Source organism: Rhineura floridana, chromosome 16, assembly GCF_030035675.1.
Source record: "Rhineura floridana isolate rRhiFlo1 chromosome 16, rRhiFlo1.hap2, whole genome shotgun sequence".
NCBI classification, from domain to species: Eukaryota; Metazoa; Chordata; class Lepidosauria; order Squamata; family Rhineuridae; genus Rhineura; species Rhineura floridana.
Window position 1 is genome coordinate 35,018,696 of NC_084495.1, and position 119,900 is coordinate 35,138,595.

At 43.9% G+C, this 119,900-nt stretch overlaps 5 protein-coding genes across 7 annotated transcripts; 4 read left to right on the top strand and 1 right to left on the bottom strand.

Moving 5' to 3' along the window:
- Nucleotides 1-206: 206 nt before the first annotated feature.
- TEX11 (testis expressed 11) lies at nucleotides 207-56,267 on the bottom strand. Its single transcript, XM_061598199.1, has 29 exons — nucleotides 54,850-56,267; nucleotides 54,349-54,404; nucleotides 52,281-52,402; nucleotides 50,747-50,831; nucleotides 50,186-50,265; nucleotides 48,525-48,605; nucleotides 48,324-48,443; nucleotides 47,984-48,064; nucleotides 47,726-47,811; nucleotides 44,906-44,963; nucleotides 44,700-44,795; nucleotides 43,730-43,811; nucleotides 41,252-41,330; nucleotides 39,837-39,988; nucleotides 38,757-38,842; nucleotides 37,962-38,099; nucleotides 36,647-36,749; nucleotides 24,995-25,119; nucleotides 19,943-20,028; nucleotides 16,579-16,629; nucleotides 16,168-16,208; nucleotides 15,878-15,964; nucleotides 14,617-14,687; nucleotides 11,488-11,604; nucleotides 10,181-10,253; nucleotides 8,082-8,231; nucleotides 7,375-7,483; nucleotides 1,002-1,122; nucleotides 207-416 (listed from the first exon to the last, which is right to left on the bottom strand). Exons 2-29 carry the CDS (start codon nucleotides 54,380-54,382, stop codon nucleotides 225-227), a joined length of 2,706 nt encoding a protein of 901 aa, XP_061454183.1. The 5' UTR covers nucleotides 54,383-54,404; nucleotides 54,850-56,267; the 3' UTR covers nucleotides 207-224.
- Nucleotides 55,835-68,058, top strand: LOC133371138 (nuclear cap-binding protein subunit 2-like). 2 transcript variants are annotated; one of them, XM_061598200.1, is made up of 4 exons: nucleotides 55,860-56,047; nucleotides 57,687-57,868; nucleotides 59,915-60,053; nucleotides 60,961-61,381. In XM_061598200.1, the coding sequence occupies exons 1-4, from the start codon at nucleotides 55,961-55,963 to the stop codon at nucleotides 61,057-61,059; spliced, it is 507 nt and encodes a 168-aa protein (XP_061454184.1). In that variant the 5' UTR covers nucleotides 55,860-55,960; the 3' UTR covers nucleotides 61,060-61,381. The 2 variants fall into 2 exon arrangements, with proteins under 2 accessions (XP_061454185.1, XP_061454184.1); XM_061598201.1 differs by lacking the exons at nucleotides 59,915-60,053; nucleotides 60,961-61,381 and adding an exon at nucleotides 67,898-68,058 and having other exon boundaries at nucleotides 55,835-56,047; nucleotides 57,687-57,933.
- A 6,204-nt stretch (nucleotides 68,059-74,262) lies between these two features.
- Nucleotides 74,263-80,346, top strand: LOC133371325 (nuclear cap-binding protein subunit 2-like). The gene is made up of 4 exons (XM_061598627.1): nucleotides 74,263-74,454; nucleotides 76,124-76,305; nucleotides 78,886-79,024; nucleotides 79,927-80,346. Exons 1-4 carry the CDS (start codon nucleotides 74,368-74,370, stop codon nucleotides 80,023-80,025), a joined length of 507 nt encoding a protein of 168 aa, XP_061454611.1. The 5' UTR covers nucleotides 74,263-74,367; the 3' UTR covers nucleotides 80,026-80,346.
- A 7,661-nt stretch (nucleotides 80,347-88,007) lies between these two features.
- Nucleotides 88,008-100,264, top strand: LOC133371215 (nuclear cap-binding protein subunit 2-like). 2 transcript variants are annotated; one of them, XM_061598394.1, is made up of 4 exons: nucleotides 88,039-88,229; nucleotides 89,883-90,064; nucleotides 92,112-92,250; nucleotides 93,158-93,578. In XM_061598394.1, exons 1-4 carry the CDS (start codon nucleotides 88,143-88,145, stop codon nucleotides 93,254-93,256), a joined length of 507 nt encoding a protein of 168 aa, XP_061454378.1. In that variant the 5' UTR covers nucleotides 88,039-88,142; the 3' UTR covers nucleotides 93,257-93,578. The 2 variants fall into 2 exon arrangements, with proteins under 2 accessions (XP_061454379.1, XP_061454378.1); XM_061598395.1 differs by lacking the exons at nucleotides 92,112-92,250; nucleotides 93,158-93,578 and adding an exon at nucleotides 100,104-100,264 and having other exon boundaries at nucleotides 88,008-88,229; nucleotides 89,883-90,129.
- A 6,180-nt stretch (nucleotides 100,265-106,444) lies between these two features.
- LOC133371123 (nuclear cap-binding protein subunit 2-like) lies at nucleotides 106,445-112,859 on the top strand. The gene is made up of 4 exons (XM_061598138.1): nucleotides 106,445-106,662; nucleotides 108,332-108,513; nucleotides 111,094-111,232; nucleotides 112,134-112,859. Exons 1-4 carry the CDS (start codon nucleotides 106,576-106,578, stop codon nucleotides 112,230-112,232), a joined length of 507 nt encoding a protein of 168 aa, XP_061454122.1. The 5' UTR covers nucleotides 106,445-106,575; the 3' UTR covers nucleotides 112,233-112,859.
- The last annotated feature ends 7,041 nt before the right edge of the window (nucleotides 112,860-119,900 follow it).

The following is a 119,900-nucleotide window of genomic DNA, read 5'->3' on the forward strand; positions in this document are numbered from 1 at the left end:
AAACTCCTACTGGTGCAGTAGTCTTTTAGGGTTGGGGCTCTGATGTAGCATGTCAGCTGTTGACTGAAATATGGGTGTCTTCATACACAGAGGACCAGTATTCTACCCCCAAACAAGCCAGTTTGCTTTAATAAATGCTTGCTATCACCAATGCATGCTACAATGCTTGCGCCTCTTTAATACAAGCCATTTCTCTGTATGCTCTGGAGCCACAGTTAAGTTCTTCATTCATCTTTCCATACCTGGCTCTCATAGCTGCTTTTCAAAGTTCCCAGGTGACCTAGGAAGTGCATTCCTAAGCCACACCATTGCTCTGCTTCCTTATATCTGCTAGCACAGTAGTGGTATATTCCTGTGTTCCAAGCTCTAGTCATGAGCCAGAGTATCTCCACCTCTGGATAGCTGGCCTGCAGCATCTGCCAATAACCAGAAGAATACAGCAGTGATCAAGGTTTTCATGTCAAGGCTGGTGTAGTGCTAGAAGCAGCTGCACAAACAGGAAAGTGTTTCCTGGACTCCTCACTTTGTTGCTGGCCCTCAGACTTGAGGTGAGCCCCCACCCCGCCCATTTTCCCAAAACAGGAAAGTGTGTGTGTATGTGAGGGAGAGATAGACCAATGTAGCATGGAAATGAAACACAAGAGTTATTACATAATGGAAGCTGGCAGGATTTCTTGTGCATCTGAAGTATTTGGCTTGGTTGCAGACCAAGACAGGCTTAGAAGGATGTGGGCTACAGGTTAGAAGCACCCACCGACACAAAACAGTGCACACACACCCCAAAAACTTTTATGTGCTTTAGCATATCACACTACTGCCACTGAGTATGGAAGAAGGTTCTAAAATGTCTGAAATGCAGATGGCATGCTTTCAACATGGAAAGGCCTTGAAGGGAAACGCCGATAGCTATGCATGCCGGTTTTGAGAGGGCAGCATGCTTGCAAAACTCTTCTCCTAGTGGAAAGGTGTTTCATGTCACTCCCTTCTTTTGTTCAACTCACCGTGCTGCCCAAAATGCTCAGAGCATCTTCAAAATAGCCCCATGCCTCCTCCAGTGCAAAAACATCTGCCTCAATCACGCCGGATGGCAGAGAAAGGTGAATCAAGCTGTGTAGACATTTGCTGCATAGCACCAAAAAAGCAAGGAAAAAGAAATCTCTTGAGCAATCATGTACATAATGCCTGCCTGCCTAATCTGCAAAGCAACCAAGCACAGGGTATGCAGCCTGAAACCATATAAGCATACCTCTTTACAGCTGTCAGTTTGATACCCCTTCCCCACATCTCAAGGTAGGGCAACTTCTCCAAGGGGGACAGTATATAGTCCTTTCTAAACTTTCCAGTGAGGAATGTTCTTCAAAGAGTGCAGGCAGAGCTCTTCACCACATAGTGGTGCCAATTGAGCTTATGCTGATAAGACCCTCAGCTGGAGGAAGGACTGCAGGGAAGCGGAATGTGGGTTCCACTCCTGGAAAGACTGCTGGGGATAAAACAACTGGTACGGTTGGACTTACCGTGAACAGTGTTTCTTCATGGATGCCATGAGGTCTCCACGTGGTTATAGTCCCCAATCAGCTCGAGACAGGAACCTGTCATAATTTTTTCTTGGCTCCTCCCCTTCTTACTGAGGTGATGCCAGTTCTCTTTCTTGACCAGCTCGGAACTTCATCTCAGTGTAACATAGAAAGAACAAATCAGAAGATATAACAACAGAATAAGAGCAGATAACACAGATTGCAGATGGATTTCCCAGCCCCTCATAGGGAGGGTCGTGGAGACCTCATGGCATCCATGAAGAAACACCGTTCACGGTAAGTCCAACCATACCTTCTTTCATGGATGCCAGTGAGGTCTCCACGTGGGACGTACCAAAGCTCGGCCATAGGGTGGGTCTATTGAGGAAGAACCTGCTGGAGAACCCTACGACCGAATGCGGCCTCCGCAGATGCGTATAAGTCCATTTTGTAGTGTTGGGTAAACGACGAAGGTGAGGCCCAAGTTGCTGCCCTGCAGATCTCCTCCAATGGGGCATTAGCTGAAAAGGGCGCTGTTGTGGCTGCCGCTCTAGTGGAATGCGCCGTGATTCCCTGTGGCATGGGTTTACTGAGTGATCTGTAGGCTAAGGAAATACATGCCTTTAGCCATCTAGCTATAGTTGATTTTGACACCTTGTGGCCTAGAGTCGGAGGATGGAATGATACCAGCAGAGATTCCGATCTACGGAATTGAGCTGTCCTATTGATGTATACCTTCAACGCCCTCCTCGCATCGAGGGAGTGCCATGCCCTTTCCATGGGGTGTTTAGGATTTGGGCAGAATGTGGGCAGCACAATCTCCCATTGCAGGTGAAACTGAGACCTGACCTTTGGTATGAAGCTAGGGTCGATCCTCAGTACAACTCTATTGTTATGGAAAATGCAGAGGTGTTTTTGCACTGATAGAGCCTGAATCTCTGATATCCTGCGTGCTGACGTGATTGCTATGAGGAACGTGACTTTGAAGGTGAGTATTCGCAAAGGAACCGTCTGCAGGGGTTCGAATGGAGATTTCTGTAGTGCGGTCAACACTGTATGGAGGTGCCATGAAGGAAATCTGTGCACTACTGGAGGGCTGATAACGGTTGCTCCTCTTAGAAATCTCTTGAGCAGCGAATGTGACGCTGGAGAGACCCCTTCATCTAAAGATAGAACGGATGCGCCGATAGCTGACGTTTGAGGGTGTTAGGACGTAGACCCTGGTGGAGGCCGTCCTGGAGGAACTGCAGGATATGTGGTGCGGATGCCGTCATAGGATTGGTGTCATGCGCTGTACACCAACGCAGGAAAGCTGCCCAAGTGGATTGGTATATCCTGAGCGTAGATGGCCTACGTGACGCCAGGATAGTTGCTGTCGCATCAGGTGAAATATTTAATGCTAACAGCCTGCTCCGTTCAACCTCCAGGCGACTAGCTGAAGCCAGGCTGGGTCTGGGTGGAGGACCGGTCCCTGATGTAACAGGTCGTGTCGATTTGGAAGTGGAAGGGGGGTTCTGACAGACAGCTGGACTAGGTCTGCAAACCACGGTCTTCTCGGCCAGTATGGGGCTATTAGGACCACCTGCGCCTCTTCCCTCCTGATCTTGTTGAGGACTCTGGCGAGGAGTTGGTGGAAACGCATACAGTAGGAGCTGTGGCCAACTCGCCGTCAGTGCATCTATCTGTTCCACCCCACGCATATCGAGGGATCTGATAGTTTGTGTCCGAGGCAAAGAGGTCCACCTCTAATTTTCCGAAGTGTTGTTGAACCATCAGGAAGACGCTTCTGTTGAATGCCCATTCCCCTGGGAATATCTGACATCTGCTGAGCCAATCTGCCCGATCGTTCATTGCTCCCTGCAGGTATTCCGCCGATACAGATGTAAGGCGCTGCTCTGCCCAGGACAGCATGGCTATTGCTTCTCTGCTGAGGAGCTTGGATTGGGTCCCTCCTTGTCTCATTATGTATGATCTGGTCGAGGTGTTGTCTGTTTTGATCAATACATCAGGGTAGTGAAGACTGGGAAAGAAATGCTTCAGCGCCAGGTGAGCTGCCCTCAGTTCCAGCCAGTTGATGGGCCTGGCTGTCTCTGGTGGACTCCAACGTCCTTGTACAAAGAGATCCATATAATGAGCCCCCCAGCCCCAGAGGCTGGCATCTGAAGTAATTATTGCACGAGGCGGGTCCTGTATCGGGATCCCCCTGGACAAATTCGAGTCCCGATGCCACCAGGTGAGAGACTGACGCACTTTGTGTGGTAAGGCAATCACACGGTGTCGCCTCGAGGCGATGTCTCTCTGGAACTTGATCAGAAGATGTTGAAGAGGACGTGAATGAAGTCTGGCCCATGGTGTAACTGCTATAGATGATGCCATCATCCCGAGCAGTTTTGCCAGGCGCATCAAGTCTGATTTCGTTTGGTCGCGTATGGAGCGTGCTAGGTCTGTGATGGCCCGGATTCGTTGTGGCACCAGCGTTATAGTTTGAGCAAGGGTGTCTATCACCATGCCCAGGTGTATAAGTGATTGCGTGGGGTAGAGGTGACTCTTTTGAACATTCACTAAAAAACCGTGGTTTTGTAGGAAACTGAGTGTAAGATTTAAGTCTTTGTTTGCCTGGGTAAACGACTGAGACCTGAGAAGTAGGTCGTCCAGATAAGGGGAGAGGTGCACACCTTTCAGACGTAGGCCTGAGAGTGCTGCTGCCAGTACCTTGGTGAAGATCCTGGGTGCCATGGCAAGTCCGAATGGCAGGGCTTTGTACTGAAAGTGTTTCTTGTCGTATGTGAACCTGAGCAACCTTCTGTGCGTGGGGTGAATTGGAATGTGCAGGTAGGCCTCCTTGAGGTCTATGGATGCCAAATAGTCCTGGGGTTGGAGTGCCTCTCTGATTGAAGCTATAGTTTCCATCCGGAAAGTCCTGCGTTTCAGGAACTGGTTGACAAACCTGAGGTCGAGCACCCCCCTGAATGAACTGTCCTTTTTTGCCACCAAAAAGAAGAGGGAGTACACTCCTGAGAACCGTTCGTCCATGGGGACGGGTTCTATAGCTGAGATTTGTAGAAGGTGCTCTATTTCTGCTAGGAATGTTCCGTGTTTTTGTAGTGATGTCGGTCTGTGTGAGAAGACGAAACGTGGGGGTGGATACTGATGTAACTCCAGTCTGTACCCGTCTTTGATAATGCTCAGGACCCATTTGTCTTTTGTTGTTGTCTGCCATTGGTTTAGGAAGTAATTGAGTCGACCTCCGACAGGTATAGAGTCAGAAACGTTGTTGTGGTTGACGCTGCTGCCTAGTCTGGTAGGACTGCTGTCTATTCTGGTGGAATCTCTGTGGAGGCTTCTGGTTTTGCCAGGGAAAACGGGAGCCTCTAAAATCCCTCTGTCTGTTGCTGAAGAAGGGCCTTGAGCCATGAAAGGAACGCGTCTGGAAAGTGGGAGTATAGCGTGGGAATGGCTTTCTTTCCTCTTTCCCCTGTGAGGGCATAACTTTCTTTTTATCCTTATTGTCCACCAATACCTCCACCAGATTGTCTTCCCCAAATAATTTCCCACCTGTATATTTAGCCATGGCTAGATTAAATCTGGATGCATTGTCCGCATCCCAATGTGAAAGCCATACTAGGCGCCTGGCTACCACTGCCGTGGCCATAGCCCTGGCTGCAAATTGTGAGGAATCCATAGTAGCGTCTGCTACGAAGGCCATGCAGCGTGAGAGTTTTAAAATGGACTTTCGTAACTTGGAGACCTCCAGCTCCTGATTTTGGGCTAGGTCCTCAATCCACAGCAGTGATGCCCTAGAGAATACTGAAGCTGCCACAGAGGCTCTTATGGACATAGCCGTCGCTTCATGTACCCGCTTAAGTGCTAGATCTGACTTGCGCTGTATGGGATCTTTGAGATGAGCATCCCCATCCCGTGGCAAGATCGAATGTGACAGGAGCGCAGTAATAGGCCCATCCACGTCTGGGACCCGCAACTGTTCCATAACACTGGGTTCTAAGGTATATAGTCTATTAGCCCAGTTAGTCCCTCTTTTGGGGTATAGCAGTAGCTCCCACTCCTGTTGAATATTAGCCAACAGCATAGGTGGGCACGGAATGCCCTTAGGCCCGGTCTTAACAGTAGGCAGTACCATAGCTGGCCTGGAGGAGGTAGGTTGTTCCTCAGAAGGAGCAGTCAGCTCCAGGGAAGCAATCACCTTTTTTAATAATGGTTCAAAATGAACTTCCAAAAATAGTCTGACCGAGTTTTGAGCCTCTGTTTCTGAGGCATCGGTCCATTCTCCGTCATCCATGGACCCTGTAGATCCAATTTCTGATAGGGCATCCTGGTGGTCCCGCTCATAATACCCCGTACCCATAGCCACCAAAGTCCGGTCAGGGGAAAGCTGTCTGGCAACCTGGCGTGGTCTCTTACATGGTGGTGGGGGGGCTACTGCCGTAGGCTGTGGGCATTGTGTAGTATTGGGGGGTATCACAGTAAATGGTGGGACCTCCTCTAATAGTGCCTGCTTAAGTTGCCGAATTACGTCAGGCGAAAACAACTGTGCCCAGCGTCATTGAAGGGGTTATTAAAGGAGCTGGCATAGGCTGAGGAGAGAGCTGGGGTGGAGAGACGGATGGGCTTCCGTCGTTCCCTCATCCTCCGATCTGCTGTCGTCCGGCTGCTCCAGTAGATGGCGCTGGACTGCAGGCTCTATCGAACACGTCTCTTGAGTGCCACTCAAGATGGCCGCCGCCGCCTTTTCGGCGGGAAAAATCATTAGGGAGCTGGAAGAGGCAGTAGGCGGTGGTGAAAGGCTCACTTCGCACAGTAGGCCTCCGCCCCGATTAGAGCTGTGCCGCGATGTAGCAGCGAAATTCATGCTCTGATGTGAGGCTTCTTGCCTATGCTCCCTGGCCGGACGTTGCGCGTCCGCTGGAGCTGTTGCCGTCATGCCCAATATCTGCAGGGAACTGACCACAGCAGGAGCTGGGTGCTGCCCTGATTTTTTGTGTCCCTTCTTGTTCTGGGATTGTGGGACAGACGGCGGCCGGGAACTGACTGCAGCAGGAGCTGAGTGCTGCCCTGACCCCTTATGGCCTTGCAGGGATCCGACCACAGTAGCCACTGTGTGCTGCCCTGTTCCTCTAAGGGTTTTTGTCCTGGCGGTCTGAGAAGACGGCAGTGCTTCCATATCTCAGCCAGGAGAGAAAGAATAGGTACGAAAAGAGGAAGAGAAAGATAATAAGAAGTATAGAAAAGAACGAAGGAAAATAGAGGAGCCGTAGGCTGATAGTCTACAGAAGTGAGAGAAAAACAGCCAAAGGTTGTTGCCCGAGCTGAGACAGGAACAGAACTGGCATCACCTCAGTAAGAAGGGGAGGAGCCAAGAAAAAATTATGACAGGTTCCTGTCTCGAGCTGATTGGGGACTATAACCACGTGGAGACCTCACTGGCATCCATGAAAGAAACTATAGACCTCTCATCAAGGGTTTCACTTGTAAGGTCTCTAAGAGAACAGCTGTACATACAGGTGGGATCAATGGTGGATGGTCCCCAGTGGGACTTGTAGGGTTGAAGGCAAGGAGACCAACAATAGGTGGAGCCACAGCTAATGACAGTCTGAACCAACTATAGTTTTGTTCCCATCATCCTCTCTGCTGAGTTCTACAAAGGCAACACAGACTGAGGAGAAGGAAGCTGACAGCCAGTATCAGCCCCTGGACTGATAAGAAGATGGGGCTGACTGAGGTTGGTGAGGCTGTTAAAGGAAAAATACAGATCCTGGGGGAATTTGCCTTCAGTGTACCATACTCTACTGGCCAGGACATATACCCCTTAGTAGAGCTCACCCTCCCCAGTGCAAGCACTTACCTCAATGCGAGTATATCAATAGTCTCATGTTTCCTAAGAAGAGTCAAAGCCATTTTGAGAGCCCTCTTGCACAGTGAGGGATAGTGAGCTGGTGACTCCATGGTCAATGCTTGAGAAAGGAAGGCACAGAGAAGAGAGTCACTTTCAAAGGGCAAAGGTCTCTTGCTATGCTATGCTATTCTACATCAGGCTGCCTGGTGTTGAGAGAAAAGCTGACTGCATCAACAACATGGTGAAGCTGGATGTGTTTCCTGCTATAGATGTTGACATTTATGTGAGCTGGCATAAAATAAGTTCAGCCCACTAATCACCTCCTCTTTTTGATCAGCTGGTGGCTACTGAAGCGACATGACTACCATGAAGGAAAGATCCTGCAAATCAGGTTGGGAGGAGGGGAATGCCAGGTACCTCAAAATAACCAGAAAGCAAATTGGTTCCCCAAGTAGGCAAAAACATCTCTTTCTTCCTCCATCACCACCACCCCAGGTCTCCTCTCATCAGAGCTTTGAAGGCCAAACTTCAAGAAAGTCAGCTGCAGCTAAATAACAGCTGGAAAGGATTTTATCAGGCTCTTACATGCAATAGTTTCCCACCATAGATTGTGATCAAAAGATACTGAGCTTGATAAGAGACCTCGTAACTCACTGGGCTGGGAGATGCATGTTCCCCACCAGAGAGAACAACCGAAGTTCAAACTTGGCTCTTACATGCAATTGTTTCCAAAGTCTTAATCTCCACTTCTGGCAGCTCCAACACATGGTCCAGCAAGCTGCCCACTGCTGGGTCATTCAGCTTAGCTCTGGCTTCAAATTCATAAAGCAGCAGTATTGTGTCTGTTGGGTCTTTGGGGAAATCACCTTTTGAGTAAAAAGATGGTCATAGGTTAGCTGGTCCACTAAATTAGCTTATGCAGTTGTGAGCTTTACTGTGGTTGGCAGCAGAAAGATACCTAAATCAACACAGTTAAAGGAAAAACATAGATCCTGGGGGAAATTGCCTTTAGTGCACCAGTTTCTGCAGATAAGAATATATACCCCCTGGATTGTTAGAGAGCTCTGGCCCTGCTATAAGAGAGCAGGAGGTGACAGCTCCAGGCAGCAGATTGTGGTTGTCATTGAAAAGGAGGGAAATGCTATAATCTTAAAGAAAATTTCTATAAAATGATGTATCGTTGGTACATGACTCCAGAAAAGTTGTCAAAAATGTATAGTAATGTTTCTAATGTTTGTTGGAAATGTAAACAACAAGAAGGATCATTTTATCATATGTGGTGGTTGTGTAAACAGGCAAAATTATTTTGGGCACAGATAGGTAGGATGATGCAAAAATTTTTAAAGATAAATATTCAGTCAAAACCAGAATTTTTTTTATTGGGTTTTATGGATAAACAAATAGAAAAGAAATATGGAAGAATAATATTATATATGATTACGGCAGCAAGATTATTATATGCACAAAAGTGGAAAATGGAATCAACACCAACAACGGAAGAATGGCTGTTGAAATTAATGGACTTAGTAGAGATGGATAAATTGACATGTTTACTTAGAGAAAAATCGACAGATACATTTCTTAAGGAATGGAAGCCTCTCTTAGACTTTTTGTCGAAAGATAAAAATGAAATGATGACAATGGGATTTGACGATTAATTAAGATAGACTATGGAGAAAAGTGATTTTGTATGTATTAAGGGACAGGTTTGATATATATTATATATCTATAGCTGATCTGTGACAAATCGGAAGTCAATTTTTTTATTTTTATTGTGTTATGTTTTTTGATTTTGTTTTGTTGGTTTTATGAAAATTTGAATAAAAATTATTGTAAAAAAAAAAGAAAAGGAGGGAAATGGACTGGCAGGTTGATGTTTACATGGGTATTTGAAGTGTGGAAGCCATGATTGCACACTGAAACACTCTTGACACATCTTCATAAAGGGCCATACAATAGCAAACAAAAAGACTTGTTTCAGTTCCAAGGCTAACCAGGTTTTCTAGTATCAAGGTGTTTGCTTTCAAGTCTCCATCATTAAAGAGTTTCATCTGCAGTCTGTCCCAAGAACTGATGAGAACTTTTAAAGTCCAGGACTCAGTCTTGAAAACTACAGACAAGCAGCGGCCTCATTTGAAAGCATTGTTGTGAGTCCCATCTAAAGCAGGCTTGCTTCCCTGAAAGAATCTCAGCCGCAGGAGCATATTTGAAGCGAATCATTTCAGAGCAAAGGCATTCCCCACCCACCCCGATCCTCTGCTAGCCTCCTCTCACCATATATCACAGGGTCAATCTTTTTATAGTCTTTCCTGCTCTTCCACCATCACTCTTCCCCATATGGCTTAACAGTTGCACCTATACGTAGTATACTTATTAGACTATGCTTGCAATCCTATGCACACTGATTTGGGCATAAATCCTACTCAGTCCACTGGGTTGCCTTCTGAGCAAATATCCCTAGGTTCTAAGAACCCTATGTGACAATAATTTTACTCCATCTGGTTCCAGCTTTGTGCTTTCTTTCTTCATTTTCCCAGGGCTTACGCATCTTCTGCATCCCAAAAGAAGGCACTGTACTTTTCACTAGCAAGGCAAAACATTTTCCATAATAGTCAGCTGGTGAATTGTTTTAATTTTTGTGTATTTTTTACTGTACTATAATTGTTGGAAATGGCTTTGATTTTTTAAAATGAAATTACAGTTTACAAATATTTTTAGAAATAAATAAATGAGGCGACTGTCATAATATACCCATTTTGTGGGCAGAAATATGGAATCAGCAGCAGCATTTGGGGCTGCAGAAGCTCCAACTCACCTGTTTGCTTCAGAACTTTCCAGATCTCCCAGCATGATTGGATGTGTTCAAGGGCCTGAGTCAGCAATTCAGTCTGATTTGCAAATAAATACACACTTTAAAAAAAATATTTAAACTGAAACAGAGTTACACTATTCTCTGGGCAAGGGCAACATACATTTCCCTACTTCTTATGTACACAGTTGGGTAATCAGGGTCCAAATATGGGATTTTAGTTTCTTGATCTGTGCAAATGCAGCCTCAAAACTCTCCAGATAAATACCAAACAGCAAACCCCCTCTGAATACCACTTAACATGAAATCCCTATTCATAGGTCGCCATAAGTAAGGATCAACTTGAAAGCAGTCCATTGCCATTTTTCCAGAAAGACTGTAGGTTCATAAAGTAAAGTGGGAAGGTCTAGGAGGTTGGCCAGGGTATCTCTCTATGGGCAGGCCATTCAACCCAGAGTCATCCAAACAGGATTCCAATTCCAATGTTTCTAACTGGTGTTTTAATGCAGTGGTTTCCAACCTGGGGGCCGGGACCCCCAGGGGGGCCATGAACTAATCCAGAGGGGGCCGTGAACAGTAAAGAAATGAATTATTTATTAATTTTTTTAAAAAGTCTTCACTCCTTCTACACTGTCTGCTTTCCACTGCCGCTGCAGATGACACCTCCCCCTTGCTCCAAACAAGAGGGGAGGCCTTTTGCTGAAGCGCCAGAGCATCTTTCAGGTGCACTAAGGGCAGGCATCTGCCTATAAAATACATGGCAAATACCAAAGGAGGCTGAGGGTGGAGCTACCAGGAAGAAGAGGGGATTACTATCACTGATTCCTGTCTCCTTGCACTGCTGCTACTGGCGACGCCCTTACTTAGAATGAGAGGAGAGGGCTTTTTGTGAAGCAAAGAGAAGCAAGCCTGCAAAGAAAGGCTGCTTTCCCCCTTCCTTCCTGGCAGCCAGCCTGCCTCCCCAGGGGGAGGGGGTCACAAAAAATTTTCAGCTTATAAAGGGGGTCCCGTGATCATAAAGGTTGGGAACCACTGTTTTAATGTTTTAAACTGTGTAACTTATTGTATTATTTTGTTGTGCACCACCGTGGGATGTTATATGAAAGGTGGTTTATATATACCTAAATAAACAAATTTAATAATAAATAAATAAATAAATAAATAAATAAATAAAAATTTCTAAATAGTAAGTGGGTGACCTCCTCTCAGTATGGAACCAAATCACATCCAACAGAAATCCTAGTCGTACCTTGAACTTGCACAAAGCACTAGTCATAAAAGGGCATAAGAGTCTCACTCTGTCCAAACTCTACCTGGTCAGATGGTGTCAAACTGCTCCGTCCTATCTCCAGATCAACTGCAGCAGCCATGAGCAGGCATGTTCTCTGGGCAAGCAGGATAGCTTTATTGGGAGGACAAAACTGAGACAACTGCAACAGGAAATATTAATGGAAGTGTGGCTGTTGTCACCCATTAGCAGGGCAGACAAGCAGTGTTGTGTAACCAAGTGTTTTCTCCCCTCCCCCCCTCCAGTGAGTCCAGTTCCACTGTTTTCCCTCCCACTCTCCCTCCACATTTGCAGAGCCCAGTTATTCCTCCTCTCTGCTCCCATTGAATCTGACCATCCTAAGTTCCCGTGAAAAGCCAGTACAGAAGCAATAGGATCTCTGGGGTACAAAGTGCCTGAGTCACATGCCTGCGCCCTCCTTTTAGGTATTTTCTGCACCATTCATCTTCCTGAAAGATCACAACCAATGATTGTTGATGTTCTGAGCAAAACTGAAATTAGCTCAGCTTGTTCTGTGTTTACATGGTCACAAAGCAAGCGTTGAAATGGTATCTTTTACGTTAAACATATCCTCTAGCCATGAAAAGATCTCTCCCCTCTCAGCTAGATGCAGTAAGCAGAGTTCTGCTGAAGCACATGGATAGTGAGCTTTATGTCAAATCAGCTTTGTAAAAAAGAATGTGATGACACTGCTTCCTCTTCCTTCCTCTTTCAACGCCTTTTAAGTAGAGACCTTATCCCAGTCTGCAACTAAGGTGGAACTGCTTTTTAAGATGTTTTTAAAGCTGTTTTTAAAGTTATTTTGTTTTAACATGTTTTTAAAGATGTTTTGTTTTAATATGTTTTAGAATATTTTTGGTATTTTTGTTTGCTGGCCTGGGCTCCTTCTGGGAGGAAGGGCAGGATATAAATTTAATAAATAAATAAATATTCCCACATTCCCCACAGGTCTGGAACAGACTCTGGGGTAACATCATCTTGACAGTGAAAGCCCTGGGAAGGCAGAACTACCGTGGGACAGTTTCTCAAAGGTTAAGCCAGGAAGATCCACTTTCATTTTCAAAACAGGGTCTCTGGGCCAGTTTCTGGTCTCTAGCATGATGCTACTGATCTCAACAAAATTACTCCAAATTTGCAAAAGTGCAGGCAGGATAAACATCACTTCTGTGGCAATAAAATAAGATTAACTGGAACCTTGAAAGTTTCCCCTAAACTCATCAGCCCAACTTGGCATCTCAACTATAGTCTGAAAATGAAAGATTTTGAATGGTGCAGTGAAGGTCTAGCAACACACCTTCTTACTGAAATACTTAATACATATATACAGTCCTTTTCTTGCAAGCTGTTGAGACTCAAACAAACCATGTCTAATCCATCAGCTTTGGCAGCATACGTATAGAGCAATACCTGACCATGACTTTAAAAAAAGAATTTCAATTCCCAGCAGGTTTGCCAGATGGTTGGGCTACTCCATTTGCCTGCTATTCACATTCCATTACAGATCACGATGCTCCTTTACATTTCAGCAGAGCCCAGTAACCACCAAACGCTTCTCTACCCTAAACATACCTTTGTTGGCAGTGAATCATAAGGCTGATTGTATATTCACTGAAGTCCCAGCTCACCAATTGGCCAGTTAGGATAGCTGATTTTAATACAGTTCTCAGAATGGCACAGAAGTTATTTTGATTTCCCTCCCAGGGTCCTACATTTAGTGGCTCAAACATTTTCTTAATAACCAGTCCAGGTTGGCATAGTGGATGCTGTGTATTAGGCTGTGTACAGTACACACTAACCCGTTTGTAGCACAAATTTGTAGTTTTTCTTCATCTGGAATTGTTCACGCTCTTCCTCAACATGCTACTTTCAATCTAGATTGATTCTAGTTCCTGCTGTCCACAAGGATGGATGTGGTTACTGTGGTAATTGAACGCAACCCCCTTGATTAGGTTATCCTCACCTTGTCCTCCCTGCACATTCCCCAGGGGAATGGATGGTGCTCACTCACAACATCATTGGGCAGGTGTGGTGGATACACCCATTGCAGGAACCACCTACATCTGTTTTCAAATGGACAAATTGCAGAGTAATGCAGAATCAAACTGCAATGAGTTTTTATTTTTGGAATGAAAATAAACTTTCTCAAGTAATGTTATTCAGGGGCAAAAATATGCAGTAGATCTAGATTTTGTATGGACTATATAGAAAAAACAAATGCTTAGTCTCCATTGCTTCTAGAAAAAAATGTCATGTGTACGCAGCCTTAATTAAAGCTGTCCATTAGGAGTTAAAGCTGATATGACCTCTTCTACCCATGTTACAGACTTAGTTATGCTTCTGGAAACATCAATGGCAAGCTTGCCAAATCACAGTAATCAGCTTGTTATAGGATTGTGGGGTTGGGACAGATGATGTCTTTGCATCCCCTTTCCAGCTTCTTATTTGGAATTTGTACAGGTGGAGTTATAGTAGAAGAACCTACTGAGCTAGTCATACTAGTCCCTTTTATACGTTAATAGTCCTAGCCAAGTTAGTTTTTTTGTTTGCTTGATGGGCCAATCTGAAAATAAAAAAATGTGACCCAGGGTAGTCCTGTTGCTATGGGATCTCTCTCAGGGGAAAGGCTCTCCTCCCCCTTCATCCTGGAGCCAAGAGGTGGCCTGTGTGTGTTAGGAGTAGTCTGATTTGGAGCTGGAAGCTGAAAAGACAGAGAGAGGCTTGCTCTCTGTGTTGAAACCAAGGGCATGGCTTTGGGGGATCCCGCAGAAGCCTTATGGGGAACTAAGAACTGTTGGGCTGTTAATGCTGAGATCCCCTCCATCTTTACATGCAGGTTGTATGTATGTATAAATAAACTATATATCATAAAGACACCATAGGCTCTGCTGACTTTCATTCCAAGAATACCAAACCCTGGGTAAGGGTAGGAACCCCTGGAAGTCTCACACTGCTTAGAGACTGGGGTGTATGCAACAGGCTGTTAGCTTTCTGTGACCAAATTCTGTAACATGGCACAAAGAATAAATGACTGACACTCTGTAAACTGGGGAGTGCCAAGTGAGACACTCTGAAGAGCATTTTTGTGAACTGTAGCAGAGCTTGAAATAAAACCATTAACTGCAGCACACAAAAGAATGTTGACAAAAGCACATACCTTGAATGACATTACAAAGAAATCTCTCATCAGTCTTGGGCAGCTCTCACACTGGACAGCCAGGTTCCAAGCTCATACAGCAAATCAGAAAGAAGGCCAGGGTTAAAACACACACACACACACACAACAAAAGCCAACTCCTCTGCCTAATGCAGGGCCTTGTATCTTCTGCCAGGCTAAGCAGGTTCAATATTAACTTCAAGTAAGATGTGACATACATTTAGGATCAACAGGAAACAACCAAAGTTAAGCATCAGTATCTTATTTCTAGTAGTGTATTAGCCAGTTCAGAAGTGTAGGGTCCCTTCACGATAGTCAGAGCCACACACCCTCCCCTTCCCTTTTGAAGCTGGATTGAGAATGAGATTTTTGTTAGGGCCTTCTCCCACAACAAAGATGTCCCTAGGAGCCAATAAACATGAAAGGGAAGAATTACTGCAAAGAGCCTTCTCAGTGGATGACTCATCTCATTTCACTCTGATTGGCTCCTATCAGTAGGAAAGGACAAGGAAGCATGTTAGAATACTCTTCTCAGTCGGTACCACACTCCCCTTTCATGCTGATTGGCTCATAGGATGCTGGAGACATAGGGACTCTGCTTCCAAAAAAGTAAGGGGTTTTACCCACACATCCCAAGATGACAACTACACCCCTGCTTATTTCCATAGCCGATCATTTTGTCAATGAAAATATTCATGCCACAAAACAAGATTCTGAATACAAGCAGAGAACTCCACAGGAACATCTTCAACTATATTGTTGCTACACAGTCAACATTGCCTTTTTCCTTTTTTAATTTTCCTTTTTATCTCTTCCAGTCCCCCTCCTTCACTGTGGAATAAATGTTCATGTGGCAAAGGGGTCATGTGACTCAGTTGCCATGAGCAACTGTTAAGCAAAAATGTGCAACAAAAGCTACACAATTCATCATACGTAAGCACAGATTCACTGCATTCAATCTATAATAACAGATTGCTGTTCCTTGTTTTGATGATCACAAGGGATAATTGTGGTCCCTTTAAATGTATTTTGCTCCCATGTGTAAAGATCTGTTCTTAGAAGGGATTGTGATATCTTTTGGTTGATGCATGCATAGCCAAGACCACATCAGTAAAAACTTTCTACTCTACCCTCCTTAGCTTATAACCTTGTTGCCCTCAGCTTAGGTTTTGGACTCTGTAGTTAGGGTAGCAAGGGGACTTTTCAGTTCATTCTCTAGAAGATGGAGGTGTTTCCATGTGATCCCAAGACAACCACCTACCTATCTTCCTGAACCACTGAGCTTCACTGACTCTCATTTCCAGTATCCCATTCTCCATTCTGGATAGTCCATCAAGTCTGTGGTGAGCTGGAACAAGAATATGCAACATGGTTAGAGAATACACAGCATGTACTGCATTATACAAATTGTGGAATCTTACTGGGACTTTTAAAAATAATCTAGGTAAACATCTATCATGGACCTGAGCTGGACTAGGTGACTTTCCCCAACTGCTCCTATTATTCTGTCCTTGCTACGTGAATGAGAGGTATAAAAACACACATAGCTACCTGCAGTCAGGTATGTTAGAAGGGTCTCCATATCTACAATTCTAAAAATGAAAGGGGAGGAAATTACCAAACAGCACTTTAGAGAATATTGACTTTCTTGTAAAGATCTCTTCTTCTCAGTGTTAGGAAGGTAGTTAGGAACTTCAGACTACAAATGTGTTCAATTCACATTACTGCATCTTCACAACAGCCCTAATAGGAAGGCTGCTATTATTATAATTACAAAGATGGACAGCAAAGGCTACAAAAACAGTGGCTTGGCTAACCACCATCCCTGACCTTGAGTCCATGGTTGAAATGACATTTGTGTCCAGGTCCAATATACAATATGTCAGTAGAAATTTCAGTTAATCTTCCTCACCTACATCTTGTACAAAGTGAATATGAACAGCTGTAAGAAGGGCAACTCACATCTCTTCAGATTTTACTGCAACTTTGGACAATACAAGTCGAATCAAACATCTGTAGGCAAAAGAAATTACAGAAAATAATTCTTAGCAACCCTGTTACTCAACGCACCAGCCTTTCCTACCCTATATGTTCTGTCCTCTCCATTTATTTCATTATTATTATTATTATTATTATAATGTTTATTGCTTGTTACTCAAAGGTCTCCAAGCAATTTACCACATTGTTAAAAACCAAAATTAGTATTTCATACCAAATAATAAAACAAAACCACCCCCGTATAGCCACAGACAGTTTTGGCTGCACACTCATACAAACAACATAATCTTCGCCTATCAAATGCCTGGGGAAAAAATAAGTCTTTGCTTGGCATTGGAAAGATGTAAATGAAGGCATCAGGCGGATCTCACTGAGGAGTGCATTTTACAGACCGGGAGCCACAAATGAAAATGCCCTCTCTCTTGACACCACCTCCAAGCCTCCCTCAGAGGGGGGAGCTGCAGAAGGGCCGCAGAAGAAACTCTAAGGGTCCAGGTAGGTTCATATTGGGAGATGCATTCCAAAAGATATTGGGGTCCTGAGCCATAAAGAACTTTATAGGTCAAAACCAGCACTTTGAATTGGGCTTGGAAACATAAAAGCAGCCAGTGAACTGGAACAGGATTGGGGAGGAGCATTCCCATGCCAAATCCTGCACCTCTTCAATCTGTAGCCACCATCAGCAATGCAACTTTACACCAGCCCAACACCTGGTGTGATAAATGTTCCTCCCATTGGCTTACATAGAGGGGAGGGATTAAAAATAGTCATCCTCCAGGCACCTCCACCCCACCCACATTAAAATGACAGAGTATAGCATATGGTGCAAAAGGACACTCAATCAGACAGCACATTACCACCACTATATAAACCCCACACAGGGAGACCAGGACTCGGAGTTCCAGAGAGGTGACTCAGATGCAGAGCTTGGAAAAGTTACTTTTTTGAACTACAACTCCCATCAGCCCAATCCAGTGGCCATGCTGGCTGGGCTGATGGGAGTTGTAGTTCAAAAAAGTAACTTTTCCAGGCTCTGCTCAGATGATAGGGTGTGCAGCATATATATCTCTTGCTGTGCACAATTAGAGTTTACTTGGGACAACTCTGGCAATGGGAAACTATAGAGAAAGGACACTTCACACACAAAGGGAGTACTCTGCAAAAAAAAAAATCAACACAGCCTGGCCTGCTATCATAGGGCCCATCCACACGGGAACTGAAAGACAGAGTAAAGACGCAGCTTTTGCCATCGTGATAGATTTGCAAGGATCACACTTCCCACCTTCAAATCTGCTGTTTTCCGTTCACACTAGTCAGCGTTTCTCTGGGAAGGATTTGTGTCGCTGTTTTGTGTCCCCACCCCCTATTTTGCATGTTTACTGCCTCCAGAGTATCAATATTGCTAATGGAGAAAGGGATGCTTTTTGGGGGCAGTTTCATGGTTTCTTGTCAATTGCATGCCTCTCCCAGCTGAACATCTTCTCCACCTCCCGCTCTAGTCATTACAGCGTAAATGAGTTCTGTCCCCTTCGGTTTCTTGGGGATTGAGGGGGCACCCCTTCCCCTTCAAAGTCCTTCTCTTCTTCACGTGTGTGTATGTGAGGGACAGAGAGAGAGGACTGGCACTCCCTGCCCAGAGCTTGGAAAAGTTATTTTTTGAACTACAACTTCCATCAACCAAATCCAGTGGCCATGCTGGCTGGGGCTGATGGGAGTTGTAGTTCAAAAAAGTAACTTTTCCAAGCTCTGTCCCCGCCTCTCTTTTGCCCCGGAGTGGCACATTGACTTAAGGAGCCACATTCCTCTATTGCAACCTCCTTTTTCTTGTCCTCACTCTTGGGTTCTTCGGAGCGGTTGCTCGCATGACCTTCTCCCACTCTGAAAGGATGAGGCATTCTTCTGCCCTTTAACTTTGTGTGTGTGTATTTCCCTGCTTCCTGTGTGGGAAAGCTTCCCCACCCCCAAGACAAAGGGAAGGCAAGGGGAGAATGTGTGACACTTTCTCCCTTGTTCCTCTACCCTTCCGTCCTTTCTTCCCAACTGCAGAGGCTGAGGTGAATCCCAGCCAGCCAGCCGCTCCCTCTTGGCAAATCACTGCAGGACAAACCAGGGTCTAATGAGGGAAAAGGGGAGGGCAGGGTGTGACTGCCTTCTACCACATCACTTGTAATTGGGGGATACAACGATATTGGGAAATGGAGCCCATCGCTGGTTTCAAGGAGCGAGGGGAGGGAAAGGAAGGCTGTATCAAATGCAGGAGGACAGAGTGAAGCTAGAAGTGGCTGGTTAAGCTGCAGGAAACAAAATGGAACTCATGGAGAGTTTAGTGGGCGGAGAAAGGGGAGGATCTGAAAGCGAGGATCCACCCGCCCAGCAAAAAATGTTAAAGCAAGGCATGCACATGCAGGAACTCAGCGAAGTGGAGACGGTTTTTCCTTCACTTTTCACATTATCCCCGGATTGGTTTAATGCAGATTTAAAGGGAAAAACTGAGTCCTACCTTCTTTTTGCCTGCAACGTCATGTGAACTCTGCAAATTTAATGGGGATGCAAATAGCACCAGACTCACACTAAACCTCCGTGTGAACCAGCCCATACAGAGGAACTTGTGCGCTTTGCTAACACTTCTCTGCCTAGATCCCTAAGAAATTTTCCACCTTAAGGGTCCCTTTTGGTAGTTCTGCTACCCTCAGAAGCTTGGAGTGGTGGCGGCCAGGAGACGGCATTATCTGTGGGAGCCCGTAAGTTGTGGAACTCCCTCCCCACAGAGGTCTGGCAAGTTCACTGTACAATTTTTGGCAAATACTGAAGATGTACTTCTTTATCCTGGCCTGTGACACCTGAGATGTATATTTAAGACCCACTCTATTTTTGTGATGCTGTCATTTTAGGTAGTTTTTAACTGTTTTTAATTCTGTATTTTAAAACTGTTGTGACCCGCCCTGGGACCTTTGGGTGAAGGGTGGGCAATAAATCTAAATAAGAATGAGAAGATACTATTTCTTGTCTGAACTCTGTTGTTCAGACAGACTTGCCTCCCAATAGCAGAGAGCAGTATCCTCCATGCTGTTGTTTTTATGCTGTTTTTGCATTTTCTGGTGTTGTTTTTACAAATCAAATTCTAGTCTGGGACACTTGAAAGGTATTCTAGCTTCTGCCCAGATACAAGTTAAGACTAGGGCAGCATGAGGATATGTAAGCCAGGATTGAGGTTCTCACATTTGGCTAACAACATAACCTTTCCAATCAATCAATTGCATTTAAATACGAAGGACATTTTAATGACAATCAATTAAAGAAAGCAAAATTCGGTGTTTATGTTACTTACTTTAAAGCTGTCATTGCTTGTTGGCAATCTTGCAAGTGCTGAGATAAATATCCCAAGGCCTTAATAGCTACACACTGTTGATCATTCTGGGGGTAGAGAATGACATTAGTTCAGTTAGTGATATAAATAATATATCTTGGTATGCATTGCATAGCTTGAATATCAAACTATACATTTTTCTTTCTGTAATGCAAAGTCAGTCAACACCATCAGGCTTCAATAATCCCAAAACCATGCATTTGGGAAATTTTATTCAAAGTATAAAATTCAGAAGACAAACCAGTATTTATTTAACATAAGCCATAATATAATAGAGTGTAATATATACCCTCATATGTAACATCCTATAAATGCAGGATATATTCCATCAGGGTGCAGCAGAAAGAGAGATGGGACTGCTGGACTAGTCTATTGGCTCTGTGGCAGGCCAGCTCCATTTGGCTCTTTCCTTCATCAACTGTTACCTGGTAGCAGCCATGCCTGGTAGCAAAGACCTTCTTATTCCAACAAGCCTTTGGAATTGAAGGCTAAGGATAGGGCGTGAAGGGTGCTGCATTGCGAATGTCTATTATATTATTTTTAAACTAGTTTGAACTCTTTTAGCTATACGTGTGTATGGTTTTAGTATTGGAAATAGTTTAATCTTATTTTAATGTAGACTTTGTATGTTTTTAATTATATGTATTTTTTATCTGGAAGCAGCCATGAGTTCCAGTTTTGGAAAAAGGGCGGGGTATAAATAAAGACAATAATAATAATAATGCCAGCAGACTATAGCAGAGAAAGAGAGAGAGAGAGAGAGAGATGGAAAGCAGGGATACTCTGTCAGCTCTGCTGAGGGACCACCTTTATTTAGCTTCTTCTGTCCCTCAACTGATTCCATTATGGGTAGTCATTATAAGTTTAAGAACTGGTGTCTGAGTTTGCTTTTTTCCTCTTCCCTCATAATCCCTTTCACCTTTTGTGTTATGTCTTTTAGATTGTAACCCTGTTTTTATTATCTTATGTAAGCTGCTTCAGGTGCCTTTTTGGCTGAAGAGCAGAGTAAAAATGTTTTTCACAACAACCTCATTAAACATATTTTCACTGAACAATCTCTTGTCTGGAGATGGATAGCGAGACAGAAAGAAACACTAGATTGTTGCATTAATTTTAGGTTAAAAGATATATTCATGTGCTTAAATAAATTCACATTTCTTTGTGTTCCAGGCAGCTGTAGGCTATAGTAAAAGTCTTTAAATAGCTAGAATGTAACAGCTCAGATCTTTTAATAAGTTTCATGAAGAACAGGATATAAAAATAGATGCCATCAGTAAGAATGGTATCTCATAAGTGGGAATGGAAGAGCACTATGTGAAGGAGCCAGACAAGCTAGACAAAGGTTGCAATTCTAATTATACTTACTAGAGAGTAAATCCCACTGAACTCAGATGGACTTGCTTCTCAATAAGCATTGAGAATTGCAGTGTTAAGATTGTAAAAGATACGCTAGTTTAGGAGTGAATTCTTCAAATATATTTTGGTTTGCACATTTTGGTTTGCACATCTTTGTAAGCCAAGGCACACAAAAGTAGCTTTGTTTAAAACAACAGACCCTGATCCTAGCAGGTCAGCCAGCCTTGATTTCCCCCCATCCCCCAAGAATTATTTGGCAGAACGAACGACTTCTGATGAACTGCATCATACAATTGGCGGTGATCTGACTGTTCCTGAAAAATCCCACCCTGGACCCATTGGTTTGTGACAACTACTGACTGGCAGCAAATACCCCCTTTTTAGGCGAGGTGATTGAGAGGGTTGTGGGACAGCAATTGCAACTACTCTTGGATGAAACAAATTATCTTGACCCATTCCAACCGGGGTTCAGTCCTGGTTATGAGACCAAATCAGGCTTGGTCACCCTGATGGATGACCTTTCTCAGGAGAAGGGCAGGGGGAGTGTGACCCTGTTATTCTTACTTGATCTCTTGGCAGCTTTTGATACCATTGACCATGATATCCTTCTGGGCTGACTTGGTGAGATGGGTACTGGAGGTAGGGCCAGTTCTAAAGGGCAGCCAGGTGGGGCACTGGCTTTGGATGGGGTTGTTCTCCCTCTGAAAGAGCAGGTTCATAGTCTGGGGGTGCTCCTGAATCCATCTTTGTTGCTAGAGGCCTAGGTGACCTCAGTGGCTAATAGTGCCTTTTACCAGCTTCAGCTGCTGTCATTTCTGGACTGGGAAAGCCTTACCATTATTGTCCATGCACTAGTAACTGCCAGGCTGGATTACTGTAATGTACTCTATGTGAGGCTGCCCTTGAGGTTGGTCAGGAAGCTGCAGCTGGTGCAAGATGTGACAGCACGACTGATCACTGGTACAGGGTATTGCCAACATGTCACCCGCTGATGAAAGAATTGCACTGGCTGTCCATTAGCTACCAGCAGGGCCAGCGCCAAAGGGCGGCCAGGTCAGGCCAAGGCTGAGGGCCCCTGTGGCCCAGAGGGGCCCCTGAAGGACCCCTCCTTAGAATGTGGGGGAAATGCTCCCCTTTTGCAATCCTCGGCAGGGTCTACTCCCAACCCTGCAGCAGATAGCAGAGACAGAGCTCCCAGCCCCCCCTACAGATTGTGCAGGCCTGCGGTGCCTACCCGCTCCACCTACCTCTCCTCCCTTTCTGTGAATGCCCTGTGTGCTGTGTGCAGATGACATCAACCAAGATGGCAGCAGAGGCTTCTCTAAGGAGCTGATGCCCCTACCGCCATCTTGACTGATGGCAGGCATGTGTGCGTACGCAATGTAGCGCACATGGGTGCCATCAATGAAGATGGTGGAGGGGGTATCAGCCCCTTAGAGAAGCCTCCGCTGCCATCTTGGTTTATGGCAGCGACTTGCATGCTCAGCGTGCAGGGCATTCACAGAAAGAGAGAAGAGATAGGTGGAGCAGTCCCACTAGGTCTGTAGGGGGGGCTGTGAGCAGGGGCGCCGGGGCAGGCTGGCGCCCAAGGGCCCAGTCACACCTGGCACCGGCACTGGCTACCCGACCAAGTTCAAGGTTCTGGTTTTGGTGTACAAAGCCCTATACAGCTTGGACCAAGTTACCTGAAAGATCGTCTTACCCCTTATATACCCAGTCGATCACTGCGCTCTGCAGGTGAAGGCCTCCTGCAGATACCATCTTATCAGGAGGTTTGTTCCGCACAACATAGGAAGTGGACCTTTAGTGTAGTGGCACCTGCCCTGTGGAATTCCCTCTCCTTAAATATTAGACAGGCACCATCTCTGTTATCTTTTCGGCACCTACTGGAGACATTCTTCTTTCAACAAGCCTTTTAAGTAGAGACCTTATCCCAGCCTGTATCTGTGTTGGAATTGCTTTTAAGCTTTTTTAAAGCTTTTTTAAAAAACATGTTTTTCAAGATGTTTTGTTTTACTATATTTTAAAGTCTGTTTTTATGATGTTTTAATGATGGTGGATGTTCAACCTGTTCTGGATGGGGTTGCACTCCCTCTGAAGGAGCAGGTCCGTAGTTTGGGAGTTCTTTTAGAACCATCCTTGTCATTAGAGGCACAGGTAGCCTCGGTGGCACAGAGTGCTTTCTATCAACTTCGGTTGGTGGCCCAACTACGCCCCTGTCTGGACAGGGCCAACCTTGCTTCAGTTGTCCATGCACTGGTAACCTCTAGATTAGACTACTGCAATGCACTCTACGTGGGGCTGCCTTTGAAGACGGTTCGGAAGCTGCAGCTCGTGCAAAATGCAGCGGCCAGAATGTTGACAGGGACTCGGAGGTCCGATCATATAACACCGATTCTGGCCCGCTTGCATTGGCTGCCTATATGCTTCCGGGCTCGATTCAAGGTGCTGGTTTTAACCTATAAAGCCTTACACGGCCTGGGACCACAATAACTGTTGGAAAGCATCTCCCGATATGAACCTACCTGTACACTGCGATCAACATCTAAGGCCCTCCTCCGGGTGCCGACTCAGAGAGAAGTCCGGAAGGTAACAACGAGAAAAAGGGCCTTCTCAGTGGTGGCCCCCAAACTATGGAATTCGCTCCCTGATTAGGTATGCCTGGCGCCGACGTTACTATCCTTTCGGCGGCAGGTAAAAACCTTCCTCTTCTCCCAGGCATTTTAACATCTTAACATGCTAACAGTTTAACATTTTACATTTAATATACAACATTTTAACATCTTAATATATTAATCAGTTTAATACTTTTTAACAGTTTATATTTTAGTACGAAGTTTTGTATTTGTTTATGTGTTTAATTATGTTTTGGTTTTTGGTATTTCATTTCATTTTTAGTTGTTTAATAATGTTTTAATTGTATTGGATGTTTATATGTTTATATGTTTATATGTTGTGCACCGCCCAGAGAGCTTCGGCTATGGGGCGGTATAAAAATCTAATTAATAAAAATAAAATAAAAATAAATAATAATTAAAGTGTTCTGTTTTTGTTTGCCGCCCTGGGCTTCTACTGGGAGGAAGGGTGGATATAAATTTATTATTAGTATTGTTGTTGTTGTTGTTAATAGTAATCGTAATAATAGTAATAATAAGGCTTTTTCAGGATAGCATTGCTGAATATTGTTCATGTTGATTTTACAGATGGATTCAACGTATCCTTATTGCTTTAACTTTGTATTTTGTCTTTTTTCTTCACTGCCACAATATTTTTCAATGGCAGGAATTTTATAAATTCTTTAAATACATAAATAATATACCTTAATTCATCTGTGGAATATTTATTAGCCCATTTACATCTGTTAGTGGGTGATCTCCAGCAGAAGGGAGAGGGGGGCAAGCAACATACTTTAGTTCATGTACAACACACACACACACACACACACACACACACGCACGCACACACACACACACACACAAGCAAGGGGTGCTAAGAACAAGGCCAGAAATAGAAAACTGAATTTTCTTGATCCAAATTTTTAAAAGAAGAAATTTGCATTTTCTGCAAAGTAGACCTGAGGGCATTTTAAAAAGAAAGACAAACTACAGATGTTCCACTTATCTGAAAATAAGCTGTTCAGAAGACCTCATTCTTTACCTCCAAAGCAAACTGGGCTGCTAGGCTCAGGAGGTCATTAACCATAGATCCATCCATCAATAACTTGTCTTTGTGATGGGCTGGCTGTGCTGCTGACTTCTCCATTGCAACAATTGCTTCCAAAGCTAAAAGGAGGAGGACAGGGGACACACAAGACATTAACAAAAGCCTGTACCAGCACATATAAAAATGGGTCTGGTTCCCCAAATCTGCAGCTGATTGTTCTAAGACATATGGATGTCCCGTCTTGAGCAAACAAAAAGTGCTCTTGTTTCTGTACAACAGGTACATGGCTTAACAGTCCACTTTGCTCATTGTCATGGTTACTGAGCCCCTGACCTGATCTCTTCAAAGACCATACATTTACTAGAAGGTGTCAATTTTCTTGACTAGGTAATCCATAGATGGAACATAGAGTGGCTGCTTATGCATAGTCAGAAGCTAGGAAAAAGCATCACCAAAAAAGAAGTCAAACAAGGACACATATTTGCAGGAAAAGTTGCATATGCTAAGATGCAAATATAGAAATAATGACTACAATGTAACTAGAAATACCATGCATCTCAATAGCGGGGAAGACCGTGAGCAGGTGCTCAGACTCCTGTCCAGGTGCTCACTATAGATGGGCAACTTCAAGCACACCTCTGCTCACCCTTCTTAGGGTTTTTTTAAATCTTTAAACTGGACTTGAACTGGGCAGCCTTTCAAATAGAGTCTACACTACTCAGTTTTAAATGGCATTTTAACTATGTTACAGTTTTTTAAATTAATTTGTTATAATTTTTACCAATCTGCACTGAATGCAATTGGGTTGTTTGTTGCTTTGTGAGCCGCACAAAGAACTTCTGTTATGAAGCAGCTATTTAAATGTAAAACATAATTAAATAAATAAATATTAAATATCAGTATCCAAACGTTATAATGTTACAGGATCACAATGCAAAAGAAATGAAATGAAAAGAAAATATTCCAGATACCCACATCTCTCAAGGTATTTCTGAAGAAGGCAGTTTGTCTTAACTCCAGTGGGAGGCTGAGCTGCTGGCTCATTACAGAATAGATCTTCGTCATAGATACAAGTATTGGGTTTTTTTGTAAAAAAAAAAAACAAGGTGTCAACACTCATATCTTGATAAAAGTGCTATGGGTGCCAACACAAAATGGTTTCCATGGATAGCCAAAAAAGAGGTGCCGGTACTCCATACCAGTAAGTTCCACCACAAAAAAGGCCCTGCATACAAATAACTAGAGACCCAAATAACATGAACTCATGAAGAGACAGAACATAGAAACATAGGAAGTTGCCTTATACTGAGTCAGACCATCGGTCCATCTAGCTTAGTACTGTCTTTGCTGATTGGCAGGGGCTCTCCAAGGTTTCAGACATAGAGCTTCTCCCAGCCCTACCTAGAGATGCCAGGGATTGATGCTCTACCACTGAGCTATAATAATAATAATAAATAATAAATTTAATTTATGTGTCGCCTATCTGGCCGTTGGCCACTCTAGGCGACGTACATGTAAACAATTAAAACACAATACAATAAAACACAATAATACAATATGAAACAATACAGCAGCGAAAACAAGTACTGGTACAGGGTTAGAGGCATTTCAGTCATAACAGTTAACCCTCCCCGGAAATCCCAAAGGCCTGCTGAAAGAGCCAGGTCTTTAAGGCTTTACGGAATACATTTAGGGAAGAGGCGTGCCGTAGATCTTGTGGGAGGGAGTTCCATAAGGTGGGGGCCGCCACTGAGAATGCCCTCTCTCTAGTTCCCGCCAATCTAGCTGTTTTTGTCGGCGGGATTGAGAGAAGGCCCTGTGTGGCTGATCGTGTCGGGTGGCATAATTGGTGGCGTTGAAGGCGCTCCTTTAGATAAACTGGGCCAAGACCGTATAGGGATTTAAAGGTTAATACCAACACCTTGAATTGGGCCTGGAAAGCAACTGGAAGCCAGTGTAGATCGAACAACACTGGTGTGATGTGATCCCGGCGGCGACTATTCGTAAGTAGTCGAGCTGCTGCATTTTTTATAAGTTGTAATTTCCGGACAGTTTTCAAGGGTAACCCCACGTAGAGCGCATTACAGTAGTCCAATCAAGAGGTGACCAGGGCGTGTACTACTAGTGGGAGCTGATGAACAGGAAGGTAGGTTTGCAGTCTTCGTATGAGGTGTAGTTGGTACCAGGCTGCCTGGCTCACTGCCAAAATCTGAGCCTCCATGGACAGCCTGGAATCAAGTACAACCCCAAGGCTAGGGACCTGGTCCTTTAGGGGTAAACTCACCCCACTGAACTTCAGGTCAACATCTCCCAACCTTCTCTTGTCCCCCACGAGTAGCACCTCGGTCTTATCGGGATTCAACTTCGGCCTGTTCCTTCCCATCCATCCGCTCACAGATTCCAGGCACTTGGACAAGGTCTCCACAGCCAACTCTGGTGAAGATTTAAACGAGAGATAGAGCTGAGTGTCATCCGCATATTGGTGACACTGCAGCCCAAAACTCCTAATGATTGCTCCCAGCGGCTTCATATAAATATTAAATACCATGGGAGAGAGGATAGAACCCTGTGGCACACCACAATTGAGAGGCCAAGGGTCTGAAACCTCCTCCCCCAATGCTACCTGTTGGTACCTATCAGAGAGAAAGGAACGGAACCACCGTAATACAGTGCCTCCAATTCCCAATCCCTCCAGGTGATGTAAAAGGATACTGTGGTCGACAGTATCAAAAGCCGCTGAGAGATCGAGGAGGACAAGAAAGGTGAATTCTCCCCTATCTAATGCCCTCCTCATATCATCTACCAGAGCGACCAAGGCTGTTTCAGTTCCGTGACCAGTCCTGAAACCCGATTGGTATGGATCCAAGTAATCCGTTTCATCCAAGTGTGCTGTCAACTGGTTGGCCACCACTCGCTCAATGACCTTGCCCAAGAATGGTAGGTTCGAAATTGGGCGAAAGTTATTAAAAACTTGGGGATCCAAGGAGGACTTCTTTAAGATGGGCTTTACAATTGCCTCCTTGAAGGCTAATGGCATCACACCCTCTTGCAAGGATGCGTTTACCACCGCTTTAATCCCCATGCCCAGTTTCTCTCTGCAGCTCACAAGGAGCCACGATGGGCAAGGGTCAGTTAGGCAAGTGGTAGGCTTCACAGTCGAAAGCACCTTGTCCACATGACCCTTTCCTAAAATATTTCTTATATTTCTCGATATATTTTATATTATAGAAATATTTCTATAACCATTATAGGTGGAAGCACCTCTTGGTAGGTATAATAGCTCTTATTGTAGTAAACTATTGCTGAAAACGCAAATTAAAGAGGCAGCCCTACGTCTATCCTTGCGCATAAGAGAGTTGTGCAAAAAGGTTCCTTTTCAGTAGGATTGCTTCTTCCTATAGAAAAAAGTGACATTTTGAGAAATGGGGCATTTCATCCAGATTGATGGGGACTCTTCAAGATGAACTTTCAGCAATAATGTTACAGTAAAACCAACATGCCTACAAAGAGGTGCATCCACTGGTTATGGGTAGAGAAATATATTATTATAATATAATAATGTTGTGTGCATTCAGCCATTATATTTGTATCTCCACCTACATGTATGTAATGTTTTATCTATTTTGCAATATCTATCCTGTAATATTGTATCTTTTGACACTGATATTTAATTTACTACATTAACAATACCCAAAGGTAAATATCTGATTGTGTAGTGTATTCTGTGTAAGGAATCATTTTGCAATATGACTACATCTGGGGCTGTGGATGTTTTTGCTCAGCGTGGGTCTCTTCTCCCCCCCTTTTCATTGTTCAGTTATGCTACATTTTTGCAACAACATAAACAAAATAACTTTCTTTTGGCTCAAACTCTGCTGCTTATTTCTGTTCCAGACTATGTTCACCAATACATTTGCAATTTTTTAAAACATTTGGAAAAAGTTATGTTCCAACAGTCTAGTAATTTTTTCTATGTATATTATGGTGTTATCTTACATCTTAAAAAATGTGGATGATATCCCCTTAGTTTGTGTAATGTGGTATAAGGTTCTCATTAACGTCTGTAATTTTTAGGCAAGTCAAAGTGCAGAGATACCCCATTCTGAAAACTGTTACTCTGAATCACTGCTAGTCAAAGCTGTGTAGAGATAAGCAGCAAGAGTAGAAGCTTTCTAATCAGCAACTCTCATTCTTACACAGAGAAACACACTTGAAGGATTTAATGCCCATGTGGTATATGTAAAACCTAAAAATATATCATCCTGATTCCAAATGTGTGAACAAATAACAGTGGTGTGACTTAAAACCACCCATGTTATACACACACTGATAATAGTTATTAGCATTCTTATAATGACACTAATAACTACAACCAGGAAAGAGGGATTAACTGTGCCAACAGCATGTCATCTATATAGCAAAAACTTATTTGATCATGGATATCCACCTCTGCTCTTAGTGCAAAGGCAGAAGTTACCTGTATTCCCAGACAAGAGTCAGTGACCTTGACACTCAAAAACCCACAATCTGGAAACATCGGATTGTTTCATTCTGCTATGTGATATGTTCTGGTGTAACAGAACGCAAAGCCTCAAACCTCTTGTCACTAAATTTGCCAACAAAGCCTGTCTCTCCATAATAGAAAGGATGCTGAGACAAGTCACCTGAACTTTCCATAAATCTGTGAGATACATACACACCATACATTTAAAGCATGTCTCCCAACCCAAAGAACCCTGGGAACTATGGTTTACCCCTTACAGAGCTACAATTCCCAGCACCCTTAATAAACCACAGTTCCCAGGATTCTTGGGTGTGTGTGCTTTAAATCGATGGCATGTATGCAATGTTGGGTGACTCCATTCACATTGACTATTCTGCCTGTCACTACTTCATTGCTAGGAGGAGACCTGACATGGGTCTGTTTCTCTCCCCTTTTAAGATACTGTGGGTTATATTCAACTACATTCAGCTCAGTGCAGACAGACTGAAATTAATGGACCCAAGGTAGTCATGTCCATTAACTTCACTGGGTCTACTCTGAGTAGGACTGGAATTAGATTCAACCCTAAGATTATAAAGTGTGGATGGTGGTAGCACTACTAACATTTAAAGGACACAAGGTTTATCTCTCAGCAGTCCTACATCAGAAGGGAGGCAGAAGGGAGGTTAATCTGTTCATCTCATCTGCATAACTTGCATATACCTGTTCAACAACAGAAGTCAGGCCCACAGAAGGCAACATCTTTATTATGTTTACAAAACGGAAAGTTGGACTTACAGTGAAGTGTCCTTCTGCTCAGTGGGGAGTGGAACATACAGGTATGGGTTAACTCCTCCTGTAGGCAGAGTCAAACTATAACAAAGTGTTAGATGGTGGCCAGCCAGAAGAGGAGGGAACCACCCTCTAACTGCCAGTCATGATAAAGCTGACCTGGCAATGCCGGCCACCTAAACATCATAAAAAACTAGCGCAACAACTACACTGTGGACAGTAAAAGAATACGGAGTACTAGTAGACAATGCAGGAGGTTGTCATGGGAGGCCCTCCCTACACTATCCGGGTTTCCAAGTGAACACGATTCGCCTATGGACCTCAAAGAGGAGATTCTTCCCACCCCTGCCTAGCCACCCCTGCAGGGTGGGACTGTATGCTCCACTCTCCGCTGACCAGAAGGACACTTCACAGTAAGTCCAACTTTCCGTTCTCGGTCAGCGGGGTCGTGGAGCATACAGGAATGGGATGTACCAAAGCAGTGAACCCCACATCCCTAAGGGGGGATGCAAGGCTAGGCGACTACTCTCTGAAGAACCCTCCTGCTGACGGCTGCATCGGCGGAAGCGAACTTATCCGCCTTGTAGCACCTGATGAAGGTGGATGGCTGTGTCCATGTGGCTGCCTTACAGATCTCCTCCAGTGGAGCCTCCCTGTGAAGAGCAGCCATAGCGGTTGCTCCTCTGACTGAGTAAGCCATAATACCACTTGGCGGCGATCTGTCAGCCACCTGATATGCCATGGCAACACACTCCCTAACCCATCTGCTGATAGTGGAGCATGACACCTTCCATCCCTGTGCCCCCTTTTTGAAGGAAACAAATAGGGACTCCATCTTACGGAAAGACTCAGTCCTGTCTAGGTAGTTCCTGAGTATCTGCTTGACGTCCAGTTTGTGCTATTCCTTTTCTCTAGGATGTGTACGGTGTGGGCAGAAGTTAGGCAAGGAAATGTCCTGCGCCCTGTGGAACACTGAATTCACCTTGGGCAGAAAAGCGGCATCTGGACAAAGCACCACTTTGTCTGTGTGAAACGTGCAAAGCTCCTCTCGAGAGCGCTCCTATCTCTCTCACCCTCTGAGCTGACTTCACAGCCACCAAAAACACAGTCTTAAGGGTGAGCAACTTAATAGACAATGTACAAGCTGGCTCAAATGGTGAAGAACAGAGAGCTCTAAGGACCAAGGGAAGATCCCAAGAGGGAAATCTATGCAGGGTGGGGGGAGAAACGATGGACGCTCCCCTCAGAAAAGGTTTAATCCTGGGGTGGGATGCCAAAAAGCAGTCTTCTGGTGGAGAAAACACAGTACCCAGAGCCACTGCCTGTTGCTTCAGTGTGCTAGGGGCCAACCCCTGATCCAGACCATCCTGCAGGAAATCCAGAACGATCCTAAGATGGCACTCACTGTGCAATAGGTGCTTATGCCTGTGCCGTCGATTGAAAGCCCTCCATGTGGTCTCATAAATCCTCTGTGTGGAGGACCTGCGCGAAGCCAATATGGTGCCTACGACTCTGTTCAAGAAACCCTCTCCTTTCAATGACCTCCGCTCAATCTCCATGCGTGAAGCTGTAGCCAGTCCAGATCTGGGTGGAGCAAGGTTCCCTGGGAAAGAAGGTCCTGTCTCCAAGGGAGCCTTCGGGGGGGTCCAAGCTGAGGTCCACCAGATCAGAGACCATGGACGTCTGGGCGAGTGGGGAGCTATAACCACTGACTGCGCTTGAAGAGCCCTGAGCCTGCGTAAGAACCTGATCAGGAGAGGTGGGGGGAAAACACGTACAGCAGACCCTGGGGCCAGGGCGCAGAGAGGGCGTCCGCATCCTGAGTCCCAGGTTCCCAGTAACGCGACATGAAGCTGTTGACCTGCGCGTTCGTCTTGGATGCAAAGAGATCTATGCATGGAGTCCCCCATCTCTGTACCAGCTGACGAAAGACGTCCCTGTGGCGAGCCCATTTGCCCTCCTGCACCTGCTCTCTGCTGAGCCAATCTGCCTGGGAGTTCAGTGTCCCCTTCAGATGAACTGCCGCAATAGATATCAGGTGCTGCTCCGCCCACCTGAAGAGGAGACTGGTTTCCTTCTGCAGGGAACTCAACCTCATTCCCCCCCGGCGGTTCAAATGAGCCATCATGGAGACGTTGTTGGTCCGGATCAGCATGTAGGCTTGTGCCAGGATGGGTAGGAAGTGCTGGAGAGCCAGTCTGACCGCCCGGAGCTCCAGCCAGTTGATTGAGCTCACCTATTCCTGGGCCTGCCACATTCCCTGTGCAAACAGATTCAGGCACGTAGCCTCCCATCCAGAGAGGCTGGTGTCTGTGGTAACAACAGTGACTGAAGGAATCCTGAGGGACAGACCCTTCCGAAGATTGGGCAGATGGCACCACCAGCGCAGAGATTCCCTCATCTCTCTCCTGACAAAAACTAAGCCCTTCCACCAACCAGCAGTTTTGTCCTGGAAAGACAGTAGGAGCCACTGTAATGCTCTGGAGTGAAATCTCGCTCAGGGTACTGAGTCGATCGCTGCTATCATTGAGCCCTGGAGCTTGGCTAAGTCATTCAACTGGACCTGCTTGCTGCTGAGACAGCTAAGCAGTTGACACTGGAGCTTGGATATCCTGTCCTCCGACTGGAACAACTTGACCTGCTCCATATCTATCACTACCCCAAGATGTTGAAGCCGCTGCATTGGCCACAGATGACTCTTGGACATGTTGACAATGAAGCCGTGAGCTTCCAGACAGCGGATAGTACTCTCCATGCCCCATCTTGCCCTCTGAAGAGAAGGGGCCTGAATAAGAAGGTCATCTAGGTAGGGGTACACGTGTACCCCGAGTGTGTAGATGCCCCACCACCACTGCCGGGAGTTTCGTGAAAACTCTGGGAGTGGAGGAGAGACCGAATGGCAGAGCTCTGTATTGGAATTGCTGCCCTCTGTGTGCAAATTGCAGGTACCTTTGATGCTGGGGCAGAATCGGAACATGCAGATATGCCTTCGTAAGGTCTATAGAGGTGAGGAAGTTCTGGGCTGAATTGCCTCTGCAATCGACCGGAGCGTCTCCATTTTGAATTTCCTGGGCCAGATGAATCGGTTCAGAAATTTCAAGTCCAAAATGGCACGGAGGTTGCCATTGCGTTTGGGCACCGTAAAAAAGACAGAGAAGACCCCTGACCCACGCTGTAGTGATGGCACCTGTTCTATGGCACCTATGTCGATGAGATGAGCGATGGCGTCTAGGGTTCCCTGCCTTTTTTCAGGGTCACTTGCCATGGGAGCCACTCTCCACTTGTCCGTGGGGATGGTTAAGAATTCCAGGGAATACTCCTTTATCACTGTGTCCAATACCCACCTGTAGGTAGTGGATGCTGCCCATGTGTCCGCAAAAAAATGCAGCCTGCCCCTGACCAGGTACCCTGTGGCATCATGATTGGGCCGGCTTGGAGTTGGGCTTCGGATGACGCGTACCAAATCTACCTCCCATTGAGGGGGTTCGGTGCTGCTGTTGAGCTGCGCCCCAGAAACCTCTGCTCTGTCTGTTCCTATATGCGGAAGAATAGGCTTTTGGACAAAAGGACTGCCCTGACTTCCTACGAGATTGCTTGCCCTCATCCTTTTTCTTAGCCATGGGCAAAGCCTTCTTCTTGTCCTTGGTCTCTACCAAATGGTGATCCAGAGATTTGCCGAAAAGATGCCCTCCCGCATAAGGGAGAACAGACAGGCTGGCTTTGGAATAGAGATCCACCTCCTACTGTTTAAGCCAAATGTTTCGTCTTATGACCACCGCATACCCTAGGGCACGAGCAGAGTACTGCAGATTGTCCATGGAGGAATCAGCCAAGAATTTAACTGTCTTGGCTAGCTTATTAAGTCCCTCCCGGACATGTCTGGCATCTGCTCTGACCCATTTGACCCCTGCATGGGCCAGAAAACAGTTAGCCGCCGCTGCCCTCATGGCCAGAGCCACGGCCTCATGTGTATGCCGAAGCGCTGCATCACTGCGTCTGTCACTAGGGTCAGACAAGGAGTCCCCTTCCTTGGAGATAGCCATTTTGGCTCCTAAAGCAGATACCGGCTCGTCTATGGCCGGAACTTTCAGGCTGTCCATTACTGCTGGAGGAAGGCTGTATAGCTTCTTGGACAAAACATGGGCCTTCTTTGGTTTGGCTGGCTGTTCCCATTCCTCCTTGACTATGTCTTTAGCTTCAGAAATGGGATGCCAGTAAACATCTTCCCCGACCTAGAGAAGACATCTGGAGAGCCTTGCTGCCCCTCATCCCCAGCCACTACATGAGAAGGGGCCTCCTTGGGCAACTCCAACTGCAGGCACGCCATAGCTTTGGTGATCAGCACCGAATATGTATTGGGCGAATAAAGCTTCTTGTGCACTGAGGGCGGAAGCGGAGCATCATCCCCTGACAATTCTCCCTCCTCTCTCTCTGACTCTTCCGAACCTGAATCCAAAGGCCTCCAAGGAATCTGGACTAAGACCCTCTCTTCTGTAGGAACTCCTGGTCCCAGAAGAGCGCCCCTTACAATGCCTCCCAGACCTGTGGTGACCTTTGCCCTTGGTCCTGCTGTTCGCCACAACCGGACTAGAGCCAGAAGAAGAGAAGGACCATGAGGCGGAGCTTGAGGAAGGAGATGGAGAGTGCACTCAGCCATGTCTGGGCTGCTTCTTCCCGTGAGAGCGAGCTAGGTGCTTGGCCAGCGAGGCTCCCGCTTCCCTCATCATGGCCTTACTAATCCACTTCATCATGGAGGAAGACCTTTCCTCAGACTCCTGATGATGCCTGGTCCTCTTGTGATGAAAGACCCCCCATGCTGCGTGGACATCAACTGAGATGGAGTCCCCTCCGCTGAATGGGAAGGCAACATGTCCCCCACCACTGAGGCCAAAATACCAAGAGGAGTATCTTCCTGGTGCTCCCCCTCACTTTGAGACAAGACATCCTCCTCCAAGGAAGACTGATGTTCCGTTGTCTCAGCCATTGAAGCCCCTTTATTTTTATATATATATATAATTTTAAATTTATTTTTTTGCGGGGGTTTGGGACTACGTGAGAGCCCCCGTCAAGACCTCCTTAGGCACTTAGGTGGTCGGGGAAAGCAGGGTAATGCTGGTGTCTGCTGTTGTTCGTGCACTGTCTCCTTTCCTGCTCAAATCAAGCAGTGCCTTTCCCGCCTCTGGAAGAGACTGTCGATGGTGGGAAAACTCCCCTCCCCCACGAACCTGGCAATCGTCCAGCTGGAAAGCAAAAAACCGCAGGAAATCAGAGGAACGCTCCCCTACAACTGACCTTCTGCCTCACGGGATGGTCAGAGAGCCTCCAGCTGCAGGATCAACTCCCCTGTGAAGCCCCGCAGCTTCCCCTGCATGGTGCTGCGGCTCGCAGTTGAGTGCTGCCACCAGGATGGAGGGGGGCCTGGGACGCTTCCCGGCTACCTCCCCTTACAGGCACAGATGCGGCTGAGTGCTGCCACCAGGACAGAGGGGGGCCTGGGATGTTTCCTGGCTACCCCCCGTACAGGTACAGGTGCCTCATTAGCTGGAAGGAGAGAAGGGCTGGAGGGAACGAAACTTCCTGAGACAATGGAGGGGCCTGGGACATCTCCCGGCTACCTCTCGTCTCCAATCAGCGAAGAGGAGGGCAAGCGCAATGCGACTCCCTGCTGCCCTGAGGCAATGGAGGGGCCTGGGACGTGTCCTGGCTACCTCCTGCCTCCAAGGAAAGAAAGAAAGAGGGCTGGCGTGACAAGACTCACAGCCACCCTGAGGCAACGGAGGGGCCTGGGATGCCTCCCGGCTACCTCCCGCCTTCGACGAAGCTGTTATCCACCGCCTCTGGGTGACCAGAGATTCTCACACCCAGAGGACTGTTGATCTTCCAAAGAAAAAAATCCTTTTCCTCCCCCCCCATCTGAACTAATCACTGATGGGCGGGGTCAGACAGAGAAGAACAATTCTGAGAGAAACTGAATAAAAACAAAACAAAACCACTCTTCTACCCCCGTATCCCTAAAGGGAGACAGGAGCATACAGTTGACTCTCTTAACTTGCTGGAGGCAGAGTCAAGACTGGCAGTTAGAGGGTGGTTTCTTCCCCTTCCGGCTGGCCACTTTGTTATATTTTGTCTCTGCCTACAGGAGGAGTTAACCCATTCCTGTATGCTCCACGACCCCGCTGACCAAGAAATAGCTGGACAAGGATGGAAAAAAGAAAAGAGTGTGAGAGGCTAAAATGCTTAGTGAATTTAAATGACAGAAAACAATAGAGCCTAATGCCCTCTGCCCCCTTTCCTTATAAAACCCAGGACAAGAAGGAAAGAGACACCAAAACATAAACATGATCAAATATTCCACCACAGTCTGTTTTTACCTTTTTGGGTATTGTTCTCTAAGACTGCAATTTTATACACATAAAACTGAGTGAAGATGCTGTTTGGGTCACACCTCTCTGCTTCCTTCACTGCCTCATTAGCCTGTAATAAGAGAGATTTAGTAGGATTGCTGCTTAAGTATTAAAGCAGAAACAGCTAGTAACAATTACACACAGGGTGTGTGTGGGCAATACACTGATATTATTTACATCATTCTATGGTGAATTTAGGGTTTAAAAACCAGAGAAAAACTATATCAGTCTAACAGCACAAGACAAAAAACTTATTATTCTGTTGGTTCATTTAAGATTACTTTTAATTATTTTGTTTTAATTTATTTGTTTTATTTATTTTAATTATACAGCTTGAATGCATATGTGCAGAAACACAGTCTATAAGTGACATGGAATAATAAAAAAATCAACTTAGGCATGCCTACTTCTGATCCCATTGAGTTCAATAAAATTTACTCCTAGTTATATGTCCATAGGATGGCAGCGTAACAGTGGAGAGTGGTCCATTTGGTCTAGTGGACAGCAGCTAAGAGACAGATCCAATTCTCTGTTATGCACTGGCAGGCTCAGTGGTATCCTAGTACAAGGGGCTGCCTCAGCTGCTGCAACTGTGCTGGTGTCACAAAAGAATTTACATGGTGTGGGAACTTCGTATCAGAAGCTTTCAGGAGAGAAGATGAATTGCAACAGCACGAGAAGGGAAACAAGGCTACCGGCTTGGCTAGGTACTCTAGTGCGGATACAGGTTTGTGCCCACAGAAAAGTGTCACAAAGGATGCCATCAGGTTTTATGAGACAAGCAAGGCAGAACTGGCTGTAACAGTTGCCTGGGCTCAGTAGGATGTTCCTTCAGGTTTTTGCACTATAATCCTTTGCGTTTTTCCTAACAGACAACACAGGTGATAGATTTACAGCTTGAGCTTATTATCTATCACAAGAATATATTCCTGGAGAAAACCCATTTTCAGATTGATTAATCAATGTTAAATTTTAACAACCCAAACACAAGGAGGAGGGATTTGGTACAGCTTTCATTTTTGGGTGGCAATGAAGAAGACAAGGCATGCAAACCCTGATTGCAGCCCTTGTTCCTAACAACTCTCTTGGGTCTGGCAGAACACACATCTTTAACATTACGTTAATAAAGAAAAAAATTCCTCGTTCAAAAGTAAGCTCTCTCCCCACCCCCCTCAAAAGCCTCTGGTTCAGATCATTTTAAACAGAAGCAAATTTCAAGACTTTCCATAAGCTCACGGAGAAAGTTAAACTGAGGCTGGAGAAATACACTCAAGAGAAATACCTTGCCAGGCTCTTTCAGGTGAAGAAAGCAAGAAGCCATATTCCTGTGCAGCTTGGCCAGGTTCTGGTCTATCTGTCCAGGTGAGTAGAAGCTGAGGGAGCAGTTGTACCACTGAAGGGCTTCAGAATAATGTTTTTCCTAGAAAATAAACACTGTGCCTTAACCTGATTGTATTCTATGTGTTCCAAGCTGTTCAAGTTTTGTGAAAAATATGCAGCCGTTCCATTTTTCTTTAGTAAGACACTGAAGAGGGTGGTGGCACCTCAATTCTAAGCCAGCTTGCACAACACTGATTTAAATCTCAAGGTTGGAAGACTATTTTTTAAAAATTTACTTTGCTCTACTTTATGTTTATTTTATAATATTATTATTCTGAAATGAGGGTTGCCAGGCAAACTCAGAGATGTTTCTTCCATACTTTGAAAGGTATATGCAGCATCAGGGTTACAGAACAGCAGCCGCTTCTGAAACTCTAATGCTCATGTGTGAAAAACCACTGGCAGTCCCTGAAAATGTTTGATAAATGGACTTAGAAACCTGGTGTTGAAAATAATTAAGAATGATCTGGTTTCACTTCATAACAATCCATCTTTGCTAAACTTATTTCTGGATCTATTTGTTTACTCTGAAAGCTCAGATTCCCAACATGTTGGAAAAATGTGGGGTGAGCAGATGAGTGTGTTCCAAGGACTTCATGTGTACAGTGTCACATATTGCCTGCTTCCACCCTGTCCATAACACAGTTTCCCACATGAGGTAGTCAAACAAAAGGAAAAACTTTGCAGGGCTCCAAACCTCATAGTTCTTAGCAGCTGTATCCCACAGAACGAGGTGCAAGCGGTTTAGTATTTCAGGAGGCAGCTGCTTTCCTGTGCTGTGTCCTGAGGAGACAAAGTTCAGCATTTCACCAATTTTACAGGTCTGAGGCATCAGATATATCTGAGGGTTTCCCCCCAATAATCTTTATTAAGAGAAGGAAAAATTACAGAAAGAAAACAAACAATACAGGAAAGATAAATTTAAAAAGATAAAAGTAGAAAATGTATTACCAAAAGTATGAACATAATTACATATATTGAATGAGCCAAAGCAGAGAACATAATTTGTATGGATACTTATTCTCCTGATACATTTAGATCCAAAATGTAATAAAAATTACCTAGTTTTCTATATATTTATTTGTCCATTTTTTCTCTTAAATAGGAGATTACTTTTAGCAAGTTAATGGTGTCCCATATTCTGTGAAACCAGTCAAGAACTGATGGTGCTCTAAATTACACCGCCCAGAGAGCCACTCGCTATGGGTGGTCTATAAATGAAACAAATAAAATAAATAAATAAATAAAATAAATAAATTGCTTCCTGTTTCAGTTTTTGCTAATGTTAATAAAGTTGCTATCATTTCCAAATCTGTATCCATAGCTATGTATTTCAGATAATTTAATAAAATAACATGTGCTTTATGTGGTAATCTTTATCCAGTTTTTTCATATATGTATTTTAATAATTTTGCAGGTCTGAGGCATCAAATATCTGAGTGCTTCTATCACAAGCCTTCAAAGCTATGCAGCCAAGCCAAAATTTCCACTTGCACATTTCTAAAGCTGGGCTCTTTGAATCTTACTTAAAGCCTTGTCCCAAATACATTTAATCAAAGTTAAGTCCCATTGTTACTTTCATCCAAGCAAACATGCTTAAAATAATTTTATATCAACAAGACTTAAGCTTGTGCAGTTGTCATCAGGATAGGGACTGCAGATAAGGCCTGCCAGGTCAATATGCCTTTCTGAATTGAAAGTTTCAGCTTGAAACATGTTTTAATATCTTGTAAATTTCCCTCAAGTGAAGGAGCATCAGGAGAAGCTAAACACAGACCTGCAATAATATCTTCAACCATTTTCTTGGCAAGCAGTTCCTTCTTTGTCTGGAACAGGAGTTCAATATGAAGAAAAATGACTTTGCTGACATCTGGGGATCCTTCAAACAGCTGAGCAACTGACTTCAGAAAGCCAAACCCAATGGCCTCCCTGAATATACAAAAGATATACATACAGGCTAGGCATATGAACTACCAGTCACTAGCAACAAGAAAAGCAGATGGTGTTCATGAATTCAGTTCCCAGTAACAAAAGAATCTAGATTCACCCCACCTCCATTGTCCTCTAAACAGAGAATGTTTTAGGGCCCATCCTTACCTAACGAAAAAATCCACGTTTTCCTTATTTGGTTGGTGGCCTCGAGATCCTTACATGTCCTGTTTGCGGTCAGATTATTGTCAAAACCCGATTATCAAGCATCCATACGTGTGGGCTCTTTTTGTCTAAATTGCTTTAGCATTGGCCACTCCGCTAAGTCCACCCCTTTTCAGTGATTGGTTCATAACGGTTGTTTGCTTTTCGCTGCCTTTTTTGGAAGAGTGCAGCCAGAAACATATATCTTTTTTAAAAAAATTCCCACGCATGCACAGGTTTGTGGATGTGCTGTTGGATGGGAAGGAGACAAGGGGCTTGGCATATGAAGGAGGAACACCCATGGACTGCCAGTTGCAGGAATGTCCGTGGCATTGCATCCAACCGCATGGATGTTAATGCAATTGATTATCAACTTAGGAAGCATATCGGTTTTTCAGTGGTACATCTAATGTGGATTTGTTAATGTGAAAATCTGTACTAGCTTTCAACATCATATGGACGATGGTGAATTAATGAGGACACAAAGCTATAACACTGCAGATTATACAGTTGTATGGATGGGCCCTTAGTCTCTGCTGATCCCACTCACACCAAAAGCTTAATGAAACACTGCCAATCTGACCACAGACCCTTTTGAACTAGCTATAGCAAATATCTTTACAGCTACAGTCATACTAATTAAAGGCTTCTGGCTGGCAGATCTGCTTACCCAAATATGTATCGCCAAAAGGTCTGAACATCTAAACGTGTAAGGATCAAACAGCCATTTTTGCTTTATTCTCTTGTCATTCCCATTTAGCCAACATTCTTGTAATTGTTCTCTTAAGGAGTTTTATCTGTCATCCCCTAACATACCACCTATCCCTTAACATACCACTCTGGCACAAACATCAAACCCATTCTCTACCCTGTCCTCCTCCTCCCTAGAGAAGAATCCTCTCATGATGATCACAACCCCAAAGTTACAAAAAGAGAAGACAAAGAAGTGGAGTTTAGTGAAGAGCAGGAGAAGCCACATAACTGAGTTCCTTTGTACCCCTTAGCTTCTCTCCTGGTTGACAAAAATCTACCAGTGCTTCAAACCTTAGATATCTGTACCTCTCATGCTCCAGAAGCAGTTTTGCTGTATTCAGGTAAATATCCAGAGGAAACTCATGATGCAGGAGTTCAGCAACAGCTAGAGAGAGAAGGAAGCAGTAAGGTTAATGTGCCACTGAAAGCAAAGGCGGAAGATAAAATTCAAGCATTTTGCCTTGTTAAAAACAAACAAGTAAACAGAAACACTGATTAATAGTCCAGTACATATAAGGTTGTCACACTGAGGAGTGCCAGGTTCTCTTCTCAATCGTCCCAGAGTGCAGGACACGGAATAATGGGCTCAAGTTACAAGAAGCCAGATTTCAACTGAACATCAGGAAACATTTCCTAACTGTTAGAGTAGTGCCACAATGGAACAAATTACCCAGGGAAGTGGTGGGCTTCTGCAATACCCTGCAGTGGTGCCTAACTGAAAACAGTCCTGGAATTGGGGAGGGGTGTATCCACAGTGTGGCTGGAGGCCTTCAAGAGGCAACAGGACAGCCACCTGTTGGGTATGCTTTAATTTGGATTCCTGCATTGAACAGGGGGTTGGACTCAATGGCCTTATAGGCCCCTTCCAACTCTATGATTCTACATTTCAGACCTTGCTTTTCAAGTGCCAACCATGGAATCCAGATGGACAGGGCTGGAACTCATTGATGGACTGGCATAGACTCAGAAAATACTGAACACGTGCAGAATAAAGATTAATATTTCCAGTAATCACCACTAATGGCACTGAAGAAGGAGAGGATTCACTTGAGCTAATATGGACTCAGAGTGCAAACTTCTATAATATATCTGCACTTTTAGCTCATATATTTTGGCTGTGAACACAAGACATTTTATTCCAGAATCAATGGAGATTTGCATACTTGTTTTTTTCTATGTAGCCCACCCACAATCTAGATGTATTGCATATTTTTTGCCCCTGAAAAACACTTCTTGAGAAAACACTTATTCATTCCGAAAATAAAAGATTGCTTCTGCATTACCCTGCAGTGGTGCCTATCTGAAAACAGTCCTGGCAATTGTGTGTGGGGGTGGGGGTGGGTGTATTCACACCAGCCGAATGATGTTGTGGATGGGTATATACCAAGATTGTAATCATCACTTCCTTCTTCATCCACCTGGGGTGTGTGCAGGGAGGGAAAAGCATTGATAACCTAACCAAGGGAAGGGTTTTCAAATATGTATCAGCCAGAGTTTGGAAGTAATTAGTTATGAAAAATGAATTGCTTGCAATCTATTACTTTTTTGAGGGTAATTTCTTTACATTTTGATTGTAATAGAATGAGGAGAAATTTTATTACTTTTGAGGTGCAACTGTAATGTTTCGAGCATTACTTTTAGTCTTCTGCTCTTCTGATTCATACATGAAAATCATGTGCCTCAAACTGGGCTTCTGTACAGCATTGCTCTTCCCTCATATTCTGTGGGTGTTTAGGAGGTGACAAGGGAGGAGGTGGAGTGTGAGACAGGGGTGAAGTGGAGAGAAAAAATTGTTAAAATGGACAGTGGTGAAGAATGGTGTGGTGGCAGAAAGGAGCCAGAGGGCAAGGATGTGGATGAAGGAGGTAGCAGTGGAATGGAGATGAAGAACTGTAGAAGTGAGAGATGACGACGTATGTGTGTGTGTGTGTGTTAATACCGTGTTTTCACTGCCCTCTACTTTGCTGCATTTGCAGTGTTTTAATTTTTTTGCACCCCAGAGGAAAATGTTTGCTTGTGTGGGTGTGCCTTAGTTGGTGGCAGGGCAGGGTCCAGAAGGTGGTTGAGTGAGAGAGACAACACATGCTGGCAGAGAGAAAGAGAGAGAGAGAGCATGTGGGGAATGCATTGGTTTGGCACGTGAAGCTCTGATCAATGGCCTCTTCCTCTGTCCCCACCTCCCTTACCCGTGGAGAGACCACAACTGCTATCTTTTGGATTGAAAAAATTATTCTACTATCCTGTGTGTGTTTATTTTTAATATTGTTTTAGGCTACTAAGGTGCATAGCGGCCAAGGCCAGCACCTTGTAGGCACTCTAGTTTTTTTGAAAGTAACAAGTGTAATTATAGTAATTACTTTTGAGTAACAGTAATCAATTCCTTTCAGAACAATTGTAATGGTAATGGTAATTTATTCCTTTTTAGGGCCATGTAACAGTAATTGTAATTTATTCCTTTTCAAAAGTAATCTTCCAAGTTCTGATATCAACTAGTAACCACACCCACCTTTGTGGACAGCAGGATCCAGAATCAACATAGATGGAAAGCATCATGCGGAGGATGAGCATGAATGATTCTGGACTGAGAAAAGCTATATTTATTCACTACAATTAGTGTATGTTTGTTAAACTTTTGTTAAGAACTGAAGAAGCTCATCAACTGAAACACTGCACAGTTAAAATGAATTTGCCTCTGCTGACAAAGATGAGACAGTCCTGTCCATTTCTCTCACAACTCAGCCTTGCTTTACTGACATGATGCTTATTCTGAACCAACAATGGTACCTGTACCAACATCTTCATCTAATACACCACCTTTCAGGAGAATTTTAATTTTCAAGAAATAACCAGCTGGATGCAAATTCTCCTGTAAATCAAAAAATCAAGACATTATTTTGACAGACAAACTATTTTTTACCATATTCAGGATATTTTTAACTGGCTGCTGTCAGAGCGTAGCTTATTCATAACTCTGAATGAATGTCAAGAGCCTCTCATCAGTACACCCCATAATACATATCCTAAATAATCTTTTAGAATAAATTTAAACTTCCTTAGCAACAAGTCACCCAGTGTTGCCAGATTATAAATTTCTCATCACAGAGCCTAAAAAAGAAAACTTTTTTTTTGCTCAGAACCCTTACATGGAGGGTGGGGGAAGAGAAACTGCATTCTCAATTTCTTCCAGTATCCCATCTGCTTCTGAGACAGTAGACACCCCAGGAGTATCAGCTGCCCCTCACACCAAAGAGTGTTTACAGCGGTGGAGGATTCTGCTGGTCTCTGCATTCTTGTAAACAAAACAAAACAAACTTCATCCCTTCTCACTCCATTCCTACAGTGGCATTGCCCACAATCCTCATTCTGTTGCTATAGGAGGCAAAGGGGAAAAAAGAAAAGGATTCTCCTTCACTCCTACATGCAGCATTAATAGCAGTTACACAGGACTCTTCCACAGTTCAAAGTAGATTTTCTTAAATGGAAAAATAAATGCTTCCAAGTGAAGTATAATGTTGATTGCAGATTGTTTCAGTCTTCAGATAGTGATAGAACAAATTCTGTTTTAGAGTGATATGCACAGTTTAGCAATGAAAGCAAATCAACACAAACAGGCTTGGGAGAAAGATACCATTTCTGGCGTAGCTCCACTGACTGCAGCACTCACTCTTAGCAGAAATGAATCTAGCCCATATGGTTAGAGCGCAAGCAACTTAGTCAATCCCATGCCTTTCAAACATCTGTGAAGTTCCATCACCTCATTAGCCATGGTAATAGCCCTGAGGGCTTTGTCTTGATACTGTTTGTAGTCCCACTCCAAATAGACAGTAGCTAATAACCGCAGCACTTTGGCCTACAATTGAAAATAAATGAGCGTTTAAACTCAAAAGGGCGATATAAATGAATCAGCTCTAACTGTGGAAGAAAAGAGCATCCTCAGATGTGTTGTTTATAATTTCTCACCTGCATTTCTTGTCCAGTTGAATATTTCTTATCCATCTTTCCAACTTCATAACTCTGGCTGTTGAAGAGGGAAAAACCAGCAACAGACTAGCTGATTATTAATGGGACAGAGAAGACTCACCTGGCTATTTTCACAGATTTTGTTATTATTGCTTTATATACAACATCCCACAGTGAAGAAATTATACTGTGAGATATCCACTGCAAAGGCTGTGAAAGGAATAAGGTTTCCTTTAATAATCACCTGGTGATTCCCGTGCACCCTGAACGGTAGGGGAAGCTTTCTCCTCCATGGCCCTTTGGGAATAGACTTGCCTCCTGCATTTTTGCTATCTGCTGCATCTCAGAAGTCTCCCACAAACTTCCCAGTTGCAACTGAAATCCAGGACCCATGCATGAGTGATCAGCTCACATGAAACTATCCCAGTCTTCTGTTTCAAGTGGCAAGTTTGAAGCTGGCCATCTACTCATAAATGAAACTTCTCATGAATAAGCACCCCAGCCTGCCATCTCAAAAGACAGCAAATTTGCTGACAAATAAGCAACTCACCTTGCTGCTTAAAACCCAACATGAATTACAGGAACCTTTTGGAAAGATGGGATAATTTGCCCCTCCTTAGTCCAGAAATAAATGGATGACAAGAGTTCTCAGAATCATAGAATAGCAGAGTTGGAAGGGGCTTATAAGGCCATCAAGTCCAACCCCCTGCTCAATGCAGAAATCCAAATTAAAACATACCCGACAGGTGGCTGTCCAGCTGCCTCTTGAATGCCTCCAGTGTTGGAGAGCCCACCACCTCCCTAGGCCATTGGTGCTATTGTCACACCGCTCTAACAGTTAGGAAGTTTTTCCTGATGTTCAGCCAAAATTTGCCTTTCTGCAACTTGAGTCTGTTATTCCATATCCTGCACTCTGGGACAATCGAGAAGAGATCCTGGCCCTCCTCTGTGTGGCACCCTTTCAAGTACTTGAAGACTGCTATCATATCTCCCTTCAGTTTTCTCTTCTCAACATGCCCAGTTCTTTCAGTCTCCCCTCATATGGCTTTGTTTCTAGTCCCCTCATCATCCTCGTTGCCCTCCTCTGCACTTGTTCCAGTTTGTCTGCATCCTTCTCAAAGTGTGGTGTCCACAACTGGAAGCAGTACTCAAGATGAGGCCTAACCAGTGCCAAATACAGGAGAACTAATACTTCATGTGAAGTGTAAACTATACAGTACTTGTGTTAATGCAGCCTAAAATAGCATTTATCTTTTTTGCAGCCACATTGCAGTGCTGCCTCATATTCAGCTTGTGATAAACAACAATGCCAAGATCCTTCTCATGTGTAGTATTACTGAGCCAAGTATTCCCCTTCTTATAATTGTGCATTTCGTTTCTTTTTCCTAGGCGTAGAACTTTGCACTTATCCCTGTTGGATTTCATTCTGTTGTTTTCAGCCCAATGCTCCCTTTGAAATTTGTTTCTGTCTTCCAGGGTATTAGCTATTCCTCCCAATCTTGTATCATCTGTAGTCACTGCTTCTCTACATCAAACCATACAAGCTGATTTCCCCACCTTCCAAATGCATTTTAGGGCACCTCCAGATGTTCTTTTTATTGCACATTTATGAAGATTTGTGCTCATGATGGTATGGGGGTGGTCGCGTTATCCCAGTTTCTATACTGTTTACACCTTCAGAGGTTTTGGGGCAATCACACTGCTTCATTTCCAATCAGTGCATATCCCGTAACTTCCTGTGGAAATTCCATGACATTTTATATCACACATATTCTGGTTTATCTTTGTCCCATTTTTATTGTGCTATAACCTCTGCAGACAGCATAATGTGGTAGCACTGGGGAAACATCACAGAACAAATAATAAAGCAGAATAAATCCACCATTAATGCACTATTATTGTGTCAAGAACATGTTGCAGAATCCACCCACAATAAAACACCAGTCTGGAAGGGTCATTAATGTCAAAAATTTTCTCACAAGACTAGGGCTGTCAGCACAATAGTTGCCTACAGCAAAGTGTTTCCATTGGCTGCACATGGAGGGACAATGGGTTGATCTGCAAAATCTGTTTGAAGCTGAATTAAAGGGTAGAGACACATTTACTTTTGTGCTAGTTCCAGCGCATCTCTACTTCCCTTTTCTCAAACAGGGGCACACAACACTTGTCAAACTCCACCCCTTTTTACTCTTAACACCTTGCTGGATCAGCTCCAGTCAGTTGTGTTTTTTTTTTTAAGTTCAGCTTCAGGGAGGTTTTGCAAGTGATTGGTAGATCAACCCCTTTGTCTTTCAGGTGTTGCCACTGGAAACACTTTGCTGCAGGCTCGGGCAGAGACAGTGATTGGCCCAACACTTTGCTGTGGGCAGTCCTGAAAAGTCTGAAGGCAGCAGTGGGCAGGGGAAGTGTGGCCAGTAGAGTAGTGTCGCTTCAAAATGCAGCCAGAAAAACCATTCTTGCACCTCTTGAAGCAACCAGTGTCCCCACAGACAAACAAAAAACAAAACAAAAAACCAAATGCACTTGAGCCGATCTGACCAGGTTTTACAATAAAAAGGGTCAGGTTTGACTAGCATCGTGTGCCCCTGTTTTCATAAAAGAGAAGTGGAGACACACTGGAACTGCCAGAGCAGTAAATGTGTTCTGCACCCTTGTTCTTCTGCATTTTGAATGAACTTATTCAGCCACCAGATGGTGCCAAATAATGCAGTCCAGACAAACACTTGTTCCATCTCTTGTACAGTGTATCTTTTGTATATTACATAGCCTACCAAGACTAAAATAAAATGTTTTTGTTGTGTTGTTTCCCCATGACATTACCTGAGCCAAAAAGAGCTCTCCTCATATCTCTTCAGTTCATATGTTTCCACACCAAAGTTATAGCACAGTAGGGAAAGGTAACAGGCCTGCAAATAAAAAAAAATAGTGTATATCATGCAAGTTGTACTGCTGTGTTAAAAAGCTAGGAGGTATGCAGAATGGTAGCACTCTTCATAATTTTCACCGAGGCACCACCACAACGGAACAGAGTAAAGATGCATTTCATACTATTACAAAGACAATCTCATGGTTGCTAACCTCTTTGGGCACCCTCATCAGGATGTCTTTGCACCGCTGAACACATGTGGCTGCTTTCTGAAAATCCCCTTGAGCAATTGCCTGAGAAAGCAAAAAAGGATGCCAGTGAACTGCTAGGTTGCCACACAGGTCAATTTTAAATTAACATTTTAAAATCCTAGCAAACCAGATTCGTTTGGAAGCATGTTCAGAAAATGAGTGTGTGAATTTCTGTAGAAATGTTGGAAGCCAGTGAACTGCAGAAAGCACATCATCTGAACAATAGAAATGAGGACAATGTTCATTACATTGCTATAATACTGTTACAGAGATCTGACATTTATTTATTGTGCCAACATACAGTTTCAGCCTGATAAGAGAGAACTTTGAATATATCCTTTTCTACATCAGCTTTCTGTATACACATATCAGCCTCGCTGGTACACCTCTTTGTTAGCTGAGCATAGAGTTTCTCCAGATTCTGCAAAATAAAGCATACAATATGCTTTTAAAACCTCGTGGCACTTGCTAAAAAGTCTTGCACAAGATGACACAAACTTACATTCATGGCAATCTCAAGAAGTTCATTGGCAAGAGCAGGTTTTCCAACATCCACCCAGCCTTTCCCAGTCTTCATGGTCATCTGGGTCATAAACAAAGTATGGGTTTAAAACAAAACATGGACATTGGCTAATATGGAATCTGACAAAGCTAGCAGATATTTTCCATATAGAATAACAGATTCAAGGGAACTTTACAACAGTTTGGTTCATTTAAAGTAGACATAATGATCCTGGCTCATGGTATATCCAGCTGAAAACAAGTATCAAACCTGCTGCATGCTACCCCATCTCCCCTCCTCTCATTTCCCTGTCTGAAATCATGGAGAGTTGTTGCCAGTTAGAGTAGACAGCACTGAGCTAGATGGACTAGAGGTCTGATGTAGAGTTGTGAAGGTCTGGGGGGGAAAACAGAAAATTTGGACCGAGGAGAAACTCCCCCTCCAAACAATTGGGAGGGAGGAGAGACTCTGGACTTCAGAACATAAGAAGAACCTGCTGGATCAGGCCCATCTAGTCCAGCATCCTGTTCTCATAGTGAACAGCCATATACCTATGGGAAGCCTGCAAGTAGCACTTTCCATTCCTGCAGTTTCCAGCAACTGGTATTCAAAAGCATACTGCTTCAAACTATGGAGGCAGAGCATAGCTATCATGGCCACTGATAGGGATGGGGGAGAATTTAAATTCAGTTCGCATTTCAAGCAGAATTTGTCAAATTTGCAATTTCTGAAACAATATGTGAACCGAAATACAGCCATACTTCAAAATTCACATATATTAGAATTTTGGGATGCAGTTCACCGACTAAACAATATTTATAAAAATGCATATATTAGGGGAATGTGTGCATAAAAATGAATATATGAGTGAAAATAACATGCAGAAAGGCATGATGTGATGAGAAATGCCTTGCAAAAATGCATAATTTTGTCAAAACTGCCTACAAAAATGTATTTATTTGGAGAAATTCGCACTGAAATGGTGGAAAATTTTCATGAGGATTTTTTTTTAAAAAATTGCTGATCGCTGCAGAAATGTAGAGAACTGAATTTAACATTGTAAAAATGAGAAATTGAAAAAAACGAAACTGACAGGTCTTTCCATCCCTAGCCACGATAGCCTTATCCTCCATGAATTTGTCCAATCTTCTTTTAAAGCCGTGCAAGTTGGTGGCCATCACTGCTTCCTGTGTGTTGTAACAACTCTTTGGTATGTGCAACAGCTCTGCCCTTTGGACTAGAGTCAGTTCTTTATTGAAGAACTGTTTTATTGGGTGGCTTCACTGAGGATCTGCTTTTTGGGCTCCTCTTGTCTTTGACCGGTGCTGTTGTATTTTGGATCCCAGCCTGTGGTTGACCTTGTTGTGCGGAATTATCATAATTATTGGTATTATTAGATAATTGCAGCTATTTCCATCGCTCATGGGGATTATATTTTCTCATAAAAGTTTAAAGAGACTTTCAAATCCACCTCTTTGTGCAGAACAAGGTCAAGCTCCCTCTTCATGTCCATGAAGCACAAAATGACATCTTTCAGTGTAAGAAAAAAACAAACAATTATTGTAACTTTAGAGACAATTATTATAGCTCTCAAATTTCAACATTTTTGGAAGCTGAACCCAACTTCAGAAAGTACTTGGATATAGTTTAGTTACAATTACCAGAATTTGCCTCCGCACAATATCCTCAGGAGAATTGTTTACTTCACAAAACATCATCAGTCTGCAGGCAACATGGCGCACTATAAGAAGACAATATGCACATCCTTAAACATTGATTACCTTTTACCTCCACTTCCCAGCTTAAGCATTTGTAATACAGAGTAAACACAGAATATCTATCACTATCAACACCACTAAGCATGCTGAGCAAGGTAAGAGATCAGCATATACATTTGCAATTGACACATGTTGCTCTCACTAGATCACCTTATCCTAATTTCTGTAGCTCTCCAGGTGACAATGCACTGGATCCTATAGCAAGTCTGGGGTCCTTATCATTTCCAAGGCAGCCTCCTCCCTCCAAAAAATGCTGACATCACAAGTGAAATATCCTTTTCATTGCAAGGATCTTTTTCTGGTTACAAAGTATCTCATATCTGCCAATTTGCAAAGGTCTGAAGTTCATGGAAGCTTATTGCAAATTTCAAAATGAAGCAACAAACAACATTTTACTCTTTTCAGTAAATACAAGTCAATGCTGGTTTATGGCAAAGAACGTACACTTAACTTTTTGCATATCACTGATAATGGGGCCTATTTTTCTTGCCACGGTCCAGTTCCATAAAGTGACTGCACTTTCTTCAACCTATAAGCAGGGGGAAGTGAACTCTCTCAAAATCCATACAGGTCATTTCAAATGTTTACTAGGAAAAAGCACCTCAATTATCAGAGCTGTGCAGTGTTTTTAACTTCATCAAAGGGCATGCCCTGCTCCCCCAATGCCTAGAAAATGGAAAAAGGAAGGGTTGGAGTCTGTAGGTGTCACACTATTATTAAGAGCATTATGGTGTCCTGTTTAATGCAAAGGTTTGGGATTATGATGTAAGTGACTAAGAAACATAATAGACCATATGGTCTCCTTTCGGATGACCACCGTGAATCATCATTACTGTCACATATGAACATATGAAGCCGTGTCACATCAGGATGTTTTATCAGCCATGAATGCATTATCCCCTAAAGAATATTGTATAATAGGGACTCAAATGTAAGCCTGGAATCATGCTTTGAAGACAATTAAGATTACCCTCAAACCTCATAGCCAGGTGCTCACACCTTCTGAGATTAGTTGAGTGGCAACCTGGGAAAGGGCCTTTTCAGTTTCAGTACCCCATTTATGGAATACTTTCCCCAGGGAGACCCACTTGGCACCAGATCTTACTCTTAGAGTGGTGGGTGCTGTTCATTAGGACTGGTAAGGCAGAAGGTAGGAAGACCAACAGTTGTTTATTTTTATTTATTTATTTATTATTAAATTTATATCCTGCCCTTCCTGCCAGAAGGACTCCAGTTGGTGGAGTCAGAGCCAATGACAGGCAGAGCTAATTAACTCTAGTCTTGTCCCCGTCCTCCATACTGAGCTTTGCAGGGGCAACCCTGAGGCTACCGAGGAAGATGACAAGCAGCCCTACCCCCTGAACTGGTTGTAAGAAGGTAGGAAGGTGGGCTGGTTGAGGGCAGATTGAGGTTGGTGGGGCAATGTTCTATTTGCCCTAATGGATGAACCTCCACTACATCTTTCTGATGCCAGGCAAATACATTTTTATTTACCAAGCCTTTTACAACATATTTTAGGAGTGTTTCAATGCTGTTGGTGTTTTTTCTTCTATTCTACAGTTTTTAGGTAGAGGCGGTTTTCGGGCGTCGCACACCATTCTATTCAATTAGGTCCTCTTTTCGGTGGTTTTCACTTTTCGGCAGGGGTCCAGAACGTAACCCGCCTTACTGTGGCCCTACTGTATTCTACAGTTTTTAGGTAGAGCTGTATTTATTGTTTCAGGCTGTTATCCTAAACCCACTCACTTGGAAGTAAGTCCTACTGAATCCAGTGGGACTTACTTCTGAGTAGACATGCATGGTTAATTACTGATTGTAAGGCACCCTGGGAGCTACACTGGGGAAAAAACCAGTTATTATACTAACAGTAAACATCCATCTATGCCTAAAGGCAAGTTTTTCAATCGGATTTTTGGGAGGACCATTTCTCCAAACTCCCAGTCAAATTGGTTTTTAACAAAACATTTCCCATCTCCACCTGAGCCTTCTGACTCTCATTTCCACTTTCTTCATTCACATTTTCTGTCACACTGAACAGCTTCTCAGTGACCTCTGCTACATCAGATGAGGTCTCTCTTTTAATCAGTTCTTGAATTAGCTCTGAAAAAAAACAAATAGAACAAGATTACAGGGTAAGTTTAAGGCAGCTAACTTAATTTTTCTCCGTATATCTCTAGCAACTACCCATAACACTGTAATAGACAGAGAGGGCTTTCTAAGGGGAGCTGAATAAATAGATCTCCTATATGGAACTTACGTCCATGGCCAGTATCAGAGTTTGACATTGTCCGGCACCTGCCAAGGCCCAGTAGAGGAGCCTACTGCTGATCCCGTAAAGCTCCCTTGTTCTCCTCCTCGCTGTTTCTCTCTTCACCCCCACCCTTCACTTGCCTTGCCTTCTCCTACTGGGCCTGGTGTGGACTGGGATAAAAGGGAGACAGCAATAGAGTGGCCACTTAAGAACAGCAAAAAGAAAAAGAAAAAAAGAGGAAATGCCTCACTGAAAAAGAGGACAAAAGAAGACACCGATTTGCATAAATAATGTATAGGGGAAGGGCCATGGCTCAATGGTAAAGCATCTGCTTTGCATACAGAAAGTCCCAGGTTCAATCCCTAGCATCTTCAGGTAGGGCTGGGAAAGACTCCTGCCTGAAACCCTGGAAAGCCGCTGCCAGTTAGTGCAGACAGTATTGAGCTACATAGACCATTAGCTTGACTCAGTATATGGCAGCTTGCTGTGTTTCATGTGTTCCTCTATGTATAGATGTGAATTTAGAAACACAATACCTCACACCACAGTAGGCAAGACAGTGACCAAGTCTGCTGTCTGAAGTACTAACTGTCAATGGGCAACTTCAAGGCTCTAGGTCTCCCTTAGGGTTCTTTTTCTTTAAACTGGACCTGGGCCAGACTGCCCTTCAAATGGCAGATGCCTTCAAATAGAGGTTCTCTGACAGCCCTTCAAATAGAGATTGCCCTCTGTAAAGTACAGCACTGAGAGCCAGTGTAGCGTATTGGTTAGAGTGTTGGACTACAATTTGGGAGACCAGGGTTCAAATCCCCACAGAGCCATGAAGCTCACTGGATGACCTTGGGTCAGTCACTGCCTCTCAGCCTCAGAGGAAGCCAATGGTAAACCCCCTCTGAATACCGCTTATCATGAAAACCCTACTCATAGGGTTGCCATAAGTCGGAATTGAATTGAAGGTACAGCACACCAGCACTGGCAGGCAAGCATATGAGTACTAGTGGCAGTGGCAAGAAGGGAGACCGGCTGAGAACTTCTGCCCAAGACACACACACACCAGATTTGGAACAGACACAGCTCCTGTCCCATATCCTACAAGAAGACACAGCTCCTGTCCCATCTCTCTGGCAACTGTAAGAACTTTGCCACAGCTATACCTGCTTCCAGGGGCAAACTTATTATGTGGGCTCTGGCTTGTGAATGGCAGTTGTGTTTGTGGTGACAGACCAAATGCAACTAATTTAATATATTTATGTGATTTATGGTGTGCCTGGTTTTTTGTTATTTTATATCTTTATATCTTTATTGTATTATACTTTTGAAGTTGCATTTACTGCAACTTTATAATATTTTCTTCTGTATTATTGTGTCCACCTCTTTGGGGGCCTTGCCCAAAAAGCAGTATACAAATAAACCAGTGAATGAAAGAATGAATATAACATACACAAAACTCAGTCAACACAAAAAAAGAAAGAAAAACGACCACAATGGGAGTCAAGACTACAAAATGCCATTGCTGAGACCATCAGAGAGACAAGCAGCGGCACTTATGCACCCCTCCAGGATGCCTGTACTAAAAATGAATGAATGAGCAATAGTGGCACCGGCGCAGACTCAAGGTCCTATTATCACAGGTGCAATTCACTGAGGGAATCACCTGAAGAAAGCCGCTTGCCTCATTGAAATGAACAGTGGCGAAGAGAACAAGCATGGAGTAGAGAGAAGCAGTGGATATTGACTAGAGCGTTTAACATTTAATATGGGGCTAAGACAGTAGTTATGCAAAGGTTTTATGTACCTTTTATTTCCATAAAGGGCTTTCTCCCCTCCATTTCCACAATGTAGAAAAATGGCCTTAAAAAAAGAAAAGAAAGAGTTTAATTCTCTTATTTCATATATGTTGTTCCAGACCAGTTTATATTGTTATCCCTCTATATACTGTAGATTCTTATTGCGTTCCTTCCTGCTATATTTTGCACTAATGACTAGAAACCTGCAGCCAAAAGACAAAAAATGCCTGGTTGGTTCAAGTCAGCCAGATTAACTCTACAAATGTTAGGACAAGTGTTATCAACAGGGAATAGGATCCAACCACGTTATGCACATAGCATTTTGGCCTCCCCCGCCCCCCCGAAAAGCAGACTCTCCTGCAGTATCAGGCTCACGCTTAATTCATTTATAAAATGAAAGGTGCCAAAGCCTGGGCACTCCCAGAAGATAAGACTCTGTAACTGGGAAGGTCTTATTTGCGACATTATTATCCTACTCCTCTGCTCCCAAGGAGCTCAGCGTGGCATACCCATTCTCACATCCCTGAAGAAAATTAAGTTGAATGATGTTGACTGGCCCAAAATAATCCAAATGCCATCAGTGCTCTTCTCAGTGAGCTTTATAGTTGAACAGGGACGTTTTTCATCCAAATCTCCCTAGTCCTAGTCAGCACAGCAAATAGTAGACCAAACTGGCTCCCTGGAGAAGGACCGTGGGGTGCCTCTGTGCACGTGCAGTCTTTTCCCTCTGAACAGAGCCAATTTTGTATTTTGCTTTAATCTGTGATTGAAGCTTCCTCTAAGTCTCCAAGTAGGGCCAAAAGAAATACAATCATTTTAATACATAAAATAAAATGTGGGTTTTAAAAAAGGAATCTAAGAAGCAGGAGTGTCTCCAAGGATGTGCTTCATCAAGACGTGCGCACCAAGCATGTTTTTAGAAACTTTTAGGGAAACCTTGCTGAAATTCCTATACCTATTGTTTGCTGACTGAAATGGTTTTATGCTGAGATTTTAATGCTTGATGGATTCGTTTTTAGACATTGTTTTACAGGTCCTTCTCCCACACGTTTTAAATTTCATTTCATTTAAGCCGTTTTATGTTGTTTTTGAAGTCAGGTATAGAGTAGTTAAAAACTAAATATTTTAAAAAAACAAATTAAAACGGGCTCAGATGGGAGCTGGCACAGACACAGAGATACCGCGCCTGGCCGCCTGAGAAGCAAAAACAAACAGACGCTCTGAAGGAAATTGTGAGGGAGTCTTCTCGGCACCAAACTTTCCCGCCCAAATTACACCCCGCTTTCCCCTTTCGCCGCGCGGCGTAAAGTGGGCATTCGTATTCGTTTCAGGCGACGTGATTGGAGGATCAGACAAGAGCTGTAGAGGACCAGTTAGGGGGAAAACTACAATCCCCAGCATTCTCCACGGCAAGGCTGCCCGCCCCCTCTGCCGCAGACCGCCCGATGATTGATTGTTCTTGGGCGTGACGTTTACAAGAGACTTCAACGAGGCCGCCGCGTTTCTGCCTGTGCAAGGGGGACGGTCTTGCCACGAGTGACAGGTGATAGAGCCAATTGGCTCTGTCGGAGTACGTCTGACGGGTGGTAAAGGCGTAGAGACGTCATCAGTCTGCCGAAGATGTCGGGGATTCTGAATGCCACCCTGAGCGGGCTCAACACTGACTCGTACTGCGAGATGGGCCCGTATCGGGACCAGCACTTCATGGTACGTGGGTGGTGGGAATGATGACGAATGGTCGTGAGTAGGTTCAGAGGCGCTCCTTCTTCTTCGGGTCCTTTCAATAAACCCAGAGTGGTCCTTGCAGGGAGAGGCTCTCTGATCATGCCCAGAGGCCCCCTGTCCCCATTTATGGGAAACAAAGCTTCGTGCCATATAGCCTCCTAATTTACGCAGTGCGAGCTGTGCTGGAGCCGCCTATCAGGAATCCCGGGTCTCATCCCTTGTCACTCCAAAGGCTGCATCACCAGCGTGTACCTCCGGGAGACAGCTACTTTCACAAGCACTAGGACGGGCAGTACGTATTACATCCAACAGAGCATCACCTGCAGGTCCTGCAATATAATTTAGGCCATCGAATACAAAAGACCAGGATGTAATATCCAATAGTTAGGAAAAGCTGCAAGTGACCTTCGCACATGCTTCAGAAACCACAAATCAGCAATCTTGACTAAAAATGTGGAGCAACCAGTTGCAAAACATTTCAACACTGGGGGTCCCAGCCTGTTGGACTTTTCTATATTAGAGATGCCAACAGATCCAGCAGCACTGACTGAGAGGGAGAACTTTTGGATATATTCTCTGGACACATTGGCACCACCTGGCCTCAACCTGGAGGACAGTACCAGCATTACTTTGCTTGTGCAAAGGAAGCCCCTCTGAGCATTCCATCCTCAAAGCTCTATAACTGACACCTTGGTAACAGCATTTGCATGTTAGCAGCTGATGAAGGCGGAAGGCTTTTATTGCTTTGGTAGAATAAAAACTTCTGTTAATCACAATGATGTGTGTGTGTGCGCATATTGTGATACACACACGTCATTGTGATTAACAAAACAGATCTATTTTAGTAGCAAAACATTTAGGCTTCTACCTTCATCTGCTGCTAACATCCAAATGCTGCTACTAAGGTGGCAGTTACAGAGCGTTGAGGATGGGGGAGCTCAGAGGGGCTTCCTTTGGAGAAGCTAAGTGATCTTTGTGTTGTCCTTCAGGTTAAGGCCCTGTGGTGCCAATGTCTCCGGGGAGTATATCCAGAAGTTCACCCTTAGTCTGCTGCTGGATGTGTAGTTTTTCCTCCATATTGGATATGACATCCTGTTTTTTTGCATTCGCTGACATAAATTATATTGCAGGACGTGCAGGTGATTTTCTGTTTGATGTCATATGTTCTGCCTAGTGCTTTTGAAAGTCCTAGTTTTGAAATTAGCTGTCACCATGAGGTTCGCATAGGTGATACAGTGTTTGGAGTGACAAGGATGAGACTCAGGATTGCTGATAGGTGACTTAGACACAGCTCTCGCTAATAGGCTGTGTAAATTAGAAGGCTGGCAAAATGCTACAACAGGAGTCTTGTTGATGGCTCTAGCAAGATTTGTGTGTTTGTATATATAATATAATATAATTATTTTATAATACTAGATACTTTATAAATAAAACAGTTGTGAAACCTAGATATCTTCTTCCATCTTTCTCTTCTCTGTTAAATCTTTTAGGGTTTGGGGCTGTGTTAGTTGTTCATTTTGCATAGCTGTTAAAAGCTGATGGTGCTAAATGATGTAAACAGGAATATGCGGATAGAAAGGTGACCCTGACTCCATGCCCTCTTTTTCTGTCCATTTTCTAGGGAAACTGTGACCTCCAGGAAAAAGCCCTGAAAAACTCCTGCACACTTTATGTGGGCAACCTCTCCTTCTACACCACGGAGGAGCAAATCTACGAGCTCTTCTGTAAGTGCGGGGATGTCAAGCGCATAGTCATGGGGCTGGACAAAGTGAAGAAAACCCCCTGTGGCTTCTGCTTTGTGGAGTATCCTTGGCTTGTGTTTGCATTTACAGCCTGTAGTTTGATCTGTGGCTTTGCTGACAACCAAAGTATGTAACTGGCAGCCTCATGTGATGTATTTATTGTTGGACTGTACTTTTTATTTCATTTAACAGAATTTATATAGTGCTTGATTGTGAAAAACCTTTAAGCATTTTTTTAAAAAAAACACTCCTGATTTCGGGTGAGGGGGTAGGGGGTGGTACTGAATGTTACGAATACTTACCATCTTTATAGAATTCTTTCCATATATATGACTAGCATGTCAGGGTGAAGGAAAATCTACCATATAATTGTCTAGTTTGCCTCTTGTTACACTTACATCTATTTATTTATTGCAGTTGTATTCCTCATTTCTGGAAACTAAGTGGCTTATATAAATACATGAAGCTGCTTTTGGCTTGGGCCATTGGCTCATGTAGTCCAATATTGTCTTCTCTGACTGGCATTGGCTCTCCCAAGCTTACTGGCAGAAGACTTTAACATCACACTTATCTGCTCCTTTCAACTGGAGTTTGAACCTACAACCTTCTGCTTGTAGACCATGTGCTGCTCTGCCATTGAGTTATGGTCAAATGTGAAGCCTGCTGGTAATTTCCTGTTGAGTGGGTGAAAAGATGTGTCTTGAAACATACAATCTTACTACTGTTCTGTAGGTAGCATTATTTACATTATTTATAAATGTATTTATATACCGCCAACATGTATAAAATATCAGGGCAGTATACAACACTATATACAAATACAATAAAACATAGAACACTAAAAATAATTCAGAATAATCATTAAAATGATGGACTGCAGAGGCCTGTCAGCATGGAAATGTCTTCAAGAGATGCCAGAAGTCAATAGTGAGGATGCCTGCCGAACCTCTACTAGAAGAGTGTTCCAGAGCTTGGAACTGGCAACATTAAAGTGTATAAAATTATGCATGGCATTGAGAAAGTGGATAGAGAAAAGTTCTTCTCCCTCTCTCATAATACTAGAACTCATGGACATTCAAAGAAGCTGAATGTTGGAAGATTCAGGACAGACAAAAGGAAGTACTTCTTTACTCAGCACATAGTTAAACTATGGAATTTGCTCCCACAAGACGCAGTAATGGCCACCAGCTTGGATGGCTTTAAAAGAAGATTAGACAAATTCATGGAGGACAGGGCTATCAATGGCTACTAGCCATGATGGCTGTGCTCTGCCACCCTTGTCAGAGGCAGTATGTTTCTGAAAACCAGTTGCCGGAAGACTCAGGAGGGGAGAGTGTTCTTGCACTCAGGTCCTGCTTGCGGGCTTCCCCCAGGCACCTGGTTGGCCACTGTGAGAACAGGATGCTGGACTAGATGGGCCACTGGCCTGATCCAGCAGGCTCTTCTTATGTTCTTAAATGCTTGACTTCTAGATGAAGCCATTTGGGCCTTTGTAACACGGGGGAAAACTGACAGCGCTTCTTCAGATTATCTCTGATCGACCTGAGACATAAAGGCTCAGGTGGTCCTTATGGTGTATCCTGGACCCAAGTTGTTCAGGGCTTTCATATTAACACCAGAGCCTTGAACTTGACCCAGGAGCATAGGGACAGCCAGCGCAGGTATTTTAGCAGAGGTGTCACCTGCTGTTGGCCATCTGCCCCCATCAGCAGTCTAGCCGCTGCATTCTACAGTAGCTGCAGCTTCTGGACCAGGTTCAAGGGTAGCCCCACATAGAGTGCATTGTAGTAATCCAGTCTTGAGATCACGATGTTTATCTACCGACTGAACTTGAGGTGGGTGTGAGCAATCTGACGTCAGTTCTCTTGTTTATTATCTATTTATTTATTACATTTATATACCGCCCCATAGCTGAAGCTCTCTGGGCAGCTTACAGCAATTAAAAACATTAAAAACAAATATACAAATTTTAAAATACAAAAAAATTAAAAACATGATTTAATTTTTTTAAACAAAAAATTAAAAATTTGCTTCTTCTTCAGCCTGTGACCAGCCAGTATGATCCTATCAAACAATCTCATGAGTTTTCTTTAAAGTAACATTCCAGATACTACACGAGAGCGGAGGCGGAGCATGCTATGCGGTTCATCAGTGAGACTCGTCTGGATGACCGCGTCATCGAAACAGACTGGGATGTAGGGTTTAAGGAAGGGCGGCAGTATGGCCGTGGAAGGACAGGTGGCCAGGTAGGGCAGATCTGGAATTAAGTGGCAACTTTGCACCAGTGCCTCATAGAGGGTTGCAGCAAACGGTAGATCTGAGTCTTCCTTTATGGGAAGGCAGAGATGACCCCTGTGCTCCAGATAACCAGGAGTGCAGGCAGGAAAGGCATAAAAGGCACTTGAGTTGCCATAGTGTCTTCCAGAAGCTTTATTTATTTATTTGTCATATCCATCAACATTCTTCTAGCATCATAAAGACTGACACATTTGTTGGGAACAAACTTCATTAGATCTGTGTCTGGTCAAGTATACTTTTCCTTCACGTAAGTTTGTTAGTGTTGATGGTGCTGCTAGACTCTCAATGTTCGCTATCAAAACCTGTTCTTCTAGAATTTTGCGTGAGTTGGCTTTGATTGGTCTGGATTAAGCTTTAAAGACAGCTCTGGGACTCTAGCATTTCGTCCGATTTCACCTGGATGTGTATTCTGCCTTGGTTTTCCACCCTAAGTTCTCAGGCAGGGGTTGGCTGGGGGCCTTGCAAGAGCAAAGTGAAGTTTTGTCATTGTCAGAGAGGATCCTGTCAAAGATTGGCTTAAAACCAGAATCGGAGGCTGCAACTGAGATGAGAAAAGAGAAATGGCATAGTGTTCTTCCCTGCATCTTCCAGGCTAAATTATTAACCTTGTGCTCTCTGGGACCATCTCCAGAGAGATCAAGCTGTGTTGCGTTATAAAGCAAAACCACCTAGTAGCCTGATAATACCAGGTCATCATCCATCTGGTGGTCCCTTGCTTTTGCTCTGATGATCAGAGGTTTCTTAAGATATGCGCATGTACAAATCCCATTTCCCCTTGACTGCAGCATGCCCATAATATCAGTCTTTGTCTCTCAGTTGCTGCAAGATCTTTGTTCCCTTGCTCTCCCCTTGCAGGTGCAAGATGAGTACCGGACGGACTATGATGTGGGCAGAGGTGGCTTTGGCAAGATTGTTCAACAGCAGAAGAAGGCTCAACAGACAGGGATCTACTAACAGCTTCTTGGATTGAGAAGAGGGGTTGGGTACAGCGAAGATGATTCGCGGAAGACAAGGAAAAGGTCACAGCGACAGTCTGCATGTCCCAGGCCTCTTGTGTCGCTGTGACCTTTTCCTCGTCTTCCATGAATTTGTGCCTGTTCTGCCACATCCAAGGAATATGCCCAAGAACCTCTGGTAGGGTGGGAGAGAACAGATCATGTGGAGTCTGGGTTGGTTGCTTTTCCTGTGTGGTACGTGTAGTTTGCTTGTTCATTTCTGTTTTTCTGAGTTTTCCTCTTTTTGGGGGGCGGGAATCTAAATAAAATTGTTCTCTTAACATCTGCTGTAGCCTGTAGTAACATATCTGAGGTTGGGGAGGGATAGCCCTCACCCTGGGCACCGTTAGTTTTGTGAGAAGCATCTCCTTGTAATGCTCTGGACTAGACTGCCATTTCTGCCCGTATATATTTATTCCTTGACCCAAGGAGAGATGGGGAGAATCCTTCACTGTGAGACCGATTCTTAGATGTACAGTAGGCTTTTCTGCATACCCAGTTCTCGGCTGGCCTAAATTCCAGGTGATGTTGGTTTACAAGCTTTTTTTCAGGTTCCTGAGGTTTGTTGGGCAGCTGTCCTCCTCTTAAGTGTGTTTGAATGGTCGCAAAGAATTCTGTTATTGGCAGTAAGACCAAGGTTTGGCACAATATGGCCTAGCTTCTTTTGCTGTGCCCTAAAAGTCAATATACCTAATGACTTTCTGCACGTTCCTGAGACATCGTCACCAAGAGCATGGGGTCCTACTTAGCTGCCTTTCTTATTTTGATTTGTTGCTCTATCTCCGTTTTTAGCTTGTAAAGATGTTGTCAGGGAAGTAAGGCCAAGCCAGTCATTTCTAATCTACCTTACAAGAGGACGGTGTGGATTAGCTGGAAATGTCTGCATTTCTTTCTGTCCTTCTTTCTTACTCCCGGCCACCATTCCATTTGGCCTGGTTTAAATGGAACTCTTCTATTCTCCTTCTTTTGCACTGATGGAAGATTCTGGTTGGATGAAGTAGCATCCCAGCTCCCTCCATGGTCCCAGTCAAGGGTGACTTGATAGCCCTGTAACTGACTTACAAGAGAGAGAATGGTGAAGGGTTGTGTTTTGTCTTGTCTTGGTTTGTGAAGCCTGACAAAATGGTTTAGAAATCTGCCTTTTTTAATTTCCTGGGATCTTCAATCTGTTTTATTGTACCCAGAGGCTCTGAGTTGGTTACAGAAGGAACAGTTTGTTCTTACTGTATATAGTATTTCTTCATGGATGACAAGAAGTGTCTACATGGGTATTGTAGCTCCCCCTACAGCTCAGAGACAGGAAACTCTTTAGCAAATACTTGTGCTCCTCCCCTCTTGCTGAGGCTCATTTCGTTTCTTGGAAAGTTCCAGAAGTCAGCCTCAGGATAAAAACTCAAAGATGAAGACATGTAACATACAAACTTGATAGAAACAAAGTGCGTTAGGAACATGGTCAACCGACTAACACTTAAAGTAGAAAAAAGTCATGGCACTCAAAGACTTCGTCCCCTCCACCAGCAATACTGCAAGGGTGGGCCTTGGAGACCTCTTGTCATCCATGAAGAAACACCATTTACAGTAAGAACAAACTGTTCCTTCTCTAATGGATGACAGAGATCAAGTGGGACACACTAAAGCTGCAGACCTAGGGTGGGCCAGAGGCAGGCAAGAGTTGTTGTAGAACCCTGCAGCCAAATGAAACTTCCACTGAGGCATAAAGGTCAATTTTGTAGTGTGTCATTAAAGTAGTGGGCGTGGACCAGGTTGCTGCTCTATAAATACCTACTAGTGGAGCATTTGTGGAAAAGGCCACTAATGTGGCTGCAGGCCTGGTGGAGTGTGCTATAGCGTGTAAAGGTGAAGGTAAGTGGAGGGCCTCATACGCTAATGAGATGCAGGCCCTAATGCAACGACCTAAGGTTGCAGATGACACTCATTTTCCCATGGTGGCAGGATGGCAAGGCTGACACTTGTCTCATCAAAGTGTTAGAACGTATACCCTTCTGAAGACCATCTTGAAGGAATAGCAGCACTTTGGCCACCCTAGCCGACTCCGGGTTGACTCCTTGTTTGTTGCACCAAAAGGAAAAAACCTTCCACGTCGCCTGGTAACTACAAATAGTTGATGGACGTGTTGCCACTAAGATGGTATTCGCTACCTCTGAAGAAATTCCCGAGCTTATCAGTTGCTGGCACTCAATTTCCATGTGGTCAGCTGAAGCCACTGAGGGTCTGGATGGAGCAGAGGCCCTGATGAAGCAGGTCTGGGCACAATGGGAGATGGAATGGTGGTGACATGGCCATCTGGATGATATCCGAAAACCAGGGATGTCTTGGCCAATAGGGAGCTATCAGCACTACTCGGGCCTTCTCTGACCGGATCTTTTTGAGCATCCTGGACAAAAGGGGAGCTGGAGGAAACGCATAATGCAGGCCCCTTGGCCAAGGAACCGCCAGAGCATCCAGCTGCTCTGCCCTTCGACTCGGGAAGTGAGAGAAGAAGCATTGCTCCTGATGATTTTCCTCAGAAGCAAATAGGTCTATCCTGAATGTGCCAAATCTTGCTTGGAGAGAATGGAACACCTTTCTGTTGAGGGCCCATTCCCCTGGGAACAGTTTTTGACGACTCAGCCAGTCTGCTGCTACATTCAAGTGATCCTGGATGTATTCTGCTGTGATGGACAAGATGTGCTGCTCCACCCATGACAGCATTGCCATTGCTTCTGTGTGGTGAGCCATTGACCAAGTGTTTATTCAAGTGGACCCAAGTTGTTGTGTTTTCAGTGTGAATTAGCACATCCAGATATTTGAGAGATGCCCATAGTTCCAGCCAGTTGATACTTCTGTGTGCCTCTATTGGCGACCACAACCCCTGTATGTACTGGCCCTGACAATGGACTCCCCATCCTTTGATACTTGCATCGGTAGTGATGAGCGAATGAGGTGGATCCTGTAGAGGGACACCGCTTTGCAGACATGCTGTTGATGCCCACCATAGAAGGGATTTTTTTGCCTGTCGAGAGATAAGCATAAATGGGTGTCTGCAGTGTACCATGTCTTCCTGGTACTGGAGGAGCAGCCATTGCAGCAGGCGAGAATGTGAGCGAGCCCATGGAGTAATTCCTATTGTGGATGCTATCATGCCTAATAACTTTGCTAGCTTCATCACGCCTGCCAACCATACCCGAACCAACGAAACCGTCATAGTCATTATTTTGTGGATCCTCTGTGATGAGGGAGATGGACTGATGAACAGTGTTCAGCCATGCTCCCAAGTGCCGTAGCTGTTGGGATGGACTGAGCTGGCTCTTCTGAGTATTCACTAAGAAGCTGTGGTCCTTCAGGTGAGTCCAGGTGTTATCTGGACATCCTCCCAAACCTAATGGAGAGACTTGGATCGAAACAGGAGATCGTCCAGATAAGGATATATATGCAAGCCTTGCTTGCAAATCCCGGCCACTAATGCCACCATTACTTTGGTAAAGACTCTTGGTGCAGATGCCAAGCCAAAAGGTAGGGCTTTGAACTGATAATGGCTTCCATTGTAATAAAAACATAGTAGTCATCAGTGTGCTGGGAAAATTGGAATATGTAGATAGGCTTCCTTCAAGTCCACTGATGCTAGATAGTCCTGGGGCTGAAGGGTCTTCCTTATGGATGTAAGGGTCTCCATCCTGAACATCTGCTGGGTGACAAAACTGTTGAGGAATTTGAGATCGAGTACTGCACGCCACATTCCATTTTTCTTCCCCACCGAGAAGAAGACTGAGTAGAGCCCTAAGAAAAATTTGCCAGAAGGAATTTCCTCGATTGCAGAGATGTCCAATAAGTGCCAAATCTCGCTTGAGACTGCTTGTTGCTTCACGGTGGAACTGGAAATGGGCAAAGGAAGGAACCTGGCAGGTGGATACTCCAACAGCTCTATCCTGTATCCCTCCTTGACATTCTTCAGCACCCACTTGTCCTGAGTGGTATCCTGTCAGTGATGGAAGAACTGGCTGAGTCTTCCCCCACACTGGCAGTAGCGCAATTGAGTCAGAATCGCCACTGGTTCTGGCATCCCTGTCTCCCCTGACTTAAGAATTTCTGGAGAAAGGGACTTGTTGAGACTTTTGCTGGTACCTTGGTCTATTCCAAGAGGAACAGCCACTTCTAAACTCTACTGCGTCCTGGAAGTCTGGAGCCATGATAGGACTGAAAGGAGGCAAAGGGGTGCTGTGATGCCCCTGTACTGTTTGTATAGTATTTATGGTAAGTCCCAGTTTTGTAGGTTAAATATGATAAGTAGAGTGAGTTGGGAGGGGGGAGTACGTGATGGAATGTTGAGGAATGCTGTGTTGTGATTGGCTGAGCACCTCTGGTTGAATGTATATATGGGAGAACGACAGTTGGTCAGGGGTTCGGTTCTGGTTTTGGATTGAAGAGGGTGAGGGGTGGATGTGTATTTAGATTCATTCATGGAGGAACCATATGATGAAGAACCAGAAATTTTAGAATGTGAGGTGCAAGCTGCTCTTAAAATTCTTGGAAGAAACAAATCACCAGGAATAGACAGCATACCAATAGAGTTGCTACAAGCTACTGAGACTGAATCTGTCCAAATTTTGACAAACATTTGTCAAGAAATATGGAAAACTAAACAATGACCCACAGACTGGAAGCGTTCAATATATATCCCACTTCCAAAGAAAGGGGATCCCAGAGAATGCAGTAATTACCGAACTATTGCCTTGATATCCCATGCAAGTAAAGTAATGCTCAAGATTCTACAACAAAGGCTCTTACCATATATGGAGCGAGAAATGCCAGACGTCCAAGCTGGATTTAGAAAGGGAAGAGGCACCAGAGATCATATCGCAAACATACTGGATAATGGAATGGAGCAAAGAATTTCAGAAGAAAATCACCCTGTGCTTTATAGACTACAGCAAAGCCCTTGACTGTGTAGATCATGAAAAACTATGGAATGCTTTAAAAGAAATGGGGGTGCTACAGCATCTGGTTGTCCTGATGCTCAACCTATACTCTGGACAAGAGGCTACTGTCGGGACAGAATATGGAGAAACCGATTGGTTCCCCATCGGAAAGGGTGTGAGACAGGGTTGTATTTTATCACTCTATTTGTTTAATGTGTACGCAGAACATATCATGGAAAGCGGGATTGGACCAAGATGAAGGAGGTGTGAAAATTGGAGGGAGAAACATCAATAATTTAAGATATGCAGACGATACCATACTTTAGCAGAAACCAGTAATGATTTGAAACGAATGCTGATGAAAGTTAGAGGAAAGCCTCTGACTCTCTTTGACTTTTTGTGGAAAGAATAAAGTAATATCTATGAGATTTGATGAGTAATTAAGATAACTACTGGAGGAAAGTGATTTTATAATATAATTTAAGAGACAGGATTGTTATATATTGTAGACCTATAACTGATCTGCGACAAATGGGAAGTCAACATTTTATTTTTTTGTCTAATCATTTTTGCTTTGGTTTTTTGTCTTTGAATGTTTTATGATTTTGTTTTGTTTGTTTTATGAAAATTTGAATAAAAATTATTGTAAAAAAAAAAGTTAGAGGAAAGCACAAAAGCAGGACTACAGCTGAAAGTCAAGAAGACTAAAGTAATGACAACAGAAGATTTATGTAACTACAGTTGACAATGAGGACATTGAACTTGTCAAGGATTAATACCTTGGCACAGTCATTAACCAAAATGGAGACAATAGTGAAGAAATCAGAAGAAGGCTAGGACTGGGTAGGGCAGCTGTGAGAGAACTAGAAAAGGTCCTCAAATGCAAAGATGTATCACTGAACACCAAAGTCAGGATCATGCAGACCATGGTATTCCCGATCTCTATGTATGGATGTGAAAGTTGGACAGTGACAAAAGCAGACAAGAGAAAAATCAACTCATTTGAAATGTGGTGTTGGAGGAGAGCTTTGCGCATACCATGGACTGCAAAAAAGACCAATGTTTGGGTGTTAGAACAAATTAAACCAGAACTATCACTAGAAGCTAAAATGATGAAACAGGTTATCCTACTTTGGACACATCATGAGAAGACATGATTCACTAGAAAAGACAATGCTGGGAAAAACAGAAGGGAGTAGAAAAAGAGGAAGGCCAAACAAGAGATGGATTGATTCCATAAAGGAAGCCACAGACCTGAACTTATAAGATCTGAACAGGGTGGTTTGTGACAGATGCTCTTGGAGGTCGCTGATTCATAGGGTCGCCATAAGTCGCAGTTGACTTGGAGGCACATAACAACAACAACATGAAGTAAGAGAAACTATAATATGTTGAAGATCATTTATATGTAACCACATGCACGACAACTGAATTCAAAGTAATCTTGTTTATTCCCAGTGTTATTTAATAAATCGGTTTGGTTTAACAACATGCCTGATCCTTGGCTGGGTTCATACAGAGGAGGGCAGAGCAAAAACCAAAGCTGGAACCAGTATCTAGGGTGGCAGCAGTGAATGGTTAGTGTATCAGCAGTAGGTGTCCAAAGGCAACCCAGGGCTGTAGTCTTTAAAGACAGAAAGATAAAGGGAGGATTGTGGCCTGAAAGTGTACCTAGACACTTAATAGCAATCTGTTAGAGGAGGAGACTAAGGCAAAGTCTCAGGGCAGCATTGCTTTCCAGTGTGTCTGGTAGTGATGCCTAGGGGTGGGATTGTGAGAGATCCATGCCAGGGCCAGCGCAAGAGAGGAGGTCTGACAGGCGCCTGTATGAACATCTATCTTCCTGTCTTTGCGATGGCATCATCTTCTTTTTGTCCTTAGTCTCTGCCAGGAAATCCTTCAGCGCCACCTCATCAAACAACTTCGATCCAGAAAAAGGACTGAAGCTAAATTTGCACATGATGAAGCATCCACCTCCCAGTGGTTCAACCAGAGGTGCCTGTGAGCGACTGCCGCCACTGCCATAGCCCTGCAGGAAAACTGAGTGGAGTTCATAGTCGCATCTGCTATAAATATCAAGGATCTGGAAACCTTTAGCAGAGTTTTCCTAACCCTAGCCAGATCCTAATTAGTGTTATCTAGCAGATCTGTCACCCACAAGAGTGCTACCCTAGCAAAGACTGAAGCTGCAACAGAAGACTGAATTGACAGGGCATTAGCATCATGAGAGCATTTAAGAGCTATATCTGACATTTGCTCATTTGGGTCTTTCAGCTGTGCATCTCTATCCCTGGGCAGAAGAGCATGGGAAAGCAGAGCAGAGATCGGACTGTCCACTGCCGGAGTCCTGAGCTGCTCCGTGACAGCATCTAGAACATAAAACTTATTTGCAATATTAATACCTTTTCTGTGCTGAAGCTGAGAATCCCACTCTGATTTCATTATGGTTTTAAATGGTGCTGGTAATGGAATACATCTACTTGATGTCTTAGGGACTGGTAACATTAGAGCACTTTTGGAGACTGGCTCCTGTTGCTGCTACTGCTGTGTTGGAGATAAATCTAGAGCAGCTATCGCTTTGCCAAACAAAGGAAGAAAGAAAACATCCATGAATATTCTTGTTGACACTAATTTATCTATGCCCGAACCATCGCTCCATTCTCCTTCTTCTAACACATACTCTCCCCCTCAGCCTCAAGCTGCGAGCCAACTCAGGAGGCAGCTGCTGCCTAGCCCCTAATACTGAACTATAGCCTCTAGCAACTGCGAAAGGGCTAGTGATGACAAAATTTCTTGCTGTCCCCTTGAGTGCCTCTTTAAGTGCAGGAGATCTAAATCCATATTGCTCTGTGTGGGAGGCAAAGAACACTTTGGTGCACCTCCCCTTGCCAATTCAGCAGCCAGATCCCCAATCATAGTGTCCCATAGTTGTTGGAGTACTACAGGGGAAAAAACAGACTAGGACTTGGGGCTGTTGCTGTTCCAGCTGAACCACTGGCATTTGTTGCTGCTCTAAGCCTGGAGGGGCAGTATGCTGCAGCCCATCCAGCCCCCTTACATAGCACTGCTCCACAATTTGATTCTGCCGGCTCTGCCCCAAAGCCACTGTGTCTTCTTCGTCCAAAGACGGCAGTTCAAGCTGTGCAGTCTCATTTGGGGAGATATAAGGTGGGTCTGGAGATTGCATTCGCCATGCCTCTGGCACGGCAGCAATGCATGAGGCAGCGGATGGTGGAGGTGCCACAGATGTGGCTGGTGCCATTTAAGTTAGGGGCTACCACTCCTCTGTGCACCACCATTGCAGGCATTGCCACCCTGCATTGATCCAAAATGGTGGGCGCCATCACCCCCGCTATCCAAAATAGCACCCGTTGCCGCCTTCAGCTCCATAAGGGCGGGAACTGCTGCTCCAGTTGCAGCTAGCACTGCTGCTTCCCTTAACCCTGCAGGCAATCGGACCACCTCCGTGGACTCCCTATAAGTTCTCTGGGAATACTCCTGATCTATGGCAGTTTCTTGCAGACCCAGACAAGCTGCTAAAACAAGAGCCTATTGAAGTTCCCTCATCAGGGTCATTAGCGCGCACAGTCGCTTTTGCTGTAAAATGGCAGGAAGATGTGGCGAGTGGGAACTGATCATGGCTACCACCGAGTGCTGCCCGGATTTTTTAGAATTGTTTTTTCTTTGATGGTCGCCCTTAAGTGTTAATTTTATCCATCGTGACAAAGAAAGGAAGGAGGCCAGCAGAAAATGCAAAGTAAGTCTGACAGGCTTTCTTTTTCTTTTTTATTTAAGGTAAGAAAACGGAAAGGGAAGAGAAGGGTATAGCCTTTGAGAGAGAAAGGTATAGCCTTCAGCTGTCAATAAGGAAAGAAAGAATTGAAAAAAGGAGGGTTCCTTTTTTTTAAAAAAAGAACAACCAGAAGAAATTATAAGGGGAGAACAGCACAGGGAACAAAAAATAGGAAAAATGTGGAAAAAGGAATAGTCCTCAGTGAGGAGAAGAAAAGGAATCAAATGGGACGTTCTCTGAGCTGAGACAGGAAATGAACTGAGCCTCAGCAAGAGGGGAGGAGCGCAAGTATTTGCTGAAGTGTTTCCTGTCTCTGAGTTGTAGGGGGAGCTACAATACCCACTTTGAGACCTCTATCATCCATGAGAGAAATGTATTTTCCTATCTCCCCAAGCTATCATGAATTGTGGCACTGAGAAGCTGGCAAATGGTAGGGTGCAGATAGATGCCATTCACTGGAAGCTGAGAAGAGGTAGCAAAAAGGTTAACCACTGATCCATCTCTTAATGCACAGTTTTGATCCCTACTATTGAGTCTCCTCCTTAGCACATTGAGCATGGCAAAGGGAAAAGATTAAGAAGACTCCAGAAAACGAACAGTGAATTCCAGAGGGATTGTCATGTTGGGCTGTTGTATAAACCCGTGTGGTGCCTTCAAAGACTTAACAGGTTTATTGTGGCGTGTTCATTTGTCGCCTAGAGGAGAGGTGGGCAGAAGGTACATCATGATCTATTCGGAGATCTAAATGATTTACATCAGATCACCAAGGCTTTCTGACTCCCCATTATATAACAATGCAACAACAAAAGGGCTTTCCCCTTCCTTTTAAATTAGGCTGCTGAGGTTAAGAACTCTTGGTGAAGAAACCAGCAGTGGATTTTTGTGCGACAGGACCGTGAGTTGAGTTCAGAAGGTGAAAACACATTCATGGGCTGAGGTCAGTCACCTTCATTAATTCTATGCTTCCCCACATCCTAATGCACTATTACTGTGGCAAGAACATATTACAAAATCCACCCACAATAAAACACCAGTCTGGAGGGGCCATAAATATCAAAAATTCTCTCACAAGACTAGCTGTCAGCACAATAGTTGTCTACAGCAAAGCGTTTCCAGATCTTACTCTTACAGTGTCCATTAGGATTGGTAGAGCAAAAGGTAGGGAGACCAACAGTTGTTTATTTTTATTTATTATTAAATTATTATCCTGCCCTTCCTCCCAGAAGGATTCCAGTTGGTGCAGCCAGAGCCAATGACAGGCAGAGCTAATTAACTCTAGTCTTGTCCCCATTCTCCGCCATACTGAGTTTTGCAGGGGCAACCCTGAGGCTACTGAGGAAGATGACAAGCAGCCCTACCCCCTGGACTGGTTGTAAGAAGGTAGAAAGGTGGGCTGGCTGAGGGCAGATTGAGGTTGGTGGGGCAGTGTCCTATTTGCCCTAATGGATGAGTGTTTTGATGCTGTTGGTGTTTCTTCTACAGTAGGGCCCCGCTTTACGGCACTTTGCTAATGCGGCGGTCTCAATTAGAAGCAATTAGACTAAAGCCCCACTCATATGGCGCTTGTTCTGCTTTTACGGTGGTTTTCAGGCGTCGCGCACCATTCTATTCAATGAGGTCCTCTTTTCGGCGGTTTTCACTTTTCGGCAGGGGTCCACAATGTAACCTGCCGTATGAGTGTGGCCCTACTGTATTCTACAGTTTTTAGGTAGAGCTGTATTTGTTTCAGGCTGTTATCCTAAACCCACTCACTTGGAAGTAAGTCCTACTGAATCCAGTGGGACTTACTTCTGAGTAGACATGCATGGTTAATTATTGATTGTAAGGCACCCTGGGAGCTAAACTGGGAAAAAACCAGTTATTATACTAACAGTAGACATCCATCTATGCCTAAAGGCAAGTTTTTCAATCGGATTTTTGGGAGGACAATTTCTCCAAACTCCCAGTCAAATTGGTTTTTAACAAAACATTCCCCATCTCTACCTGAGCCTTCTGACTCTCATTTCCACTTTCTTCATTCACATTTTCTGTCACACTGAACAGCTTCTCAGTGACCTCTGCTACATCAGATGAGGTCTCTCTTAATCAGTTCTTGAATTAGCTCTGAAAAAAAACAAATAGAACAAGATTACAGGGTAAGTTTAAGGCAGCTAACTTAATTTTTCTCCGTATATCTCTAGCAACTACCCATAACACTGTAATAGACAGAGAGGGCTTTCTAAGGGGAGCTGAATAAATAGATCTCCTATATGGAACTTACGTCCATGGCCAGTATCAGAGTTGGACATTGTCCGGCACCTGCCAAGGCCCAGTAGAGGAGCCTACTGCTCTGAATTTCTCCAAACTCCCAGTCAAATTGGTTTTTAACAAAACATTCCCCATCTCTACCTGAGTTTTCTGACTCTCATATCCACTTTCTTCTTTCTTCATTCACTGGGTGTTTATTTTATATCTTTATTTATTATTGTACTATATATTTGAAGTTGTATTTACTGCAACTTTATTATATTTTCTTCTGTATTATTATGTCCACCTCTTTGGGGGCCTTGCCCAAAAAGCAGTATACAAATAAACCAGTGAATGAAAGAATGAATATAACATACACAAAACTCAGTCAACACAAAAAAAGAAAGAAAAACGACCACAATGGGAGTCAAGACTACAAAATGCCATTGCTGAGACCATCAGAGAGACAAGCAGCGGCACTTATGCACCCCTCCAGCATGCCTGTACTAAAAATGAATGAATGAGCAATAGTGGCACCGGCGCAGACTCAAGGTCCTATTATCACAGGTGCAATTCACTGAGGGAATCACCTGAAGAAAGCCGCTTGCCTCATTGAAATGAACAGTGGCGAAGAGAACAAGCATGGAGTAGAGAGAAGCAGTGGATATTGACTAGAGCATTTAACATTTAATATGGGGCTAAGACAGTAGTTATGCAAAGTTTTTATGTACCTTTTATTTCCATAAAGGGCTTTCTCCCCTCCATTTCCACAATGTAGAAAAATGGCCTTAAAAAAAAAAGAAAGAGTTTAATTCTCTTATTTCATATATGTTGTTCCAGACCAGTTTATATTGTTATCCCTTTCTATGCTGTAGATTCTTATTGCGTTCCTTCCTGCTATATTTTGCACTAATGACTAGAAACCTGCAGCCAAAAGATAAAAAATGCCTGGTTGGCTCAAGTCAACCAGATTAACTCTACAAATGTTAGGACAAGTGTTATCAACAGGGAATAGGATCCAACCACGTTATGCACATAGAATTTTGGCCTCGCCCGCCCCCCCAAATAGCAGACTCTCCTGCAATATCAGGCTCACGCTTAGTTCATTTATAAAATGAAAGGTGCCAAAGCCTGGGCACTCCCAGAAGATAAGACTGTAATTGGGAAGGTCTTATTTGCAACATTATTATCCTACTCCTCTGCTCCCAAGGAGCTCAGCGTGGCATACCCATTCTCACATCCCTGAAGAAAATTAAGTTGAATGGTGTTGACTGGCCCAAAATAATCCAAATGCCATCAGTGCTCTTCTCAGTGAGCTTTATAGTTGAACAGGGACGTTTTTCATCCAAATCTCCCTAGTCCTAGTCAGCACAGCAAATAGTAGACCAAACTGGCTCCCTGGAGAAGGACCGTGGGGTGCCTCTGTGCACGTGCAGTCTTTTCCCTCTGAACAGAGCCAATTTTGTATTTTGCTTTAATCTGTGATTGAAGCTTCCTCTAAGTCTCCAAGTAGGGCCAAAAGAAATACAATCATTTTAATACATAAAATAAAATGTGGGTTTTAAAAAAGGAATCTAAGAAGCAGGAGTGTCTCCAAGGATGTGCTTCATCAAGACGTGCGCACCAAGCATGTTTTTAGAAACTTTTAGGGAAACCTTGCTGAAATTCCTATACCTATTGTTTGCTGACTGCAATGGTTTTATGCTGAGATTTTAATGCTTGATGGATTCGTTTTTAGACATTGTTTTACAGGTCCTTCTCCCACACGTTTTAAATTTCATTTCATTTAAGCCGTTTTATGTTGTTTTTGAAGTCAGGTATAGAGTTGTTAAAAACTAAATATTTATAAAAAACAAATTAAAACGGGCTCAGATGGGAGCTGGCACAGACACAGAGATACCGCGCCTGGCCGCCTGAGAAGCAAAAACAAACAGACGCTCTGAAGGAAATTGTGAGGGAGTCTTCTCGGCACCAAACTTTCCCGCCCAAATTACACCCCGCTTTCGCCGCGCGGCGTAAAGTGGGCATTCGTATTCGTTTCAGGCGACGTGATTGGAGGATCAGACGAGAGCTGTAGAGGACCAGTTAGGGGGAAAACTACAATCCCCAGCATTCTCCACGGCAAGGCTGCCCGCCCCCTCTGCCGCAGACCGCCCGATGATTGATTGTTCTTGGGCGTGACGTTTACAAGAGACTTCAACGAGGCCGCCGCGTTTCTGCCTGTGCAAGGGGGACGGTCTTGCCACGAGTGACAGGTGATAGAGCCAATTGGCTCTGTCGGAGTACGTCTGACGGGTGGTAAAGGCGTAGAGACGTCATCAGTCTGCCGAAGATGTCGGGGATTCCGAAAGCCACCCTGAGCGGGCTCAACACTGACTCGTACTGCGAGATCAGCAAGTATCGGCACCGGCACTTCATGGTACGTGGGTGGTGGGAATGATGACGAATGGTCGTGAGTAGGTTCAGAGGCGCTCCTTCTTCTTCGGGTCCTTTCAATAAACCCAGAGTGGTCCTTGCAGGGAGAGGCTCTCTGATCATGCCCAGAGGCCCCCTGTCCCCATTTATGGGAAACAAAGCTTCGTGCCATTCAGTTATATATAGCCTCCTAATTTACGCAGTGCGAGCTGTGCTGGAGCCGCCTATCAGGAATCCCGGGTCTCATCCTTCTCGCTCCAAAGGCTGTATCACCTGCGTGTACCTCAGGGAGACAGCTACTTTCACAAGCACTAGGACGGGCAGTACGTATTACATCCAACAGAGCATCACCTGCAGGTCCTGCAATATAATTTAGGCCATCGAATACAAAAGACCAGGATGTAATATCCAATAGTTAGGAATAGCTGCAAGTGACCTTCGCACATGCTTCAGAAACCACAAATCAGCAATCTTGACTAAAAAAGTGGAGCAACCAGTTGCAAAACATTTCAACACTGGGGGCCCCAGCCTGTTGGACTTTTCTATATTAGAGATGCCAACAGATCCAGCAGCACTGACTGAGAGGGAGAACTTTTGGATATATTCTCTGGACACATTGGCACCACCTGGCCTCAACCTGGAGGACAGTACCAGCATTACTTTGCTTGTGCAAAGGAAGCCCCTCTGAGCATTCCATCCTCAAAGCTCTATAACTGACACCTTGGTAACAGCATTTGCATGTTAGCAGCTGATGAAGGCGGAAGGCTTTTATTGCTTTGGTAGAATAAAAACTTCTGTTAATCACAATGATGTGTGTGTGCGCATATTGTGATACACACACGTCATTGTGATTAACAAAACAGATTTATTTTACTAGCAAAACATTTAGGCTTCTACCTTCATCTGCTGCTAACATCCAAATGCTAAGGTGGCAGTTACAGAGCGTTGAGGATGGGGGAGCTCAGAGGGGCTTCCTTTGGAGAAGCTAAGTGATCTTTGTGTTGTCCTTCAGGTTAAGGCCCTGTGGTGCCAATGTCTCCGGGGAGTATATCCAGAAGTTCACCCTTAGTCAATGCTGCTGGATGTGTAGTTTTTCCTCCATATTGGATATGACATCCTGTTTTTTTGCATTCACTGACATAAATTATATTGCAGGACGTTCAGGTGATTTTCTGTTTGATGTCATATGTTCTGCCTAGTGCTTTTGAAAGTCCTAGTTTTGAAATTAGCTGTCACCATGAGGTTCGCACAGGTGATACAGTGTTTGGAGTGACAAGGATGAGACTCAGGATTGCTGATAGGTGACTTAGACACAGCACTCGCTATTAGGCTGTGTAAAGTAAAAGGCTGGCGAAATGCTGCAACAGGAGTCTTGTTGATGGCTCTAGCAAGATTTGTGTGCTTGAGTGTATGTATAGATATATATTATTTATATATATAAAATAATATAATTATTGTATAATACTAGGTATTGTATAAATAAAACAGGTGTGAAACCTAGATATCTTCTTCCATCTTTCTCTTCTCTGTTAAATCTTTTAGGATTTGGGGCTGTGTTAGTTGTTCATTTTGCACAGCTCTTAAAAGCTGTTGGTGCTAAATAATGTAAACAGGAATATGTAGATAGAAAGGTGACCCTGACTCCATGCCCCCTTTTTCTGTCCCTTTTCCAGGGAAGCTATGACCTTAAGGAAAAAGCCCTGAGGAACTCCTGCACGCTTTATGTGGGAAACCTCTCCTTCTACACCACAGAGGAGCAAATCTACGAGCTCTTCTCTAAGTGTGGGGATGTCAAGCGCATAGTCATGGGGCTGGACAAAGTGAAGAAAACTCCCTGTGGCTTCTGCTTCGTGGAGTATCCTTGGCTTGTGTTTGCATTTGCAGCCTATAGTTTGATCTGTGGCTTTGCTGACAACCAAAGTATGTAACTGGCAGCCTCATGTGATGTATTTATTGTTGGACTGTACTTTTTATTTCATTTAACAAAATTTATATAGTGCTTGATTGTGAAAACCCTTTAAGTATTTTTTTAAAAAAAACACTCCTGATTTCGGGTGAGGGAGTAGGGGGTGGTACTGAATGTTACGAATACTTACCATCTTTATAGAATTCTTTCCATATATATGACTAGCATGTCAGGGTGAAGGAAAATCTACCATATAATTGTCTAGTTTGCCTCTTGTTACACTTACATCTATTTATTTATTGCAGTTGTATTCCTCATTTCTGGAAACTGAGTGGCTTATATAAATACATGAAGCTGCTTTTGGCTTGGGCCATTGGCTCATGTAGTCCAATATTGTCTTCTCTGACTGGCAATGGCTCTCCCAAGCTTACTGGCAGAAGACTTTAACATCACACTTATCTGCTCCTTTCAACTGGAGTTTGAACCTACAATCTTCTGCTTGTAGACCATGTGCTGCTCTGCCATTGAGTTATGGTCAAATGTGAAGCCTGCTGGTAATTTCCTGTTGAGTGGGTGAAAAGATGTGTCTTGAAACATACAATCTTACTACTGTTCCGTAGGTAGCATTATTTACATTATTTGTAAAAATATTTATATACCGCCAACAGGTATAAAATATCAGGGCAGTGTACAGCAATATATGATGATGTTGTTACGTGCCTTCAAGTTGATCATGACTGAGGGTGATCCTATGAATCGGCAACCTCCAATCGCATCTGTCGTGAACCACCCTGTTCAGATTTTGTAAGTTCAGCTCTGTGACTTCCTTTATGGAATCAATCCATCTCTTGTTTGATCTTCCTCTTTTTGAGCCAGTGTGGCATAGTGGTTAAAGTGTAGAACTACAACCTGGGAGACCAGGGATTGAATCCCCACATGGCCATGAAGCTCACTGGGTGACCTTAGGCCAGTCGCTGCCTCTCAGCCTGAGAGGAAAGCAGTGGTAAACCACCTTTGAATACTGCTTGCCATGAAAAGTCGGAATCAACTTGAAGGCAGTCCATTTCATCTTTTTGTTTTTCCCAGCATTATTGTCTTTTCTAGTGAATTGTGTCTTCTCATTATGTATCTAAAGTATGATAACCTCAGTTTCATCATTTTAGCTTCTAGTGATAGTTCTGGTTTAATTTGTTCTAACACTCAATTATTTGTCTGTTTTTTGCAGTCCATGGTATGCGCAAAGCTCTCCTCCAACACCACATTTCAAATGTGTTGATTTTTCTCTTACCTGGTTTTTTCACTGTCGAACTTTCACATCCATACATAGAGATCAGGAATGCCATGGTCTGAATGATCCTGACTTTAGTGTTCAGTGATACATCTTTGCATTTGAGGACCTTTTCTAGTTCTCTCATAGCTGCCCATCCCAGTCCTAGCCTTCTTCTGATTTCTTCACTATTGTCTCCATTTTGGTTAATGACTGTGCCGAGGTATTGATAATCCTTGACAAGTTCAATGTTCTCGTTGTCAACTTTAAAGTTACATAAATCTTCTGTTGTCATTACTTTAGTCTTCTAGACGTTCAGCTGTAGTCCTGCTTTTGTGCTTTCCTCTTTAACTTTCATCAGCACTTGTTTCAAATCATTACTGGTTTCTGCTAAGAGTATGGTATCGTCTGCATATCTTAAATTATTGATATTTCTCCCTCCAGTTTCCACACCTTCATCTTGGTGTAATCCCACTTTCCGTATATGTTCTGCCTATAGATTAAACAAGTAGGGTGATAAAATACACCCTTGTCTCACACCCTTTCCAATTGGGAACCAGTTGGTTTCTCCTCTTGTCCAGAATATAACAATATATACAAATACAATAAAACATAAAACAGACTAAAAATAATTCAGTACAATCATTAAAATGACGGACTGCCTAGGCGTGTCAGCATGGACAGGTCTTCAAGAGATGCCAAAACTCAATAGTGAGGATGCCTGCCAGATCTCTGCTAGAAGAGTGTTCCAGAGCTTGCAACCAGCAACATTAAATGCCTGACTTCTAGTTGAAGCCATTTGCGTCTTCGTAACACAGGGGGAAACTGACAGCACTTCTCCAGATTATCTCTGATTGAGCTGAGATATAAAAGCTCAGGTGGTCCTGATGGTGTATCCTGGACCCAAGTTGTTCAGGGCTTTCATATTAACACCAGAGCCTTGAACTTGACCCAGGAGCATAGGGACAGCCAGCGCAGATGTTTTAGCAGAGGTGTCACCTGCTTTTGGCCATCTGCCCCCATCAGCAGTCTAGCCACTGCATTCTGCAGTAGCTGCAGCTTCTGGACCAGGTCCAAGGGTAGCCCCACATAGAGCACGTAGTAATCCATTCTTGAGATTGCAATGTTTATCTAGTGACTGAACTTGAGGTGGGTGTGAGCTATTTGATGTCAGTTCTCTTGTTGCCTCTTCATCAGCCTGTGACCAGCCAGTATGATCCCATCAAACAATCTCATGAGTTTTCTTTAAAGTAACATTCCAGATACTACACGAGAGCGGAGGCGGAGCATGCTATGCGGTTCATCGGTGGGACTCGTCTGGATGACCGCGTCATCCGAACAGACTGGGATGTAGGGTTTAAGGAAGGGCGGCAGTATGGCCGTGGAAGGACAGGTGGCCAGGTAGGGCAGATCTGGAATTAAGGGGCAACTTTACACCAATGCCTCATAGAGGGTTGCAGCAAACGGCAGATCTGAGTCTCCCTTTATGGGAAGGCAGAGATGACCCCTGTGCTCCAGATAACCAGGAGTGCAGGCAGGAAAGGCATAAAAGGCACTTGAGTTGCCATAGTGTCTTCCAGAAGCTTTATTTATTTATTTGTCATATCCATCAACATTCTTCTAGCATCATAAAGACTGACACATTTGTTGGGAACAGACTTCATCAGATCTGTGTCTGGTCAAGTATGCTTTTCCTTCACGCAAGTTTGTTAGTGTTGATGCTGCTGCTAGACTCATTGTTCTCTATCAAAACCTGTTCTAGAATTTTGCTTGAGTTGGCTTTGATTGGTCTGGATTAAGCTTTAAAGACAGCTCTGGGACTTTAGCATTTCATCCGATTTCACCTGGATGTGTATTCTGCCTTGGTTTTCCACCCTAAGTTCTCAGGCAGGGGTTGGCTGGGGGCCTTGCAAGAGCAAAGTGAAGTTTTGTCATTGTCAGAGAGGATCCTGTCAAAGATTGGCTTAAAACCAGAATCGGAGGCTGCAACTGAGATGAGAAAAGAGAAATGGCATAGTGTTCTTCCCTGCATCTTCCAGGCTAAATTATTAACCTTGTGCTCTCTGGGACCATCTCCAGAGAGACCAAGCTGTGTTGCGTTATAAAGCAAAACCACCTAGTAGCCTGATAATACCAGGTCATCATCCATCTGGTGGTCCCTTGCTTTTGCTCTGATGATCAGAGGTTTCTTAAGATATACGCATGTACAAATCCCATTCCCTCTTGACTGCAGCATGCCCATAATATCAGTCTTTGTCTCTCAGTTGTTGCAAGATCTTTGTCCCCTTGTTCTCCCCTTGCAGGTGCGAGATGAGTACCGGACGGACTATGATGTGGGCAGAGGTGGCTTTGGCAAGATTGTTCAGGAGCAGCAGAAGACTCAACAGACAGGGATCTACTAACAGCTTCTTGGATTGAGAAGAGGGGTTGGGCACAGCGAAGATGATTCGCGGAAGACAAGGAAAAGGTCACAGTGACAGTCTGCATGTCCCGGGCTTCTTGTGTCGCTGTGACCTTTTCCTTGTCTTCCATGAATTTGTGCCTGTTCTGCCACATCCAAGGAATATGCCCAAGAACCTCTGGTAGGGTGGGAGAGAACAGATCATGTGGAGTCTGGGTTGGTTGCTTTTCCTGTGTGGTACGTGTAGTTTGCTTGTTCATTTCTGTTTTTCTGAGTTTTCTCTGTTTTTTGGGGGGGGATCTAAATAAAATTGTTCTCTTAACATCTGCTGTAGCCTGTAGTAACATGCCTGAGGTTGGGGAGGGAAAGCCCTCACTCCTGGCACTGTTAGCTTTGTGAGAAGCATCTCCTTGTAATGCTCTGGACTAGACTGCCATTTCTGCCCGTATATATTTATTCCTTGACCCAAGGAGAGATGGGGAGAATCCTTCACTGTGAGTCCATGATTCTTAGATGTACAATAGGCTTTTCTGCATGTCCAGTTCTCGGCTGGCCTCAATTCCAGGTGATGTTGGTTTACAAGCTTTTTTTCAGGTTCCTGAGGTTTGTTGGGCAGCTGTCCTCCTCTTAAGTGTGTTTGAATGGTCACAAAGAATTCTCTTATTAGCAGTAAGACCTAGGTTTGGTACAATATGGCCTAGCTTTTTTTGCTGTGCCCTAAAAGTCAATATACCTAATGACTTCTGCACGTTCCTGAGACATCGTCACCAAGAGCATGGGGTCCTACTTAGCTGCCTTTCTTATTTTGATTTGTTGCTATATCTGAGTTTTTAGCCTGTAAAGATGTTGTCAGGAAGTAAGGCCAAGCCAGTCATTTCTAATCTACCTTACAAGAGGACAGTGTGGATTAGCTGGAAATGTCTGCATTTCTTTCTGTCCTTCTTTCTTACTCCCGGCCACCATTCCATTTGGCCTGGTTTAAATGGAACTCTTCTATTCTCCTTCTTTTGCACTGATGGAAGATTCTGGTTGGATGAAGTAGCATCCCAGCTCCCTCCATGGTCCCAGTCAAGGGTGACTTGATAGCCCTGTAACTGACTTACAAGAGAGAGAATGGTGAAGGATTGTGTTTTGTCTTGCCTCCGTTTGTGAAGCCTGACAGAATGGTTTAGAAATCTGCCTTTTTAAATTTACTGGGATCTTCAACCTGCCTTATTGTACCCAGAGCCTCTGAGATGGTTACAATTAAACTTAAATGCAACAGAAATGTATTTTCCCATCTCCCCAAGCTATTATGAATCGTGGCACTGAGAAGCTGGCAAATGGTGGGGTGCCTTGAGAGCAGACAGATGCCATTCACTGGAAGCTGAGAAGAGGTGGCAAAAAGGTGAACCTCTGATCCATCTCTTAATGCACAGTCTTGATCCCTGCTGTTGAGTCTCTTGTTTAGCACGTTGACCATGGCAGAAGGGAGAAGATTAAGAAGTCTCTGGAAAGCAAACACTGAATTCCAGAGGGATCGTCATGTTGGGCTGCTGTAGCAAATATAAACCCGTGTGGTGCCTTCAAAGACTTAACAGGCTTATTGTGGTGTGCTCTTTGGTGGCCTAGAGGAGAGGTGGGCGGAAGGTACATCAGGATCTATTTGGGGATCTGAATGATTTATATCAGATCACCAAGGGTTTCTGACTCCCCATTATATAACAATGCAACAACAAAAGGGCTTCCCCCCTCCTTCTAATTAGGCTGCTGAGGTTTAGGATGCTTGGTGAAGAAACCAGCAGTGGATTTTTGTGTGACAGGACCGTGAGTTGAGTTCAGACAATGAAAACACATTACAAAGACTATTTCACGGTTGCTAACCTCTTTGGGCACCCTCATCAAGATGTCTTTGCACCGCTGAACACACGTGGCTGCTTTCTGAAAATCCCCTCGAGCAATTGCCCGAGAAAGCAAAAAAGCATGCCAGTGAACTGCTAGTTTGCCACACAGGTCAGTTTTAAATTAACATTTTAATATCCTACCTAAATAGATTTGTTTGGAAGCACGTTCAGAAAATGAGTCTGTGAATTTCTGTAGAAATACAGGACTATGAATTAAAAATGTTGGAAGCCAGTGAACTACAGAAAGGAAATCATCTAAACAATAGGAATGACAGCAATGTTCATTACATTGCTGTAATGCTGCTACAGAGATTTGACATTTATTTATTGTGCCAACGTACTGATTCAGCCTGATAAGAGAGAACTTGGAATACATCCTTTTCTACATATCATAAAGTCCAAGATATATATGAATGTGAGGGTATTCAAAGTTTCTCACTACAAGTACAAAGACAATCCTTTATTATGAATAAAGAGTTTTTGACATTGAAGAAAAAAATACTATCAAACTCCTTTTACATCTTACCTTTAACAAGCACAAGATGAAATTATAGACTTGAGTGCCTTAAGACCCTTTTAGTAAACATCCAGGTCAAGCAAAAAGGGTCTACAAATTCTAAGAGTGAGAATGTTAACCTATTGATTTCTGATTCTACTAACCTCAACAGTAAGTCAACAAGTGTGGAAGATATAGATCAGCTGGCATACATCTGACTAGAAGGATCTGGATCTACAACTAATATGGGCGGTTGTTTGGATCTAGAACCATTAGCTCACTATCATTGGTGAAACAGTCCAAAGAGAGGTGAGATTTCAGGGCAACTTTTCTCTGTGGCGCAGAATTGCCCTCCAACTTACCAGGTTAGTGCAGAAATTCACCCATTAATAACTAATATTGATCAAAACTCCCCTAAAAATGAGCTAGTTCATAATACTGAACATTTTGTGTCATCTAAGCCCAATTTCTGGCTCAATATGAGATATCTAGAAGAAGAAGAAACTGGATCATTGGAGAAGATACCTGTTTCTGCAGATCTCCCAACACTTATCCCAAGAGCACTTACCTCTAATGTCTGTAGATTAAGTCCAACGATGGAGGCAATCACTTGTTTTGAGGAAGAGCTAGATGATTCTAGGAAGTGTATATTAAATAATGATAAGCAAATAGGTCATGTGGGCTCTTCAGTTAATTTGATCCAAAAAGTTGCATCTCATAAGGAATTTTTAAATGTAATGCAGTCATCCCCTCGCATGAAGGAGTTCTTTATCCCTCAGAACTTTATTCAAGGAAAGACCAACTAATTCGGGATGACAAAAATGTATCCAATCTAATTGTCAACTAACTCCTTTCTCATGATTGGTCAAATAATGCTCCAGACTCCCACTATTGGGATTTTATTAATAATCATACCGCCTGTACTGACTTGATTTTTCAGTGTCAGACTCCTTTTAACTTGTGTTGGGGTGGGAGTAGTAGGGAGCCTGGCATTGAGGTAATAGTGGGCAGAGGACGCAATAGCAGTGCGAGGCAGATTGGTCATTTCAGGGGAAGGGACTTAAGACATCTTCGGGCTTGTGTCCCTTCCAATCTGCCTCCCAACCTACAGGACATTCATCTGATGAATGCAAGGTCCGTGACCAATAAATGTTCATGACATTGACCTGGATGAGTGACCTTGCCTGTATTACCAAAACCTGGCTAAGTGACCAGAGCGGAGTGGAACTTTCCCAGCTCTGCCCACCAGCCTTTGTGGTATTCCAGCAGCCTAGATCCAGGGGGCAAGGAGGTGGGGTAACAATTGTCTGCAGGGAATCCATCTCCCCTGTCCCTAGCACCTCTGGTTTTGAGTATGTGTGCCTGGCGTTGGGTCCGGAAGACAGAGTGGGGACTCTGTTGGTGTACCGTCCACTCTGCTGCCCAACAGCTTCCCTCCCGGAGCTGGTGTTGGTGTTGAGATTCCCTAGGCTGATTGTTCCGGGTTATTTCAACATACATGCCGAGGTCAGACTCATAGGTCCAGCTCAGGACTTCATTGCTGCCATGACAACTATGGAGCTGTCTCTAATATCATCTGGACCAATGCATGTGACAGGACACATGCTTGATCTTGTGTTTTGTTCGGGACAGGAAGATGGTGATCTGAGGGTGGAGGGGTTCTTAGTGACTGTTGTCATGGACAGATCACCACCTGATCAGGTTTAGACTTTGTGCCCCCGGTTTCCTCTGCAGGGGTGAAGGGCCAGTTAAGATAGTCCGCCCCTAGAGACTTATGGATCCTGATGTTTTCCTGAATGCTCTGGGGGATGTTCCCAGCATGGCTGGCGATGCTGGTGAAGCCCTGGTCAATCTCTAGAATATGGAGATGTCCTGGGCAATGGATACTATCACCCCAAAGTGCTTTCTCCCACCAGGGAAGGCCCATAATTCACCTTCGTTTACTCAAACCTTGGGCCTAATGAAATGGCAGGGACGACGGCTAGAGTGTCATTGGAGAAAAACTAGTCTGTTTTCGACCGAATGCTGGCTAGAGCTAATTTTCGAGCCTTTCATGTGGCAGTGATGGCAGCAAAGAAAGCTTTCTTCTCTGCCTCCATCGTGTCTGCTCAGTGCCGTCTGGCAATGCTTTCCCGGGCGGTTTGGGGTCTTTTGGGCTTTGGCCCCATATTAGACTCTGATCCCTCAGTAGCTGCTTGTGACATGTTTGCAAGGCACTTTGCAAATAAAATTACTCACATTTGGACTGACTTGGACTCCTAGTTAATTACAATTCTGCCAGCTGTCCCCGAGGCCTCCTCTGGTCAGTTTTCTATGGATAGTTGTCAACTTGTAAAGCCTGAGGATGTGGACACGATTCTGGGAGGAATGAGGGCCACTACCTGCTCTCTTGACCCTTGCCCATCCTGGCTAATTAAATCTGCCAGACTGGGAGTGGCTGGCTGGTTGGCACATTTGATATTTAACATCTCCCTAAGGGAAGGTTCTATGCCAACATTGTTGAAGGAGGCTGTGATAAGACCTTTAGTAAAGAAGCCTTCTAGATCCTGCAGATATTAAACTTCTGCCGCCCAGTCTCTAATCCCCCTTTTCTTGGCAAGGTGATTGAGAGGGTGGTGGCTGCTCAACTCCCAAGTTTTCCTGGATGAATCAGATTATCTAGTAGACCCTTTTCAATCAGGCTTCAGGCCCAGTCATGGGACAGAGACTGGCTTGGTCGCCCTGCTCAAAGACCAAGCTGGGCATCAGACAGGAGGAGTGCGTCCCTGTTGGTGCTGCTGGACCTCTCGGCTAAAAAAGTGGAGCCAGAATTTGCCTCTGCATCATCTCCTCAGGAGGATTGTTTACTTCACAAAACATCAGTCTGCAGGCAATATGGTGCACTATAAGAAGACAATATGCACATCCTTAAACATTGATTACCTTTTACCTCCACTTCCCAGCTTAAGCATTTGTAATACAGAGTAAACACAGAATATCACTGTCAACACCACTAAGCATGCTGAGCAAGGTAGAGATGAGCATATACATGTTGCTCTCACTACACCAGATCACCATATCCTAATTTCTGTCACTGTCCAGGGGACAATACACTGGATCCTACAGCAAGTCTGGGGGCCTTATCATTTGCAGCCTCCCTCCAAAAATTGCTGACACCACAAGTGAAATATCCTTTTCATTGCAAGGATCTTTTTCTGGTTACAAAGCATCAAATATTTGCTAACTTGCACAGGTGTGAACGTTCATGAAAGCTTACTGCAAATTTCAAAATGAGATAACAGCATTTTACTCTTCAGTAAATACAAGTCAATGCTGGTTTATGGCAAAGAACATAAACTCAGCTCTTTGCATATCACTGATAACGGGGCCTATTTTTCTTGCCACGGTCCAGTTCCATAAAGTGACTGCACTTTCTTCAACCTATAAGCAGGGGGAAGTGTAGTCTCAAAATCCATACAGGTAATTTCAAATGTTTACTAGGAAAAACCATCCCGATTAATATAGCTGTGCAGTGTTTTTAACTTCATCAAAGGGTATTCCCTGCTCCACCAATCCCTGGAAAATGGAAAAAGGAGGAGCTGGAGTCTGTAGGTGTCACACTTTTGTTAAGAGCATGATGGTGTCCTGTGCAATGCAAAGGTTTGGGATTATGATGTAAGTGACTAAGAAACATAATAGACCATATGGTCTCCTTTCGGATGATCACTGTGGATCATCATTAGTGTCACATATGAAGCCGTGTCGCATCAGGATGTTTTATCAGCCATTAATGCATTCTCCCCTAAAGAATATTGTATAATAGGGACTGGTATGTAAGCCTGGAATCATGCACCTCTCCATCATGCCTGTAATAATGAATGAATGAATGAGCAATAGTGGCACTGGCACAGACTCAAGGTCCTATTATCACAGGTGCAATTCACTGAGGGAATCACCTGAAGAAAGCCGCTTGCCTCATTGAAATGAACAGTGGTGAGGAAAGAGAACAAGCATGGAGTAGAGAGAAGCAGTGGATATTGACTAGAGCGTTTAACATTTAATATGGGGCTAAGACACTAGTTATGCAAAGTTTTTATGTACCTTTTATTTCCATAAAGGGCTTTCTCCCCTCCATTTCCACAATGTAGAAAAATGGCCTTAAAAAAAAAAGAAAGAGTTTAATTCTCTTATTTCATATATGTTGTTCCAGACCAGTTTATATTCTGTTGCTCCCTCTCTATACTGTAGATTCTTATTGTGTCCCTTCCTGCTGTATTTTGCAGACATAACTAGAAGCCTGCAGCCAAATGATAAAAAATACCTGGTTGGTTCAAGTCAACCTGTCGCTCTCCCTCTGTCAGAGAGTTCACCTCCTCAAGTGTAATACAAAATAGATTAACTGTACAAATGTTAGGACAAGTGTTATCAAAAGAGAATAGGATCCAACCACGTTATGCACATAGAATTTTGGCCTCCCCCCCCCCAAATAGCAGACTCTCCTGCAATATCAGGCTCATGCTTAGTTCATTTATAAAATGAAAGGTGCCAAAGCCTGGGCACTCCCAGAAGATAAGACTGTAATTGGGAAGGTCTTATTTGCAACATTATTATCCTACTCCTCTGCTCCCAAGGAGCTCAGCGTGGCATACCCATTCTCACATCCCTGAAGAAAATTAAGTTGAATGGTGTTGACTGGCCCAAAATAATCCAAATGCCATCAGTGCTCTTCTCAGTGAGCTTTATAGTTGAACAGGGACGTTTTTCATCCAAATCTCCCTAGTCCTAGTCAGCACAGCAAATAGTAGACCAAACTGGCTCCCTGGAGAAGGACCGTGGGGTGCCTCTGTGCACGTGCAGTCTTTTCCCTCTGAACAGAGCCAATTTTGTATTTTGCTTTAATCTGTGATTGAAGCTTCCTCTAAGTCTCCAAGTAGGGCCAAAAGAAATACAATCATTTTAATACATAAAATAAAATGTGGGTTTTAAAAAAGGAATCTAAGAAGCAGGAGTGTCTCCAAGGATGTGCTTCATCAAGACGTGCGCACCAAGCATGTTTTTAGAAACTTTTAGGGAAACCTTGCTGAAATTCCTATACCTATTGTTTGCTGACTGAAATGGTTTTATGCTGAGATTTTAATGCTTGATGGATTCGTTTTTAGACATTGTTTTACAGGTCCTTCTCCCACACGTTTTAAATTTCATTTCATTTAAGCAGTTTTATGTTGTTTTTGAAGTCAGGTATAGCGTTGTTAAAAACTAAATATTTTAAAAAAAAAAATTAAAACGGGCTCAGATGGGAGCTGGCACAGACACAGAGATACCGCGCCTGGCCGCCTGAGAAGCAAAAACAAACAGACGCTCTGAAGGAAATTGTGAGGGAGTCTTCTCGGCACCAAACTTTCCCGCCCAAATTACACCCCGCTTTCCCCTTTCGCCGCGCGGCGTAAAGTGGGCATTCGTATTCGTTTCAGGCGACGTGATTGGAGGATCAGACGAGAGCTGTAGAGGACCAGTTAGGGGGAAAACTACAATCCCCAGCATTCTCCACGGCAAGGCTGCCCGCCCCCTCTGCCGCAGACCGCCCGATGATTGATTGTTCTTGGGCGTGACGTTTACAAGAGACTTCAACGAGGCCGCCGCGTTTCTGCCTGTGCAAGGGGGACGGTCTTGCCACGAGTGACAGGTGATAGAGCCAATTGGCTCTGTCGGAGTACGTCTGACGGGTGGTAAAGGCGTAGAGACGTCATCAGTCTGCCGAAGATGTCGGGGATTCCGAATGCCACCCTGAGCGGGCTCAACACTGACTCGTACTGCGAGATGGGCCCGTATCGGGACCAGCACTTCATGGTACGTGGGTGGTGGGAATGATGACGAATGGTCGTGAGTAGGTTCAGAGGCGCTCCTTCTTCTTCGGGTCCTTTCAATAAACCCAGAGTGGTCCTTGCAGGGAGAGGCTCTCTGATCATGCCCAGAGGCTCCCTGTCCCCATTTATGGGAAACAAAGCTTCGTGCCATTCAGTTATATATAGCCTCCTAATTTACGCAGTGCGAGCTGTGCTGGAGCCGCTTATCAGGAATCCCGGGCCTCATCCTTGTCACTCCAAAGGCTGCATCACCTGCGTGTACCTCCGGGAGACAGCTACTTTCACAAGCACTAGGACGGGCAGTATGTATTACATCCAACAGAGCATCACCTGCAGGTCCTGCAATATAATTTAGGCCATCGAATACAAAAGACCAGGATGTAATATCCAATAGTTAGGAAAAGCTGCAAGTGACCTTCGCACATGCTTCAGAAACCACAAATCAGCAATCTTGACTAAAAAAGTGGAGCAACCAGTTGCAAAACATTTCAACACTGGGGGCCCCAGCCTGTTGGACTTTTCTATATTAGAGATGCCAACAGATCCAGCAGCACTGACTGGGAGGGAGAACTTTTGGATATATTCTCTGGACACATTGGCACCACCTGGCCTCAACCTGGAGGACAGTACCAGCATTACTTTGCTTGTGCAAAGGAAGCCCCTCTGAGCATTCCATCCTCAAAGCTCTATAACTGACACCTTGGTAACAGCATTTGCATGTTAGCAGCTGATGAAGGTGGAAGGCTTTTATTGCTTTGGTAGAATAAAAACTTCTGTTAATCACAATGATGTGTGTGTGCGCATATTGTGATACACACACGTCATTGTGATTAACAAAACAGATTTATTTTAGTAGCAAAACATTTAGGCTTCTACCTTCATCTGCTGCTAACATCCAAATGCTGCTACTAAGGTGGCAGTTACAGAGCGTTGAGGATGGGGGAGCTCAGAGGGGCTTCCTTTGGAGAAGCTAAGTGATCTTTGTATTGTCCTTCAGGTTAAGGCCCTGTGGTGCCAATGTCTCCGGGGAGTATATCCAGAAGTTCACCCTTAGTCAATGCTGCTGGATGTGTAGTTTTTCCTCCATATTGGATATGACATCCTGTTTTTTTGCATTCACTGACATAAATTATATTGCAGGACGTTCAGGTGATTTTCTGTTTGATGTCATATGTTCTGCCTAGTGCTTTTGAAAGTCCTAGTTTTGAAATTAGCTGTCACCATGAGGTTCGCACAGGTGATACAGTGTTTGGAGTGACAAGGATGAGACTCAGGATTGCTGATAGGTGACTTAGACACAGCACTCGCTATTAGGCTGTGTAAAGTAAAAGGCTGGCGAAATGCTACAACAGGAGTCTTGTTGATGGCTCTAGCAAGATTTGTGTGTTTGTATATATAATATAATATAATATAATTATTTTATAATACTAGATACTTTATAAATAAAACAGTTGTGAAACCTAGATATCTTCTTCCATCTTTCTCTTCTCTGTTAAATCTTTTAGGGTTTGGGGCTGTGTTAGTTGTTCATTTTGCATAGCTCTTAAAAGCTGATGGTGCTAAATGATGTAAACAGGAATATGCGGATAGAAAGGTGACCCTGACTCCATGCCCTCTTTTTCTGTCCATTTTCTAGGGAAACTGTGACCTCCAGGAAAAAGCCCTGAAAAACTCCTGCACACTTTATGTGGGCAACCTCTCCTTCTACACCACGGAGGAGCAAATCTACGAGCTCTTCTGTAAGTGCGGGGATGTCAAGCGCATAGTCATGGGGCTGGACAAAGTGAAGAAAACCCCCTGTGGCTTCTGCTTTGTGGAGTATCCTTGGCTTGTGTTTGCATTTACAGCCTGTAGTTTGATCTGTGGCTTTGCTGACAACCAAAGTATGTAACTGGCAGCCTCATGTGATGTATTTATTGTTGGACTGTACTTTTTATTTCATTTAACAAAATTTATATAGTGCTTGATTGTGAAAAACCTTTAAGCATTTTTTTTTAAAAAACCACTCCTGATTTCGGGTGAGGGAGTAGGGGGTGGTACTGAATGTTACGAATACTTACCATCTTTATAGAATTCTTTCCATATATATGACTAGCATGTCAGGGTGAAGGAAAATCTACCATATAATTGTCTAGTTTGCCTTTTGTTACACTTACATCTATTTATTTATTGCAGTTGTATTCCTCATTTCTGGAAACTAAGTGGCTTATATAAATACATGAAGCTGCTTTTGGCTTGGGCCATTGGCTCATGTAGTCCAATATTGTCTTCTCTGACTGGCATTGGCTCTCCCAAGCTTACTGGCAGAAGACTTTAACATCACACTTATCTGCTCCTTTCAACTGGAGTTTGAACCTACAACCTTCTGCTTGTAGACCATGTGCTGCTCTGCCATTGAGTTATGGTCAAATGTGAAGCCTGCTGGTAATTTCCTGTTGAGTGGGTGAAAAGATGTGTCTTGAAACATACAATCTTACTACTGTTCTGTAGGTAGCATTATTTACATTATTTATAAATGTATTTATATACCGCCAACATGTATAAAATATCAGGGCAGTATACAACACTATATACAAATACAATAAAACATAGAACACTAAAAATAATTCAGAATAATCATTAAAATGATGGACTGCAGAGGCCTGTCAGCATGGAAATGTCTTCAAGAGATGCCAGAAGTCAATAGTGAGGATGCCTGCCGAACCTCTACTAGAAGAGTGTTCCAGAGCTTGGAACTGGCAACATTAAAGTGTATAAAATTATGCATGGCATTGAGAAAGTGGATAGAGAAAAGTTCTTCTCCCTCTCTCATAATACTAGAACTCGTGGACATTCAGATAAGCTGAATGTTCAAAGATTCAGGACAGACAAAAGGAAGTACTTCTTTACTCAGCGCATAGTTAAACTATGGAATTTGCTCCCACAAGACACAGTAATGGCCACCAGCTTGGATGGCTTTAAAAGAAGATTAGACAAATTCATGGAGGACAGGGCTATCAATGGCTACTAGCCATGATGGCTGTGCTCTGCCACCCTTGTCAGAGGCAGTATGTTTCTGAAAACCAGTTGCCGGAAGCCTCAGGAGGGGAGAGTGTTCTTGCACTCAGGTCCTGCTTGCGGGCTTCCCCCAGGCACCTGGTTGGCCACTGTGAGAACAGGATGCTGGACTAGATGGGCCACTGGCCTGATCCAGCAGGCTCTTCTTATGTTCTTAAATGCTTGACTTCTAGATGAAGCCATTTGGGCCTTTGTAACACGGGGGAAAACTGACAGCGCTTCTTCAGATTATCTCTGATCGACCTGAGACATAAAGGCTCAGGTGGTCCTTATGGTGTATCCTGGACCCAAGTTGTTCAGGGCTTTCATATTAACACCAGAGCCTTGAACTTGACCCAGGAGCATAGGGACAGCCAGCGCAGGTATTTTAGCAGAGGTGTCACCTGCTGTTGGCCATCTGCCCCCATCAGCAGTCTAGCCGCTGCATTCTACAGTAGCTGCAGCTTCTGGACCAGGTTCAAGGGTAGCCCCACATAGAGTGCATTGTAGTAATCCAGTCTTGAGATCACGATGTTTATCTACCGACTGAACTTGAGGTGGGTGTGAGCAATCTGACGTCAGTTCTCTTGTTTATTATTTATTTATTTATTACATTTATATACCGCCCCATAGCTGAAGCTCTCTGGGCAGCTTACAGCAATTAAAAACATTAAAAACAAATATACAAATTTTAAAATACAAAAAAATTAAAAACATGATTTAATTTTTTTAAACAAAAAATTAAAAATTTGCTTCTTCTTCAGCCTGTGACCAGCCAGTATGATCCTATCAAACAATCTCATGAGTTTTCTTTAAAGTAACATTCCAGATACTACACGAGAGCGGAGGCGGAGCATGCTATGCGGTTCATCAGTGAGACTCGTCTGGATGACCGCGTCATCCGAACAGACTGGGATGTAGGGTTTAAGGAAGGGCGGCAGTATGGCCGTGGAAGGACAGGTGGCCAGGTAGGGCAGATCTGGAATTAAGTGGCAACTTTGCACCAGTGCCTCATAGAGGGTTGCAGCAAACGGTAGATCTGAGTCTTCCTTTATGGGAAGGCAGAGATGACCCCTGTGCTCCAGATAACCAGGAGTGCAGGCAGGAAAGGCATAAAAGGCACTTGAGTTGCCATAGTGTCTTCCAGAAGCTTTATTTATTTATTTGTCATATCCATCAACATTCTTCTAGCATCATAAAGACTGACACATTTGTTGGGATCAAACTTCATTAGATCTGTGTCTGGTCAAGTATGCTTTTCCTTCACATAAGTTTGTTAGTGTTGATGGTGCTGCTAGACTCTCAATGTTCGCTATCAAAACCTGTTCTTCTAGAATTTTGCTTGAGTTGGCTTTGATTGGTCTGGATTAAGCTTTAAAGACAGCTCTGGGACTCTAGCATTTCGTCCGATTTCACCTGGATGTGTATTCTGCCTTGGTTTTCCACCCTAAGTTCTCAGGCAGGGGTTGGCTGGGGGCCTTGCAAGAGCAAAGTGAAGTTTTGTCATTGTCAGAGAGGATCCTGTCAAAGATTGGCTTAAAACCAGAATCGGAGGCTGCAACTGAGATGAGAAAAGAGAAATGGCATAGTGTTCTTCCCTGCATCTTCCAGGCTAAATTATTAACCTTGTGCTCTCTGGGACCATCTCCAGAGAGACCAAGCTGTGTTGCGTTATAAAGCAAAACCACCTAGTAGCCTGATAATACCAGGTCATCATCCATCTGGTGGTCCCTTGCTTTTGCTCTGATGATCAGAGGTTTCTTAAGATATGCGCATGTACAAATCCCATTTCCCCTTGACTGCAGCATGCCCATAATATCAGTCTTTGTCTCTCAGTTGCTGCAAGATCTTTGTCCCCTTGTTCTCCCCTTGCAGGTGCGAGATGAGTACCGGACGGACTATGATGTGGGCAGAGGTGGCTTTGGCAAGATTGTTCAACAGCAGAAGAAGGCTCAACAGACAGGGATCTACTAACAGCTTCTTGGATTGAGAAGAGGGGTTGGGTACAGCGAAGATGATTCGCGGAAGACAAGGAAAAGGTCACAGCGACAGTCTGCATGTCCCAGGCCTCTTGTGTCGCTGTGACCTTTTCCTTGTCTTCCATGAATTTGTGCCTGTTCTGCCACATCCAAGGAATATGCCCAAGAACCTCTGGTAGGGTGGGAGAGAACAGATCATGTGGAGTCTGGGTTGGTTGCTTTTCCTGTGTGGTACGTGTAGTTTGCTTGTTCATTTCTGTTTTTCTGAGTTTTCCTCTTTTTGGGGGGCGGGAATCTAAATAAAATTGTTCTCTTAACATCTGCTGTAGCCTGTAGTAACATATCTGAGGTTGGGGAGGGAAAGCCCTCACCCTGGGCACCGTTAGTTTTGTGAGAAGCATCTCCTTGTAATGCTCTGGACTAGACTGCCATTTCTGCCCGTATATATTTATTCCTTGACCCAAGGAGAGATGGGGAGAATCCTTCACTGTGAGTCCATGATTCTTAGATGTACAGTAGGCTTTTCTGCATACCCAGTTCTCGGCTGGCCTCAATTCCAGGTGATGTTGGTTTACAAGCTTTTTTTCAGGTTCCTGAGGTTTGTTGGGCAGCTGTCCTCCTCTTAAGTGTGTTTGAATGGTCGCAAAGAATTCTGTTATTGGCAGTAAGACCAAGGTTTGGCACAATATGGCCTAGCTTCCTTTGCTGTGCCCTAAAAGTCAATATACCTAATGACTTTCTGCACGTTCCTGAGACATCGTCACCAAGAGCATGGGGTCCTACTTAGCTGCCTTTCTTATTTTGATTTGTTGCTCTATCTCCGTTTTTAGCCTGTAAAGATGTTGTCAGGGAAGTAAGGCCAAGCCAGTCATTTCTAATCTACCTTACAAGAGGACGGTGTGGATTAGCTGGAAATGTCTGCATTTCTTTCTGTCCTTCTTTCTTACTCCCGGCGACCATTCCATTTGGCCTGGTTTAAATGGAACTCTTCTATTCTCCTTCTTTTGCACTGATGGAAGATTCTGGTTGGATGAAGTAGCATCCCAGCTCCCTCCATGGTCCCAGTCAAGGGTGACTTGATAGCCCTGTAACTGACTTACAAGAGAGAGAATGGTGAAGGGTTGTGTTTTGTCTTGCCTCCGTTTGTGAAGCCTGACAGAATGGTTTAGAAATCTGCCTTTTTTAATTTCCTGGGATCTTCAATCTGTTTTATTGTACCCAGAGGCTCTGAGTTGGTTACAGAAGGAACAGTTTGTTCTTACTGTATATAGTATTTCTTCATGGATGACAAGAAGTGTCTACATGGGTATTGTAGCTCCCCCTACAGCTCAGAGACAGGAAACTCTTTAGCAAATACTTGTGCTCCTCCCCTCTTGCTGAGGCTCATTTCGTTTCTTGGAAAGTTCCAGAAGTCAGCCTCAGGATAAAAACTCAAAGATGAAGACATGTAACATACAAACTTGATAGAAACAAAGTGCGTTAGGAACATGGTCAACCGACTAACACTTAAAGTAGAAAAAAGTCATGGCACTCAAAGACTTCGTCCCCTCCACCAGCAATACTGCAAGGGTGGGCCTTGGAGACCTCTTGTCATCCATGAAGAAACACCATTTACAGTAAGAACAAACTGTTCCTTCTCTAATGGATGACAGAGATCTCCAAGTGGGACACACTAAAGCTGCAGACCTAGGGTGGGCCAGAGGCAGGCAAGAGTTGTTGTAGAACCCTGCAGCCAAATGAAACTTCCACTGAGGCATAAAGGTCAATTTTGTAGTGTGTCATTAAAGTAGTGGGCGTGGACCAGGTTGCTGCTCTATAAATACCTACTAGTGGAGCATTTGTGGAAAAGGCCACTAATGTGGCTGCAGGCCTGGTGGAGTGTGCTATAGCGTGTAAAGGTGAAGGTAAGTGGAGGGCCTCATACGCTAATGAGATGCAGGCCCTAATGCAACGACCTAAGGTTGCAGATGACACTCATTTTCCCATGGTGGCAGGATGGCAAGGCTGACACTTGTCTCATCAAAGTGTTAGAACGTATACCCTTCTGAAGACCATCTTGAAGGAATAGCAGCACTTTGGCCACCCTAGCCGACTCCGGGTTGACTCCTTGTTTGTTGCACCAAAAGGAAAATACCTTCCACGTCGCCTGGTAACTACAAATAGTTGATGGACGTGTTGCCACTAAGATGGTATTCGCTACCTCTGAAGAAATTTCCGAGCTTGTCAGTTGCTGGCACTCAATTTCCATGTGGTCAGCTGAAGCCACTGAGGGTCTGGATGGAGCAGAGGCCCCTGATGAAGCAGGTCTGGGCACAATGGGAGATGGAATGGTGGTGACATGGCCATCTGGATGATATCCGAAAACCAGGGATGTCTTGGCCAATAGGGAGCTATCAGCACTACTCGGGCCTTCTCTGACCGGATCTTTTTGAGCATCCTGGACAAAAGGGGAGCTGGAGGAAAAGCATAATGCAGGCCCCTTGGCCAAGGAACCGCCAGAGCATCCAGCTGCTCTGCCCTTCGACTCGGGAAGTGAGAGAAGAAGCATTGCTCCTGATGATTTTCCTCAGAAGCAAACAGGTCTATCCTGAATGTGCCAAATCTTGCTTGGAGAGAATGGAACACCTTCCTGTTGAGGGCCCATTCCCCTGGGAACAGTTTTTGACGACTCAACCAGTCTGCTGCTACATTCAAGTGATCCTGGATGTATTCTGCTGTGATGGACAAGATGTGCTGCTCCACCCATGACAGCATTGCCATCGCTTCTGTGTGGTGAGCCATTGACCAAGTGTTTATTCAAGTGGACCCAAGTTGTTGTGTTTTCAGTGTGAATTAGCACATCCAGATATTTGAGAGATGCCCATAGTTCCAGCCAGTTGATACTTCTGTGTGCCTCTATTGGCGACCACAACCCCTGTATGTACTGGCCCTGACAATGGACTCCCCATCCTTTGATACTTGCATCGGTAGCGATGACCGAATGAGGTGGATCCTGTAGAGGGACACCGTTTTGCAGACATGCTGTTGATGCCCACCATAGAAGGGAATTTTTTACCTGTCGAGAGATAAGCATAAATGGGTGTCTGCAGTGTACCATGTCTTCCTGGTACTGGAGGAGCAGCCATTGCAGCAGGCGAGAATGTGAGCGAGCCCATGGAGTAATTCCTATTGTGGATGCTATCATGCCTAATAACTTTGCTAGCTTCATCACGCCTGCCAACCATACCCGAACCAACGAAACCGCCATAGTCATTATTTTGTGGATCCTCTGTGATGAGGGAGATGGACTGATGAACAGTGTTCAGCCATGCTCCCAAGTGCCGTAGCTGTTGGGATGGACTGAGCTGGCTCTTCTGAGTATTCACTAAGAAGCCGTGGTCCTTCAGGTGAGTCCAGGTGTTATCTGGACATCTTCCCAAACCTAATGGAGAGACTTGGATCGAAACAGGAGATCGTCCAGATAAGGATATATATGCAAGCCTTGCTTGCGAATCCCGGCCACTAATGCCACCATTACTTTGGTAAAGACTCTTGGTGCAGATGCCAAGCCAAAAGGTAGGGCTTTGAACTGATAATGGCTTCCATTGTAATAAAAACATAGTAGTCATCAGTGTGCTGGGAAAATTGGAATATGTAGATAGGCTTCCTTCAAGTCCACTGATGCTAGAAAGTCCTGGGGCTGAAGGGTCTTCCTTATGGATGTAAGGGTCTCCATCCTGAACATCTGCTGGGTGACAAAACTGTTGAGGAATTTGAGATCGAGTACTGCACGCCACATTCCATTTTTCTTCCCCACCGAGAAGAAGACTGAGTAGAGCCCTAAGAAAAATTTGCCAGAAGGAATTTCCTCGATTGCAGAGATGTCCAATAAGTGCCAAATCTCGCTTGAGACTGCTTGTTGCTTCACGGTGGAACTGGAAACGGGCAAAGGAAGGAACCTGGCAGGTGGATACTCCAACAGCTCTATCCTGTATCCCTCCTTGACATTCTTCAGCACCCACTTGTCCTGAGTGGTATCCTGTCAGTGATGGAAGAACTGGCTGAGTCTTCCCCCACACTGGCAGTAGCGCAATTGAGTCAGAATCGCCACTGGTTCTGGCATCCCTGTCTCCCCTGACTTAAGAATTTCTGGAGAAAGGGACTTGTTGAGACTTTTGCTGGTACCTTGGTCTATTCCAAGAGGAACAGCCACTTTTAAACTCTACTGCGTCCTGGAAGTCTGGAGCCATGATAGGACTGAAAGGAGGCAAAGGGGTGCTGTGATGCCCCTGTACTGTTTGTATAGTATTTATGGTAAGTCCCAGTTTTGTAGGTTAAATATGATAAGTAGAGTGAGTTGGGAGGGGGGAGTACGTGATGGAATGTTGAGGAATGCTGTGTTGTGATTGGCTGAGCACCTCTGGTTGAATGTATATATGGGAGAACGACAGTTGGTCAGGGGTTCGGTTCTGGTTTTGGGTTGAAGAGGGTGAGGGGTGGATGTGTATTTAGATTCATTCATGGAGGAACCATATGATGAAGAACCAGAAATTTTAGAATGTGAGGTGCAAGCTGCTCTTAAAATTCTTGGAAGAAACAAATCACCAGGAATAGACAGCATACCAATAGAGTTGCTACAAGCTACTGAGACTGAATCTGTCCAAATTTTGACAAACATTTGTCAAGAAATATGGAAAACTAAACAATGACCCACAGACTGGAAGCGTTCAATATATATCCCACTTCCAAAGAAAGGGGATCCCAGAGAATGCAGTAATTACCGAACTATTGCCTTGATATCCCATGCAAGTAAAGTAATGCTCAAGATTCTACAACAAAGGCTCTTACCATATATGGAGCGAGAAATGCCAGACGTCCAAGCTGGATTTAGAAAGGGAAGAGGCACCAGAGATCATATCGCAAACATACTGGATAATGGAATGGAGCAAAGAATTTCAGAAGAAAATCACCCTGTGCTTTATAGACTACAGCAAAGCCTTTGACTGTGTAGATCATGAAAAACTATGGAATGCTTTAAAAGAAATGGGGGTGCTACAGCATCTGGTTGTCCTGATGCTCAACCTATACTCTGGACAAGAGGCTACTGTCGGGACAGAATATGGAGAAACCGATTGGTTCCCCATCGGAAAGGGTGTGAGACAGGGTTGTATTTTATCACTCTATTTGTTTAATGTGTACGCAGAACATATCATATGGAAAGCGGGATTGGACCAAGATGAAGGAGGTGTGAAAATTGGAGGGAGAAACATCAATAATTTAAGATATGCAGACGATACCATACTCTTAGCAGAAACCAGTAATGATTTGAAACGAATGCTGATGAAAGTTAGAGGAAAGCCTCTGACTCTCTTTGACTTTTTGTGGAAAGAATAAAGTAATATCTATGAGATTTGATGATTAATTAAGATAACTACTGGAGGAAAGTGATTTTATAATATAATTTAAGAGACAGGATTGTTATATATTGTAGACCTATAACTGATCTGCGACAAATGGGAAGTCAACATTTTATTTTTTTGTTTAATCATTTTTGCTTTGGTTTTTTGTCTTTGAATGTTTTATGATTTTGTTTTGTTTGTTTTATGAAAATTTGAATAAAAATTATTGTAAAAAAAAAAGTTAGAGGAAAGCACAAAAGCAGGACTACAGCTGAATGTCAAGAAGACTAAAGTAATGACAACAGAAGATTTATGTAACTACAGTTGACAATGAGGACATTGAACTTGTCAAGGATTAATACCTTGGCACAGTCATTAACCAAAATGGAGACAATAGTGAAGAAATCAGAAGAAGGCTAGGACTGGGTAGGGCAGCTGTGAGAGAACTAGAAAAGGTCCTCAAATGCAAAGATGTATCACTGAACACCAAAGTCAGGATCATGCAGACCATGGTATTCCCGATCTCTATGTATGGATGTGAAAGTTGGACAGTGACAAAAGCAGTCAAGAGAAAAATCAACTCATTTGAAATGTGGTGTTGGAGGAGAGCTTTGCGCATACCATGGACTGCAAAAAAGACCAATGTTTGGGTGTTAGAACAAATTAAACCAGAACTATCACTAGAAGCTAAAATGATGAAACAGGTTATCCTACTTTGGATACATCATGAGAAGACATGATTCACTAGAAAAGACAATGCTGGGAAAAACAGAAGGGAGTAGAAAAAGAGGAAGGCCAAACAAGAGATAGATTGATTCCATAAAGGAAGCCACAGACCTGAACTTATAAGATCTGAACAGGGTGGTTTGTGACAGATGCTCTTGGAGGTCGCTGATTCATAGGGTCGCCATAAGTCGCAGTTGACTTGGAGGCACATAACAACAACAACATGAAGTAAGAGAAACTATAATATGTTGAAGATCATTTATATGTAACCACATGCACGACAACTGAATTCAAAGTAATCTTGTTTATTCCCAGTGTTATTTAATAAATCGGTTTGGTTTAACAACATGCCTGATCCTTGGCTGGGTTCATACAGAGGAGGGCAGAGCAAAAACCAAAGCTGGAACCAGTATCTAGGGTGGCAGCAGTGAATGGTTAGTGTATCAGCAGTAGGTGTCCAAAGGCAACCCAGGGCTGTAGTCTTTAAAGACAGAAAGATAAAGGGAGGATTGTGGCCTGAAAGTGTACCTAGACACTTAATAGCAATCTGTTAGAGGAGGAGACTAAGGCAAAGTCTCAGGGCAGCATTGCTTTCCAGTGTGTCTGGTAGTGATGCCTAGGGGTGGGATTGTGAGAGATCCATGCCAGGGCCAGCGCAAGAGAGGAGGTCTGACAGGCGCCTGTATGAACATCTATCTTCCTGTCTTTGCGATGGCATCATCTTCTTTTTGTCCTTAGTCTCTGCCAGGAAATCCTTCAGCGCCACCTCATCAAACAACTTCGATCCAGAAAAAGGACTGAAGCTAAATTTGCACGTGATGAAGCATCCACCTCCCAGTGGTTCAACCAGAGGTGCCTGTGAGCGACTGCCGCCACTGCCATAGCCCTGCAGGAAAACTGAGTGGAGTTCATAGTCGCATCTGCTATAAATATCAAGGATCTGGAAACCTTTAGCAGAGTTTTCCTAACCCTAGCCAGATCCTAATTAGTGTTATCTAGCAGATCTGTCACCCACAAGAGTGCTACCCTAGCAAAGACTGAAGCTGCAACAGAAGACTGAATTGACAGGGCATTAGCATCATGAGAGCATTTAAGAGCTATATCTGACATTTGCTCATTTGGGTCTTTCAGCTGTGCATCTCTATCCCTGGGCAGAAGAGCATGGGAAAGCAGAGCAGAGATCGGACTGTCCACTGCCGGAGTCCTGAGCTGCTCCGTGACAGCATCTAGAACATAAAACTTATTTGCAATATTAATACCTTTTCTGTGCTGAAGCTGAGAATCCCACTCTGATTTCATTATGGTTTTAAATGGTGCTGGTAATGGAATACATCTACTTGATGTCTTAGGGACTGGTAACATTAGAGCACTTTTGGAGACTGGCTCCTGTTGCTGCTACTGCTGTGTTGGAGATAAATCTAGAGCAGCTATCGCTTTGCCAAACAAAGGAAGAAAGAAAACATCCATGAATATTCTTGTTGACACTAATTTATCTATGCCCGAACCATCGCTCCATTCTCCTTCTTCTAACACATACTCTCCCCCTCAGCCTCAAGCTGCGAGCCAACTCAGGAGGCAGCTGCTGCCTAGCCCCTAATACTGAACTATAGCCTCTAGCAACTGCGAAAGGGCTAGTGATGACAAAATTTCTTGCTGTCCCCTTGAGTGCCTCTTTAAGTGCAGGAGATCTAAATCCATATTGCTCTGTGTGGGAGGCAAAGAACACTTTGGTGCACCTCCCCTTGCCAATTCAGCAGCCAGATCCCCAATCATAGTGTCCCATAGTTGTTGGAGTACTACAGGGGAAAAAACAGACTAGGACTTGGGGCTGTTGCTGTTCCAGCTGAACCACTGGCATTTGTTGCTGCTCTAAGCCTGGAGGGGCAGTATGCTGCAGCCCATCCAGCCCCCTTACATAGCACTGCTCCACAATTTGATTCTGCCGGCTCTGCCCCAAAGCCACTGTGTCTTCTTCGTCCAAAGACGGCAGTTCAAGCTGTGCAGTCTCATTTGGGGAGATATAAGGTGGGTCTGGAGATTGCATTCGCCATGCCTCTGGCACGGCAGCAATGCATGAGGCAGCGGATGGTGGAGGTGCCACAGATGTGGCTGGTGCCATTTAAGTTAGGGGCTACCACTCCTCTGTGCACCACCATTGCAGGCATTGCCACCCTGCATTGATCCAAAATGGTGGGCGCCATCACCCCCGCTATCCAAAATAGCACCCGTTGCCGCCTTCAGCTCCATAAGGGCGGGAACTGCTGCTCCAGTTGCAGCTAGCACTGCTGCTTCCCTTAACCCTGCAGGCAATCGGACCACCTCCGTGGACTCCCTATAAGTTCTCTGGGAATACTCCTGATCTATGGCAGTTTCTTGCAGACCCAGACAAGCTGCTAAAACAAGAGCCTATTGAAGTTCCCTCATCAGGGTCATTAGCGCGCACAGTCGCTTTTGCTGTAAAATGGCAGGAAGATGTGGCGAGTGGGAACTGATCATGGCTACCGCCGAGTGCTGCCCGGATTTTTTAGAATTGTTTTTTCTTTGATGGTCGCCCTTAAGTGTTAATTTTATCCATCGCGACAAAGAAAGGAAGGAGGCCAGCAGAAAATGCAAAGTAAGTCTGACAGGCTTTCTTTTTCTTTTTTATTTAAGGTAAGAAAACGGAAAGGGAAGAGAAGGGTATAGCCTTTGAGAGAGAAAGGTATAGCCTTCAGCTGTCAATAAGGAAAGAAAGAATTGAAAAAAGGAGGGTTCCTTTTTTTAAAAAAAAGAACAACCAGAAGAAATTATAAGGGGAGAACAGCACAGGGAACAAAAAATAGGAAAAATGTGGAAAAAGGAATAGTCCTCAGTGAGGAGAAGAAAAGGAATCAAATGGGACGTTCTCTGAGCTGAGACAGGAAATGAACTGAGCCTCAGCAAGAGGGGAGGAGCGCAAGTATTTGCTGAAGTGTTTCCTGTCTCTGAGTTGTAGGGGGAGCTACAATACCCACTTTGAGACCTCTATCATCCATGAGAGAAATGTATTTTCCTATCTCCCCAAGCTATCATGAATTGTGGCACTGAGAAGCTGGCAAATGGTAGGGTGCAGATAGATGCCATTCACTGGAAGCTGAGAAGAGGTAGCAAAAAGGTTAACCACTGATCCATCTCTTAATGCACAGTTTTGATCCCTACTATTGAGTCTCCTCCTTAGCACATTGAGCATGGCAAAGGGAAAAGATTAAGAAGACTCCAGAAAACGAACAGTGAATTCCAGAGGGATTGTCATGTTGGGCTGTTGTATAAACCCGTGTGGTGCCTTCAAAGACTTAACAGGTTTATTGTGGCGTGTTCATTTGTCGCCTAGAGGAGAGGTGGGCAGAAGGTACATCATGATCTATTCGGAGATCTAAATGATTTACATCAGATCACCAAGGCTTTCTGACTCCCCATTATATAACAATGCAACAACAAAAGGGCTTTCCCCTTCCTTTTAAATTAGACTGCTGAGGTTAAGAACTCTTGGTGAAGAAACCAGCAGTGGATTTTTGTGCGACAGGACCGTGAGTTGAGTTCAGAAGGTGAAAACACATTCATGGGCTGAGGTCAGTCACCTTCATTAATTCTATGCTTCCCCACATCCTAATGCACTATTACTGTGGCAAGAACATATTACAAAATCCACCCACAATAAAACACCAGTCTGGAGGGGCCATAAATATCAAAAATTCTCTCACAAGACTAGCTGTCAGCACAATAGTTGTCTACAGCAAAGCGTTTCCAGATCTTACTCTTACAGTGTCCATTAGGATTGGTAGAGCAAAAGGTAGGGAGACCAACAGTTGTTTATTTTTATTTATTATTAAATTATTATCCTGCCCTTCCTCCCAGAAGGATTCCAGTTGGTGCAGCCAGAGCCAATGACAGGCAGAGCTAATTAACTCTAGTCTTGTCCCCATTCTCCGCCATACTGAGTTTTGCAGGGGCAACCCTGAGGCTACTGAGGAAGATGACAAGCAGCCCTACCCCCTGGACTGGTTGTAAGAAGGTAGAAAGGTGGGCTGGCTGAGGGCAGATTGAGGTTGGTGGGGCAGTGTCCTATTTGCCCTAATGGATGAGTGTTTTGATGCTGTTGGTGTTTCTTCTACAGTAGGGCCCCGCTTTACGGCACTTTGCTAGTGCGGCGGTCTCAATTAGAAGCAATTAGACTAAAGCCCCACTCATATGGCGCTTGTTCTGCTTTTACGGTGGTTTTCAGGCGTCGCGCACCATTCTATTCAATGAGGTCCTCTTTTCGGCGGTTTTCACTTTTCGGCAGGGGTCCACAATGTAACCTGCCGTATGAGTGTGGCCCTACTGTATTCTACAGTTTTTAGGTAGAGCTGTATTTGTTTCAGGCTGTTATCCTAAACCCACTCACTTGGAAGTAAGTCCTACTGAATCCAGTGGGACTTACTTCTGAGTAGACATGCATGGTTAATTATTGATTGTAAGGCACCCTGGGAGCTAAACTGGGAAAAAACCAGTTATTATACTAACAGTAGACATCCATCTATGCCTAAAGGCAAGTTTTTCAATCGGATTTTTGGGAGGACAATTTCTCCAAACTCCCAGTCAAATTGGTTTTTAACAAAACATTCCCCATCTCTACCTGAGCCTTCTGACTCTCATTTCCACTTTCTTCATTCACATTTTCTGTCACACTGAACAGCTTCTCAGTGACCTCTGCTACATCAGATGAGGTCTCTCTTAATCAGTTCTTGAATTAGCTCTGAAAAAAAACAAATAGAACAAGATTACAGGGTAAGTTTAAGGCAGCTAACTTAATTTTTCTCCGTATATCTCTAGCAACTACCCATAACACTGTAATAGACAGAGAGGGCTTTCTAAGGGGAGCTGAATAAATAGATCTCCTATATGGAACTTACGTCCATGGCCAGTATCAGAGTTGGACATTGTCCGGCACCTGCCAAGGCCCAGTAGAGGAGCCTACTGCTCTGAATTTCTCCAAACTCCCAGTCAAATTGGTTTTTAACAAAACATTCCCCATCTCTACCTGAGTTTTCTGACTCTCATATCCACTTTCTTCTTTCTTCATTCACTGGGTGTTTATTTTATATCTTTATTTATTATTGTACTATATATTTGAAGTTGTATTTACTGCAACTTTATTATATTTTCTTCTGTATTATTATGTCCACCTCTTTGGGGGCCTTGCCCAAAAAGCAGTATACAAATAAACCAGTGAATGAAAGAATGAATATAACATACACAAAACTCAGTCAACACAAAAAAAGAAAGAAAAACGACCACAATGGGAGTCAAGACTACAAAATGCCATTGCTGAGACCATCAGAGAGACAAGCAGCGGCACTTATGCACCCCTCCAGCATGCCTGTACTAAAAATGAATGAATGAGCAATAGTGGCACCGGCGCAGACTCAAGGTCCTATTATCACAGGTGCAATTCACTGAGGGAATCACCTGAAGAAAGCCGCTTGCCTCATTGAAATGAACAGTGGCGAAGAGAACAAGCATGGAGTAGAGAGAAGCAGTGGATATTGACTAGAGCGTTTAACATTTAATATGGGGCTAAGACAGTAGTTATGCAAAGTTTTTATGTACCTTTTATTTCCATAAAGGGCTTTCTCCCCTCCATTTCCACAATGTAGAAAAATGGCCTTAAAAAAAAAAGAGTTTAATTCTCTTATTTCATATATGTTGTTCCAGACCAGTTTATATTGTTATCCCTTTCTATGCTGTAGATTCTTATTGCGTTCCTTCCTGCTATATTTTGCACTAATGACTAGAAACCTGCAGCCAAAAGATAAAAAATGCCTGGTTGGTTCAAGTCAACCAGATTAACTCTACAAATGTTAGGACAAGTGTTATCAACAGGGAATAGGATCCAACCACGTTATGCACATAGAATTTTGGCCTCCCCCCCCCCCGAATAGCAGACTCTCCTGCAATATCAGGCTCACGCTTAGTTCATTTATAAAATGAAAGGTGCCAAAGCCTGGGCACTCCCAGAAGATAAGACTGTAATTGGGAAGGTCTTATTTGCAACATTATTATCCTACTCCTCTGCTCCCAAGGAGCTCAGCGTGGCATACCCATTCTCACATCCCTGAAAAAAATTAAGTTGAATGGTGTTGACTGGCCCAAAATAATCCAAATGCCATCAGTGCTCTTCTCAGTGAGCTTTATAGTTGAACAGGGATGTTTTTCATCCAAATCTCCCTAGTCCTAGTCAGCACAGCAAATAGTAGACCAAACTGGCTCCCTGGAGAAGGACCGTGGGGTGCCTCTGTGCACGTGCAGTCTTTTCCCTCTGAACAGAGCCAATTTTGTATTTTGCTTTAATCTGTGATCGAAGCTTCCTCTAAGTCTCCAAGTAGGGCCAAAAGAAATACAATCATTTTAATACATAAAATAAAATGTGGGTTTTAAAAAAGGAATCTAAGAAGCAGGAGTGTCTCCAAGGATGTGCTTCATCAAGACGTGCGCACCAAGCATGTTTTTAGAAACTTTTAGGGAAACCTTGCTGAAATTCCTATACCTATTGTTTGCTGACTGAAATGGTTTTATGCTGAGATTTTAATGCTTGATGGATTCGTTTTTAGACATTGTTTTACAGGTCCTTCTCCCACACGTTTTAAATTTCATTTCATTTAAGCCGTTTTATGTTGTTTTTGAAGTCAGGTATAGAGTTGTTAAAAACTAAATATTTTTAAAAAAACAAATTAAAACGGGCTCAGATGGGAGCTGGCACAGACACAGAGATACCGCGCCTGGCCGCCTGAGAAGCAAAAACAAACAGACGCTCTGAAGGAAATTGTGAGGGAGTCTTCTCGGCACCAAACTTTCCCGCCCAAATTACACCCCGCTTTCCCCTTTCGCCGCGCGGCGTAAAGTGGGCATTCGTATTCGTTTCAGGCGACGTGATTGGAGGATCAGACGAGAGCTGTAGAGGACCAGTTAGGGGGAAAACTACAATCCCCAGCATTCTCCACGGCAAGGCTGCCCGCCCCCTCTGCCGCAGACCGCCCGATGATTGATTGTTCTTGGGCGTGACGTTTACAAGAGACTTCAACGAGGCCGCCGCGTTTCTGCCTGTGCAAGGGGGACGGTCTTGCCACGAGTGACAGGTGATAGAGCCAATTGGCTCTGTCGGAGTACGTCTGACGGGTGGTAAAGGCGTAGAGACGTCATCAGTCTGCCGAAGATGTCGGGGATTCTGAATGCCACCCTGAGTTGGCTCAACACTGACTCGTACTGCGAGATGGGCACGTATCGGCACCGGCACTTCATGGTACGTGGGTGGTGGGAATGATGACGAATGGTCGTGAGTAGGTTCAGAGGCGCTCCTTCTTCTTCGGATCCTTTCAATAAACCCAGAGTGGTCCTTGCAGGGAGAGGCTCTCTGATCATGCCCAGAGGCCCCCTGTCCCCATTTATGGGAAACAAAGCTTCGTGCCATTCAGTTATATATAGCCTCCTAATTTACGCAGTGCGAGCTGTGCTGGAGCCGCCTATCAGGAATCCCGGGTCTCATCCTTCTCGCTCCAAAGGCTGTATCACCTGCGTGTACCTCAGGGAGACAGCTACTTTCACAAGCACTAGGACGGGCAGTACGTATTACATCCAACAGAGCATCACCTGCAGGTCCTGCAATATAATTTAGGCCATCGAATACAAAAGACCAGGATGTAATATCCAATAGTTAGGAAAAGCTGCAAGTGACCTTCGCACATGCTTCAGAAACCACAAATCAGCAATCTTGACTAAAAAAGTGGAGCAACCAGTTGCAAAACATTTCAACACTGGGGGCCCCAGCCTGTTGGACTTTTCTATATTAGAGATGCCAACAGATCCAGCAGCACTGACTGAGAGGGAGAACTTTTGGATATATTCTCTGGACACATTGGCACCACCTGGCCTCAACCTGGAGGACAGTACCAGCATTACTTTGCTTGTGCAAAGGAAGCCCCTCTGAGCATTCCATCCTCAAAGCTCTATAACTGACACCTTGGTAACAGCATTTGCATGTTAGCAGCTGATGAAGGCGGAAGGCTTTTATTGCTTTGGTAGAATAAAAACTTCTGTTAATCACAATGATGTGTGTGTGCGCATATTGTGATACACACACGTCATTGTGATTAACAAAACAGATTTATTTTACTAGCAAAACATTTAGGCTTCTACCTTCATCTGCTGCTAACATCCAAATGCTAAGGTGGCAGTTACAGAGCGTTGAGGATGGGGGAGCTCAGAGGGGCTTCCTTTGGAGAAGCTAAGTGATCTTTGTGTTGTCCTTCAGGTTAAGGCCCTGTGGTGCCAATGTCTCCGGGGAGTATATCCAGAAGTTCACCCTTAGTCAATGCTGCTGGATGTGTAGTTTTTCCTCCATATTGGATATGACATCCTGTTTTTTTGCATTCACTGACATAAATTATATTGCAGGACGTGCAGGTGATTTTCTGTTTGATGTCATATGTTCTGCCTAGTGCTTTTGAAAGTCCTAGTTTTGAAATTAGCTGTCACCATGAGGTTCGCACAGGTGATACAGTGTTTGGAGTGACAAGGATGGGACTCAGGATTGCTGATAGGTGACTTAGACACAGCACTCGCTATTAGGCTGTGTAAAGTAAAAGGCTGGCGAAATGCTACAACAGGAGTCTTGTTGATGGCTCTAGCAAGATTTGTGTGCTTGAGTGTATGTATAGATATATATTATTTATATATATAAAATAATATAATTATTGTATAATACTAGGTATTGTATAAATAAAACAGGTGTGAAACCTAGATATCTTCTTCCATCTTTCTCTTCTCTGTTAAATCTTTTAGGATTTGGGGCTGTGTTAGTTGTTCATTTTGCACAGCTCTTAAAAGCTGTTGGTGCTAAATAATGTAAACAGGAATATGTAGATAGAAAGGTGACCCTGACTCCATGCCCCCTTTTTCTGTCCCTTTTCCAGGGAAGCTATGACCTTAAGGAAAAAGCCCTGAGGAACTCCTGCACGCTTTATGTGGGAAACCTCTCCTTCTACACCACAGAGGAGCAAATCTACGAGCTCTTCTCTAAGTGTGGGGATGTCAAGCGCATAGTCATGGGGTTGGACAAAGTGAAGAAAACTCCCTGTGGCTTCTGCTTCGTGGAGTATCCTTGGCTTGTGTTTGCATTTGCAGCCTATAGTTTGATCTGTGGCTTTGCTAACAACCAAACTATGTAACTGGCAGCCTCATGTGATGTATTTATTGTTGGACTGTACTTTTTATTTCATTTAACAAAATTTATATAGTGCTTGATTGTGAAAAACCTTTAAGCATTTTTTTTAAAAAAACACTCCTGATTTCGGGTGAGGGAGTAGGGGGTGGTACTGAATGTTACGAATACTTACCATCTTTATAGAATTCTTTCCATATATATGACTAGCATGTCAGGGTGAAGGAAAATCTACCATATAATTGTCTAGTTTGCCTCTTGTTACACTTACATCTATTTATTTATTGCAGTTGTATTCCTCATTTCTGGAAACTGAGTGGCTTATATAAATACATGAAGCTGCTTTTGGCTTGGGCCATTGGCTCATGTAGTCCAATATTGTCTTCTCTGACTGGCAATGGCTCTCCCAAGCTTACTGGCAGAAGACTTTAACATCACACTTATCTGCTCCTTTCAACTGGAGTTTGAACCTACAACATTCTGCTTGTAGACCATGTGCTGCTCTGCCATTGAGTTATGGTCAAATGTGAAGCCTGCTGGTAATTTCCTGTTGAGTGGGTGAAAAGATGTGTCTTGAAACATACAATCTTACTACTGTTCCGTAGGTAGCATTATTTACATTATTTATAAAAATATTTATATACCGCCAACAGGTATAAAATATCAGGGCAGTGTACAGCAATATATGATGATGTTGTTACGTGCCTTCAAGTTGATCATGACTGAGGGTGATCCTATGAATCGGCAACCTCCAATCGCATCTGTCGTGAACCACCCTGTTCAGATTTTGTAAGTTCAGCTCTGTGACTTCCTTTATGGAATCAATCCATCTCTTGTTTGATCTTCCTCTTTTTGAGCCAGTGTGGCATAGTGGTTAAAGTGTAGAACTACAACCTGGGAGACCAGGGATTGAATCCCCACATGGCCATGAAGCTCACTGGGTGACCTTAGGCCAGTCGCTGCCTCTCAGCCTGAGAGGAAAGCAGTGGTAAACCACCTTTGAATACTGCTTGCCATGAAAAGTCGGAATCAACTTGAAGGCAGTCCATTTCATCTTTTTGTTTTTCCCAGCATTATTGTCTTTTCTAGTGAATTGTGTCTTCTCATTATGTATCTAAAGTATGATAACCTCAGTTTCATCATTTTAGCTTCTAGTGATAGTTCTGGTTTAATTTGTTCTAACACTCAATTATTTGTCTGTTTTTTGCAGTCCATGGTATGCGCAAAGCTCTCCTCCAACACCACATTTCAAATGTGTTGATTTTTCTCTTACCTGGTTTTTTCACTGTCGAACTTTCACATCCATACATAGAGATCAGGAATGCCATGGTCTGAATGATCCTGACTTTAGTGTTCAGTGATACATCTTTGCATTTGAGGACCTTTTCTAGTTCTCTCATAGCTGCCCATCCCAGTCCTAGCCTTCTTCTGATTTCTTCACTATTGTCTCCATTTTGGTTAATGACTGTGCCGAGGTATTGATAATCCTTGACAAGTTCAATGTTCTCGTTGTCAACTTTAAAGTTACATAAATCTTCTGTTGTCATTACTTTAGTCTTCTAGACGTTCAGCTGTAGTCCTGCTTTTGTGCTTTCCTCTTTAACTTTCATCAGCACTTGTTTCAAATCATTACTGGTTTCTGCTAAGAGTATGGTATCGTCTGCATATCTTAAATTATTGATATTTCTCCCTCCAGTTTCCACACCTTCATCTTGGTGTAATCCCACTTTCCGTATATGTTCTGCCTATAGATTAAACAAGTAGGGTGATAAAATACACCCTTGTCTCACACCCTTTCCAATTGGGAACCAGTTGGTTTCTCCTCTTGTCCAGAATATAACAATATATACAAATACAATAAAACATAAAACAGACTAAAAATAATTCAGTACAATCATTAAAATGACGGACTGCCTAGGCGTGTCAGCATGGACAGGTCTTCAAGAGATGCCAAAACTCAATAGTGAGGATGCCTGCCAAATCTCTGCTAGAAGAGTGTTCCAGAGCTTGCAACCAGCAACATTAAATGCCTGACTTCTAGTTGAAGCCATTTGCGTCTTCGTAACACAGGGGGAAACTGACAGCACTTCTCCAGATTATCTCTGATTGAGCTGAGATATAAAAGCTCAGGTGGTCCTTATGGTGTATCCTGGACCCAAGTTGTTCAGGGCTTTCATATTAACACCAGAGCCTTGAACTTGACCCAGGAGCATAGGGACAGCCAGCGCAGATGTTTTAGCAGAGGTGTCACCTGCTTTTGGCCATCTGCCCCCATCAGCAGTCTAGCCACTGCATTCTGCAGTAGCTGCAGCTTCTGGACCAGGTCCAAGGGTAGCCCCACATAGAGCACGTAGTAATCCATTCTTGAGATTGCAATGTTTATCTAGTGACTGAACTTGAGGTGGGTGTGAGCTATTTGATGTCAGTTCTCTTGTTGCCTCTTCATCAGCCTGTGACCAGCCAGTATGATCCCATCAAACAATCTCATGAGTTTTCTTTAAAGTAACATTCCAGATACTACACGAGAGCAGAGGCGGAGCATGCTATGCGGTTCATCGGTGGGACTCGTCTGGATGACCGCGTCATCCTAACAGACTGGGATGTAGGGTTTAAGGAAGGGCGGCAGTATGGCCGTGGAAGGACAGGTGGCCAGGTAGGGCAGATCTGGAATTAAGGGGCAACTTTACACCAATGCCTCATAGAGGGTTGCAGCAAACGGCAGATCTGAGTCTCCCTTTATGGGGAGGCAGAGATGACCCCTGTGCTCCAGATAACCAGGAGTGCAGGCAGGAAAGGCATAAAAGGCACTTGAGTTGCCATAGTGTCTTCCAGAAGCTTTATTTATTTATTTGTCATATCCATCAACATTCTTCTAGCATCATAAAGACTGACACATTTGTTGGGAACAGACTTCATCAGATCTGTGTCTGGTCAAGTATGCTTTTCCTTCACGCAAGTTTGTTAGTGTTGATGCTGCTGCTAGACTCTCATTGTTCTCTATCAAAACCTGTTCTAGAAGTTTGCTTGAGTTGGCTTTGATTGGTCTGGATTAAGCTTTAAAGACAGCTCTGGGACTTTAGCATTTCATCCGATTTCACCTGGATGTGTATTCTGCCTTGGTTTTCCACCCTAAGTTCTCAGGCAGGGGTTGGCTGGGGGCCTTGCAAGAGCAAAGTGAAGTTTTGTCATTGTCAGAGAGGATCCTGTCAAAGATTGGCTTAAAACCAGAATCGGAGGCTGCAACTGAGATGAGAAAAGAGAAATGGCATAGTGTTCTTCCCTGCATCTTCCAGGAATTATTAACCTTGTGCTCTCTGGGACCATCTCCAGAGAGACCAAGCTGTGTTGCGTTATAAAGCAAAACCACCTAGTAGCCTGATAATACCAGGTCATCATCCATCTGGTGGTCCCTTGCTTTTGCTCTGATGATCAGAGGTTTCTTAAGATATGCGCATGTACAAATCCCATTCCCTCTTGACTGCAGCATGCCCATAATATCAGTCTTTGTCTCTCAGTTGTTGCAAGATCTTTGTCCCCTTGTTCTCCCCTTGCAGGTGCGAGATGAGTACCGGACGGACTATGATGTGGGCAGAGGTGGCTTTGGCAAGATTGTTCAGGAGCAGCAGAAGACTCAACAGACAGGGATCTACTAACAGCTTCTTGGATTGAGAAGAGGGGTTGGGTACAGCGAAGATGATTCGCAGAAGACAAGGAAAAGGTCACAGTGACAGTCTGCATGTCCCGGGCTTCTTGTGTCGCTGTGACCTTTTCCTTGTCTTCCATGAATTTGTGCCTGTTCTGCCACATCCAAGGAATATGCCCAAGAACCTCTGGTAGGGTGGGAGAGAACAGATCATGTGGAGTCTGGGTTGGTTGCTTTTCCTGTGTGGTACGTGTAGTTTGCTTGTTCATTTCTGTTTTTCTGAGTTTTCCCTCTTTTTTGGGGGGGGGAATCTAAATAAAATTGTTCTCTTAACAATGGGTGATGACAAGATCTAGGGCCTTCTCAGTGGTGGCCCCCGAACTATGGAACAGTCTCCCTGAGGAAGTACGCCTGGCGCCGACTCTGCTCTCTTTCCGGCGCCAGGTCAAAACCTTCCTATTCTCTGAAGCATTTTAAGTTACACTGATTTAATTTTAAAAATGTTTATTGTATTGGATTGTTGATTGTATTTTAGTATTATTTTGTTATTCATTGTATTTTTATGCTATTTTATGTTCACCGCCCAGAGAGCTATTGCTAGTCGGGCGGTATATAAATTTAATAAATAAATAAATAACATCTGCTGTAACCTGTAGTAACATGCCTGAGGTTGGGGAGGGAAAGCCCTCACTCCTGGCACTGTTAGCTTTGTGAGAAGCATCTCCTTGTAATGCTCTGGACTAGACTGCCATTTCTGCCCGTATATATTTATTCCTTGACCCAAGGAGAGATGGGGAGAATCCTTCACTGTGAGTCCATGATTCTTAGATGTACAATAGGCTTTTCTGCATGTCCAGTTCTCGGCTGGCCTCAATTCCAGGTGATGTTGGTTTACAAGCTTTTTTTCAGGTTCCTGAGGTTTGTTGGGCAGCTGTCCTCCTCTTAAGTGTGTTTGAATGGTCACAAAGAATTCTCTTATTAGCAGTAAGACCTAGGTTTGGTACAATATGGCCTAGCTTTTTTTGCTGTGCCCTAAAAGTCAATATACCTAATGACTTCTGCACGTTCCTGAGACATCGTCACCAAGAGCATGGGGTCCTACTTAGCTGCCTTTCTTATTTTGATTTGTTGCTATATCTGAGTTTTTAGCCTGTAAAGATGTTGTCAGGAAGTAAGGCCAAGCCAGTCATTTCTAATCTACCTTACAAGAGGACGGTGTGGATTAGCTGGAAATGTCTGCATTTCTTTCTGTCCTTCTTTCTTACTCCCGGCCACCATTCCATTTGGCCTGGTTTAAATGGAACTCTTCTATTCTCCTTCTTTTGCACTGATGGAAGATTCTGGTTGGATGAAGTAGCATCCCAGCTCCCTCCATGGTCCCAGTCAAGGGTGACTTGATAGCCCTGTAACTGACTTACAAGAGAGAGAAAATGGTGAAGGGTTGTGTTTTGTCTTGCCTCCGTTTGTGAAGCCTGACAGAATGGTTTAGAAATCTGCCTTTTTAAATTTACTGGGATCTTCAACCTGCCTTATTGTACCCAGAGCCTCTGAGATGGTTACAATTAAACTTAAATGCAACAGAAATGTATTTTCCCATCTCCCCAAGCTATTATGAATCGTGGCACTGAGAAGCTGGCAAATGGTGGGGTGCCTTGAGAGCAGACAGATGCCATTCACTGGAAGCTGAGAAGAGGTGGCAAAAAGGTGAACCTCTGATCCATCTCTTAATGCACAGTCTTGATCCCTGCTGTTGAGTCTCTTGTTTAGCACGTTGACCATGGCAGAAGGGAGAAGATTAAGAAGTCTCTGGAAAGCAAACACTGAATTCCAGAGGGATCGTCATGTTGGGCTGCTGTAGCAAATATAAACCCGTGTGGTGCCTTCAAAGACTTAACAGGCTTATTGTGGTGTGCTCTTTGGTGGCCTAGAGGAGAGGTGGGCGGAAGGTACATCAGGATCTATTTGGGGATCTGAATGATTTATATCAGATCACCAAGGGTTTCTGACTCCCCATTATATAACAATGCAACAACAAAAGGGCTTCCCCCCTCCTTCTAATTAGGCTGCTGAGGTTTAGGATGCTTGGTGAAGAAACCAGCAGTGGATTTTTGTGTGACAGGACCGTGAGTTGAGTTCAGACAATGAAAACACATTACAAAGACTATTTCACGGTTGCTAACCTCTTTGGGCACCCTCATCAAGATGTCTTTGCACCGCTGAACACACGTGGCTGCTTTCTGAAAATCCCCTCGAGCAATTGCCCGAGAAAGCAAAAAAGCATGCCAGTGAACTGCTAGTTTGCCACACAGGTCAGTTTTAAATTAACATTTTAATATCCTACCTAAATAGATTTGTTTGGAAGCATGTTCAGAAAATGAGTCTGTGAATTTCTGTAGAAATACAGGACTATGAATTAAAAATGTTGGAAGCCAGTGAACTACAGAAAGGAAATCATCTAAACAATAGGAATGACAGCAATGTTCATTACATTGCTGTAATGCTGCTACAGAGATTTGACATTTATTTATTGTGCCAACGTACTGATTCAGCCTGATAAGAGAGAACTTGGAATACATCCTTTTCTACATATCATAAAGTCCAAGATATATATGAATGTGAGGGTATTCAAAGTTTCTCACTACAAGTACAAAGACAATCCTTTATTATGAATAAAGAGTTTTTGACATTGAAGAAAAAAATACTATCAAACTCCTTTTACATCTTACCTTTAACAAGCACAAGATGAAATTATAGACTTGAGTGCCTTAAGACCCTTTTAGTAAACATCCAGGTCAAGCAAAAAGGGTCTACAAATTCTAAGAGTGAGAATGTTAACCTATTGATTTCTGATTCTACTAACCTCAACAGTAAGTCAACAAGTGTGGAAGATATAGATCAGCTGGCATACATCTGACTAGAAGGATCTGGATCTACAACTAATATGGGCGGTTGTTTGGATCTAGAACCATTAGCTCACTATCATTGGTGAAACAGTCCAAAGAGAGGTGAGATTTCAGGGCAACTTTTCTCTGTGGCGCAGAATTGCCCTCCAACTTACCAGGTTAGTGCAGAAATTCACCCATTAATAACTAATATTGATCAAAACTCCCCTAAAAATGAGCTAGTTCATAATACTGAACATTTTGTGTCATCTAAGCCCAATTTCTGGCTCAATATGAGATATCTAGAAGAAGAAGAAACTGGATCATTGGAGAAGATACCTGTTTCTGCAGATCTCCCAACACTTATCCCAAGAGCACTTACCTCTAATGTCTGTAGATTAAGTCCAACGATGGAGGCAATCACTTGTTTTGAGGAAGAGCTAGATGATTCTAGGAAGTGTATATTAAATAATGATAAGCAAATAGGTCATGTGGGCTCTTCAGTTAATTTGATCCAAAAAGTTGCATCTCATAAGGAATTTTTAAATGTAATGCAGTCATCCCCTCGCATGAAGGAGTTCTTTATCCCTCAGAACTTTATTCAAGGAAAGACCAACTAATTCGGGATGACAAAAATGTATCCAATCTAATTGTCAACTAACTCCTTTCTCATGATTGGTCAAATAATGCTCCAGACTCCCACTATTGGGATTTTATTAATAATCATACCGCCTGTACTGACTTGATTTTTCAGTGTCAGACTCCTTTTAACTTGTGTTGGGGTGGGAGTAGTAGGGAGCCTGGCATTGAGGTAATAGTGGGCAGAGGACGCAATAGCAGTGCGAGGCAGATTGGTCATTTCAGGGGAAGGGACTTAAGACATCTTCGGGCTTGTGTCCCTTCCAATCTGCCTCCCAACCTACAGGACATTCATCTGATGAATGCAAGGTCCGTGACCAATAAATGTTCATGACATTGACCTGGATGAGTGACCTTGCCTGTATTACCAAAACCTGGCTAAGTGACCAGAGCTGAGTGGAACTTTCCCAGCTCTGCCCACCAGCCTTTGTGGTATTCCAGCAGCCTAGATCCAGGGGGCAAGGAGGTGGGGTAACAATTGTCTGCAGGGAATCCATCTCCCCTGTCCCTAGCACCTCTGGTTTTGAGTATGTGTGCCTGGCGTTGGGTCCGGAAGACAGAGTGGGGACTCTGTTGGTGTACCGTCCACTCTGCTGCCCAACAGCTTCCCTCCCGGAGCTGGTGTTGGTGTTGAGATTCCCTAGGCTGATTGTTCCGGGTTATTTCAACATACATGCCGAGGTCAGACTCATAGGTCCAGCTCAGGACTTCATTGCTGCCATGACAACTATGGAGCTGTCTCTAATATCATCTGGACCAATGCATGTGACAGGACACATGCTTGATCTTGTGTTTTGTTCGGGACAGGAAGATGGTGATCTGAGGGTGGAGGGGTTCTTAGTGACTGTTGTCATGGACAGATCACCACCTGATCAGGTTTAGACTTTGTGCCCCCGGTTTCCTCTGCAGGGGTGAAGGGCCAGTTAAGATAGTCCGCCCCTAGAGACTTATGGATCCTGATGTTTTCCTGAATGCTCTGGGGGATGTTCCCAGCATGGCTGGCGATGCTGGTGAAGCCCTGGTCAATCTCTAGAATATGGAGATGTCCTGGGCAATGGATACTATCACCCCAAAGTGCTTTCTCCCACCAGGGAAGGCCCATAATTCACCTTCGTTTACTCAAACCTTGGGCCTAATGAAATGGCAGGGACGACGGCTAGAGTGTCATTGGAGAAAAACTAGTCTGTTTTCGACCGAATGCTGGCTAGAGCTAATTTTCGAGCCTTTCATGTGGCAGTGATGGCAGCAAAGAAAGCTTTCTTCTCTGCCTCCATCGTGTCTGCTCAGTGCCGTCTGGCAATGCTTTCCCGGGCGGTTTGGGGTCTTTTGGGCTTTGGCCCCATATTAGACTCTGATCCCTCAGTAGCTGCTTGTGACATGTTTGCAAGGCACTTTGCAAATAAAATTACTCACATTTGGACTGACTTGGACTCCTAGTTAATTACAATTCTGCCAGCTGTCCCCGAGGCCTCCTCTGGTCAGTTTTCTATGGATAGTTGTCAACTTGTAAAGCCTGAGGATGTGGACACGATTCTGGGAGGAATGAGGGCCACTACCTGCTCTCTTGACCCTTGCCCATCCTGGCTAATTAAATCTGCCAGACTGGGAGTGGCTGGCTGGTTGGCACATTTGATATTTAACATCTCCCTAAGGGAAGGTTCTATGCCAACATTGTTGAAGGAGGCTGTGATAAGACCTTTAGTAAAGAAGCCTTCTAGATCCTGCAGATATTAAACTTCTGCCGCCCAGTCTCTAATCCCCCTTTTCTTGGCAAGGTGATTGAGAGGGTGGTGGCTGCTCAACTCCCAAGTTTTCCTGGATGAATCAGATTATCTAGTAGACCCTTTTCAATCAGGCTTCAGGCCCAGTCATGGGACAGAGACTGGCTTGGTTGCCCTGCTCAAAGACCAAGCTGGGCATCAGACAGGAGGAGTGCGTCCCTGTTGGTGCTGCTGGACCTCTCGGCTAAAAAAGTGGAGCCAGAATTTGCCTCTGCATCATCTCCTCAGGAGGATTGTTTACTTCACAAAACATCAGTCTGCAGGCAATATGGTGCACTATAAGAAGACAATATGCACATCCTTAAACATTGATTACCTTTTACCTCCACTTCCCAGCTTAAGCATTTGTAATACAGAGTAAACACAGAATATCACTGTCAACACCACTAAGCATGCTGAGCAAGGTAGAGATGAGCATATACATGTTGCTCTCACTACACCAGATCACCATATCCTAATTTCTGTCACTGTCCAGGGGACAATACACTGGATCCTACAGCAAGTCTGGGGGCCTTATCATTTGCAGCCTCCCTCCAAAAATTGCTGACACCACAAGTGAAATATCCTTTTCATTGCAAGGATCTTTTTCTGGTTACAAAGCATCAAATATTTGCTAACTTGCACGGGTGTGAACGTTCATGAAAGCTTACTGCAAATTTCAAAATGAGATAACAGCATTTTACTCTTTTCAGTAAATACAAGTCAATGCTGGTTTATGGCAAAGAACATAAACTCAGCTCTTTGCATATCACTGATAACGGGGCCTATTTTTCTTGCCACGGTCCAGTTCCATAAAGTGACTGCACTTTCTTCAACCTATAAGCAGGGGGAAGTGTAGTCTCAAAATCCATACAGGTAATTTCAAATGTTTACTAGGAAAAACCATCCCGATTAATATAGCTGTGCAGTGTTTTTAACTTCATCAAAGGGTATTCCCTGCTCCACCAATCCCTGGAAAATGGAAAAAGGAGGAGCTGGAGTCTGTAGGTGTCACACTTTTGTTAAGAGCATGATGGTGTCCTGTGCAATGCAAAGGTTTGGGATTATGATGTAAGTGACTAAGAAACATAATAGACCATATGGTCTCCTTTCGGATGATCACTGTGGATCATCATTAGTGTCACATATGAAGCCGTGTCGCATCAGGATGTTTTATCAGCCATTAATGCATTCTCCCCTAAAGAATATTGTATAATAGGGACTGGTATGTAAGCCTGGAATCATGCACCTCTCCATCATGCCTGTAATAATGAATGAATGAATGAGCAATAGTGGCACTGGCACAGACTCAAGGTCCTATTATCACAGGTGCAATTCACTGAGGGAATCACCTGAAGAAAGCCGCTTGCCTCATTGAAATGAACAGTGGTGAGGAAAGAGAACAAGCATGGCGTAGAGAGAAGCAGTGGATATTGACTAGAGCGTTTAACATTTAATATGGGGCTAAGACACTAGTTATGCAAAGTTTTTATGTACCTTTTATTTCCATAAAGGGCTTTCTCCCCTCCATTTCCACAATGTAGAAAAATGGCCTTAAAAAAAAAAGAAAGAGTTTAATTCTCTTATTTCATATATGTTGTTCCAGACCAGTTTATATTCTGTTGCTCCCTCTCTATACTGTAGATTCTTATTATGTCCCTTCCTGCTGTATTTTGCAGACATAACTAGAAGCCTGCAGCCAAATGATAAAAAATACCTGGTTGGTTCAAGTCAACCTGTCGCTCTCCCTCTGTCAGAGTTCACCTCCTCAAGTGTAATACAAAATAGATTAACTGTACAAATGTTAGGACAAGTGTTATCAACAGAGAACAGGATCCAACCACGTTATGCACATAGAATTTTGGCCTCCCCCCCCCCAAATAGCAGACTCTCCTGCAATATCAGGCTCATGCTTAGTTCATTTATAAAATGAAAGGTGCCAAAGCCTGGGCACTCCCAGAAGATAAGACTGTAATTGGGAAGGTCTTATTTGCAACATTATTATCCTACTCCTCTGCTCCCAAGGAGCTCAGCGTGGCATACCCATTCTCACATCCCTGAAGAAAATTAAGTTGAATGGTGTTGACTGGCCCAAAATAATCCAAATGCCATCAGTGCTCTTCTCAGTGAGCTTTATAGTTGAACAGGGACGTTTTTCATCCAAATCTCCCTAGTCCTAGTCAGCACAGCAAATAGTAGACCAAACTGGCTCCCTGGAGAAGGACCGTGGGGTGCCTCTGTGCACGTGCAGTCTTTTCCCTCTGAACAGAGCCAATTTTGTATTTTGCTTTAATCTGTGATTGAAGCTTCCTCTAAGTCTCCAAGTAGGGCCAAAAGAAATACAATCATTTTAATACATAAAATAAAATGTGGGTTTTAAAAAAGGAATCTAAGAAG

What these genes read in the sequence shown, in the direction of transcription:
- TEX11 (XM_061598199.1), bottom strand. Translation starts at nt 54,382, where the DNA reads ATGGAGGGGAGAAAGCCCTTTATGGAAATAAAAG. An exon ending in CTATTACCATGGCTAATGAG is followed by an intron (nt 43,812 to 44,699) that starts GTGATGGAACTT and finishes TTTGATTTACAG; the next exon opens with GAGAATTTGCATCCAGCTGG. An exon ending in GGTTGAAGATATTATTGCAG is followed by an intron (nt 38,843 to 39,836) that starts GTCTGTGTTTAG and finishes TTGTCTCCTCAG; the next exon opens with GACACAGCACAGGAAAGCAG.
- LOC133371138 (XM_061598200.1), top strand. Translation starts at nt 55,961, where the DNA reads ATGTCGGGGATTCTGAATGCCACCCTGAGCGGGCTCAACACTGACTCG. An exon ending in ATCGGGACCAGCACTTCATG is followed by an intron (nt 56,048 to 57,686) that starts GTACGTGGGTGG and finishes TCCATTTTCTAG; the next exon opens with GGAAACTGTGACCTCCAGGA. An exon ending in TGTGGCTTCTGCTTTGTGGA is followed by an intron (nt 57,869 to 59,914) that starts GTATCCTTGGCT and finishes GTAACATTCCAG; the next exon opens with ATACTACACGAGAGCGGAGG.
- LOC133371325 (XM_061598627.1), top strand. Translation starts at nt 74,368, where the DNA reads ATGTCGGGGATTCCGAAAGCCACCCTGAGCGGGCTCAACACTGACTCG. An exon ending in ATCGGCACCGGCACTTCATG is followed by an intron (nt 74,455 to 76,123) that starts GTACGTGGGTGG and finishes TCCCTTTTCCAG; the next exon opens with GGAAGCTATGACCTTAAGGA. An exon ending in TGTGGCTTCTGCTTCGTGGA is followed by an intron (nt 76,306 to 78,885) that starts GTATCCTTGGCT and finishes GTAACATTCCAG; the next exon opens with ATACTACACGAGAGCGGAGG.
- LOC133371215 (XM_061598394.1), top strand. Translation starts at nt 88,143, where the DNA reads ATGTCGGGGATTCCGAATGCCACCCTGAGCGGGCTCAACACTGACTCG. An exon ending in ATCGGGACCAGCACTTCATG is followed by an intron (nt 88,230 to 89,882) that starts GTACGTGGGTGG and finishes TCCATTTTCTAG; the next exon opens with GGAAACTGTGACCTCCAGGA. An exon ending in GTGGAAGGACAGGTGGCCAG is followed by an intron (nt 92,251 to 93,157) that starts GTAGGGCAGATC and finishes CTCCCCTTGCAG; the next exon opens with GTGCGAGATGAGTACCGGAC.
- LOC133371123 (XM_061598138.1), top strand. Translation starts at nt 106,576, where the DNA reads ATGTCGGGGATTCTGAATGCCACCCTGAGTTGGCTCAACACTGACTCG. An exon ending in TGTGGCTTCTGCTTCGTGGA is followed by an intron (nt 108,514 to 111,093) that starts GTATCCTTGGCT and finishes GTAACATTCCAG; the next exon opens with ATACTACACGAGAGCAGAGG. An exon ending in GTGGAAGGACAGGTGGCCAG is followed by an intron (nt 111,233 to 112,133) that starts GTAGGGCAGATC and finishes CTCCCCTTGCAG; the next exon opens with GTGCGAGATGAGTACCGGAC.